Consider the following 144,179-nt stretch of genomic DNA (forward strand, 5'->3'; position numbering starts at 1 on the left):
ATGCGTCTCCTCTCCCCGGGCGGGGAGGCGGCGTCGCGGGAGGAACCGGCCTCTGGCCCCAGTAGGGGGCGCCGACGCGCCGCACTGCAGCATCCTGGCGGCGGAGCGGCGGCCCCGGCCGGGCTGAGCTCGCGTCCTGCCGCAGTCCCTCCGCCGCGCGTCCTGGCGAGCGCGAGCGCGGAGACCCCCCGCACCCGTCGGTCGGTCTTCGCAGCTGCCGCGGCGGCTCCCACGCGCGATCGCGGGCCCGCGTCTCGGAAACGCAAGCCGCAGACTGGGCGGCGCGGCGCGGCGTGGCAGGGCTCCGCGGTCTCGGGGGACCGATCCCGAACTTGCAGGGGACCGCGGCTCTCCGGGGCCTGGAGAGTGTGAACAGGTGAGTGTCACGCACGTGCCCAGGTGGCTCTTTCGGAACGACTTCCTGCAAAGCCTTGAGACCCCCTGAACGCTTGGCCTCTGGGTCGGTTCTCCTGGTCCCCGCGTCTTCTCAGGGCGGCTTCGGGGTTCGCTGGGAGGGGATGTGAGCGCGGCGCGCAGGGCTTGACAGCGCCCTCGGAGCTGAGACTGAGAATGCCCTTTTGACTTAGGCTGCGTTTCTCTCCAGGTTGAGAGCAAGTGACCTGCAGTCCATGATGGGCCTGTTGATCATTCTAGGATACCTGTTGCTTTTGGAGCTAAGCTATCACCAGGCATCTTGCACGATTAACCTTGTCGCTGTGGGTGCTGCGTTGCAAGATGAGGGAGCATTCCCCGTAGCCAGAAGAGGAGAACTTGATTTTGGAGCTAGACAAGAGGCTCTCATTCCCACGGCCAGACTAGATGCTTTGCTTGCCTAAACAGCTGCGCTTTATTTTGATGATAAATACAGAAGTTAGAAAAACTGTTACCTTATAAAGATGCTTGCTTTTTTTACCCCCCAAAGAGGAAGTGGAAAGCAGGAATTTTGATAAGTATAGTACTGGGAATTATGAATGAAATCTTTTTTTTCCAATAAATGTAAAAAAACATCAGGTTATTGGTGACTTAAATGTCACAGGTCTAACAGATCATAAGCTCCTGGAAGGTAGCCACTTTTGTCTGTGCTTAGCACAATTGTGGAATGATCAATGAATATATTAGTAATAACATAGTATGGAGGCCAGCTCCTTTTTTTCTTCTTTCTAAGCTTTCTTTTAGTTCCTTTATGTTTAGGGGGGAGAAAATCACTGTGCCTTAAATCTCTTAAATATCTATGTGTGATTTTAGCTTTAGGGGTGATAGAAGCTCAGAAGTTTTTGTCTTAGTAAAGCAGTGTCCACATAATAAGTAAATGGCAACTTCTAGACCCAGCCAGAATATTTCTGTACAATAATATTAAAACAAATGTTTTTAGATCCATTTTATGGAAGGTCTTGGATTATAAATTATTTTGAACATCAGAAATTGGCAAAAGGTCACTTACTACAATTTACACATTTATCTTTGTTTTATATCTTTGTCAAATGTAACATCACATTTTTATGTGAATAACAAACTGCTGAAAGACATATGTCAGTTTGTGTCTTCCTTTAAGTGATTTTTCTAAGCATAAGGTTGACAATAAGCAGCTGTACCTTCATAAGGGAAAAAATTGCCCTACACAATTTCTCTTTCTTATGTGAAATTCCTATACCTCTGAGGCCATTTGGGAGTTAATGAAATATTTGACTTAACAAATGTTTTTTAAAAATCACATCTGATGACTACTTTCAGGAACTATAAATAAGATAGATAATTACTTAGGCTTTATGTGCATGGGAATGAACAATTTTGCATGAAATAACAAATTGTTGTTTATACAAGCTCCAGACCCTTGCATGGTCTGTGTTTCAAAGAAATGCTTGTCATTCTTATTTAGAATTTATGTAGTTATGTATCTCCATATATTATGCTTTTGTGATGTTCTGAAATGAAGCACGGAACTTTAAACATAGGGCCTTTCCATAATGAATACATGTAAGATGACAAATAAGGAAATTCTTTTATCTTGAGCCAATAATATGGGTCTGGGCAAATTGCAGATGTTAAAGCTTCTGGTTTTCCAACTATTAATGATTACAGAGAAATTTTGTTGTTGTTGTTGTTGGGGGTGAGGTAAACAATAGCTAATGTCAATGCTGAGCTTTTTATCCTTTGGAGGAAGTTCTGAGCCTTTGGAAATCAGCAAGTACAAAATTCGTTGGGTACAAGTTGATGGCTAAGATGCCTAATGAAGAAAACAATTACATGTTCACGTCTTTGTAGAAATCCTTTTTCAGCAGGATTTTTACTTTTTTCTTTCTGTTGAGAAGCTCCTTTGAAAAGTTGTAGATGACAAAACATTGGCAGGAGCCGTTTACACGTTTAGATAACAGATTCGTGTTGTAAAAATATCTTTGCAGACTGAAAAAAAAAAGGATGAAATGAATGAATCACTGATGTGATTAAGTTTAACAAGGATGAGAGTCAAGTCTTATATATAGGTTTCAAACACTGACTGCAGAAGTTCAGAACGAGGGAGTCTGCAGTTCCTGTGAGAGTTGTGAGTCTTGCTGTGAGTACTTGTACAGCCACAAGGCCAGCTAAACAAAGAATAGGGAGAATCTCGGTGAACCTTGGTAGGTCAGTTTGTCAGGCCCTATCTCAAGGAGTGAATGCAGTGGACGCCATGTTTTTTAGTGATTAAGAGGCAAGTGCCAGCAAAGAGGACTCCATGTGGTGAAGAGAGAAGGCGAGAGTCAAGAACAAACGAAGGCAAAACAAAACCGTACAGCTCATGAAGAACAAGGGAAGATGCCAGGTCTCATTTTCCTAGGAAATAGCAGCCTAGGATGGGGCCAAGGGTCCTAATAACTGATAGACTACTTGAAGGCTTCTGACTGGAAGTAAACAAAAAGTTGAAGTAATGTCAGCTCACCAGCACTGACCTCAGGTATCTGAAAGTGGCCAGTTAGACGCAAGGTGTTGTCTGATCTCAAGGAAGGATTCTTGCCATGGCTGGAGGATTCCTTTGGTTAACCCCAAGGCTGTTCCCAGCTTTACATATTCATGGTACTAAGAACCTAGGTGTCATTCCTGAAGCACTGCTTCTATATCACATGTGCTTACATTGTATGCAATGTCATTTTCTAAGTGTTAGAGCAGTGTTAAGCATTCAGGTTGTCTTAGAAAAGGAATCTGAAGTTGAGTCATGGCATTTATCTTTTGTGTACCAGGGGTGTTGTGCCCAGAAAAATATAAGGATATAAAGTAGATATTGTATATCAATTCCTGGAACATGGATGTCTGTCAGATGTCTCAATCATGGGATCTAGTGTGAACTGAGCTAAAATTTAACCTTGAAGTGCAAATCCAATCATTACAGTAGGATGGATAAAGACGAATGTATATTATTCAGCCCTCAGGAAAAGAAAGACTTCTAAATGTGACTCTCCCCATCCCGTGTGTTGTGTATTGGGTATGTATAGACACATGGTAAATACACGTATTCACACACTTCAAATATTTGTTATCCATTAGCGATCCAAAGACAATACCTTCATAAAAAAATACCTTAGGCAATGTTGTTGGGTATGAAAATGCATATGTTTTAGAACCAAAGAGATCTAAGTTCACGTCATGGATCTATCACTTATTAGTTGACTAGTTTGCAGTAAATGACTATAACCCTTGCACGGGATTGCCGCAGAGGAAGATGATGATAAAGTGAGGGGTGGCCATCAGGGAGAAGGTGCTTCATAAATACGAATTCCTTTCTCCAGTCACTTAGGACTTCCCAAATCTCTATGGTTGCAGGACTGCAGATTTACAATGATATGGTGAATCCAAAGGCTGGAGCCAAAAAGATTTTCTCAGCTCTTCAGTGTGCACAACAGTGAATTATCCACCAACACCCAGCATGGCTAAAAGTGCAGAGGTCAAGCTGGCAATATTTGGGAGAGCAGGTGTGGGCAAATCAGGTAAGTGTTTTTGTTGTAGTTGTTGTAGAGTGTGTGTGTGTGTGTGTGTGCGTATGTGTCTTTGACACTGCCTCCGAGAATTAGACAGAAGGGTGGTTGGCATTTCTCATAGTGTCAAGTGTTGCTCTTTTAGATGAAGTCTCTCTCTTTATCTAGAACTTTCCTTTTGCATAACCAGTTTTATTTACGTTTCTGCTTATTGATGATGACAGGTCTGCTGATAATACACAAGGCAATGGATATATCATAGGTTTTGGTATTCTGAGGAAGGGTATAAAACAAACCTCCAAATAAATCAGATTGTGGAAACAAAAAAAGTATTTACATTTTCTCTTGTTCCTCTTTACTAGATGCCAAGAGGCCAATTTTATATCTCATTCATCTTGATATTTGCAGCACCCAGACCAATGTCATGCATGTGTTGGGTACTTAAAAAAAAAATGCCTGTTGAATGAATATATCCTTTCAAGAAACAGAATTGCATTACTACCCAACACTTCTAAAATTGGGGGGAGGGGTTGGGGCAAAGGTAGACTGCATGAGCTTAAGCAAGACAGCTCTTGCCAGCACCTCTGGAGTGAATTTAAATGATCATATTATGGTATATACTAATTCAAAGACTATCTTTTTCATTCCTCACCTAAGAAAAGTCTTACATACCTTTAAGATTAAGGGGGAAAGGATGGATATGAAAATGTATCTGATCCAGTTTTGAAAAATATATCTCAGACTTTATAACTAAAGAATAGTGCTGAAGCCAATGTTGCTAAAATTTAAGGGCAACACGGCTTTTCAGACCATATTGTCTCACTCTCTTCTTGGAGGAAAGAACCATAATTGATTTTGCACACAGGGTTCATGGTTCTCAGGAAAGGACTCACACAGATATCTAGTAGGAGCACCTTTGTGGAGGGAAACCCATTTGGGTCATCCAATGTCATAAGTAATCCACATAATCTTAAATAAACACACATGAGTAGGTTTTAATTCTGTGACCAACCACTCTTTCCTAACTAGCTCTCTGGTTTAAGTTCAGCAGTAAATCTTCCCTATTCTAAGCCTTTCTCTATCTCTCTCTCTCTTTTTCTTTTCATTTTCTAAGAGTGCTCTTTTCTGCCATCACTCTTCCTTCTTATTGCTCATTCTTGCCTGTGGCAAAAACCAAGCAAAGAAAATAGATAGTTGGCAAGGCTTTAAACTTGCCAGGCTTCACAAGATTGAAGATAGTTGAACTCCTCCCCATCAATCTCCTCAGTGTTTCCCAATGGCATGAGAACCTAATTTCCATAGCTGGTGGAAGGATCTGGAGAATGAGGAAACTTGTTCCAGTGAGTGGAGGATGAGGGGAAGGGCATGTGTGGGAGACTGTGCTGCTAACAATAGCTTGTCTGAGTCCTTTGTGAGTGGAGGGTCTAGGCCTGGGGCTCCCTGTTGATTACTCATTCATTCAAACTTTAACATAGGCAGTCAAAGAAGAGAATTTTTAGAACTTTGATTATTCACCAAAATAAACTCCACATGGTTGGAAAAGTTAATCATAGAAATTAAAATTTGGTTGAAAAACTACCTAGTTGTGTTATAGCCATCCGTTTCCCATCTCTGCTGTCTCAGAGCAAGCTCTGTACACCCTGTTTTCAAGGTTCATCTCTCAGTCTGACCTCTACCCATTTCTTTCATCTTCCCTTATGTTGTTTTGATGACTGCTTCAATTATTCCTCTCATGCTCTACCAACTGTTTTCCCATAAGGATTTCTTTGACCCCTGTACCATCTTTTTCTTTTTTCCAGGCTTGTGGAATGTGGGCTTACTTACTATCTTACTGTCTTAAGTTCTATCTTACTACTTTACCTCTCATTCTCTTCCACTATAATCATGAGCCTGAAACTGCTTTTGCTCAGGTCACCACTGATCAATAACGAACAAATCTAATGCATATTTCCTAGTTCCGATCTTCTTAGGACTCCTTTTACCATTGAACACAACCACTCAGTCTTTCCTAAAATTCCTTCCCTCCCATGCTCTCATGACCTCATGATCTTCTTGGCTTTCTTTCTACCTCTCCATTGGCCCTCACCAGCTGCCTTTATGGGGGCTCTTCATTGACCCACCTCTCAAAACCCAGGGCTTTCAGGGTCCTACATACCCATCTCATGTCTTCTCACTCCATACATTCTCTCTAGGGGCGATTCCTCATGCCCAGAACTGAAGATATACTTATACATACAATCCAAATTCCGCTAACCCTGGTTTTATTTTATGTAAAATGCAGAAGTTGGACTTGTTCACTAAGGTCCTTTCTAACTGTAACGTCCTGTGATTCTTTTTTTTTTTTAATTGTTTTGGCTATGCTAGGATGCATCACTTTTTTTTTTAAATATTTTATTTATTTATTTGACAGACAGAGATCACAAGTAGGCAGAGAGGCAGGCGGAGAGAGAGGAGAAAGGAGGAAGCAGGCTCCTCACTGAGCAGAGAGCCCGATGTGGGGCTCGATCCCACGACCCTGGGATCATGACCTGAGCTGAAGGCAGAGGCTTTAATCCACTGAGCTACCCAGGCGCCCCACGTCCTGTGATTCTTAATGCATGTTCTTTGGGCTGGTTTCTTTATCCACTTCATACACATTCTACCATTTGCATTTATTTTCATGTAGGTGAAAATGACAACGATAGACAGCATGTCTTAAACAATTGCTTGTTTGTCTGTCATCGATACAGTGTTTTCCTATTTCAACATTAGACTGTCTCCCTGAGAACTGGTAACCACACCTCACGTTAAAGGTTGTACCTGTTTGACTGTTGCATGGGAGACAATTCTGAGACCTTTTCTCATAGTTCTGTGAAAACAACTACAGAGTCCTTCATATCCATCAACTTTGAAACCCGGCTATGTTTTCATATAGCAATGTTGAACTCATGTTTATTCTAATTCCTTATTAATATGGAAATATGATATCTCTGCCTAGTTATTAAACCACATGCTTACTTTTCTGTCCTGTAGTCTGTATTAATCTTTTAAGCAATTTTTTTGTTTGTTTTTAAGTCTGTAGAAAGTTATACCTGCTAGGATGTCACAGCAGCTCCTCATTTTCTCAAATGCCTCTCCACAGAAGGTCATTCCTGGGGGAGGCAGCTTGAGATCTGGGAAAGGTAGAAACAGAGGGTCTCTGATTGCACTGTTTCAGAGGCCTCTAGGCTTACCTGTATGATCTACTTTTCCCCACAGTCACTATGAAAGTGGAACTGGGGATAAGCAAGACCTTGTTGTCCCCTTGCTAACAGAGAGCAGCGTAGTCTGGAGTTGAGAGCAGGAGATCTGGGAGTGTCACTGTTCAGTTTGACGTCCAATTCTACAGTTGACTAGCTGCAGGAACATGGCAATTTTGGCAAGTTACCAAAGTTCTCAAGTCCCTCAACTATAAAAGAGCATATAGGGGCACCTGTGTGGTTCAGTCAGGTAAGCCTCCAACTCTCAATTTCAGCTGAGGTCATGATCTCAGGATTGTGGGATTGAGCCCCCAGTGGGCTCCATGGTCAGCCCAGAATCTGCTTTTCCCTCTCCCTCTGCTTCATCCCCTACTTGCATGCTCGCTCTCTCTCTCTCTCTCTCTCAAATAAATAAATAAATAAATAAATAAATAAATAAAGTCCTTTTTTTAAGGCTATAATAGTGCCTATCTCTAAGAGATGTTATTAGGATCAAACGAGCTATCAGATGGAAATCCTTTAGAACCGCACCTGGCACAAAGTAAGTGCTCCAGTATTAGCTTATAATAGTATAGATTTCTGAGGTATGCTCATTTTAACTAGTAAATTTTCTAATGAAAACATACAATAAAAGATACATTTACATTCAAGTGGACATTTGGGTTTTCATTACAACCAGAAAGTTTATAAGATAAAAATTCTATATTGCAACTCTGCATATCCTAAATGTATACATGTATGTGTGCACGCGCGCACACACACACACACATATACACACACTCCCCTCCCCCTCTCTTTCTTTTGAAACTAAAGTCTGGGTAATGTCAATTACAGTCTCACTACTGGTGATCACAACAATACTTCTTGTGGCTCATATCTTCGAAAAACAGCCAGAAATATGTGGTGTGATCAATAAATTATCACCTTAAATTTCAAAGTGCTTCTGGTATGTGGTGGACAGCTTCTTAAGCCCAGGTAATAGACAAGCCCTCTATGTTTAAAACAGAATTTAACATTAACCAGAACTCTTTGGTTGACAGGTTGACCATAGAAGTGTCAGCCCAGGCAGAATTGAATAATGTGTTATTTATAAAGGAACCCCGAAAGAACATGTGATGTGTGTGTGTGTGTGTGTGTGTGTGCGCACGCATGTATATACGTATCAGTATTTACATGGTCTTTTGTGTTGGGAATCTTCTTTCCCTTTCTGCCTAATGTTATCTTGAAGCTCTGTCTTCAAGGGACCTTGGTTGCTGGCTCAGCGTGGTGAGCACTTTGGGGGATGCTGCAGACCGCAGAGCCTGTATCCCATCATATCCCATCTTCTCTTGCCCAACAGGGTAAACATTTCCCTTCCTGGCTGAGGGTAGAGCACTAATAACATGGCATACGGGACATAGATTTCCTTCCTTGTGTGTGTCAGCCTATAATTTGACAGACTTCAAGTGATTAAAGCACCACCACCTGCAATAAAACCTAGAATGCACACCCGATTTATTTAAATGCTTCCTGGCTTCATATTATTCAAATCTGTAGTAAGTGTTGGAGGAGCTGAGAGAGAAACCACTGAAATTTTAAATTTAGTTTCTCAGTTGACATTCTCATTTTGGAATTGAAATATTGTGTGCCATAGCTAAATATATTTCTTGAAAGGGCTAGTCTCAAAGTTGAGTTAATGCTATCCTCTAAATCAGAAGCTGGTTCATGCACTCATCCATGAAGTCTTAAGCTCATAGATTCAGATTGCTGGGCTACAAACTGGGGGCTAAACACAAACAAACTTGTGATATATTTTTCCTAGACACAAAGAGAAGTGATTCAATTTCCCCTTCTTTTCCTTGTTTCCTTGTTCTTGTTTGCTTTTCTCTTTCTCTCTCAATTATAAAAAAGTATGAAAAGCTTTTTTCATTTTATATTTTAGTGGGACAGGGACAATTCTGATTTTAGATATGACTTTTCCAGGAAGTACCTAATACTGCTTTAACATATATGCGTGCTTTATGGCTGGGGTATGTTCATGAGATTTCACATACGTGGAATGAAAACAGCAATATCAACAGTTCCTTGGGTAGGTCAGTTTCCTTATGCTACAGAACAAAACTTTGTATTTTATTGTATTTTAAAGATTTATTTATTTGAGAGAGAAAGAGAGAGCACCCGCACATGAGGGAGGGAAAAAAAGAGAGGGAGAGATTCTCAAGCAGAATCCCCATTGACTGTGGAGCCCAATGTGGAGCTTGATCCCATGACCTTGAGACCATGACCCGAGCTGAGACCAAGAGGTGGTCATTAAACCAACTGAGCCACGCAGGCACCCCTCAGCCTTCGTATCTTAGAACTTTTTCTCTATATGTAGCTGTATGCCAGTTCATTCCCTTCATAGAGACTTAATGGTGTAGTATGATGCTTTCTTGAAGATCGTTTTCAAAGGACTTCTTTTTTTTTTTTTTAAGATTTTATTTATTTATTTGACAGAGATCACAAGTGGGCAGAGGCGGGAGGGGGCGGGGGGTGGGGAAGCAGGCTCCTCACTGACCAGAGAGCCCGATGTGGGGCTGAATCCCAGAACCCTGGGATCATGACCTGAGCCAAAAGCAGAGGATTTAACCCACTGAGCCACCCAGGTGCCCCTCAAAGGACTTCTAAAAGAAGATGACAGAGATCTAGGTGATTTGGAGTATTAAGCATCTCATTATGATCATGTAATTATTTTGCATGCTTATCAATTTCATAAAATATATACAAAATTTGATATTGCTCTGTCTTATATCTATGTCTTATTATAAAAATGATACCCCCAGCCAGCTAGTGACTAAAATGGACTCATTGGGAAGATGTAGCAAATTGATCTGTGACTTCAGTAACCTGTAGGCTCCAGGTCCAGTTTGAAAACCACAAGTATAGGAAATGGCCTCAGCTGGGCATGTCACATGAATGTGAGTACACACTGACAACAGTCCTGTACCACACTTTTTACCTACTTACATTCTCAATCAGCTCTTCAAGTTCTTGGTCATTCTTGTTTTAAAATTATGTAACCTGAATGGTAAATTTTCTTTCACAATTTGTTTGCATAAGAAGAGTAACAGATGGTGTTTCAGGTGGTTCAGAACTTTCATACCTCCCGAGTGTGTGTGTGTGTGCGTGTGCGCGCGCACATTTCCTAGGTGGTTGTTGAATTTGAAGGATTACCAGAAATGAGGCCCATTGGTTCTCTGTATGCTTGGTGGTTAGAGAAATAACTGATTTTTTTTTTTAAGGCAAATGGGAGGAAGTTGGCATTGAGACAAGTTTGGATGCGGCTGGAAAACTAGCTCTTTTCCTGTCATAAAATGTAATGATATGGTTACCTGTGGCTTTCATATATACTTTCTTTTACCTGCAAAGATAGAAAAGCCAAAAGAGACAAACAGCCTAACTGAGTCAATTTTCATTTATTTCTTCCATGAGGAACAAAAGGGTATTTTCAAATTGGAGGTGTATGCTTATGGATATGTGGAAAAGCCGTACCTCAGTGCAAGCTATAAGTCACGCTGACTTTTATTGTATGCCCAGGAAGAAAAGCAAAGATGAGGAATGGTGAGGGCTCAGAAAAAGGAAAGAAAAAGAAAAAAAGGAAAAGGAAAGGAAAAATTAAAATCAAAGTCAGTTCATTGGTGGGTAGTTAAACATTCTGTAGGTTGGCAATGACCAATTCTTAGACTTTTCTTAAGGAAAATATAGTTAGGGAGGAAACAATACTAGAAAACACAACAAAACAAAACCAAAAGTTGTTTTTCAAAGTCAAACAAATCTCTGTCCCTGCTTCTTTCTACTGAAATATATTATTAAAATTGGAGTGTCTCTTATTTTTAATTTATGGCCAATTTATTCATTGAAATAGTTTCCTGTAGTTAATTGTCAGTCATCACTTGGTTCCATTTTGATCTCAACTTGTTTTCTTGGCAACTGAGAAGGCCTAACTTTAAGGAAAGGGAGTGAAGAAAATTGTAAATCATCCATGTAATTCCCCTTTTTATTCCTGGTATTTCTCCAACTTATGGGTTTGGGGAAATCAGCCAAATTTTCAAAGTGGTACTGTCCTTGAAGCCAAAATTCCAGTGCAAACGCATCTCTGTTGCTACAGCTGCCTTTGAAAATTGATGTGGTTTCAGAAAAACAACCATAATTTCTTCCATCCCATTAAAAATGAAAGCAGTTATGTTATAAAGGCAAAGCATTCTGAAAAGGTAATTTCAGCATGGAGTAAGCAAATACATAAAGTTCCTCTACGTACCTATGTGAGAGAGAGGTCATTACAGAGATCACCAAGCTTCTCAGCGCACAGCCAAGTCTAGGATCCTAGTTTATGACTCATACAAGTTTGCTACTACATATTTTTCATTTTTTATCACCCCATTCTTTTCCACATTATTTTGATCACCTTTTCTTAGGAAATGAGGTGCTCATTAGGATTTTGGGATATGAATCCTGTAAAACATGATGAGTTTTATTTTTATGAGAAATTTCCAGTAATCAATAAACAGTGAATACATAATCAAGCCCCCTGGGACTCCTGGGTGTGTTGCCAGTCAATATGGCTACATATGAAATTCTCAGCAACCTGTATATGTAAGTTCCCCTGTAATGTCGTATTTCAGCTCTTTTTTTATATTTAAGATTTTATTTATTTATTTGACAGACAGAGATCACAAGTAGGCAGAGAGGCAGGCAGAGAGAGAGGGGGAAGCAGGCTCCCCGCCGAGCAGGAAGCCCAATGTGGGGCTTGATCCCAGGACCCTGAGATCATGACCTGAGCCGAAGGCAGAGGCTTTAACCCACTGAGCCACCCAGAGACCCCTGTCATATTTCATTTCTTAAGAGCATTGGATCAAGTGTAAGAGAACTGATGAATCATCTCCTCTGTAGAATAAATTTCTCATTGTTTTGTTTGTTTTTAAAATATTTATTTATTTATTTGAGAGAAGGAGAGAGAGGGAGAGGGAGAGAGCACAGGAGTAGGAAGGGGAGAGGGAGAGAATCTCCACAGACTCTTCACTGAGCACAGAGCCAGACGTGGGGCTTGATCTCACGACCCTGAGATCATGATCTCACAACACTAAGATCATAACCTAAGCTGAAACCAAGAGTTAGATGCTTAACCCACTGCCCCATCCAGGCATCCCAAATTTCTCCTTGCTACCAAAAGAACATTTTACCCTCTATCCTATCAATATGATCTAATTATTATAATTTTTTTTAAAGCATTCAACTCTACTAACTGGAAGGATTGGGGTTAAAACTTTAGTTTCATCCCATTCATTTCTAGCTTGCTTATTATTTATTTATTTATTTATTTAGCAGTACAGGTAGATGGGCTTTGAAGGTACTTTGAACAATTACAAGTGTGGTATGAATTTAGTCTTTCTACTATGATTCTCTTGTTATCAAAGTCCATGTAGTTCTTCCTCTATGTTCCTTAACATTTCTGTTTGGACAAGCAATATGGTGAATGTGCTAGCTATCCATTGTGGAAGGCCAGATGAACAGGTTCAATCCACCAGTTGGCTGTTAGTCTTCCTCCACTGAGAACATAACATTACAGACTATTCAGAGATGGCAGGTTTCTTAGCCTTAGGAGTTGGCCCTTTCAAATAGGTGAAATGAATAAATATCGAGTTGGGCTTTTTTAAGATTAGTGTGTGAGCTGTCTGGACAGGAGAAGAGTTTAGGAAAATAATTCACTCTTATGTGTTATTGGAGAAGGAAGCATAACATGGAGAATTTTTTTTTTGATGTTCAAGTCTTATCCTTATTAAAAAATTCAAGTGTAAGACATGAAAATATTTTTGATAGAAAGGTTTCTCGAACATTATTTAATATATGTGTCTATGTATTTCCCTATGATCTTAAAATATGTTTTCATTCAACAAGTATCTGTTGACCGTCATGTTTGTGTTCTAGAGTAGGTGCCTATGTTACAGGACTCAAGTACATTCCAATAAGGGAGAATAGCAGATATTTCTACTCATCATTATGTCCCCAGACCCTCACACAGTATTTCACACAGCCAGGATCCTCAATAAAACTATTACATTGAGTTAAACTCAGTGTGTTCTACACATGCTTTTTAATTTTATTAAAAGGCATATATTCTAATGTCTCCTCATTATAACCAATGTAGTTTCCTTGCTTACAATTGTATATCTCTAGTGATAGGAATTCAGCATGACTGGACATAGACCATTCTGTCTTTGGGCTGTCAGTCATTGTTCCAGAGAAGCAGAACCAACAGGATGAGGACACACACACACACACACACACACACACACACAGTTTCTTTATTTACCTGTTTGTTTATTTATGCTAACAAGACTAATCTTATGGGAGAATTTCTTTCACTCTGGAAACCTCAGCTTTTGCACCAAAGGCCTTCCAGTAATTGGATGAGGCCCACCCACATTATTAAAGCTAATCTCCTTTACTTAAGTAAGATCAACTGACTGTGCATGTTGTCCACATCTACAGATTACCTTCACAGTTACTCCTACGGTAATGTTTGATTAAATAACTGGGCACTGCATTAGCCAGCCAAATTGGCACATAAAACTATCACAACAGCTCTTCCTGTGGTTTACTCTACCTTTGGAACCAGAGGTGGTTCATTAGCTTCTGCTCGTTGCTTTTAAGCTTACTCTCAGAGTTATACAGGACATTTTAAGTGCCTCTTCCTATGGTAGCCCTTAACACATTTAAGATAGGGAGCATGCCTGGATCCATGCTGAATTTTCTCTTCCACCATCTAGTTACTCATAGTTACTTCATTTTCCCTACAGGGAGTGTGATTTCTTGTCATGGCACCATCTTGGCTGTCTTATTTGATCTGTGTGTTCTATGCATTGGGGGCCCTGGAAGTGAAAGCAGACATTTCAGAGCAGATCAGAACACAGCTGTAAATCTGTGAACATGCCCTGCTTTTGCTAAGACATTCTGAGATTATTGTTGCTTTCCAGGGGACAATGGATGCAATGTGGATTCATGGAGAGACTGCGAGTAAAGGTTTTTTTCATTGTTTTGTTTTGTTTTTTAATATATGCTGTTGCTATGTCAAATCTCCCCAAACCTATAGTTTGTAAATGCTTAATCCAGGTGTAGAAGTTTATTTTCATTCTTTTAAATACTGTTCTGTTAGATTCATCTATTCTTCTGCTCTGTCCTGAGACGTTTGGATCTACTATATGTATCATCCTTCTCTATTTTCTGTCATCTAGAAGTCTGTTGGTTTTGGAACATTATGGGCCCTTGACACTCTTACTCAATCATAGAATTTTCCACTTTGGTATTATAAAGCTCGTTGGAATGATTAAGAATCCCAGTGAGTTTTTTGGGTAATTTATAGCCAGTAAAGAAAAACAAAGGTCTTTGGCTCCAAGTGTGGGGACATTAATAGCATATCACATTACTTCTATGTTCATTAAATCAACTCTATTTAGATTTGCCTTAGAAAGAGTGAGCGGGGAGGACATTTTACAGTTATAATCCCTTGTTTAATATTTTATTTAACATTTCTTGTTTCTGTCTCACACTCTTACTTTAGGATTCAAGGTACATTGCTATATAAAGTACAGAACCGTGATCAGCTTTTATTGGTCCAAGTATCTATTCTGAAAAAGTTGTTTTCCAGGGGTGCCTGGGTGACTCAGTCATTTAAGCATCCAACTCTGTTATTTATTTATTTATTTATTTGATTTTTTTTTTTTTTTTTTTTTTAAGCATCCAACTCTTGATTTCAGCTCAGATCATGAACTCAGGGGTCTTGAGATCAAACCCCACAAGGGCTCCATGCTTAGTGGGGAGTCTGCTTGAGATTCTCTCCATCACCCTTTCCCTTTGCCAAACTCGAGGGTGAGCACACACTTTCCCTCTTTCAAATAAATAAATAAAAATAAATCTTTAAAAAAAAGAAGGCTGCTTTTCAGACACTCTTCCAGGATTTGTATGTACAATTCTGTATTAAAATGGCTGCATTTATGTAATTTGAAACTGTTGCTTCAAATCCCAGCTGAGTTTGGTAAGAGATTTTTCTTCCTTGGGTTATACCAGTAGCTAGCACACTTTAGCCTACCTCAGAATCACCTGGAGGGTTTGTTCAAATACAGGTTTCAGGACACCATCCCCAGAGGCTCTGGTTCAGGAAGTCTGTAGTAGAGTCAGAGAATTTGTATTTTTCACAAGGTCCCAGATGATGCTGATGCTGCTATTGTGGGGACCACATTTGGGGAACCACTGTGTTAAGTTTGCTAAGTACTCAATTTCCATTTGAAATAGGTGTTTTCAGCTTTGCGTCCATACAGAACTCTCCAGTTACCTGTCAGAAACTGTGAGTGCCAACCAGTGCCCTGAGTACTGGTGATACAGTGGTAAATAAAGCAGATGGTCTTTCTGCCCTCATGAGGCTAACATCCAAGTGGGAATTGATTAATTGAGCCAGAAATACTCTATGGGGAAAAGCAAATGTGAGGTTTTTCTGAAGTTCCTTACAATTAGAATTTTTCACTCCCATAGCATGGTAAGTTTTGTTTAAAAAAGAAAAAAAAAACATATGCCTCATCTGTGATATGCTGAGCTTTGGTTTTGAGATGAGATGTTGGACAATAGTAGGGGTTGGTTTAGTTACACTGTAGTATTAAGTGTCTGGGAATTAAACATACAGCCTAAAACCATGGTTCTGGGCTTTCTACTGAGAGAAAGTAAACAGACCACGTAGGAGTTTGAACCCATAACTGTGAACTTTTCATTGACACCAAGCTCTACTCCCTGTCAAGTTAAGGCAAATACAGAACCATATTAAAGTAAGGTAGTTTTTTTGGAACAATGATTTGGAAAAATGATTTCAAATTGCTCTTTGACAGTGCCATTTATAAAACTTATGCAATGGTGTGTAGAACTGTAGTATTGACAAAAGTTCATAAGTTTCCACTGTTTGGGGTAGAAAGATAACAGATAACATCTTTTTCTCAGTGATGCATTTCCTGGTTTTTAAAAGTATTTCTAAAAGTTCTTTTTTATTTTATGCCATTGGGCAGTAAATTTAAGAGGTGAAGCCAAAATAAAAAAAAAAAATTAAAAAATTGTGAATATTTATTTATTTAAAACAGTTTGATTTTTTTGTGTGTATTATGAACCCCATAAATTACAACTGATTCTAACAACTGAGCCAGCTCCCTAGTCATTTGGCAACATATGTTGAATTAGAGGTTTTAAAGGAAGACTCAACCACGCATGATAGTATGAGTAATGGTTATCTGTTCCAATGTCTGGGACATTTTTCCATTCAGATATTTTTTTATCTTGAATTAATTTCTCTACCATGTTCCAAAAGAGGTGAAAACGGGAGCATAGCAACCATGCGTTTGAATCCTTGAGTCTCAAAAATTAACGTGTGCTTTCTTATGTCTCCCACTTATCAATTTACAAATGTTTATGAAATTCCCCCTATGTTCCCAACTCTTCCACTCTCGCCATCCTCCCATCAATAATGTCAATATTTGTGGGGGAGGTCCAGAGAACCACATCATTGCCTTCATATTCAGGGACCTTGGTGTTTTGTTGGATATGTATGACTTACACTTAGAAATCGGTAAGAAATAGTCTGTGTTCCAGCAGGACGATTGACTTTTACTTTTTTTTTTAATCTTGAAATATTTTTTAAAAAATTGTCAGAGTTACAAAATGGTACAGAGAGTTCTTGTGTACCCATCACCTAGCTCTTCCCAGTGATAACATTTCACAAAACCACAATGACTTATCAAAACCAGGAAATTAACATGGACACAATGCCAATTGCAGGGCATGGATACATCTAAGCCACAGATCTTAGAATTATTATTATCATTATTATTTTTTTTTTTTGGAAAGACAATTGGGGAGGGATGCAGAAGGAGATCCTCTGAGAAAGGATGGAGCTCTTCATGTGTTCTCAACAGGTGAATCTGATAAAATACTTATTATAAAAAAATGTATACATTAAGATGTATGCAATTTAGTAATTTAAATCATACATAAAATGTTCTAATTTAGTTTAGTTCAGGCCATACATGCTAGAGGAATTGAGGAGAGGAAGAAAAATCAGTGAAAAATACTTTGGGGAGACCTTGAAAGAGGCAACGACACTAGAATCCTGTAAGTTTGATGGGATTTTTATGGTGAGGAACAAAATAACTTCCCTCTCAGTTCTTATCTTTCAAAATTATGTTTTCCTCATACCAATCCACATATGTCATTGATGTTGGGAATTAGAAGGGGGGAAAGGACAAAAAAGTAAAAAAAGAAAGAGGAACTAAATAACAGGAAGGGAGAAGAGCTTTTGTAATTTTGCTGATCCAGTCCGAGGAACGGTCCTTTTAAAGGTGCCCAGAGCTAGCTCAGCAGTCATCATTCCCTCAGTGTAAGAGCACAGGCTTGGAGTCCCAGAGATCAAGAGATCATTTACTCATTGTGCGTGTATGGGGTCATCTTTCTTACTTTTGGGAAGCCCCAGTTTCCTCTTCAGTAAAATACAACATTTGATAATCATCATCTTATAGGGGGGCTGTTGTGCATCCAAACCAAAGGAGCTCTCATAGTAATCAGCAATCATAATAACTACTTCATGCTTATAGCATAGATGATAAGCCAACTACTGTTACAGGACACGACACACATGAACCCAAATCATCATCCCAGTTTCTCATAAATTTAACCCTATTACTATCCGTCTTTTGCAGACAGGGAGCTTGAGGTCCCAAAGAGTAAGTAATTCGCTCAGGGCCATACAGGTAGTGACTGGATTCTGGCAGAGCTTAATTCAAACCTAGGCAGTTTTCCTTCACTGTCTGTCCTTTTATCCACCAAACTGGAAGTTTTTAACAAAATGCCAAGCACAATACTAGAAATACCCAATGAGTGTTTTCTTCCCCTCTAGCCCTTTGTCTTTTCCTCGTGACTTGGAAACACTCATTTGGATCAATCAGTATCTGTGAAAAGTGCTTTACTTCACTTGATCCATTACTAGAAGAAAAGGAGCAACTGGAACAGAGAAGACGGTGATTCTGTTACTAAGAGATCTTATGGCCTTATAGTACATTTTTATTCTGCTCCATTTTTAAAAATAATATTTCTATTCCAAATTCTGCCTATGATTTCATGCTGAAGCCCCTTATTTGGCTTTTGAAGCCCAGTAGTATGTGAAGGAGGTGCTCGGGGAGGAAGAGGGAAATTATAAAGAAAGACAGAAGAGCCTAACATTGAATATGTAAAAAATGTGAAGTGTGTTAAATATCCTCAGTGGAAAGGGAGGATACATTAATAAATTGACCTGGAGGAGCCCCAAAAGCAAAACTCAGAAGCTTTTTAAAGACGTGAAAGTCCTAGCATGTCAACATTAAGGAAAATATATAGTCAAGTCAAAATTTTTAAATGATGTTATGTGTTAAAAATATTGGATTGCAGAGATTTCTTCCATTATTTATCACAATAGGAGAGGGTTGTTTTTCTTCATTGAAATACAAGATGTTCTTACGAACCAAATAGCTGAAAGAATCAGGCTCCTACACAGGGCAAAATGCCAAAAGGCTTCAAACATTTTGTGAGGGCAGATTGGGTAGGATTGGATCCCATCAGATAACTCAAGATCCTTTATCTGCTATGAATAATTCATGATTAATTATTGCTGGAGACTTCCAGGTCAATAAATATTGTTGAAGTCTATGATGCTTCTTGTAAATGCAGAGGACCACTATCATTTATTGTTGCCAATTATTTTTGATCCCGTAATTGACTATTCAGAATTACATTGTGGTGGTGCTATTTTGGATGAATAATTGGCATGAACAGCTGTGATGTCAAAGTGGAAACTTTACATATAGTTTTTTTCAGGTCATTGTTTCAGATTCACTAAAAAGGAGGTTTTGTTCGGTACAAACCAAGAAATCCCCAAAACAACCACCATGAGAAAACAGGTTTAGTAAATGTATTTTATTTAAGGTATCATGAAATAAGACTTTTCAAAACTATCTCTTATTTATGCAATGTTGCATTGTCCTAGTTAATAAGTAAACACTTCTATCTTATTTGACTCCCTTTAGAATATTCACTAGAGTCTCCCAAACTCCTTTGTCTGGCTGCTCCATCAGGTTTATAGTACACACTGTCGATGGGTTCATTTCTGACACATCGTGGTTTGAATGACCCCAGATTTACTGTAATTTTATGATCGTGAAAGGGATTTGTTTTATTGAAGAGCAAATGCAAAAATAAAGAAAGCAGTTTTCAGGAAATATTAAGTTTATTTTAATCTTGGATTATTTTTCTATAGAGATGTATCAATAAAGGTGGAAACAAAACTGAATTCTAAAGATACGGGGCTGCTAGCCATTCAGTTAAATTAGATCATTTTCGAATTTCCACTCTTATTTGATGCATGTGCTATGTATGTGTGTGTGTGTGTGTGTGTGTTGACTAAGGGTTTTACTCCAAAAACTCCAAACCAAAACCCACTATGAAGAGTAGTATTTCCTAGGTTTGAAACATCGGGAAAATTCTGAGATATGAATGGGCTTAATATCTAGTCTCTGTTTAGTCTCATGTATAGTTTTTTCCTCTAGTCTAGAATATGGGAATATAAGAAAAAAATATGACTGCCTCTACTCTGGGATAGAGGGCTGCAGACAGAATGGAGAGGCTGAAGTGGTATGCTGTAGATTTATGAGGATAAACATACACAGAAACAAAACAAAATGAAAACCCACTCATGGTCTTTTTGAATGCCATCACCAAATGGAAACATTTGACAAAATGTGTTAACTCTAGAAAGACTATCAGTGGTGTTATTTTAAAACATTTGCAGTGGGAAAAGACAACCATGTATTGCCTCCCAGAGCCTCCCCCAAAGCTGGTTTATATGAGGTAGTTAATGAGATTTGAGACTTTGGTGCTGGTGAGATTAATGTGAGCTCTGGGACCATGAATAAATATAATGGTCCATATAACCTAATCTCAAGAACCTGTCAGTATATGATCTTACACGGCAAACAGGATTTTGCAAATAAGATTGACGTTATGAACCCTGACATCAGGAGGTTATTCTCGATTGTCCAGGTGAACCTAACTTAATCCCATAAGTCCTAAAAATTGAGGAACCTTCCCAGGCTGAGGTCAAAGGCTGAGGCTGGAGGGAGATGTGACTAAGAAGGAATGGTCACAGACATGTGATTGTGTTAGGGGACCATGGGCTAAATAAAATGCGGGTGAACTCTGGGAGCTAGAAGAGTCAGGGAAATGGATTCTCTCCCACAGCCTCCAGAGAGGCCCTGATGACTGTTAGACCTCTCACCTACAAAAGTGCAAGGTGGTAAATTTATGTTGTTGACCAGTAAATGCGTAATAATTGGGGTTCTTACGCATGAAAATTGAGGTTTGTAGAAGCTTTGGCTACATACAGTGAGAGACTGCTGAGAATCAGTATGTTCTATCCAGCATGAGTTCTCTGAGTCTTTGTCTAGATTTGCCCCCTTACCCTGAAATTCAAAATAGTTCGTGAAACCTCAGGAATGGAGTCCAAGTAAGACTTGGTGGAGATGAGGAAAATCCTGAAGAATCACAACTAGTTCATTTCCAAGTTCAGGGCATCACAGAGAGCAATCATTTGAATGAGGCATTGCCTGGGTGGACTGGAGTCTTCCATCCCTCTTGGTAAAGAAGGGGCTGCCTTTGAGAACAGTACATGTAGGAGAGGAGGCTCTACCTACAGTAGTTCAAATCACGTGCGTATCTCAAGGGACGCATCATCACCAAGGGAGAAGACAGTTAAGGAAGAAAAGGGAGAGCAGAGAAAATAGAGTCAGAGGTTGTGGGCTGAAGAGAATGAAAGCATCGCCAAGGGGCCCCAGGCCAAACAAAATCCTCATAGACAAAGCAGTTTACAATTTTCAGGCATCTCGGTTATCTATGGGCCCTAGATAACCTAGGCTTTCTGAGGGCAGGCACTGAAGCAAAGTTGGTGGCAGAGGATAGAAATCGGTTGCCCTGCTAACGGTTGCTCAGCCTCTGGGTCAGGCTAAATGGGGCCGAGTGTGAAGCAGCCTCTCCTTTCTCTCTGCACTGCCCTCCCTGCTGCTCACACCTGCTGAGAACAGTGTGCCTGGGTCCTGGGTCCGAATGGTCAGCATTTACACGGGGCGGGGCTCACATTTCTAAGATGACTTAAACGAGCTTCAGGAGAACATTCTGTTGTCTAGCTCCGAGGTCCCATAAACAGTAAGTAATGAAAATAGCTTACTTCTAGAACACCAGGCGTTTGACAGAATACTTATAGCCTCTCATTTAACGGCTCACCATTACACAGCGATTTCAGTCTTGTTATCATCTTTACCTTACTGATGAGTAAACGGACACTCTGAGAGGTTTAACAACCTGCCCCAAAGCAGAGATGGAGGGAATGGGAGAGCCGGGACTGGGGTCCTGGGAGCGCTGACTGCAAGTGCTACCCCTCTTCAGGTCTAGGTCCTGCTTAGACTGTTCTAGAATAGGTCACTGTCAGCAATCCAGCCGTACCAGTCAGAGAACACAACTATCTCCCAATGGTTTTACATTTAACTCTTGGTGATTTATGAGATTCTCATTGGCCTCCAAAAGAGACTACGTTTTATGATACCTTGCTAATAACTATAATAATTCTACAGCTTGTAGCCAGACTTCTTGGACCCAAATCCTGGCTGCACCACTTCCTGACTGTGGAAAGCAGGCACTTTTGTGTGTTACAAGCGGGGCAGTGGCCCCAGCGGCCAGACTAGTCTTTGCCACACTGTAGTGCTCCATACATGCTTGCAGAACAAAAAATGCCTTGTCACTGTAAGTATTGCGAAGACTAATCAATGAGCACACTTAGAACGGTGCCTGGAGACTTGGTAATGCTCAGCAATGTTAGCAGTTCTTGTTCTGTGTCAGATTGAAGCCTTGGATCTTGTTTTAAGATTAGAGCTTTTCCCCTTGCTCCTGGCCTTGCTTTCGCTTCTCTTCTTGTTCTCACTTTGGACTAGTCTGTTTGAGTGGCAGTGATTAAGAAAGATAATGCAGTATTTATAAAATATAAAGCATACAATGAAAGCCGAAGATGACACTTTCCTCTCCAGTTCAATGATGTGGAAAGTCCCATTCTTTGAATGAAGTACTGACAGCAGCTGGGGAATCATCTCTTCTGCAGGGCTTTGAAAATGATGTCTCAGCCTGGAGGGGCGGCACGGGTTGTTTTCAGTGTAAACAAAATAGTCACCAATCACCAAAAACAGCTTCTTCACTCATGTGTTTCGAGTTGAGTCAGCATGTTTTGGGTGCAGGGTCCATAGTCTCGTAAGGAGAGGAGATCTGATTGACCTTTACACCAGGGTTTAAAACCCAAGTGCAGTCCCTGCTATGAAGCCCCAGCTTCAGTTTGCGTCTGCTTGAGAAATACTTCCTCAGGGAAAAAGAACGATTAAGACAAGGTGTCATTTTCTAGCACGTCTCTGCCAGCCTTTGTAGCAAGCTGACCATGTCAATTTTCTTCATCCAAGAAACCAGGGTCCCCTCTTGAGGCAGAAGAGCTGTGCCTGGGTAGAACAAAACATTTTTCTTTTTTCCATTAATAAAGAAAAACTTGGCATCCACACCCTGTCCTGGGATGGATGTTGTGCCCATCCATCTCGATGCCTATGCTGCTCTCTAACTTGACTAAGATGGATCCTGTCCCACAACTGTTGACTGCAGAGGGCTCACTGATGTAAACTGTGGAGGAATAGGCAGCTTCCCAGATTTTAAATGCCTTGAAGGGAGGAGAGAAGTCTTTGGCTCATATCCCTCAGGTAGTCAAAGGTCACACAGCTTGGAGGGTGTTGCTTTGGCTGAAGTATGTAGGCAACCCATGGAGCCTGCTGGGTAGACAGCTGCGTCCCTTCCACATGCTTGTCCCTCCAGCTTATTCGAAGTATCTCAAGATACATAAAACACCAAACCATCTGACTGAGTAGCTCTCCACTGTAGGTTGTTCATACGTCCAATTGAAGTATGAGTTGGCGACAGGAACCCAGGATGGTAAGCGAAGCTGCAAACCTTCTGGGGAGGAGAATGGCGTGTTAATAGCGTATTTATCATCTGTGATGCAACTTCTAGGTATCTGCTTGCCTCCGTTTGGTGCCATATGGCAGCCAACGCTGATTTCCTCCCAGCTTCCTGAACTGATTTTCTTTTGACCCCCGTTCAATTTGAGACAAATAAATGCTGATAGATTTGGGTAACTAGCTGAACCAACAGCTTAAAAAAACAAAACAAAACAAAACAAAAAACCAGCCAAACTTGTTGTGCGTTAAGAAAGTAAGTAGAGATTTTCCATGAGTGGTTTCAGAACCAGGAGACACAATCATCCCCAGAGCCGAGCAAAGGCCACCTACTTAGCAGGAAGAAAATGAGTGGGCAGAAAAGACTGAGAGATTAATAATGACCTGTGTCTGGTGATCCAACTCTTCATTTCTTAATTAGGCACCCCTGGCATTTGGGGCAGTGCCCCTTCTGTGTAAGGTGGAAAGGAGAGGTGAGGTGTTCTCATAGCGTTTGTACCTCGATCCATCTCTACTGCGTTAGGCTAATCCTCAGCCATACTGGCCCTTACCTAGAGCCAGTCCTTTTGAAGGCAGTGTGGGAATCCATGCCATCCTCCCACCATCTCTGGGTGGTCAGTTAGAATCGATTCATCAGCAGTTACTGGTTCATTAGCCACGACTATAATGATGTTCAGGAGGGCTTTACCCAAGTCACTTTGCAAACATTAATTTAATATTCTCTGACTTTCTGGGAAGTACATTCAACCTTTGAATATTACAAGGTAAAAATGAAAATACTTAAGAAAGAAAACAAAATCACTCTCAATTTCTGACGCATGTCGAAGGACTGCACCTTTGACGTAAGTTACCCCATGCCATCTGACAACCCAGACGTTGGTCTTGCCGAGATGGGAGATATTGAGATGGATGTGGAAATTGTACCTGGAGAACCTGACACTACCAGTAAGATTTTATTTATGAACTTCATCAAGTTCTCAGTGGTCAGACCATCAACCCAGTAATGTGCAGCAACCAGAGGGGGAAGCATGGACACAGTGAGAGGTCCTGCTGTGGTCAACCAGATTGCTTTTAACCAATAAAGCAAAATAGAGCTCCTTTCTTGGCAGCTGTAAACTGGACATCATGTTAAGCTTTCCTGGAAGAGATGAGCTCCAGGCTTTTAAACAACACCAAGACTGTATATATAGTGCATGAATCTGAGATAATGGAATGCTAGTAAAAGAGCGAAGCATTCCTAGTACAGATTTTACTGAATACCAACCTTTTTCAAGAACTCAGGCTTCTTCTTTTTTTTTTTCCTTAATTAAAAACATTCAGCCTAATAAAAGCTATTTTCAAAAGCATAGGTTCTGAGGGGAGAATGTATGTATTCTGAGACCTGAGGAGCAGCCCATACACAAGAGAGTAGAGAAAGAGTGCTTCCAAAGATAAGTTTCCAGTGACTTCTAAATGATCCTTTATGATCGTACTTTTAGATGGCTCTTGCTTTAGCTCCCTTAATAGCAGGCCTGGAATGTGCTGTTGAAGGAAGTCACTGTTTGTTGTTCAGAGTCCAGCCTGGGTCCTGTGAATGTGTGTCATGCGAGCAGAGATGTTCCACAGCTGCACTCTCTTTTTCACCCTAAAGCATATTATTTAGCATAATCCCCCCCGCAAAGTTCTCAAAACAGGGAAATAATCTTAAATCCTTGCACAGAGTTTGTGAGTCATTGTTTTGATTATTCTTGTAAAGGTAATTACTTTTCTATTTTTTTTTTTTCCTGCTGGCCAAGTGAAATCTCAAATTCAAATCCTTTTGGGGGGAGGGGTGGGAAAGTAGAGACTAAAAAGAAGCCGGGCGCTTTTCACAGATTCACTCCTTTTTGTAGTATAATAATAACCTGAATCCTTTGCCTCTCATTGAAATTTAGGAACATGAGAATGCATGTGGGGAAAATAATAGCCAAGTGTTCTAAGGCAGCCTTCTCTCGTTTGCAGTGATATTTATAATTTCTCTTGCTTACAATATCTTTTCTGTCCAAACCAGACTCAGAGTTAACAGGCCAGATTATCAGAAATGTCTTCCAGCTCTAAATTCGGCACACTTTCTACTCTATTGTATTGCCCTATGTCCATTATTATGTCATGGGCTCTTACAGGTTTCTAAAAGGATCATAGTAAGGGGAAACAGAAGAGAGCACTCCAGTGCAGGGAGTATGGGAATGGGTGTAGCGTTCAGACAGGCAGGTATAATTCTCTAATCAAAAGAACCAGGATTCCTTAGAGAAGTAGTCAGTTCCAGGTCTTGGACAGGCAAAGGAAAGATGGGCCTGGGATGTCTTGTGGTATCAGAAAGTAAGGAAGTACTGACAAATAGAAGAACTTGGAGGCATGTTTACCAACCTGAAAGGGCTCCCAATGATGAGAGATGAAACCATTTGAGCAAAATAAATATGAACATAAATCCAATAATAGTATTGATTATAACCCAAGGGGGAAACATGGATATCCTTGAGTTTATACAGACAGACACAAACAAGTGCCTAAAGAAATAAAAGAGGAAGAAATGACAAGCCTTCCTAATAAAGCAATCCCAATTAGTGAAGAATGAACAAAGGAAATAAAACCCTTGAAGACCATGGTAGGAATTGTTACAGTCAACCATGGATAGGTGTAGTGGGTAAAAGTTCAAGCACAAACAAGATATTTACATAATCTGAGTGTTTCACCCCTAAAATAAACATTTATTAATTATAAAGAGAGCAGTGGCGCCTGGGTGGCTGAGTTGGTTGAACATCCGGCTCTTGGTTTTGGCTCAGGTCATGGTATAGGGGTCGTGGGATCGAGCCTGACAGCGGGACCTGCACTCAGCATGGAGTCAGTTGAGTTTCTCTCCCTCTGCTCTTCCCCCTGCTCATATTTGCACTACATACTCTCTCTCTCTCTCAAATAAATAAATATTTTAAAAGTTTGTAAAGGAAACAATAGTAACTAGAAACCTTGCAGATACCACCTTCACCAGGTCCTAAAGATTAGCATCACTGGGAAAAAGGCATAATGCCATCATGATCTGATGCCCTCAGAAGGGCACTTCATCTCAGGGACATTCTTTCTAGTAGCTCTAGTAACCTCATATCTGATCGTGGATCCACATCAGACAAGCCCACATTGAAGGACAGTCTACAAAAGAGCTGGCCAGTAATCTTTAAAAGTGTCAAGGTCAAGGAAGACAAAGAAAGACTGAGGAACTATCACAGATTGAAAGAGACTAAGGAGACATGACAATCCCATCCGTAGCAGGGGATCTTGAATTATATCCTGGAAGGGGACAATAATGGGACATTATTGAAAAAAAACTAGTACAACCCAAATAAAACCTATAGTTTAGTTAATGGTATTGTACCAATGTTTATTTCTTAGTTTTGATCATTGTGCTACGGTTACATAAGATATTAACATTACATGAATGTGGGTGAAGGGAATAGGGAACTCTCTGTACTATTCTTACAACTCTTCTAAGTCTAAAATTATCTCAACGTTAAAAAGTCCTTGCGTACATTATGTCTAGTTATCTCTCTATACTTTTCAATGCTAGAAAATAAAAGTAAGGCATTTGAGACACTGGCAAGATAACTGCTCATCATAAAATGCGTCATTTGTTCATTCAACAGCGACTCAGCAGGAACTAGGTCGAATCACTGTTCGTCTTAGGGATTTACAGGTAAGAAACCAGGTGCATTCTGAAATAGCAACAAGTGCTGTGAAAGGGAAAGTGAAGTACATGGTTCTCTGGGGAAACAGAAGTAGTACTTAACATAGGCTTGGGTGATCCGAGATCATAGAACTAAAGATGAATACCAATTAGCAAGTCTGGATTGTCTGGGGAGAGAGGAGGCAGGAGGGGCATCGGATATGTTTCAGGCAGAGGAAATAGCAGAGCAAGAATGGAGGCAAGAAAAAAGAGGACACTTTTGAAAAAGCAACAAACTTAGATAACTTCAGTGGATCATGGAGTTCCAGGAGGCCTAAAAAGATTAAGGAGAAACCAGAGTATGTTAAGAAGTTTTGTTTTGTTTTGTTTTGTTTTTAAAGATTTTATTTACTTATCTGACAGACAACTAGGCAGAGAGGCAGGCAGAGACCAGAGAGGAGGAAGCAGGCTCCCTGCTGAGCAGAGAGCCTGCCTTGGGGCTCTATCCCAGGACCCTGGGATCATGACCTGAGCCAAAGGCAGAGGTTTTAACCCACTGAACCACTCAGGTGCCCCTGTTAAGAAGTTTTTAACAAAAATGTGAGGGCCAGCCAATAAAGGGCTTGAGTTGGGGAGTGATGTTATCATATTTATATTTTAGAAAAAAATCACTCTGGCTTCGTGTGAAGAATAGATTATAGAGGGATGGGGCAGAGGCAAAGGTGCAGGAAGACCAACTGGGAAGCCATTCTATCAGTCCCAGCAAGGCAAGGCAATGACTTTGACACATGGTGAGCTTTATGGAAAAGTGGACAGATTTGAGAGATTTCAGGGAGATCTGATGAACAGAAGTGAATGTTTCTTTGTGTGATGGTGGTGAGGGAAAGGGGAGTGCCTACAGTTTAGTGTTCAGTTCCCCATCTAGAATCTGTCAGTCATGTCTTAGCCTACACATAGATCCATGCTATCATGTATGGTAGTGGCAACCTGCGATTCAAACATAATCGTCAGGAGATTTATGATGATGCTTGTGTGGGTGTGACAGACACACCTGGAGAGCACCTCCAATGAGTCATGTCCCTTTTCCGGGAGTTTGGGCAGAAACCATAACTTGTTGCTAACCAATAGAAAATGGCAAAAGTGGGATATCACTTCTGTGATGAAGTTACATTACGTGCGACTCTGTCTCAGCCTACTGAAGTGAGAGACCCCTGGGTTGGCTCTGAAGGAGTAAGACACCATGTTGTGAGAGGGCTGCATGGCAAAGAATGGTCGGTAAACTCTAGGAGCTGATGGTGGCCACTGGCTGATAGCCAACAACAACAACAAAAAAGAGCATCCATCCTACAAGTACCATGAACTGAATTCTGCCAGCAACCTGAAGAGGCATGGAAGTGGACCTTGTCCAAGTCAAGCCTCTGATGAGACCACAATCCCAACAGATGCTTAGTCTTTGTGAGACTTGTGACCCAAGAAACTATGAGATAATTAAGGGTGTTAAGAGCCTCTAAATTTGTAGCAATTTGTTATGCAGTCACAGAAATGGAATCTATTTGCTCCGATGCCTTTGTCCTCTTTTGTATTTTCTGTCTTTAAATCTGTCCATTATTAGCATCTTGAATCAGGGGTCACTCTTCTTGTTTTTATTCTGTCCTTAGGCTTTCAGGTATTTAAGCCAAATGCTCCAAATATCAAAAACTTTCTTTGTTTCTAGTATTGTAAGTGGGTTAATTTACAAGCTAAGCAACACCTTACCACCTTTGGATCTCTCTAGAATGATGATGTGTACATACCCCATTATCAGTGGCATTGGTTTTCATGTATTTGAACATCCCAAAGGTCTTCTCTCTGTTTAAACCCTGAGGACCCACCATAGACCCCGCTGGTTCCCTGTTCTCCTATGTCCCTTACTAAAGGCACTATGGACCAAAGGGGTGTTTGAGTTTTATTAAAGATATTATCATTAGCTTTAACTCTTATAGTTCCTTGAACCCCCTAATCTCATCCCTAATCTGGACTCTATGTAGTGTATCTTCAACTCCTCTCTGTCTTACTGTTGCTAAGAAAATTAACATTTTAAGTTAATACTAAGAAATGGGTCAATTCTTATGAAAATAACATATTTGAGGATGCACACTGCTTAAGAAATTATAAAAATTTCTTGATGTCGTATCCTTACTGAAATTCGTGATAACTAGAAAGTGTAGCTTTCTGCCTTTCCCATGAACTTCTGACAAAGGAATTCACCAAGCTCTCCACTTCTTCACTCTCATTTTTGGTGCAGGTCTTGCAAATTCCACCAGAAGCTCCTTCTTCCTGAAATTTTAGCTTTAGAACCATTTATTTAACCATGTTTATTTACTACCTACTGGATGCCAGCCACAGTCCAAACTCTGGAAATAGAGCAATGAGTAATATAGTTAACAACAATGGAATTTGCATCCTAAAGAGGAAGAGATCAATAAGAAAACAAATATTTACAATGGAAATATGTCAAATGATGATGGCTGTAGTGAAAAAAAAATAAAGATGGGACTAGAAATAGAGTTTTGAGCATTAGAATCTTAAAGAGTGATCAGAGAAGTTGTCCGTGAGATGTCATTTAAGCAAAGATCTGTAGAAAGTAAGGGAGTGAGCCTTGTGGTTGATTATCTGAATAAAGAGCATTCCAGGCAAAAGGAACAAAAAGTGCAAAGGACTATGATGCAAGGACACTGAGGAGGGAGGTCAATTTAGTTGGAGAGGAGAGGAGTGGAGTAGAGGAAAGGAAAGAGGTCAGAGAGATTCTTGAAGGTAGTGAAACCATATAGGTTCTTATAGGCCGATGTAACGACTTTGACTCTTACTGCAATGAGATGGAAAGCCATTAGAATATTTTAAAAGAGCAGTGATATGATGTGGTTTATATTTTAACAGTACTACTCTAATTTCTATGTGAAGAATACAATAAGGTGTGTTTGCATTTAGGGCAGAGAGATTTGAAACAAGGGTGAGACAGGGAAAGAGTTAGGTGGCTGTTTCAATAATTCGGGTTGGACAGTGCAGACAGAGAACATTTCCATCATCACAAAAAGTTCTATTTGACTTACCAGGAAGAGGGACCATGTGAGAAACTAATGTCAAGGAACCAAAGGCTCTCTTTCTCTGTCTTCACCCTGAGAAGACATGGTGGTCTGGGGTGTTCTCTTAACTCCTGCCAGTGGTAAGTAGAAAACTGTGGAAGGGGTAATACTATAACTTTTGTTCCTCTCTAATGATTATCATTTTGGCTGGAAAAGCTCTGTTAAGGAAGAACAAGTAAAATCTTCCTATTGATTATACATTACATGCTATATACAATTTTAATATGATACTGGTAAAAACACACGTTATGTGTATCCTTTATGTGTTATATACAATTATCTCATTTTTTTAAAAATTTCATTTATTTATTTGACAGAGAGAGAGAGAGAGAACACAAGCAGAGGGAGCAGCAGGCAGAGGAGAGGGAGAAAGCAGACTCCCTGCTGAACAGTAAGCCCTACTCGATCCCAGGATCCTGGGATCATGACCTGAGCCTAAGGCAGCTGCTTAACCAACTGAGCCATGTACGGGGCCCTACAATTATCTAATTTTTATCTTCACATTACGCATATAAAATATATCTCCAGTACTTGGTAAAGCCAAAGTTTAGAGAAGATAAATTAGTGTAGGAATTAATGTTGTGGTAAGAACGGGTCCCAAAGAACATTCCCTTTTCATTGATAGACTGCCTCATTTCTGGGCATTTCTTCATGCATGATGATCAAAGAACAACAATAATAGATTAGAAATCTTTGTACATGTGTTTGTGTAACTTCCTTATTATATCTGTAGAAACACTGTGACCTTTTCTAACTGACAGTGCTTACCCAAGCTTGGATCTTTGCGCAGAGTATGCTTTCTTGTCCTTTGACAAAAACCTATTCTATTAGAGAAAGAAAGATAAACATCTCCTCACCAAGAAGACATTAAAGCTGACCATGTGAGAAAAAGAAAATACTGGTTGGTGGAAGTACATGAATTTTGGATTGGGTGGGGGTGGGAGGCACAAGTTATGGTCTTGACTTTGCCACTGATTAGCCTTGTGACCTTGGACAAGCAAGTAATCCATCTTTCTGGATATCTAGTCTGCATCCTTAAAATAAGACTACTGCTTGCCTAAGAACCCATTCTAGCTCTGGAACTCTATGACCCAACTTGCCATCCTCTAATTTACACTGGTGGGAAGAAATTTTCTAGGTCCTGGTGTCTTCCGGATCTGTTTATTTCCTGATAATTCAAAACAAAGCATGATGTAATCCTATAAAAGAATAATAAAGGCTTACTTCATTGTAGTCCTAAGACAATTAAAAACAGAAGGTCTCAGAGTATTTAGTTTTGCTATTTAAAATAGCCAAATGACCAAGAAGAAGCAGTAAATTTATTTGGCTTTAATTTACATTTGTACCTGACATTGTCACACTTAAGAGCTAAAGGTGATAATAGTTGTCACTGACGTATGAGCCAACTAGCAGTGGAACCCTAGACCTAAGGAACTTTCTGGCTGCCAGTCAAATCAAGTTTAAATTTTGTATTACTATATTAATATTTAGCATTTGGTTGTTCTGAATATTGTTTTTACTCTCCGTACACTGTAAACCTTGTTCTCCAGAAAGAATTCTGTATTTTACTTAGGGTTCATCATGGCCTTAATACTACTTGACCTGAACGCCTGTTCTACCACCTCTTAAAAGCTCAATGTTTGTAACATCTATTCTTCTGCCCTTCTCCCCTTTTCAAAAATTATCTTGATCCTAACTCGTAGTTTAGCCTGGGGTAATGGAGAAATTTTTATCCACAGTTAAGAGACTTGAATAGTGAGAGAGAAACTAGATAGTCTAATTATCTCTGTAGGAATCTTAATTGAAACCAAACTATTCCCTGTGTTAATTTTTCTTTAATAGGAAGAAAAAGGAGAAAACAAACTGAGCACCCAGGTCCTCCTCCATTTTCTGCTTAATAGCGGAGTTAACAAGAGGCTTTTCCTGGGTATTATTCATTCACTGGGATCATTTCGGCTGTCCCCAGGGCCCTCGACTCTTCCCAGCTGCTCCATTAATCTCCGGGAAATCCCCAGCGCTGCAACTGTCACTGTATAATTAAATGCTTTGTTATTTTCTGCATGGTCCTGGACTTTGGCAGCTTATTTTCATTAATAGGAGGGCCTGTTCTTTGTCACTTGTCTCATATGTCTGTGAAGAAGTAGTCTCAAAGTGGGTTTTCTTTTTTAATTTCTTCTCTCTCTTTTTTTTTTAATTTTATTTTAGAGAAAGAGTGAGTGTGTGAGGGTGGGAGAGGAAGGGCAGAGGGAGAGGGAGAGAGAGAATCTCAAGTCGGCTCCACGCTCAGTACAGAGCCCTATGGGGGGGATCGGGAATGGGTGGGCTCGATCTCATGACCCTGAGATCATGACCTGAGTGGAGCCACCCACATGTTCCTTTCCTCCTTTTTTCTGAATCAGGCAGCTCCCTCCTCTTTCTCCTTCTCTTCTTTTTTCCTCCTCTCTCCTCTTTCATCTCTCTGACTCAAAGCCAGATTCTCCCATATATCAGATGGATATCAACTATTTTTTTAAATTTTCCTTCTGATGTCTTCTAACTGAGAAGAAGATATTAAATATTAGAATTCAATATGCATTGCTTTTCATTTTTTTTTTAAGAATTTATTTATTCATTTGACAGAGAAAGCACAAGCAAGGGGAGCAACAGAGGGGGAAGGAGGAACAGAATGCCTACGGAGTGGAGAGCCCGATGTGGGGCTTGATCTTGGGACTCTGGGATCATGACCTGAGCCAAAGTCAGATGCTTAACAGACTAAGCCCCCAGGTGCCCCAATACGCAGTGCTTTTAAATGTTTTTTTTCCACAAAGGTTAAATCCTTGGCTTGAGCACACGGTCCAGCAAATACCCAGATGATATGGATTGCTATAAAAGCTGAATAGGAAAATAAAATAAAGAATTTAACTGTTTGGCATTGCCATCATGGTAGTAATTTCTTAAGTGTGATCATAAGGACCACATCTGACAATACAGGAAGGTGTTGAAAAATCATTAGATTTCTCCAGAGATTCCAACCTCAGAATTTTCCCTTGATGCCCTCCCTATTAATACTGAAAACGGATGCCATTGCTTTCACATAGATTGCGAGGTTCTTGGCCCTAAACAAGATGTCTTACCCTAGCAGAAAGTAGTGTCATCTAAGAAGATCTCGAGCAGAATTAGGGGTTCTAAGAGCAGGTGGTCATAGAACTGAATTGCAGGCTCCCTAAGGAGCTTCCTTACCTATGCTTTGCATCTCTTGTCCATTCATTTTCAGCCTTCAATGCATATTAGAATTATGTGGGCAGGGGCACCTGGGTAGTGTAGTTGAGCATATGACTCTTAGTTTTGACTCAGGTTGTGATTGCTGGGTCATGGGATCCAGCCTTGCGTCAGGCTCTGTGCTCAGCACAGACTCTGCTTAAGACTCCCTCTCCCTCTCCCTCTGCCCCACCACCCCAAAAACAAATAAAAATAAATTTAAAAAAATTATGTGGGGGAACTTTTAAAAATCTTGGTGCCAGGTCACATCCAAGCCCAACGTGAGAGGAAATTATTATGGGGGGAGATAATTAATTTAATAATCTAAAGAAGAAATAGATGATGAAATATAGCAAAAAGTTCCCATTTGAGGCCATTATTACAGTTATGTATTTGGCATCTGCTTAGCTGTCTCACCTTTTTCCTCAAAAGGGACAGTAGAGGGACACCTGGGTGGCTCAGTGGGTTAATCCTCTTAGGTCATGATCTCTGGGTCAGGGGATAGAGCCCTGCTCAACAGGGAGTTTGCTCCTCCTTCTCCCTCTGCCCCTCCCCCACTCGTGCTCTTTTTCTCTCAAATAAAGAAAATCTTTTTTTTTTTTTTTTTTAAGGGATAATGGTCCAGGAGCAGATGATGCTTAGCTTCTGGAGTCTGACTAAGTAAGAACTGACCACTGCTACTAAAACTTGAAACAACACTCTTGGCCTCTCTAGGCCTCAACTGTCTTGTTTACACATGAGAATAATTGTGTCTCATGCATATGTGTGCCATAAAGTTTAAATAAGAAAATACTTATAAGGCGCGTAGACAATGCGCGACTCTTGCTAAGAACCAAATCAACCATTCAGGTGTTGTGTAGCATGACGACGCTTTTCCACACCTCACTTTTGTTTTTCTGCTTCCTCTACTCCCACAAACTCACCATGTCTGGGGCAGTACTCACAATTCTCTTCCACACACCCCTATTTTTATACAGGCTTTTCATTCTCACCACAAGAAGCTATCCCCCTGTGTTCGCTCAGCAAAGTAATACTTATCCTTCAAGGATTAGCTCAGTTTCTACCTGTGAAGCATTCTTCACTTTACCTGCTCAGACTGTCCTCCTGCACTTTGTACCCACCTTGACAAGGGGAAAGGTATGTTAATGGTTTGAAGCCCCATCTCTCTTCCCATTCGATCCTTCATTTTTAAGCACACAAATGAAATCTTTGGTTTCGTATCCCAGTGTCTAGAATAATACATGGAACAGAGTGGGTGTTTATAAATACTGTTTGAATGAATAAACAAATGTATCCTTTTAATGTCTTTTTCACACACACACACAGAAGGTTGGAATTGCCCAGAGCCCTGTCAGGAGTCAGAAAGGAGAAGAGGAGAGTGAGGAGAACTCGTCTTGCAAAGAAGGAGGTGACCTGGTAGGCAGAGCAAAGAAGCATGAAAGATGAAAAGGGGATCTTCAAATACCATTAACTTCTCATGGAAAAGTGTTTGGATTGTATATTGAGAGTTCAAAATTAAATTCATTAAACTAAATTGAACGGTAGGCTTCCTGGGGAGCTTTCCTACATGGAGCTTCTCTTATATGGCTCTCCACCTGTAGGTGCATATTGGAATTACCTGGAGCTTTTAAAATCTTAGTAAGAAACCTTATGCCACATCCTAGCCCCAGGCACTAGCATTTTGTAGTTTCCCTAGACTTTTCACTGAAAAGCCAAAGTTGAGAGCCATTGCCATCACATAAAACTTAGGTCAGCTCTTTGTTCACAATGACATCTCAGAATCTGTTCTCTGGTTGTTATAACTGAGTTGTCACTCATGAGCCAACTCCCTCATCATAGCTGAGAAGGAAAGTGAATTTCAGTGTTTTCCAAATACTAAATTCATCAGCCCTTCAAGTCTCCAAAACAGACAGAAGCGACTAATTCGTAGCTTCAGGAAATGAGCCATTGTTATTACTATTTTTTTGTTGTTGTTGTATGTTCATCTTTACTGTCAAACTAATATATTACATTCTTAGAGCGGTAAGACAACTCTAAAGCTATTGTGACAGATGGAGAAAAATAGAGTAATAGCACCTCTGTTTCTGCCAGCTGACCATTCTGGTGTCCTCTCACCCTTCCCAAAGTGAAAAGGAAATTCTCCACATACACAGTGGCTGTTCAGCATGTAACGGCAGCTAGACGTTCCCCCAAGCTATTGCTCTGAACGTCATTGTTGGTGTAAGTGTAGAATCGCACAGCATCCTATGGTAAAGGGAAGAATTTGTGAAGATCAAGATTTCTTTCACCCCTAAACCCTCCCCCCAAATGTGTTTATTACACATTTGAAGGGGAAGGGCAAGAGGAGAGGAGGAGGAGGAGGACTGTTTTAAACTCTGACTTGCCTTACCATCTTGGAAGCCAAGAAATACTGACTTCCCACCAAACTTCAGAGCCTCCGGTTTCGTGTTGAAACGTGTAATGCCAATATGTTGCCGGTTGCTTTTGGAACACTTGCATGCCATGGAGAGAAACTGTTAAAAGCTCATCTTTCATCAGCATTCCTTGAGGGGGTGGAAAGGCTGTTCCTTATAGATTGGCACAGATGAATATCATTAAGCAGATTGCCTTCGCTGTGTTCAGAAGCACATTACCATAGGAAAGGCAGTTTTGCTCTTTAATCTGCACAAATGTTTAATGTAGTAGCTTTTACCTTGTGTGCTTAAAACCCATGTATTGTAGGGGCGCCTGTGTGGCACAGTCCGTCGAGAGTCCCACTGTTGGGTTTCAGCTCAGGTCATGATTTCAGGGTCGTGGGATCGAGCCCCGCATCAGGCTCCATGCTGGGCATAAAGGCTGTTTGGGATTCTCTCTCCTTTCTCTTCTGCCTCTCCCTCTTGAGCTCTCTCTATCTCTCTAAAGTTAAATGTTTTTTTAAAAACGCATAAATTGTAAAGATAGATGCATCTTTATTAGTTTTCTACTGCTGCATAACAAATTACAACAAATTTAATGACTTATCCCAGCTCTCATCTATTATCTCACAGTTTTCATGGGCCCGGAGGCCAGACTGATTATAGGTGGGTTCTCTGCTAACGTCTCAGTTATGGTATCAGCCAGGTACATCCTCATCTGAAGGCTTGGCCAAAGAAAAATCTGCTTCCAAACTCATTGGACATTTGACAGAATTCATTTTCGTGTTGACGGTCAGACAGCGACCTCCCTCAGTTCTACAAGTGACCACAGTTCTTTGTCACATGACCTCCTCGCAACATGACCACTTACTTCTTCAAAACTAGCAAGTCAGTCTCTCTCATTCTAGTCTTGGTAACAGAACAGAATCATGGGAGTGACCTCCCATCACCTTCGCCTTCTTCTATCGGTTAGAAATGAGTCACGGTTTCCACACTCAAGAAGAGATGTGAGGGGAGGGGTTTACAGAAAATTGTGACTCATTGCTATGACCCCACTGGATGTGTTCACCACCATATTCTAAGCAGGCATTTTACTGAAGTTGTTAATGTACTAGAATCAATTTGGTAAAGATGGCGTAGTATAGAGTAAAAGAAAAAACCCTGGGATTATGTGCTCTGCACTGTGTAGCTACATGGCTTTAGACTACTTGCTTCAATTTTGAGACTCAGTTGTATCCTGTAAAATGGGAACCACTAACATCTACCCTGTGAGTTGTAAATATAAAGTTACATATGTGTTTGAAAGTTCAGGTAAGCTGTTCAGTAAATCTTAATTTCTGTTGAAAGCAGTGATCAACAGAAATTATTTTAGTATGTCTATGTCCTTTAAACCCAGGATCAGGTCATTGAGATTCAAGATCTCTTAATCTAACTCAACTTCTTGAATTTTAGCAACGAATCTGGAATTAGTACTTTATAACTTATTTTCTCTAGCCGGTTTGAACTGCTTTGGCAAGGTCAGGCTCCAGCTGAATCCTCAAGGACTAGATTATATAGAAGGAAAAATGATCAGACAAATAAGAATATCCTAATAATAACTTTAGACTTTTCCCCCCTTCCTCTGAAAGAGAAGAAAGAGCCACGTTTTTGTTTTGTTTTGTTTTTTGGAGAGATAAGGAAGTTTCTAGAATCTCATTCCAGCCCATTCTGTTCCTTTTTAGGGAATGTGTTTGAGATTTGGGTTATTAAAGGACAGTTTTAGGAATATAGACCCGTATCTCAGAAACAAAGAAACTATAATGTATTCTATATTCTAGCTGTTGAAACATCACAGAATTTAAGTTCAGTTTATGTGTATTCTGGAGGTTGTGGCAATCAACATAAGATCTAAACATTTTGGGAGGAATTAATATGTAAACAACCATCAGGAAAAAAAAAAATTGTAGGCCTAATGCTTCGCTGAGAGATTGTCTTCTTACGAATGAAGTAAATGCTGGAGAATCACATGGAGGTTATCTGTGTAGTGTTTAATCTGTGTTTGACAAATTACCAGAGCTTCTTTGCTGTCACTTTCCATCAGCATGTTCTATAAGGTGAAGGGGAAACAAAATTACATGGAAAACAGAATGTCCTTCCTTAAGTCTACCCCCACTCCTTCTTGTGGTCTTTCAAGTCATGGCATCTAAGAGAGACTTTCTAAGCACCTCAGTTCATATTCCAAAAGAATTTCTAAGGGTTGGCCCTTTAAGAAGTAAGAATTACAGGAAAATCATACAGTCGCCCCAACACAGACTCAGTGATACGCATTTTCTGCAATTCTTCTCAGACTGCTTTTATGACACACCGTCTGTCATTATGATTTGCTGTCATTGGATGCTCTTAAATTCATCAGTTCAAACACACTCTGTTCCCACGTTTACAGCTTGTAATAATGATCTGGGTCTCTGTGAATTCCTGATAAATTAGGCCTGAATGGTCACATAACTGGTATGGAGAAGGTTTTCTAGATTAAAAAAATGTCAAGCATTCTGGTTTACTGTATCTCCACTAAACTTAAAAAATAAGTTTATATTCCTTTTTTAAAAAGATTTTACTAATTTATTTATTTGAGAGAGAGAGAGAGCGCGCATGAGCAGTGGGGAGGGGCAGTGGGAGGAGCAGACTCCCCACTGAGCAGGGAGCTCAAAGCTGGGCTCCATCCCAGGACCCTGAGATCATGACCTGAGTTGAGCCAAAGGCAGAAGCTCAACAGACTGAGCCACCCAGGCGTCCTTATGTTCCTTTTTTAAAAAGAATCAAGCCACAAGTTTAGGAAGAGCAAATGACACATATTTGAGAATAAATAAGACCTGCTTCGTACAAAACTCCTCTTATATACAAAGGAATGTCTTTCCCTTTTTTTTGGACTAGGCCCATTTGGATTAACTCTGTATCACTACCATGCTCAGGTATTATTCACATGATATAAACCATAAAATGTAGACATTTTTAAAAGCTGAGATTAAAATGAATAGAGGAGCACCTGGGTGGCTCAGTGGGTTAAGCCTCTGCCTTTGGCTCAAGTCATGATCTCAGGGTCCTGGGATCGAGCCCCGCATTGGGCTCTCTGCTCAACGGGGAGCCTGCTTCCCTCTCTCTTTCTCTCTGCCTGCCTCTCTGCCTACTTGTGATCTCTGCCTGTGTTGAATAAATAAATAAAATCTTTAAGAAAAATAAAATAAAATAAAATAAAATGAATAGAAACAGAGATTGGAATATGTGCTTCTTGCCTCCCTTTGGAGACTACTAGTATGGATGAAAGATGAACTAAAAGGTGTTAACCTTCATGTTCTGACTCCTGAGTGTCATCGGATTTGACATGTGTGTCTTGCTTGCAGGATCTGGAGGGTGATATCAGGATAAAGTGGGTTTCCATAAATTCACATCACACATGTTACTTTTAGAAAAGTTACTTGGCTTCCTGCAAAGACTTGATAGGAAGACAGAGATATTAAGTGTTAGCTGACAGGCTCCCCATTACCCTCTTAGAGAAGCTGGAAAAATACATAGTTCTGATGAAACTGGGCATTATTCCCAGCTGGGTTTGTGGCGGGCTGAAATGTGTGAGTTGAGGGTTAATCCGGATGAGCCTTTGCTCTCCACACTATTCAAGGGCTTGTGTAAGAGCCATGTTTTTTATGGATTCAAGATAAACTATAATAAAATGATTTCTCTAAAATAATATGTAAAAACCAGTTATTTGAAGAGAAGAATATATCTTAATAGCTTTCTAAGTTTTGGACATCCCAGAATGACAGATTATAAAATAAATATGCTGTGTATAAAAGTTTACATAACATCAAGGAAAGTATTCTTTCTGGGTCAGAAACTGTACATCTGAACTGGAAGTTTGGATCGAATATGGTATTTTATGCCTTCATTGGCTTTCTTTCACTAAAAATTAAGATAGATGCCTGCATTTTTTGGCTGCCAGAAAGAAAGACTTTTATTTATTGGTATATATTTCAGGAATGTGATGCAAATTTTTGAGTTGCAAAAATGGTGTGGAATGTATATACCATTACACATTTAAATTTGTAAACAAAATTATTTTTATTTGGCATTTACTTTTTAAAATTCTCAACTGAGTTGATTAAGTCTACTTCATCACAGATTATTATGCTCTCTTGCCAGTCTGAAGGTTATATGTTAAAACTTAACTGATATCCTGATGAAAAGGCAGTTTCTAAACCCTTAAAGATGATATGATAATAAGTTATTATTCCACTGTGTATGATTACATAATATTATATATTCAGATTATTATCATTACATTCATTGAACTTCAGATCCTCCATCCCTTACCTCCCATCACTTTTTCATGATGCTTGGGCAAGCATCTCCCATTAATACTTTCTTAATGAGATAATGTCTATAAAATATTTTGAGATCATCAGGAAGTGAAAGATCATTATTATTAAGTCAGAGTATAGAGATGAACAGTCTATATCACTTGATGTTGGTGTCATCCTGGAACCAACACGTAGGGAAAAAAGCACATGTTTTGCAATGTAGCAATTGGCTCATCTTTCCTAGAACTTATGTATCTTTAATGGCTATAGATAAAAAGAAGTAAGACATGTATTTTTATGTGCTCTTATATCTTCGAGTCAATATTTGATTACTGTTAACCTCCAAAACTCTTACTAGCCATTGTGGTCCCATTCTGTTTAAGACAGGAGAGGAATTACTTGGTGTCCATGGATAGTTCTTTTTTTTTTTTTTTAAAGATTTTATTTATTGATTTGACAGACAGAGATCACAAGTAGGCAGAGAGGCAGGCAGAGGGAGGGAGAGAGAGAGGAGGAAGCAGGCTCCCCGCTGAGCAGAGAGCCCGATGCGGGACTCGATCCCGGGACCCCGAGATCATGACCTGAGTTGAAGGCAGCGGCTTAGCCCACTGAGCCACCCAGACACTCCTGGATAATTCTTTTTGCAAGGGACCAGAAAACCCTCCTCAAGTATAGTCTGCCAGTTATTTTATTCTTCTGAGATAAAATTGTCTCATCAACTGTAATTTAATTCTTCAAAGTAAAAAAGAGAAAATGACTGACTTTCCAGATGATTCCTGCCAATCATCATAATGACATTCTTCCAGAACTTACTCCAAAATATAAAGCCATTCAGCCACACTTTTTGCAATGACCTTGAAGGGTGCTTTCCACCTGGCTGCGTGTGTACCCTAGCTTCTCACCTTCTTCTCTCTGTTCTCCACTCTCTTCTCAATGATAGAAACTTAGAGGGCTGCCCTAGTTGACTTCATAGTCATTTCCTTTCTTCCGCTGTGGGATGGAGAGCAGGTTCACCAGCCATAATAATGGAATTTAACATTTATCAAGCTCTCCCAATGTTTCAGGAATTGTTCTGGACATTTTACATATATTAATTAATTTCTTTTTGTATTACTTTCTTAACAACCCTATGAAAGAGGTAACTTTACCTCTGCTTGCAGATGGGGAAATTGGAGAGAAGAGGCTAAGTCAGTGGCACAGCCAGGATTCGAAAGCTAGTTGGCCTGGCTACCAACAGCCTACACTGTGTTCTGACAATAGCTGAAATTGCTTACTCTTTAAGTCTGCAAAGCCCAACTATTAGCTGTCTTGACGAATGGAGTATCTGTGAACACAAACCAGGAGACAAACCCCATCCAGCTTTTGAATTGGGATATGGAATTTCATAAAAGTATTCTAGCTTAATACTTCACATATTGTTCGGATTATTAGGATTTTTCAGGACGAAGAAGACTAGCTTCCTGACTGTTGGGACTCGCTCAGGGCCTCCACTGTTCTGGGAGGGGTGAGGCTTTATTTAGACTTCTCTGGACATGCTGGTTCTGAGTGAAACCAGTCTCAGATGCAGAAGGTGAACCAAAACCAGATTTCTAAAGCTATTGATGTCTGTGTTCAGTTTCTTCCCGGCTTAGAGACGTTTGCCAAGGAAACAAAAAAATAAGTGGAAAAACTGAATGGTCTGGATGCAATCGAATTGTCATTATTAATCATTTGTATATGTATTAGAAGAATCGAGACTGAGAACATTTAAAGTATCTTCATAACTCATGGTGTGCTTAACAATGGGAAGCAACCTGGCTGTGTGGTCTTCTTCCCCTGTTGAGATAAAGAATACTAGAAAATTCTGCTTTCCACTCACAAAGTTTGGAGCCCCTCCTTCCATTCCTTACCATGTCAGAAGGGGAAGCTTCATCCTCATGGAGTCAGGAGTGAGGCCTCTATCCTCTAAGTGAGGCTGATAGATCCCCTCAGAGAGTTCTTTATCAGTAGTGTAAGGAGTGGATGATAGTTTCTAAGTACCTTGTTTCTAGCAGAGAGATGAGCTCCCCTTCATTCCTACTGACTTCAGCCTGTGTGACCCTGGTCTCAAAGCTCGGGCCTCGAGTTAGAGGGTGCTATGGATGATTTATTGGATTTTTTGCCTCAAGGGTGTGGGATTTTATGTTAGAACATTCTTGGCCACGGTTTTCAGAGCTACTGCTTGCGGGAAGCTTGGCTTTTGGGGCTGTGCAAAGGCCAGGCTCCTCCTCATGTCAGAGCCATAGCCAGTAGCTTAGGCCTTTCCACCCAGGGCCCCAGTTCTCCTACCTCTGAGGCTAGGAAAAGAAGGAGTGGTTTGAAGAAGGGTCCTGGTGGATGAATGGCCCCGGGGCACGGGCCCCCAGGACCTGGGAATGGGCCTTATGACTTCATTTCACACTGGAAATAGGGCTACATCTTTATTTTTGATTTTATAATTTCAAAATTTGGGGATGCCTGGGTAGCTCAGTCAGTTAAGTGTCTATCTTCAGCTCAGGTCATGATCCCTGAGCCCTGGGATCGAGTCCTGCATCAGGCTCCCGATTCAACAGGGGAGTCTGCTTTTCCCTCTCCCTCTGCCTGCCACTCCCTTTGCTCGTGCTTTCTCTCTCTGCCAACTAAATAAATACATAAAATCTTTAAAAAGAACTTTATTAATTTCCAGTGTCAACCCTTTGTAGTAAAATTTTAAGGTCTCTATTGCTTATATAATAATAAACTTCTCTGTTTGAAATGACTGTATTACATTCTATTTCTTGACTTACCAGCCAGAAAAAGTTCAACTCCTAGGTAAGGAATACTGTTATCCTAGCTTGCTTTCTTTTTCTTCCACTGGAAACCTCCTGAAATAGGATCCTGTACGTATGCATGGCATGTCTCTTCCTCCTTCTCAAAACTGCTAAACTCAGCCCACCTGCTTTTCATCACTGCTTTGGCCTGGCCACGGACCCTGATCTCTGTGTCCAAGCTTGTGAAGTGCCGTGCCACGTGCTTCATGCAAAGTCCAGGCACCATCACTTGAAGCTCCCGCCTTGCGACCGGGAAGCCGCCGTAAAGCATGACTATAATGGGAGCTGCCCACACTATCCCTCAGTGTTTCATTTTGCTTTCTCTTAATTGGTAATTTTCTCCATGAGAAGTAGTGAATCACCATGTTGTGGCTTTCGGGAACGGCAATTGGAATAAAAAACCCATACACATTTTCTCACGCGTCTCTTAATGCCTTGATATTTTTGGATGTTACATGGCAGCGAGCAAATGTTTCCTAACAATTTTTTCTTTTTCTTTCTTTCTTTCTTTCTTTTTTTTTTTTGGACAAATATGCAATCCAAATATGGATGATAATGCATTTGGGGGAATAAGCCAGATACTTCAGGAAAGTTTGGTGGAAATTCAGAAACTCTGTATTTTTAATTGCAGCAGTATGGGACGGGAGGTTGCTTTTAAGCAGGAACAGAACTCTCATCCTCGTCTTGAGTAGTGATTGATGGCAGAGACCTTAATGCAGTTCTATAGTGTCATTTAGATAGATAAAAGCAGTTTAGAGTCCTAGCTTTTAGCCTTTCTCCAAACTGCACTGGTTTTTGAGACCCTTTTATCTAAACTGCCTTTGAGATTGCAAAAGTTATGGCTGATCACGTAAGGAGAAAATCGCTTCTGTCTTTAGAAGCTTTTGTATTAATTAAAGGACAACAGAGGGGTTTAACTCAGTTCCAGGATTGTTAAGAAGTAGCTCCCCTCACCCACCCTCCCCACACACATTCCTACCACCCACTCTTCCTTACCCACCACCCCACATAAGGACCCATTCTCTGTGGCTCTTCCCCTTCCTTTCCCTTCTTTCTTTTACTTCTGCATTTCTGATGCCCAAAATTTTCATTTAACTGGGATATGGGGAAACAGTTGTGATTTAGGCAACATATCATCTAGAGAAAGTAATAAATTATAATTTCAACACAAACTCTTGGTAATTAATTTGGAAACTTTTACTGTAGGTACTCACTTCTTGAAACTGTGATAAGAGTTATAGCTGAGCTTTAACACAGCTGTAACTCCAGAAAACAGTTATATCCTGATAGGGGAGATCTCTTCAAGGAAGCATGGGGTTTTTTTGTTTGTTTTGTTTTGTTTTTTTTCACACGTCTAATGGATGATCCTTTTATGGATTCTCCATGTAAATTGAGAAACTTGTCCTGGATGAATGTCTTTGAGGTTTATAGGAGTCCGACTTTACTTTCAATTCAGTCATTTAACTTATGTTTATGATTTGGTTTGATTCTCACAACAGGTTTTATTACCTGTCTTTTACAGATGAGGAAATTGGGGCTCAAATATAATAAATAACTTGCATAAGTCCACACAGTTAGTAAGAGATGAATCTGGAACTAAAATGTAGGCCTCCATGAATCCAAAGTATATTCTCTCCCCAGATAAAAGAGTGTTCTATAAAATTAATGGAAAAAAAGCCTGATGGATATCGTCTGTGTGTCTTCCTTGATAGTATATTGATTACTCTTGCAACTTTAATTTTGCAGAATTTCGATGAAGTCCATTCATTAGGGCCAATGCCCCAGAATTTGTATTTTTGCTAGGGACCCAGAGAAACATATAATAGTAAATATTGCAGAAGTCCCAATGATGTCATTTCAAGTGGCGTGAGGGTAGCATGCTTCAGTCAGAAGAATGACTGAAATTAATAATAAGAAAATAGATGTTTCTAGACAGCTTCGAGATATGCTTGAAGTTATTTCATTATAGAGTCATGTTCTTCTTAACACATAGCCAAAATAAGAGACTAGCAGAATATTCCTCCATTGTAGCACTTCTTTTTCCCCTTTCCTGCTCCACTTCAGCAATAAAAATATGAAATCTGTTCCTTCATTCATTTAGGGAAGGGTTCAACCTATTTGGGGAAAAGACTAGAGGGAGGTTTGGGGACTATAGCATTGAAATGGAAGTTTATGCTTCCAACTCCATTGGTTTCATGTGCTCTATGCTTCTGGTTAATGGCACAAGTAGTAAAGTGTAATTTCATGGTTATAAGCAACACAAATAATTTAATAGATGATACATGTTGAAATGAAAGAGGTGAAATCAGAGAGATCCCAATTTTAGTCTCTCATTTTGTCTCTTGCTTCTTCTTCATTCCTCATGTCCTTCATAGGCTCTATCTTTCAAAACCTTTTTTGTTTTTTTTTTTTTTGTCTTTCCCTAAACTTTTAGGCAAAATCTAGATCTTTATGAGATAGAAGGTGGAGGACAAATGTTCCTATAAGCTGACTGCTTAGGTGTCTTCAATTCTAAAACATACTGTGTTTGTGTGTATATGTGTGTGTATGTGTTTGTGTGTGTGTTGCTGCTTTTTATGTTCAGACTTGAGGCCATTAAACTTATTAGAAAGAAATATACTTTGAGGTGTCCCATTAAACAATTGTATGAATTTCAGAAGAAACTCATAAATAAGTCTGCTAAATTATAGAGGAAGAACTTTTCTGGGTGAGTTTTAAAGTTTTTGAGAAATTAGAAGTAATTATGCCAAAAATATATTCTTAAACTTATTTGGAAATAAACAAAGGATTATGCATAGCTGTGTATAATTTAGATATAGAAAAATTCAGGAAGGGCACTTTCAGTAAAATCAATGATATTCATACATATGATAACATTTTAATAAGATGTCATAAAGGTTTAGTGGCCAAATAAATTTGTTTACCATTTTTATATTCTTGTTTTTTAAGTGTGTGTGTGGTTAGCTAGTGGTAACGAGCTCTTTTATTGAAAGGTCAACATTAGAAAGGTATTATAAAGTAATGTATTTCCCAGTAGAAGATACCCTACACTATTCTAGTATTAAAATATATGTATATATACACATTTATTTTAATATATATATTTATGTATATGTATATATATTTTATATATATATGTATATATACATATACATATATATATATATATATATAAAATACCAAGTAAAAATTTCTGTGCTCTGGTGTTTTTGAATTCATGATTATGCTTGTAGTTATTAAAGATGGATGGAACTTTTTCTCTCCATTGATTCTTAAAGAATTTATAGGCATCACAGCAGGCAGTTGGAAAACTGTGTTTCAGCAGACTAGCCTTCTAGCCATTTTCAAATTCCAATGTACCCGAGTTTCTGAGTTCCAATACAGAAAAACTAACCTATCTGCATCTATTTCACAATTTTCATTACCAAGTCTTACTTATATGAATCTGTGTAGATTCACGTACTGAGGCAGGTGCATACACTGATAAGCAACAGCAATATAAACATAATATCTATAACTGGGGAAATGAAAAAGTCCTATGTTCTGCAAAGGTCTGATTGGTGAAGGAATATGGTGTTTTGTTCTGGGTACTAATGGTAAGAAAAGCATAACTAAAATAGCAGTAATAGATAGGAGGGTCACTTAGGAGATTGAATATTTGATAATGTGAGGAAATATGTATATGAAGAAGGAGCTGAAAAGAAATAGAAAAATTTATGTTTCTTCCACATGTCATAAATTCATGAATTTTGAGCTAAATATGTAGCCACCTAAATAAAATTGATGAAAATAGAGCTGAAGAATCATGTATAATGTATGAGAAATGCTAGTCCATTTTCCTTTCCCTTTAAGAATAAACAGTGGGGGGGTGCCTGGGTGGCTCAGTGGGTTAAGCCTCTACCTTCGGCTCAGGTCCGGATCTCAGGGTCCTGGGATCGAGCCCCACTTTGGGCTCTCTGTTCAGCGGGGAGCCTGCTTCCCTTCCTCTCTCCCTGTCTGTCTCTCTGCCTACTTATGATCTCTGTCTGTCAAATAAATAATAATAAAAATCTTTAAAAAAAAAAGAATAAATAATGGTAGGAGACTTCTGGAATGGTACAATGAGGACCTCTGTAAATTTCCCTTTCCATAAAAACAATGAAAACAGTGACACAATCACCAAAATCAACTTTTTAGATCATTGGCAATTAACCATCCTGTAACAACCTAAAAAGAACTTATTCAGGGAAAACTGATATACCTCACCAAGGCCTATATTGTTTGTGGCATTTTAACTTGATTTACTATTATCACTCTTTCCCCTCTGTAGTAGGGGAAACCAGCAGCCTCACAACCATGATAGCTGTGAAAAATGGCAGCCTTGCAGTCAATGGAGGGGCAGGCAGATTAGATTTGCAGCTCCACAAAAAGTTCCATCTGCAGAACATTGTCACTATTTGACTTATCTCACAGCCTCTGCAAAAGCCCATTCAAGGTGATGGTGTTATTTGATCTGACTCAGAACACCTGCTGGAGAAAAAGCCTATCTTTAGGGCATGTGTCAAAAAACATCAGTGGTGATTATTTAACATCACAGATAAATAAGAGCCTGGCCAGAAAGTTAAGGGAAATATGATGTCCATAGGGGGTTTTGAAAAGCTCTAGCATATTCCTGGGGACCCAGAAGGCTGCACTCATGCACAAAGCTGTATGCATGCTCAGGAAAGACCTGAGAAGTTTCCAATCTCTCACCTCTGGCTGACCTTGAATTTCTGAGGAAGCAGAAAATAAAGTCTAAGACAGAGTTATAAACTGACTACCAGAGCATTGAAATCATGCCCTAAAACATATACACAGCCTGACTGCAAAGACTTTGTTTTTCAAGACATTTAAAGAAATCTCTGACCAAGCACTGGCTGATTAATAAGGTAACCAAACAGAGACTTTAGAAGTTACACACTACAAAGAAAATCAACTTTATAGGATTGGTCTAGAAAGTTACAAAACACACAGTACCACAACAACAATAAGAAGAGAATAATAATAAAAACAATAATGACTTGGTTGGGAGGGGATGTCTAATTGCCAAAGTTTCCACATTCTATTACTTAGAATGTCCAATTTTTAAGAAAAAATTTTGAGACATACAAAAGAATGATAGAGTATGATTCATACACTGGAAAAGAAGCAGCTAATAGAAACTATCCCTGAGGGATCCGACTTACTAGACCAAGACTTTAAGTTAGTTTTTAAAAATACGTTCAAAGAACTAAAGGATAATAGCCCAAAAGAATCAAAGGAAAGTATGATAATGAAAGTCACCAAATAGAGAATGTCAATAAAGAGATACAAATTATAAGTAAAGAACAAAATTAAAATTCTGGTTTGGAAGTTACAAGAACTAAAATTAAAAAGTCACTAGAAGGGCCCAATTGCAGATTTTATCTGGCCAAAAAAAAAAAATAATAATAATTCGTGAACTTGAATATAGGGCAATTAAGATTATACAGTATGAAGAACAGAGAGGAAACAGAAAGAAGAAAAAGAAACAGCTTCATAGACCTCTGAGAACAATTAAGAATATCAATGTTTGTATCATGGGTATCTCAGAATAGAAGAAAAAGTCAGGAAAATTATTTGAAGAGATAATGACCAGAAATTCCTAAAATTTAATTTTAAAAAACCTATTAATCCACTTATCCTCCAAAACTCAAAAACTCTGGTAGGATAAACACAAGAAGATCCATACCTACACATTAGCATAATCAAACTTTTAAAAGACAAAGAGAGAATCTATAAAGATGCAAGAGAAGAAGCATCCATCATATATAATGAATCCTCAGTAAGAGTGACAACTGACTTCTCCTCAAAAACAACAGAGAACAGAAGGCAGTAGGAAGATATGTCCAAAGTGCTTGAAAGAACCAACTGAGAATTCAATATCCAGCAAAACTATGCTTCAAAAATGGGGAAATAAAAACAGAAACTTCTCAAAAAACAAAAAAATGAAAAAACTTTTCTCTAACATATCTCTTACAAAACACGGTAAAGGAAATCTTACAGGCAGAATTGAAAAGATGCAAGGAGTACTTGCCTCTGCATGACGGAATTAAAGAACATCAGTAAAGATAATCACATAGGTAAATATGAAAGGCAGTAGAAAAGTATTTTTTTTTAAATAAAAGGCATCCAGATTAGAAAAGAAGAAATAAACCAATCTTCATTGGCAGATGGCCTGATTATGTATATAGAAAATACTAAATAATTCACAAAAATACCCATTAGAAATAAGAAGTTCATCAAGATTGGGGCTCCTGGGTGGCTCAGTCATTAGGCTTCTGCCTTTGGCTCAGGTCATGACCCGAGGGTCCTGGGATCGAGCCCAACATCAGGCTCCCTGCTCATTGGGAAGCCTGCTTCTTCCTTTCACACTCCCCTTGCTTGTGTTCCGTCTCTCTCTGTCAAATGAATAAATAAAATCTTTTAAAAAATAAGTTCATCAAGACTTGAAGATAAAAAGTCAGTTTACAAAAATCTACTATGTTTTTATACATTAACAATTCTAAAATTAAACAAACAAAACAATTACATTTATAATAACATAAAAAGAATAAAACTCTTAGGTATAAATTTCACAAAATAAGTGCCATACTTGTACACTGAAAACTACAAAGCATTGCTGATAGAAATTAAAGAACATGGGGCACCTGGGTGGCTAAGTGGGTTAAACCTCTGCCTTTGGCTCAGGTTATGATCCTCAGTACCTGGGATGAAGCCCTGCATCAGGCTCTCTTCTCAGCGGGGAGCCTGCTTTCTCCTCCCTCTCTCTGCCTGCCTCTCTGCCTACTTGTGATCTCTGTCAAATAAATAAATAAATAAAATCTTTAAAAAAAAAAAAAAAGACATTAACACTGAAGTTAGTGAAAAGACAGCTCATGGGGCGCCTGGGTGGCTCAGTGGGTTAAGCCGCTGCCTTCAGCTCAGGTCATGATCTCAGGGTCCTGAGATCAAGCCCCGCATCGGGTTCTCTGCTCAGCATGGAACCTGCTTCCTCCTCTCTCTCTGCCTGCCTCTCTGCTACTTGTGATCTCTGTCAAATAAATAAATAAAATCTTTAAAAAAAAAAAGAAAAGAAAAGACAGCTCATGCCCATGTATTGGAAGAATTTCTATTGCTTAGATGGAAAGATGGCTATACTCCACAAATTGTGCTATAGATTTGGTGCAATCCTCATTAAAATTTCATCTGGCATTTTTGCTGACATTTATAAGCTGATCCTTAGCTTATATGGAAATGTAGTCCAGAATAGCCAAAGAATCTTAAAGAAGACCGGAGTTGGAGACCATAGTAGGAAGATATATTTAAAAACTTACTGCAAAGCTACAATAATCAAAACAATGTGCTACTGGCATAGTGTAATAGAATAATCAATATAATAGTATTCCAAAAGAATTAAATATTCTTTTTGTATATAGTATAATCAATAGAATACAATTAACAGCCCAACAATAAATCTATATGTATAGCTAAATGATTTTTACAGAAGTACCAAGACAATTCAGTGAAGAATCAATAAACAGCTTTTCTAACAAATGGTTCTGGGTCAACTGAATATCCACATGTGAAAGGATGAAGTGGAACTTGTACCTCACATCATATATAAAATCTAACTTAAATACATTATAGATCTGAATATAAAAGCCAAAACTATAAACTCTTATTTTTTTTTAAAGATTATTTATTTATTTATTTATTTGACAGACAGAGATCACAAGTAGGCAGAGAGGCAGGCAGAGAGAGAGAGAGGGAAGCAGGCCCCCTGCGGAGCAGAGAGCCCAATGCGGGGCTCGATCCCAGATCCCTGGGATCATGACCCGAGCCGAAGGCAGTGGCTTAAGCCACTGAGCCACCCAGGCGCCCCCAAAACTATAAACTCTTAAGAGAAGAACTAGGAGAAGATATTTGTGAATTTGGATTAAGCAATAGTTTCTTAGATATGAATGAAAACTTATGACAAAAGAAAAACAATAGATAAATTGGACTTCATCAAAATTAAAAAGTTTCTGTGCCTTGAAGGACATCATCAAGAAAGTGAAGAATAACTCATAGAATGGGAGAAAGTCCATTCAAATCAAATATCTGATAAGGGACTTGTATCCAGAATTTAAAAAGAAACTTTATGTTAAATGACAAGTATATGAATAATTCAATTTAAAAAGTAGAGAAAAGGAAACCCTTGTGAACTGTTGGTAGCAACATAAATTGGTGTAGTTATATAGAAAACAAAATGGAAATTCCTTGAAAAATTAAAAATAGAACTATGAGCAATTCTACTTTTGGATATTTATCTAAAGAAAATGAAAACACTAATTCAAAAAGATATACACACTCCTGTGTTCATTGCAGTGTTACTTAGAGTAGCCAAGATATAGAAGCAGCTTAAGTGTCCATGGATTGATGAATGGATACAGACAATGTGAGGTATAGATATATACCACATATGTATACATATGATGGAATATTACTCAGCCATAAAAAAATAATGAAGTCTTATCACTTGTAACAACGTGGATGGACCTGGAGAGTATTATGGTAAGTGAAGTCAGTCAGACAGAGGAAGACAGATATCATCTGATTTCATTTATATGTGAAATCTAAAATACTGAACAAACAAACACAACAAAACAGAAACAGACTCACAGATAGAACAAACTGATGGTTGCCAAAAGAGAGGGACATGAGGGTATAGGTAAAATAGGTAAAACAGATTCAGAGTTAGAAACTTGCAGTTATGAAATAACTAAGTCCCAGAGATGTAATATTCAGCATAGGGAATAGAGCCAATAATTTGTAATAACTTTGTGTAGTGACAGATGATAACTAGGCCTATCAAGGTAATCATTTCATAACATAAAAATATCTAATCACAATCTTGTACACCTGAAAATAATATAATATTGTATGTCAATTACAAATCCATTTTGTTTATTTATTTATTTATTTATTTAATTTCTTTATTTGACAGAGAGAGAGAGATCACACGTAGGCAGTGAGGCAGGCAGAGAGAAAGGGGGAATAGGCTCCCCGTTGAGCAGAAAGCCCGATGCAGGGCTCAATCTCAGAACCCTGGGATCATGACCTGAGCTGAAGGCAGAGGCTTAATCCTCTGAGCCACCTAGGTGCCCCTACAAATCCATTTTTAAAGTGGACAAAATATTTGAATAGACATAAGCTCCTCAGAAGATATATAATGAACAATAAACACAGGGAGAGATGATCAACGTCATTAACCATTAGGAAAATGCTAATGAAAATCACGAGATAGTATTTTTCACCTACTTGGGATGGCTATAATTAGAAACACAAACAGTGATTAGTTTTGGCAAGGATGTGAGCAAATTGGGACCTTCAAACAAGTTGGTAGGAATGTAAATTGATGTAGCCCTTTGGAAAAAAGTTGGCAGCTCTTCAAAATGTTAAATATAAAGTTACTCTGTGACCAAGCAATTCCCTTTGTAGATATATACCCAATAGAAAGAAAAGATAGGTCTACACTAAATCTGGTACATGAATGTCTATAGCAGCATTACTTACAATAGCCCCGAAAATGAAAACAACCCAAATGTTCATAAACCAATGAATGGATAAACAAAACGATATATTCATATGATGGAATATTTTCAGTAATAAAAAGGAATGAGTAGCCACACATGCTATAAAATAGATAAATTTTGAAAACATCCTTTTAATTGAAAAAAGCCAATCACAAGAGATCACATATTATATGATATCATTTATATGAAATTTCCACAATAAGTGAATATACAGATACAGAAAGATTAATGAATGGTTGCTGAGGGCTGGTATAGAAAGCAACTGCCAGTGGGTCTGGGTTTTCTTCTGGGTGATGAAAATGCTCTGAAATTAGATTATGTTGATGGTAGTAAACTCTGAACACACCCTAAAAACATCAAATTGTATCTGTTAAATTGATCAATGTTATTTTTTATCCGTCATATCTTTTTAATAGATCCATTTTTTAAAAAGCTATAACATAGCTTAAAAAGAATGAACAAAAAGTAATAAGTCTAATACATCATAAAATACCTTATTTCATGAAAATGAGAGGACTGCCTATCATAATTCTATTAATTGTTAGATAATTTTTATTACTAGGATGTGTAACTGATAACCTCTATTGTTTTAGATAGGTTACACTCTTAGAGTGTGTTAATTTTTTCTTCCATGGAAATTCATCACTTACAAAACACTCTTTTGTGTGACCTCAAAGAAACTGAATAATTCAATTTTATTGAAATTTCAAGGCCTTTTCTGGTTAAACTAAAACACATTTCAAAATAACTCTGTAGTGATATAAAATAAAAAGAAAGAATAGTTGCCTTGTAGGTATTCCGTTATTTACTTTGTTTTTGATGTAGCCCTTTTGGAAAAAGGGCTGATCACATTCTTACTAAAGTGAGCTTGATTGTATTCCTGCCCCATTCAGAAACCTTCAGTGTCTTTTCTCTTCCAAGCTTCTCTGCCAGCCACTCAGGATCTCCCAGTTTAATTGCAATCCACAGGCCAGCCTTATGGGCTGCTCCTACATAAACTCTATAAATCAATCAAATTACTTGGTGTCTGAACTCACCTGGCAAGCATGCGTGCATTCATTCATTCATTCATTCATTTCACCGATCTTTAAAATATTTGTCCAATGCCTACTGTGTATCATAAGTACTGTAAATTTTAAGGTCTTTGCATGTAGGAAGAAATCAGAAGGCCACAAAGTACAGCAGAAATTAGTCAGTTAGTCAACACAGACTTACATGGCTAGGTCAAACACCAGCTCCAGTCACCAGTTCTGATGATAACCCCCTAACTAGGTGGGTACTCACGTCTCAAAGCAAGCCAGGGACATCACATTGTAGAGGTTTATATGCACAGAAAATAAAAGAGAAAAGTAGTATCTACTTCCCCTGGTTGTTATGGAAGTGATTTAGATTTTTTAAAAGTGGTTATTTAGGGTCATTTTCTTTTTAAGGGGCTAAAGTTGTCAGGAGGCCCAATGGATGGGAAAAACAGGTGACCTCAGAGAGAGCTGGGAATGCCATTTAGATTCAGAGTGCCTTAACACTGGAGAATTCTACAGGTTTCCTTATAATGTGGCTGTCCGTTGTATGTTCTGCAAAATATGTTCATTCAGAGCAGAGGTCTATGACCGAAAGTTCAGCTAGAATCTAGCCTCCCGACCAGGATATTGTACTCAGGTTAGAAGCTACTAGCCCCTGCATGTTTGTAAGAAGCATTTATAAGCAAGGATTCTGAAGACTACGACTCCAGAAAGTGTCCCTTTAAAAAAATTATGAATGTTTCTTTTTTAAAGTACACCTTTTTTAGAGTAGTTTTAAGTTCACAACTAAGTTGAGTCGAACACAGAGTTCCAATACAAATTCACCCCTATCAATATCCCACACCAGAGTGGTACCTTTGTTACAATGAATAAACCCACAGTAACGAATCATTGTCATCCAAGTCCATCATTTGCATTGGGGCTCCCTCTTCAATATTTATTTTAAAATAATTTAGAGCACACACACACACACCTGCTCTCCATAAGAAGTGTTGGTAAATTATTAAAAGGGGAAGTTTACTATACTCCAGGAATTGGTGTCCCATGAATGACTGGCTGGAACACATAAAAATAAGATTCTGTACACAACGGGGAGGGAGCCCTTTCTATCTAGAAGGAATGCTACAGGTGTCCTTATGGGTTATCTCTCAGAGAACCCATTGTGAGCTGAAACCATTTAAACCACACCATTTTAAATTTTACAGGTTTGGGGCCCCTGGGTGGTTCAGTCAGTTAAGTGTTTGCCTTTAGCTCAGGTCATGGGTCGTGGGATCAAGCCCCATATCAGGTTCCCTGTTCAGCAGGGGGCCTGCTTCTTCCTCTCCCTCTGCCTGCTGCTCTGCCTACTTGTGCACTCGCTCTCTCTCTCTCTCTCTGTGTGTGTGTGTGTGTGTGTCTCTTTCTGTGTCAAATAAATAAAGCTTTAAAAAAAATAAAGCTTACAGGTTTAAGTTTGGGTTTATGGCTCATTTCATTGGCAAGCCGGAAGAACTCCTATTCTATTAATTCATTTTCCTTCCTTGGGATACCTTTGTTGTAAATTGAATCAACTGCCCCCAAGTCATGAAAACAATATTATCATACAAAGAAGAAAGCTTTAGAGTATTGAAAAGCACACTCTTTATTTGGCTGTCCATTCTTCGTCCATCTAAGTATTCTCTATCTTCTCCATAATACCTACATACCTATCTTTTTATTTATTTAAATTTTGCTTGCCAGAAGAGAACCATCTTAGAGATGGGAAGACCTTGGACTTTCTGAGAGGGCTAGGTTCTTCCTCTGTCCTTGGGAAAATGGATAATCTGCCTCTTTGCTTCCAGTCTGTAAATTGGGGAATTAATGGTAACTATACAGGGTTTGAAAAGTTAAGAGAGATCATGTCTTTAGAAGTGACTTTATTATTTATTCCACAGTGAAGAAATGTTAGCATTACGGTGAGGGTGAGTGGCGTGCAACTCCTCCCCCGTCTCCTCTGTCCACAAGTAGGATCCAGCAGCAGAAGCTGGGACTCAGGCTGGGGAACCTGCACCAGGGCAAACTCACTGTCTGTCACTGAGAATACACTGTGCCTCTTACCTGACACCAAGAAGAAGGAAATTTTGCTGATTTTCCAAAGCACTCTCACTCATGTTATCTATTTTTTTTTTTTTACTTGATCCTCAAAACAATGCTTTGAAATAGTCCTGGGGCATACTGGCCCCGTTTTGCAATTGAAAATGTGTGGGGAGTCAAGGGCTTCCTCCAGGTTCTGGAAACAGTGAGCATTAAAGCTGGATGGGGGCTCTGAGTTTTCAGACTCATACCCAGATGCATTCCCGCCATTCGTGTAGAACCTGAAAATGGCACGTACATCTCAGGAAGTGTAACAACAAAGGTTAATTGGTTAATTAGGTGAGAAGCAAGCATAAGCCAAACTTGTAGGTGTAATGAAGGAAAAAACTGAGATCTGAAATTGACCCTACCTTCTCTCAAGCCATAATTTCTACTTATTATTCAACTTTCAAAGGATGAATTTTAAATCCATGTTGCCAATCCGAAAGCCTTTTACCTTGATTTGGGCAGAGAACCCATTAAAACTTAATTCACTTTTCTAGTTAGGGGGAAGGGTTAAAGAAACTAACAAAAGAAACAAAAAAAGATGATTTTGTGTTTCTATAAAAACGTTAAAAAGAGAAGTCTACATGAAAAAAATATCTATTTAGATGTAATTGATCCAACAAGATTACCTATTTTTAAAATTCATACCCATTTTTAAAAGCACCTTATTCTATCAGAAACAACTCACAAGATGGCCGGCTTCGGAGGCACATTGAAAGGGTTGTTTTAGATACCAGGGCCATGTATTGGCTCCTCCAGAATAGTGATTGCTCAGTGTGTGGTCCTCAGACCACGACCATCAGCATTACCTTGGGAATGAAAATTCTCAGGCTCCATCCCAGACCTACCACACTGGAAACTGCACGTGGGGTCCAGGAAATCTATGTTACAAGATCTCCAAGTGATTCTGATGATTTTAAATTTTGAAAATGTCTGTTCCAGAAGAATCAGGGGTTGACTTGGCGGTGGGGTTCTCTCAATGCAAATCCTTAATCCCTTCTGATTTCACTGTGGAACAAACAGGAAATCCAGGCTAGGTCTAGTCTCGGAGAAATCCTGGTGTGCTTGGTCCTCCTAGCAGCCCTAGTTGGGAAAGCCAACTCAGGCTCACCCATAGCAATCTTTATACATCCTAAACTAGGTAAGAAAATTTATCTTCTGCATCTGGTAGCGGGGTTAGGCAAATCTTGCTTATACACTATTTCCTTAGTAAGATCTGCCTTACAAGACAGTATATTTTCACTGGTGTTTTGAACCTAGATAGTAAGGGATAATAGATATCTTAGGGATATGGGTTAATAGAATCTTGGGGTCAGGAGGGTTCCTAAACGTCAGGGTCCAGCCCTTTGTCAGGCAGTATTGTGATTATTTACAACATCCTAAATAATAATAATGATGATGATAATAACAGCAAAGACCTATATCTTTTATAATTTCATACATGGAAATTTACTGTAATTTCCAAATCAAATAATCTGTATATTTGGGAATGTGAGTATCACCACCATCATCATCAGGAAATTGAAACTCAAAGAACCTGAGTCCCATAATCACATGGGAGAATTCAGACTGAAAAAAATCTCACTCTCCCATCCCTTTTACATCATACTTCCCTAGAATCAAGGAATTAGATTAAATTGGATGAATTATACAAACGTGATGTTTTATTTGTAAAAATTCTCTTTGCAACACCACCAGAGTGGATATTCCTTTTCAATACTTTTTGGACTGTAAAAAACCCTGAGATCACTAGCTCCACCTCTTTGCTCCTCTGCCCTTGGCAGCCACTTCCCTTCATTGCCTCTACTATACACCATTGCCCAGGCAGGCAGCTGGGCAATTCCTCAGGCTTTTGAGGGGTCAATAACAATAGAAATCATCTTTGGGATTCTTGCTCAAGTCTGAAATGGTGTGCTCATGAAGCTCAGTCCTTTAGCCGAAGCATACAGAAATGGACATCTTGAATTCTCTATAGTAGTGGTAATGATCATACACCACGGACATATCCTGCCTATCCCAGCTCTCCTGGACCTCGTAACTGACACCGAGGAGATGATCAGGGGAGGTCATTATAGTCCTGGAGCAGACTGTGATCCAGGCACCTCCTTGCTTTCGTCCTCCTATCTCTAAAAGACTGGGGGTGGGGGGAGGGAAGGAAGGAGAGAGAGGCTAAAGCTCTAAGACCAGCAAATTCTGGCTTATGTCTGGGGGGTTGGAGGGAGGGGGTTAGGTGAGGCTTGAAAGCAGAACCGACTTTCAGAGAATCTAACAGTGTACTATGAGGAGAGTGATACCATTGTCATTTTTATTTTTTTAAACTTCTCAGATATCCTTTGAACCAACCCGCGGGCACCACGGTCTCAGTTTAAGAAAAACACCCCACTCCTGAAAGCCTTCCCAGCACATCTGGGTAGGACTGTCATTGAAAGCCTCTCCAGTCACTTCCTGTTGCAAAAGGAGGCAACTGGGGCACGGTAACTCTTACCACCCTCCACAACAACAAAATCATTGGTCCAAGAGTGGGCGGTGCATGAAGTAAGAGACCCCAGGACCCCACGGCGTTCATTCTACAAGATCCCTTAGGGAAGCCCAGAGTGTGTTTTCTAGAAGTACAGTTTATTATGTTGTTTGAATATGTTACTCTGAGCAACAGATGTTATTTTTGGAGTCTGAGCAACTTTATTTTAGTGAAAAAAAAAAATCTTTGGCAGAAGTTAAAAGATTGTTGGCTAGAAGAAGCGGTTGGTATACGGGGTTCCAATCGAGCCTCCTCAGTTATACCGTAACGGTTTACACGCAGAGTCAGAAGTCAGTGATTTGCCGTCTTTGAGGGGCTGCTGCCCAGTTATGACTAATGTCACCAGGACTCTGCAGGGAAGCAAGGACACCTTTCACCTTCAGCTTTGAAGTGCCGCAGGGAGAGGGGGAAATTCAAACAGCTGATGGAGTCCTCAGACTCCACTAGGGTTTCAGTACACTTCATTCCCCTGTTCATTTAGCTCGGAGGTGGTTCTAGAGAAGCAGCTAAAGCCTTCAAGAACAAGCACAGTGCCGAGAGGATTATCTACTATTTGGTCTTCCATTTAAGTTTTTTGAGCAGTGAAGAGACCACTTCACCAGTAAACTTCACTAACACTCTTTTAGATTCTCTCCAGGGGGGCAAAGGTCAAGTTTCTAAAGCAAATTTTGGTTTATTTCTATCGTATTCTCACACACCTTTGACTATTTTGTGCTAATTAACATCTTACACGGGTGGCAAATTACTGAAGGAAAGTTAAAGAAGGAAAGCTCAGTTTCACTGTTTGACAGTCCTGTGGCCCCCAAGGCTGGCAGGTGCTGTTCACCCAATCAAGGAAGTCCAGTCCGGTAGGTGGGGACACGGAGTCTGCAGACACTCACTGGTACCGTTGAAGGACGTCCCACTGAGGGCTGCACTCAGTCCATTTTGGATCAGTATCCTGGTCCAGATTTGAGAGTTCAAGTTTGCGTGATTCCCTTGGAAGAGGGAATTAATAAGAGCTGCTTAGGCTGTCAGGGTCTCAGGAAGACACAGCAGGTTCGGAACAGACTCCTGTGGAGAGCTGGAGTCTAACTTCCTGATGGTCCGAAGACTTGAAAGCTTGCCAACTAGACGGTGAGTTTGGAGCTTACTTCAGAAGCACCAGAGAGAGGTTGGACACATCCAGACCCCGCAGTCACTGAGGTCCTAATGGCAAACTGGCCTCAGTCAGGATTGGCTCAGAGATCAGTGCAGCAGCAAACTGCTGGGGTCAGACTACATTGAATGTGATGGATTGTTTGTTTGTTTTTTTTAATATTTTATTTATTTATTTGACAGAGAGAGAGAGATCACATGTAGGCAGAGAGGCAAGCAGAGAGAGAGGAGGAAGCAGGTCCTCGATCCCAGGACCCTGAGATCATGACCGGAGCTGAAAGCAGAGGCTTAACCCACTGAGCCACCCAGGCGCCCCGAATGTGCTGGATTCTGATCAACTACCTGGGTCATTTTGGATTTTTTTTCTGCTCTTTTCTGGCTCTTCTCTGTTTCAGAGGGAATTGCATTTTCTAGGCTCCACTGCCCTTTGCTTTACCAGTATATTTGGCCAATGCGAGGCAGTGGCAGAAGATTGAAGGGTAGGAAGGAGGAAAACCACAGTATTTGTCCCTCTTTCTCTCTCTGCTTCTTTTTGTGTCTCTTGTGGTAGCTTCTTTTCCTCTAGAGTTCTAATTACCTCAAGGGAAAAAAAAAAAAAAAAGCCCCTCCCTCCATGATCCCATCTCTGGCAAGCAGTCTCCACTGAATCCAGCTCCCTCTGGAAGGTTCCGGACAACTAGGCCCTGGTTAGCCGTCTCCTCCCATTGTCCTTTCAGTTCTAGTTAGCTCTATAGCTTTCTGCTGTTGTGTCCCCATCTCCTAACTGGACTTCCAGTTCTTCCATCCTCTTGAATCATAGTTTCCCTCTATTAAATGCCCTCTGTGTGAAAGACCTAGAGTGGTATGACATTTTCCTGGCTAGACCCTATGACACACTCCCACTGTACAGATCTGAAATGGCATTAGAAACCATCTGACTATTAAATTACTTCCTTTCCCCATTCGAGATGCATGTCCTAGTCCCTGTTGAAAACAGTTCTTCTTTCTAGCTTGGTTCTTCACGTCCATGTTGAATTTCAGTTCTTTTTCTTTTTTCTCTTTTTTTTTTTTTTTAAGGATTTTTATTTATTTATTTGACAGAGAGAGAGATCACAAGTAGGCAGAGAGGCAGGCGGGGGTGGGTGGTTAGCAGGCTTCTGCCAAGTAGAGAGCCTGATGTGGGGCTCAATCCCAGGACCCTGAGACCAGGACCGGGGCCGAAAGCAGAGGCTTAACCCACTGAGTCACCCAGGCACCCCTGAATTTTAGTTCTTTTGGGTAACCTGTCCTCTTAACAAATCAGTGTAGTCATTAAAAAAATTAACATGTCCTTTGAACACCAGTTCAAAGGCTATAATCTAGGAAAAAACGGTGAAATTTTAAACATCAGCCCCCATCCCATCTTCTTCCCTCCAGCCGGAGTCATCAACTTTTCCTATTATGCTATTCCTTTCTGATTTGTGAGTATCAGGCCACCTGGCAGGGGTAGTCTCTGCTCAGGTTTGTGTAGTGCTTCTGGCATTGCTGGCTCCCACCAAAAGGAAAATGTTGGTGATCTCCACCCACATCTGTTGTATTTCAACAGAGGGCAGAAAGGCCATGTCACCATGAAGCTGACGGATCCTCCTCATTAACACAACTAAAGGTCCCAGAACACATAATGCTTGTGTTGCTTCAGGGCAGTTTGTCAAAATTCTTAGCAAAAATTTAGGCTTACCTGAATATCTCTATATATAGCTACTGATAATGGTAAGAATCTAAATTGTTCACAATACAAATATATATTATAGGATTTCAAGGTCTGGAACTACATTGTATGGAGACCTGTGCTAGTCAGTAGTTATGTAGCCAGAAACAAGACTTTTCCTTATGGTCCATTTTCACATTTGCAAAGTAAGGGAGTTTGACTAGATGATCTCTAAGAGCCTAGAAATATAAATGTATAACTGCAGGGTAAATTTACTTGTGCTATTTTCTATTCTTCATACTTTATTTTCCCTCCTTAGGAACAAAAGAGATCTTTTTGAGTAAAGAGAGCAAAATCTTTCTTTTCTTTCTCCCACTCTGATACCCCTATCCATATTACCCCCCAGCACTTTGATCAGTGAAGCATGCCGAATTATCCCTTTGCCTAAAAAGCAGTGCTTTGGTAGATGGCTCTAAGAGTGGGAGAAAAGATTTTGGAGTCTGTGTTTTCAGTTTGTGTAGTTAACATTTGTATGCCCAAGCTCCCCCACCCTTTTGCTGGAGAATGAATTTGGTATGTTGGAAGACTAGATCTCCTGATTTTTTCCCTTATTCTGATTGGCCCACTCCATGCTTTCTCCAGGTGGCAGTGCCCTTTCTGGGCTGTGTGCATGCCTGGGTCCACTTGGTGCCTAACCAGAGTAGGCACTCATTTCCACAATGAGATTTGAGTTCTGACCTCACACATTTCTCTTCCCGTTGCCCTACCATTGTCCTGTATAAGGACCTTGAAAGCGTCATCAGAGACTCATTTTGATGAAACAGTATCTCATCTTTCAAGTCGTAGTTTAGACAACACTTCGTTAGGAAAGTTTTTCATTTCTACCCCTAGGATGGGTTAGCATATGTTTCTACAACCCTCTCTACTTTCTTTACCAAGAGTACAGAGACTGAAGCCAAAACTGGGTTTAGCTTCTGCCTCTGCCAGGTAGTTATAATGTAAAAGTTTCTTGCACTTCCCAAGACTTATTTTTAAAAATTGTGAAATGGGATAACAACAGTATATACATCCATGTTTTGGGGCAGGATTTTTTATTGAAACACTTCAAACAGTACCCATAATTAGTATTGAAACACTTCAAACAGTACCCATAATTAGTAAGTACTCAGCCATATGGTTTCTTGTTATTATTAGATTGTTATTGATATTACTGATTAATTATGTCCATTTCCAAAACTTAAGGTGGTCTGATGTTCTCTTCAGTCTTATATAAGCAGTGACATGTTACAATTTTCCTCCCTTGTATAGGGCCAAGATCCAAAATGTCTTTCTTTCTTCAGACTCAAGAAGATAGACTTGGCTAGAATTCTTTGTTGTTTCTTTTGTTTTGAGTCTGACCTATCTTTTTTATCAATAAATATAAGGAAATAGCTGAAACCTATTTGGCTAACTAAAATAAAGAAAACCAAAAATCCTGAAAAGCTAAATATAAATTTAAAAGGAATATATATATATATATATATATGTGTATATATATATATATAGTTAAACCAATCATTAATCATTATTATCCTTCCTGTAAAAGTAAAATGAATCATCTTTATGTAAGAACTAAAGATATTTTTGTACTAGCAGGGCAGCAAATTATGCAAAGGGGTGAAATACTGTCATGATTATGCTTACCAGATGATGGGACCTGTCAAAAGGGCACGGGACAGGAACCAGCTCAAGAGGCCTCTCGGGGCCCATACTGAGACAAAATCAATACTGACAGTAGTGGATTACAGTCCCTTGAATAAAATAAGAACACAGGAGTCCATGACAATATAAACAATATTACAACAGAATATCAACTAGGAAGAGCAGAAGGAACAGCAGATTAAGAGAACTACCATTTGGGCAGTGTTACAGTCCTAATTGATTCAGGCACGTCGTTGGTGGTTGTGAAACTGATGGGTGACAGTTTGATGAGGATCATGGTATTTACATAGTTTCAGAGTATCTTGCCCAAATTATTTATTAATTGCAAATGTAAAAATAATGAATTTATAGGGGAGAAACCTGAAAATTGCCACCTTCATCTGGGGAATAAAGTTAGCATCACCAGTGATGAGACAAACCAACAGCCTGTGTCTCCTGATATGATTTACTGGGAAGGACACAATGTCACTTCTCTGGCATTTTTGCCCCAAAAGCACAGGCTGAATCTAATCCTGAGGAAATACTGGACAAACCCAACTGAGGGAGATTTTAGTCTGTCCCTCTTCCAAAACTGTATACTCTTCAAGATGCTTTGTGCTCTTCAAAAATGTCAAAGGCAGGCGCCTGGGTGGCTCAGTGGGTTACAGGCTCTGCCTCCAGCTCGGGTCATGATCCTGGGGTCCTGGGATCGAGCCCTGCATCAGGCTCTCAGGGAGCCTGCTTCCCCTCCTTCTCTCTCTGCCTGCCTGTCTGCCTGATTGTGATCTCTGTCAAATAAATAAATAAAAATCTTAAAAAAAAAAAAAAAGTCAAAGGCTTGGGATGCCTGGGTGGCTTAGTCAGTTAAGCCGCTGCCATTGGCTCAGGTTATAATCCCAGGGTCTTGGGATCAAGCCCTGCATTGGGCTCCCTGCTTGGCCGGGAGCCTCCTTCTTTCTCTGCCTCTGCCTGCCTCTCTGCCTGCTTGTGCACTCGCTCTCTCTCTCTCTCTCTGTCACATAAATAAAATCTTTTTAAAAATTATCAGTGGCTTGAAATTTTTTTTTTTAAAGAAGACTGAGGAAATATTACAGTTTAAGAGAGGAAAAATAGGGGCAGCTGGATGCACAATCAGTTGAGCATAGACTTTTTTATTTTTAAAGATTTTATTTATTTTTTGACAGAGAGAGAGAGACAGCAAGAGAGGGAACACCAACAGGGGGAGTGGAAGAGGGAGAAGCAGGTTTCCTGCTGAACAGGGACCTCTAAGCTCTGCCTGACAGGGGTTCAATGGGAGCTGGGGGCACTCAATCCCCCACTCTTGATTTCAGCTCAAGTTTCAAGTTGTGATCTTAGGGTTGTGAGATCAAGCCCCGAGTTGGGCTCTGTACTGGGCAGGAAGTCTTCTTGAGGATTTTCCAGCTACCTATGCCCCTCACCTTGCTCATGCTCTCTCTCTCTCTCTCTCTCTCAAATAAATAAATAAATCTTTAAAAAAAAGAAGACTGAGGAAAAATTACAGTTTAAAAGACAGTAAAGAAATATGACAACTAAATGGAATGTTTGCTCCTGGATCAGACTCTGAACCACAGGGAAAAAAAAAAAAAGAATTGTAACATTATTGGGACAATTGAGGAAATTTGAGTATGAACTGTGGATTAGATAATACTGTATCAATGCTAAATTTTCTGATATTGGTAATTGTATTAACATATTATAAAGTATTTTTATTATTAAGTATACATACTAAAATATTTCGAAGTAAGAATGCATAGAATCCCCAATTTACTCTCTAATGGCACAGAAAAATGTGAATATATATAGATTCCCTCTGTGTGTAGCTATATAGAGAGATTTGTATGCATATCTCCTTCTCTATCTATCATCCATCTAGGTATTGAGAGGAGTGAGTGAAGGATAAAATAAATGGGGCAAAGTGAAAAAATGAGTGGATCTCAATAAAGAGTATATGAGAGTTACTTATTCTATTTTCATAGCTTTTTTCTAGGTTTGAATGTACATTCTCAAAAAAAAAAAATGACCAAAAAAAATATGGGAAACCAAAATTCCCCTATCAGCAGACGCGATTATCTGCATCTCGCCAGGATAAGAAAGAAAAGCCTAGCTTCCTGAAATAGGCAGTCAAAACTCTCATTTCCTAATCATCGGTTATCTTTGTGTCTGTGTGTTTTGGAGTGAGAGTTCTGTTTTGCTTTGTTTTTAATCTTTGCGTCTTTCATTATAAGGTGGGAACCAAAGGGGGTGAAAATGGGACACTCCTGGTAGGTTCAGCCCTATCATTTTAGGAACAGGATATAGCTGATCAGCTTTAGTGCCATATCGTCATGAAACAGGAATACAGTTGTTTCCCAAGAATGGTGATAAATTACATTCTTCAAGTCAGCCCCAACTGATGGGAATTTGTATGAAAAATTACTTGCTAGTTCTCAAGCTCCTTGCACATCCCTCATGACATTTTGGCAAAGCAAAACTGGGGGTGGCTGGATTGTAAAATATTTCCCAAAAATCACAAAATATTTTAGAGCTGATACCAGACCTAAACTCTTATCTGCTGACTACACATAATTTTAAGCTATTCTGGGATGCCCTGAGTGTCTCTTATGCAATCTAAGGGGCCGCTTCCATTTCTTCCTGCCTTTTTAAACCGAGGAGACTTCAGAGTCCAGAATGAAAACCAGAGCACACCCACCAAAGGGGAGAATTTAGAGCAGGTCCAAGAAAAGAAGCTAACAGAGAAGTCAGGCTGAGGTGTTTGACAGATCTGTGGCCAGGCCTCCTCTTCTCATTTCAAAACAGGTGAGGGATACTCTATGATTTTATCTCATTTAACCCCTTAATATTTTTGAGGTAGGCACTACTTCTATTTCCCTTTAGCAGCTCAGATAACTAAAATTTAGAAAAGTAAAATGAAATAATAAAATTGTCTAATGTGAGTCTAATGTGAGTGGCAGGGTTGAGGCTAGAAAGAATTTCAGCATAACTTTGGAATCTCACTAAGCTTGAACTGTTCTGTTTTATGAACTGTAGCGATCAACACACTCTACTTTTTCTCCTGCAGACTCATAGCACAATGATAGCCTCATCCACTCTTGCGTAATTTTTGACTATTGTGGTTTAGAGAGAAAGCACCAACAACTATGATAGGTTTTCTGACCCCAACAATTTCATTCACAAGCATTTCTCCCATCTCAAGGCCAGCAGCATTTGGGACCCACAGTGCTACTTGGGCTTGCAGTAAGATTTTGAAATGCTTTCTGAATCATCAGAGAGCTAGAGATTAAACGAACACTTGTTTAAAGTGGATAATCATAAGACAACTGCTTGGGACGCCTGGGTGGCTCAGTTGGTTAAGCAGTTGCCTTCGGCTCAGGTCATGATCCCAGCGTCCTGGGATCGAGTCCCACATCAGGCTCCTTGCTCAGCAGGGAGCCTGCTTCTCCCTCTGCCTGCCATTCTGTCTGCCTGTGCTTGCTCTCTCCCCCTCTCTCTCTCTGATAAATAAATAAAATCTTTAAAAAAATAAAATTAAATAAATAAATAAATAAATAAGACAACTGCTTGAAAACTGATGTGGTGGTGTCATTATTCGTAGTAAACTTCCTCATCAGGGTGAGTAGACCTCCACAGATTTTTTTTTTTTTTAAGATTTTATTTATTTATTTGACAGACAGAAATCACTTCCTCCTCTCTCTTTGCCTGCCTCTCTGCCTATTTGTGATCTCTGTGTGTCAAATAAATAAATAATTCTTTAAAAAAAAAAAAGGACATCCAGATGGGCAACAGACACATGAAAAAATGCTCCACATCATTCGGCATCAGGAAAATACAAATCAAAACCACAATGAGATACCACCTCACACCAGTCAGAATGGCTAAAATTAACAAATCAGGAAATGACAGATGCTGGCGAAGATGCGGAGAAAGGGAAACCCTCCTACACTGTTGGTGGGAATGCAAACTGGTGCAACCACTCTGGAAAACAGCATGGAGGTTCCTCAAAAAGTTGAAAATAGAGCTACCCTATGACCCAGCAATTGCACTACTGGGCATTTACCTTAAAAATACAAACGTAGTGATCCGAAGGGGCACGTGCACCCAAATGTTTATAGCAGCAATGTCCACAATAGCCAAACTATGGAAAGAACCTAGATGTCATCAACAGATGAATGGATAAAGAAGATGTGGTATATATACACAATGGAATACTATGCAGCCATCAAAAGAAATGAAATCTTGCCATTTGCAATGACGTGGATGAAACTAGAGGGTATCATGCTTAGTGAAATAAGTCAAGCGGAGAAAGACAACTATCATATGATCTCCCTGATATGAGGAAGTGGAGATGCAACATGGGGGGTTTGGGGGTAGGAAAAGAATAAATGAAACAAGACGGGATCAGGAGGGAGACAGACCATAAGTGACTCTTAATCTCACAAAACATACTGAGGGTTGCTGGGGGAAGGGGGGTCAGGAGAGAGGGGTGGGGTTATGGACATTGGGGAGGGTATGTGCTACAGTGAGTGCTGTGAAGTATGTAAACCTGGTGATTCACAGACCTGTACCCCTGCAGATAAAAATACATTATATGTTTATAAAAAAATAAAATAATTTAATAAGTTAAAAAAGAGAGAGAGAATAAAAAAAAACCTTGAGAGTATGATAATTTTTAGGTAATTATTAAACTCGTGACTAGCTTTTATTTAAAATGTTAACAAGAGAACATGTAATTGCTAGATCACAAATTGGTTTAAAAAACATTTTTATAATGGTATGTCAATATTTTTGAATATTTTAATAGTGGTATCCCAACCTAGTTCGTTTTATTGTAATTATATATCTTTTATTTCTTTTAAGATTCTATTTATTTATTTATTTATTTATTTGTGTATCAGAGACACACAGAGGGAGAGAGTGAACACACCAGCCGGGGGAGTGGCAGGCAGAGGCAGAGGAGGAAGCCGACTCCCCGCTGAGCAGGGAGCCCTATTTGCTGGCGGTGGGGGTGAGGCGGGGGTGGAGAATGGATCCCAGGACTCTGGGGTCATGACCTGAGCAGAAGGCAGATGCTTAACTAACTGAGCCACACAGGCATCCCAATGTTACTTCCTTTATATTATTATTTGAGAATTCGCTTATAGCCAATGCCAGAATGGTACCTGGCACAAGAATGGTTAACAATTCTGCTCTGGAGCAGAAACCCCTTCATTCCTTTAGTGGGACTAACAAATGGCTGCTTTCAGAGTCCCCTGGGGCATTGCAGTGACCCAGGCAGGAATAGAGAGAGGCTCTAAATGCTGGACAAGATAATTGTTAGGTACTATTATGGATGGTCCCACCCAATGCTTCCCCGTAAAAAGAAGCAGCAGCCCTCTCCCCTCCCTTGCCCCAAGCCCGTCCAGGACCAGAAGCCTGGGCAGTTCCTCTGTGCAGCCCCCTTGCTTGTTCTCCTTCCTGCTCTACTTTAATGAAAGCAGATCTTCTGACAGCAGCTTCATGGACCCCAGTGCTCTGGGGAGTTGGGCCTGTGTTAGCAGGCCACCGGGGTGGATTGGAGCCAAGGCTTTTGTGATTCTCTCCACCCTCATTTGCCTGTGAAAACACAGCCCAGAAGGACTATGCTGGAGGGTGGATGATTTTAGCTATATATTTGCACTGCTGGAAACTGAAGTTGTCCTTTTATGTGTCATTTTCTCGAATTTCATTTTTTTAAAATCCTTTATTTTCCAACAGGCAGATCCTGGTCACACCTCCCCAGGTGGCACCAGGTGCATGCATATTTTTCTGATAGTTACAATGCATCATAGACCCTTACTGGAAAAATGAAAGATGAAAAAACTTAATGGTGTTAGATTACTTTAGATGTTCTATTATTATGCCTGCTTTCTCCCCTGCCCCCTTTAGACTTCCTTGTTTGGTCTTCCTCCCCCACTGGATCATCTCTTAGCTGAGTTTCTTATCACAACTTATCATTTTAGACATCTATTATTCCGTACCTTTCCCCAGTCTCTTTGTGGAGCAAAGATCAAGAGAGTGTGGCACTAGCACATATAACTTACATTTCAAAAAATGAAAATGTAATGATCCTATAATCCCATTTAAATTAGCTCCTCTAAAGCTTTTTCATCAAATATCAGGACAGAGGCATTCTTGAAGCTTAATATATTTTAAAGCTTGTAATAGTAAAAATTCTGTTTGCCTAATGGTTCTTATGACATCATCTTCCCTAACACACAGAGGTGACATTTATAAGCATGATCACTGGGTGTGACTGAGGCAAATTTTCACCTACAGTGATTACCCCATTGGGTAGGAGACCAAACGGAAGCCTTGCCATGTGCTCTTTGGTCATTGGTGGATATCATGGTGGCTTCTGGCTAATCCCAGTGTTTTGTTTTTGTTTTAATATTTTGCTACATTCTTATTAATCAGACTACTCCAGCCTTTTGGCAAAATTTTCCTGGAAGAAAACGAAATACAATCAAACTTTGATTCTCTTCTGATTGTTGAGGCCACTGCTTCCTTTATGGGGAGTGATAATCAACATAGAATTCATTTAGTGTCCCCAGGCAGTAGGTGACTTTTCACAACAGGTTTGCCCTTCTAATTGTGTCGGTCTGGCACATTTTAAAAGGAGCTGGCTTTATCTGGGTGGCAGTATGACATGGTTTAGGACCAGATCAGGTGCCCGAATCTAAGGGCAATCTGGACACAACGTCTGTGCTCTGTTGATTGCCAAGAAGGCTGGGCTGCTCAGTGGGAGGCCCAGAGACAGAGATCAAGGATCCATGCCTGTGTTTGTTTTCTGGAGCTGTCATGACAAAGAACCACGAACTGGGTGGCTCAGATAGCAAAAGTATATGATCTAACCATCCTGGAGCATGGAAGTCTAAAAGCAGGTGTCCGAAGTAGACAGGGCTCTCTCTGAAGCTGTGAGGCAGCCTCTGTTCCAGGCCTGTCTCCTGCTGCTGCTGCTGCTCTCAGGCATTCCCTGGCTTTGTAGATGGTGTTTTCTAGTGTCTTCATATCAACCTCCCTCTGCACATATCTATCTCTGCATTCAAATCTCCTCTTTTTACAAGGATGTGGTCATGTTGGATAAGGGCCCACCTTAATGACCTCATCTTAATTTGATCATCTGTAGAGACCCTATCTCCAAATATGGTCACATTCAACATCCATGGGGGTTGGGACTTTAATATCAGTATTAATTCAATATCAATTCAACCCATTACAGTATCTATCTTTAAAAATCACCAGAGAAGATCATTATATATTAATAAAATGTGAATCCTATAATTTGCCTTCAGCATCTTTATTTATTCCAGATGGCTCATTTAAATGATAGAATGCCAAAAGTAACGTACCATGAATGTTCTTTTTCTATAAATTATAAATGCTATCCAGTTACTCCTACATTTTCCATGGAGTGATTCTTCATTATTTCCTTCTAGGTTCTATTGGCTTCTTCTTGAATTTCATGGCTTTCCCTTCATTTATAAACACTAGACTTTGCTCTTTTTTGATCGGTAGCATGCCTGGTGCCCTGTTATTTGGGAAATTTAATTCACTTTCATTTGTTTCAAATAGTAAAAGCCTATACCCCTGGTTTATATTTTCCTCTGCTTAGAAGAGTAACCTTCACAGTGGTTGGCTGTGTTCTTTTCAAGTGGCAGACAATTATAATCAAATCTACAATTAAGCATCCATCATAACTTCCCCTGTTCTTCCTTTCAAGAGAAACTGAAGAAGGCTTGGGTGACACTTGGGCTCTCCAGAACGGATGGAAAAATACTGACCCAGAAAATTAATGTGTAACAATCTTTTCCATTACTGAATTGTGGTGTTAATTTTTTTTTTCTTAATCTCTGGGCTAAGTGTAAATATGTGACTCACTCGAACTACCTCATTCTTAGGCCATAAATATGAGGAGTGATGACTTATAAGGAGGTCATGTTGATGTGTAGTGAGTAAATGCTTGTCTGCACATATTAATTTAACAAGAAAGTAGCATTTTCCTAAGTACCATGACATGACAAACAGCAGAGAATTCAATATAAGTAAAAAGTGATGATAAATTTTGAAGAAAAGTTATTATGACAAAAGAATCCTTTTTTCAATTAATAATAATGTAACTGTATCAGGTTTTGCTTTTTTAAAGACTTTGTTTGTAAATTTGTCAGAGAGAGAGAAATTACAAGCAGGAGGAGTGGCAGGCAAAGGGAAAAAAGCAGGCTCCCTGCTGAGCAAGAAGCCCCACACAGGACTTGAGCTCATGACCCTGGGATCATGACCTGAGCCAAAGGCAGGCACTTAAGCAACGGAGCCATCTCGGTGCCCCTGTATTAGGCTTTAATACCTAAAAACATGTGCACTAGGTCTTGTTCCAATAAAAAAAAATTCAATTAAATTTAAAATTCTATGTGAAAATTAACTTTTAAAACATATTAATTGTTTGTAGCGATTTTCAATTCCTAGTACATGGGATACCACATGGAGGTGTTTCAGCTGGATTGGTTGCCTCAATTCAAGGAATCCGTGTCAAACTTTGCTCCTAGGGCACTGCCACATGACCTGAATTTTCAGGGGTACAAGTGGGAGAGTGCACTGTGTTCCCTCTTTTTAGAGCAAACCCCTACTCCACCCAGGATCAAGCAGGACAAAGTGAGGGTCTGAGTTTCCAAGAGGTGGCTTGCCTCAGAGTCTACTCTGTTATGGAAACAAAACAGAATCCGTGATGGATAACAGTTTCAGAAAATATGAAAAGCCCACCTACGATGGTAGGGGGCTCAGAAATATCACTCAGTCTCTAAAGCAGGTGAACTGGTACATTTAAAAGTTTTCCCCGGCACCTAAGGGGCTCAGTCTGTTAAGTGCTGACTCTTGATTTCATCTCAGGCCATGATCTCCAGGTGGTGGGGTGATCCCGGTGGCTCCTCTAGGCTCCAACCTCAGCGGAAGTCTGCTGGAGGATTCTCTCCCTCTGCCCCTCCTCCCACTTGCCACCTCCCCAATTAAATAAATAAATCTTAAAAAGGTTTTCCAAATCCATGTTCAGACAGCCAGTGATATTAATTAGAGGCATTCATTTTTCATAAATAATGAAATTTCTACTTCTGTGACTTTGCTGGTTCTGGTTTCTGTTTTCCTCTCTGCTTAGTCTAGTTGCACGTCTTTCTGTGCCCTTCCTCTGCTTTCCAAAATGACCATGGCCAATATGCTCATCACTGAGCAATCACGTTTAGCAGGGTAATGCCAAATACCGTAGATCTTCTCTATGTGATCGTTCATGGGTTGTCTCAGGTGCCCCCATAGTTTTCCAGATGCCCTTTATTTATCTCTGACCTGCAGGAAAGGAGGCAGTCTGGTAGCTGATTGGTACCGTCATGGTGACAAGCTCAGCATTTAGCTCCTGAAAGATGCTCAACATTTATTGTAAAATTGCATTTTTTACAATCAAATGGTTTCAGCCATGTAAGAGAGTCATAATGGAAAGGTTAACCCATAGTCCATTGATCCTTCATGAGGAAGAAAAACCTAACCTGATTTATGCAGGAAAAGCAAGCAGAATAGAAGTGGAATTCTGTTGACCTAATCATATCAGTTTTCTCTGCTCAGAACTGGGGAGGGGAGTGGGCTGTTCAACTTGTCCTGAGAAAGTTTTGTACGTACATACCGGTAGTGCCCTCTAGTGGACGGTAGCAATTCTCGCACCATTCAGTTCCTGGACATTCCGTTTGACCAGAAGGATTTATACATTTTGCTACCACTTCTTACTTGTCCCCCCAATCTTGCATCAGTAGGGTTTTCTTTCACAGTGACTTGGGATGCTACCATCTACCACAGATGTCACTGCTGTGTGGTTTGTGAGAAATATTTAAGGTGAATTCAACTGAAGCGAGTGTCCATTTTTACCACCACCCTTCAGTCATTGAGTTGCCAATGTGGGTGCAATTTAACTGTTGCGTGCAAACGGTTCAAAGCCATGGATTGTGTGTCTGGCGAGCTGCTTCCAAGAAACAAAGGAGAAATAGGCATGTTTTCCATTTAAAAGACATGTGGTTCTTATTGCCTTACAGAAATTGGTTTTTGTTTTCACTTCATTTTATTTTTAAAGTGAGTTTTCCACTGTGAAAGAAAGTGTGTTCATTATAGAGGGAAAAAAAAAATCACCCACAATCCCCACCAAAGCCAACACTGATTTTGGGTAGAGCCTAGCAAGGTAGACTGCTTCCCTGGAGTGTCTCCTAAGGGAGCAGGCTCTAAGGCACGGAGGGCCAGGATGCCATTATCTTTCCGTGCAGCTTTTTTATGAAGTGCAATGTTAACATTGCATTTATGTACTTTCATTTTCTGCCTCCAATTAGGTATGGCAATTGCATAATAATAATAGCAGCCATTTATTTAGCACAGATTTTCCAAACCCCACCCTCCAGTTGCCATTTGTCTCCTGGAAAACAACAATTTAGCTCACACTCAATTCTTCCCTCTAACCTCCCACATCTCTGCCAGGATTTGTTCTCGTAATACTAATAACTGCCATTTAGTAGGTCCTTATTACACAAGATAATATACTGGGTAAGTATGTAGCCTGATTGCATTTTAATTCTGGCTTTTCCCCCTAATAGCTGTGTGTGATCTTGGATGAGTGATTAAAGTCTGGGGCTTTGTCAAATAAAAGCCCTGCCCCACAGGATTTTTAGGAGAAAATTAAGTCCCTGTAACAGAACTGGGTACATGGGAAGTACCCTATAAATGTTAGCTGTTATTATTAATATTTTATTAATATTGATATTTATTTAATATTTATTAATATTTTATATGACATATTAGACATTATACCAGATCCTTTCTATTTTTCATGCCATCTGGCCCTCATAACAGTCCTATGAGTTAGATAGTCTCATTCTTGTCTCATAGAAGGAAAATGAACCTGTGAGACCTCATAGAAGGAAAATGAACCTCAGAGACCTGTCCAAGTCACATGGCGAGTTACCCTGAAGGGCCAAAATCTGGCCAGATCTGATGGTCCATAATGCCTGAGCTCTCCATCTATTTTTGGATGCGATGGGTTAATTATTAGTTCGCTTCTTTGATTTTTTATTGGTGGATAAGATACATCAAGAAAAATGCATGCAGAAAAGAAAAAGGTGCAAATCATCATTTTAAAGCTGCACACATTTTCATAAGTGAGAAGCACCTGAGAAATCAGCGGGGCCACTTTCCCAGACCCTCAGAAGTCCCCCTGTCCCCACGTGCAGTCACAACACTTCCATCTGTCACCAGTGAGCCCATTTCTAACGCATCGATGGATTGCCTGTCTCTGAACCCTAGATACACAGAAGCAGACAGTATGATCCTTTTTGTGTCTGACTTCTTTCACTTAGCTTTATATTTGCAAGATTTATCCAGATTCATTCATTTTAATTCCTATACAGTGTTCCATTAGTGTTCTCTTGAGTGTCACATCACAACATATCTGTTTCACTCTGGGAAAATTGGGAGATTTCCAACTTGGGTCAATTATGAATATTGTGGCAGTGATAAAGCTTCAACATGACCTTTGTTGGACATACGTATGCCTTTCCACTGGGTGAACACCGAGGAGCCCAACTGCTAGGTCGAGGGATTAGCATATTGTTAGCTTTAATATGTTACTGTTAATATGTTACATATAATTTTCCAAAATAGCTGTACCAATTTATACTCCATAGAATTGAGTTTTAGCCAATATGAGGGAATGAGAGGCCATTTTAAAATTTTTAAAACACATTAGAACAAAAGACATAGTTTGATCTAAATCACTTTTGGATTTAAAAAATGAAATGCGGGGACACCTGGGTGGCTCAGTCAGTTAAGCATCGGCCTTCAGCTCAGGTCATGATTCCAGGGTCCTGGAATTGAGTTCCGCATTGGGTTCCCTGCTCGCAGGGAGCCTGCTTCTCCCTCTCCCTCTGCCTGCCACTCACCCTGCTTGTGCTTGCTCTCACTCTCACTCTCTCCCTCTGACAAATAAAGAAATAAAATCTTTTTAAAAAATGAAATCCAGGATGCCTGGGTGGCTCAGTTGGTTAAGTGTCTGCCTTTGGCTCAGGTCACGATCCCAGGGTTCAGGTGCCCTGCTGGGCAGAAAACCTGCTTCTCCCTCTGCCTCTGCCTGCTGCTCCCCCTCCTTGTGCTCTTTCTCTCTCTCCGTGTCAAATGAATAAATAAAATCTTTTTTTAAAAATGATATCCATTAATAATTATTAGCTCCCAAGAAGCACTTGAGTTTAAATTTACTTACACAATAGAAATGACTCATCTGTAACATAGTTAAATTCTCTATAATATGAATGAGTTATCAAGAAATCTAAATTTAAAAGGATAAAATTAAGAGTAAGCAAGGAGGTGGTTATTTCTGGCAAAGTAGTTCATGAACAGAATAGTCTGTTTGCTTGGGTTCTTGCAAGTTTTTTTACTGAGTCATTGTTCTGTAGTCATCAGAAACTGTGCAACCAACAAGTTGTTCAATATCAAGGATCTTGTCCTTCTCTATTAGGGAGATTATGAGTCTTAAGTGTTTTCAAATCTTTAGCAGCAAATCCATTGCTCCAAAGAAATCTGAAGAGCAAAATGTCTGGCAGAGGAGCTGCTGTGAGAAACCTCCAATCTCCACATTCTCTGCCTTCTACTCACTGCTCCTAGCAGCCCCCGAGAGCCTTCCCGAACCCAGGGAGCATGAGAGCCTACATCCTGGATAATAAAATGCACTCCTCTTCTGCTGGTGGCAGAAGAGGAGTGCATTTTAGCTGGTGGCAACTCCCCAAAATAGTACGTCAAGAAGAAAGGATTCTAAGAATATGGTGAAAACACAGACTACACCATGATCACTTAGTAATGTCTGCCACAGACACTGGGAGGGTCTGTAGGCCAGTCCCAGATACCATCTATATATACCCTGTCTTTGACATAGGTCATTTTCTATGAACTCCAAATCTAGTATAAATGCGATTGTCATGTTGGCACATCACGCATCTGGCTAATTGTTTAGTACACGTAGGCAAAACCCTGCCCTAGGAATCGTTTTGGTACATATATCTGCTTGCATTTGGCCAATATATCTTTTGAGATAAATTACTAAAAGTGGAATTCCTACCACTGGAGTTCAATCTCCCTATTCTTTTATAGAATAGCACTCTGCCCCTCCAGTGTGTGGATGTTGTTATTACTTAACAACTGTTTCCCATCAGAAACGCAGAGTCCTGGAGTTTCAGTTCTGTCTTATGCTCCTGGGTTTCATTCCAATCCTGATGATCTGATGATGGTGACTGACAGTGCCTGACACTATGTTGCTTTTTTCCATAGTAGGTGTGGATACAAACATTTTATTTAAATATAAGAGTGTGTGCATGTATGTATATAAGTACATATATATGTATATATATACACATATATATATACACATGTGTATATATATACTCATATACATAAGCATATGTAAATATAAGGATACATACACATGTATACATACATATATATCCACATGTATCCATATATATTCATATACATATGGATATGTGTGTATATATATAATATACTGAGCCACCCAGGCACCCTATATTTTTAATATTTTAATATATTAAATTTTCTCATTTTTTTAAAAGCTAAGAATTAAGTACCAGAATTCAGCTTATATAAGGGAAGCCTGAGATGAAGTAATAAAAAATAAGAGAAAATTCTCTTGATTTTAAGAAAGAACCGATACACGCAGCTGTTTTTCTCAGTCTCTATTAGGGACAACATTAACAGTTAGAGGACTGCTTATGAATCTAATGGAACTATTGCCCAAATGATTAATGTTAGAGCACAGACCAAAATTTAGCGCTAAATGGGCACACTAATAGTGGAGCTGGAATATTGGAGTATTAGAAAAATCTCTAAATGCCTATGGAACAGGTAGTTTTAATTAAAAAGTGACCCTCTCAAATTCACTTCATGTTTCCTTACTGCCTTTGCCCTGGGCATCAACAGCTGATTTATCCATTCATCTCACATAAAACTTATTCATTAGTAATTAATATTCTTGGGGGTGTCTGAGTGACTCAGTTGGTTGAGCGGCTGACTTCTTGATTTTGTCTCAGGTCATGATCTCAAGGTTATAGGATTGAGCCCTGCATCAAACTCTGCACTCAGCATGGAGTCTGCTTGAGATTCTCTCTCTCCCTCTGCCCCTCCCCCCATGCACGCATGTGAGTGTGCTCTCTCTCGCTCTCTCAGAATAAATAAAATCTTTAAAAAATAATTAATACACTTAGATTATTTCTTACAAAGTGTCTTGTGCTAACATGGATAGAAATATTTTTCCAGGGTCCTTAAGTTTGATTCTTACAAGCACTCAACCCACATTCTTCCAGAAAACAGGAGGCTCACTAAAGCAGACTATTACTGGCATTCTTCAATATTTGCTGTTTGTTGTTTGTCTGTTTGTTTTTATTTTTTTAAAGTTCTGCATTCTTTATTCACCCTTTCTTGTTTTATTCCAGTTGGCATTTCCAGTGATCTTTTGGGAATCCCAACAGTCCCCACAATGGTCAGCCTGTTTAGCCTTCTGCATGTTCTTTGACTTTATTACCTACAACTCCCTTATAATTTATTTTGAAGGCTCTGATGGTCTTGCCTTCTGGAGAATTTCTCTGTATGTTTTTTTGTTTTTGTTTTTGTGCTTGTTTCTCCCCCATCCCAGTTACCATTATCTCAGAATGTATTACAATCACTGCCTAGGCTGTAAGTCTGTCTTCGACTTTTGCAGTGTTTTCTTGGATTTACGTAACCACACTCTCTGTGAGTGGAGATCCCAGATCCAGACACTCCTCCCTGTCATTCTGAGGAAATGTGATATACTTCACGTATGTGTTTGACATTTCATATGCACAGATTACTGTTATCCATCAAGATTCACAGCGGTGCTATCTGATCCCTGAGATGGCATTTTTTAGTCTATAGAAATTGTGGAAGGATCAACCCCAATTTTATAAGCCTACATTTTCCCAAGTGGAAAACAATTCACCAGTCTCTCTTTTCTTGTTCATCACCTTAATAAATGAATTTCTCATAATCTGCTTTCTACTGCATTGAGATTTTATCATCAGTGAATTATTCTGGGCTAATATTTTGTTTGGTGTTTAATGTTCCTAAATAGTTCATCACATGTTGATAGATGTATCTGAGTCCGTGGACATAATTACAGGCTGTGTATGTATGTGCACTTTTTAAAAAGTTTGAGTTTGCCCCCATCTTTTATCAATATAAGATGTTCATTTATGCCCTCATGATTTTGAAAAATAAATAGATCTTCATGATTACAGTTATAAAATGATTCACTTTTCCTCCATTTTTAAACTGGATTCTTTCAGCCTAATTAACCAAAGATCATTCCCCCAAATATCCATGTATTTGGGTTACAAAGACACAGTTTTAGTTAAAGAATGTTATAAAATGCTTTTTCTGCTTAAAGCAAATTTTACAGTAGAAGTAACCTTCAGTTTCAGATCCAGATTTTAATCTTTTTGATTTATAACATTAACTTAAGTTCACATTATTCTGTAAACTAAACCCAGAGAGTCTTTCTGGTCACCAGCATAATTATAACTTTCATCCAGTGTTTACCAGGGAATAGTGAATTCATTTTGTTAAAATGAGATCTGGCAGGAACCTTATCCAGGCTTAACTGAAGCAAACATAGCTTTTTCTTTCCTTCTTTCTTTCTTTTCTTTTTTCTTCCTATCTTTCTCTTTTTTGTTAGGTTTCACTAAATTAGATTTACAAACTGGACACAATTATAAGCTTTAGAATATCAAGGAAAAGTCAGCTTTGAGAGAGATGTAGATTTTTCTTTTAAGAATATTTGACTAAAACCCAAATAAAAAGAAAAGAAAACTGAAGAGGGGTTGTTAGTATAGTATTTCTAAGTTGATTTGCTTAAAGCTCATCTGCTTGCTTTTGTACTGTTTGCCAATCCAATGCAAAGGCCAAATTGCTAAAGGTAAATAGGATTTGGGAAGCTGCCTGCTCAGGGATTCAAGGATTAGCCTTTATTCGGCCCTGGACCTGCTGCTGTCAGTCCAAAGAGGGTCCTACCCTCTGTGTCTCCTAGAAACTGCTTCAATTTACACACACGTAATTCTAATGCAAATCAAGAGTAGTATCCTCAGTCAGAGAAAGACAAGATGGTGGACCTAGGTTTGATTTCTGGTAAAGCAACATAACTAGCATATATATATTATGACATACTGTATATTAAATATAAAAATATAATATAAAATACACATAACATTCACTGTAATACAAGGAGCCTGGTACATTACAGCACCTGGTATGGGTCTCTCTTTACCCTTTATTTTGGAACATATAAAGTTTATTGAACACTTTTACATATAGTGTAGCATTTTATTTATTTTTTGTTATTTTTTAAAAATTTGTTTATTTGACAGACAAAGATCACAAGTAGGCAGAAAGGCAGGCTGTGAGGGGGACTGCTCCCCACTGAAAAAGAAAGCTGGATGTGGGCCTCCATTCCAGGACTCTGGGACCATGACCTGAGCCAAAGGTAGAGGCTTAACCCACTGAGCCACCCAGGCGCCCCTAGCATGGCATTTTATAATCACAACAGTCTTGTAAAGTATATTTACTTGTCCTCGTTTTACAAATAAGGGCACTAGAGCTCAGAAAGCATCATTACCTTTCTTGAAATTCCGGGGAAAGAACAGAGCTGGGATTCACGCCCAGTTCTTACCCAGTCCAAGTGCGGAGTGTCGTTCTTGCCTCTATCACAGCTTCTCCCAAAGAGCTTGTAAACACGTTTCCTGTGTGACTGTGGGCTCAGGTCGCTGGTATACATTTCTCTAAAATGACCTGATTTCAATCGTAAGTCTTATTCTGTGTTCCGACATGAACCTAAAATGGTCAGTTTTATGTGATTTTCATCTGAAAGTTGAGGCTTTCCTTAGTGGATTTTTGGTCCCCGGTAGGGTTTTGCTGCCCCCTCTTCACTCCCAGGGTTTCAATAGGAGATACGCAGGCTTATACGAAGCCTGGAAGAAGCTCTTTCCCACCTGGGCCGGCAGATGTCTACTGGCATGTGTACTGGCTTCGGTATCCAGGAGTGGCCAGTCCTCTGTGTAGCCGCACCACCGATGAACTTGAGCACAGTTGCTGTTGAAATTGCTTTGTCAGGGGCACCTGGGTGGCTCAGTGGGTTAAAGCCTCCTGGGATGGAGCCCCGCATCGGGCTCTCTGCTCAGCAGGGAGCCTGCTTCCTCCTCTCTCTCTGCCTGCCTCTCTGCCTCCTTGTGATCTCTGTCTGTCAAATAAATAAATAAAATCTTAATAAAAGAAAGAAAGAAAGAAACTGCTTTGTCTGACTGTTGCATGTGTCAGGCCCATTGGCTCTTGATGGCACACCCTGGGTACTTTCTGAGCCACAGAGTGAACTTTTGGAAGTGCCCTGGGTCCTTGTTAGGACAGTGGTTCTGAGGGCGCCTGGGTGGCTCAGTGGGTTAAGCCGCTGCCTTCGGCTCAGGTCATGATCTCAGGGTCCTGGGATCGAGTCCCGCATCGGGCTCTCCGCTCAGCGGGGAGCCTGCTTCCCTTCCTCTCTCTCTGCCTGCCTCTCCGTCTACTTGTGATTTCTCTCTGTCAAATAAATAAATTAAAAAAAAAATCTAAAAAAAAAAAAAAAAAGGACAGTGGTTCTGAGATTCTGTTTGAAATCCATCTGCTTGGTCAGCCCATGAGGTGGCCCTACTTCCTGAACCACAGGGCTCTGTGGGCCAGGACGGGCTGTGGAGGAGAGGTTCCCCTTGTTCTAAATCCACTAAAACTAACTGGAGATTCCTCTGTCCTTTTCTCCAATCCCAATCTCTGCCTCAGCCTAAGGGGGAGGGGATATAAGTCAATATCAAAATTTTCATTTGCTTTTCTCTCTGCTTTTTTTCTCTTCATGTTGTGGAAACAGTGTTTATCTCAGGCATCTGAGAATGAGGTGTTTGGGAGTTGTGGGTAGACCGGGTTCTGGCAGCAATCTAATTACTAATGCCAAGATCTTAGCTTCTGGGTGCTCAAATCCAGGAATAAGTATCTGGGAAGAAAGAAGGGGGGAAAATTTTTCTGCTAAAACAAATCCCCCCCCCCACACACACTTACATAAATACTTCCTCTCTTATCTTATAACTTTCTGTCATTTTGTTCTAGTCTTGTTGCTATAGCATTACACATTTAAACTATATTTGGTATACTGCTAAGTAGTAGCTGAATATATCATTAAATTTGTGTGATTCACAATGTTATTTTCAAACAAAACGGTGGCTGATAAATGTTTAAAATGGGCACGTCGCTGTGAATGGTTACGTGATTCAGAGCCATTTGATAAGAGCTTAACAGCCCAGATTTCTCCATTTCCTCCCCCCAGTATGCTCTTGAGCCCACTCCAATCAAGCGTCATTCATACCATTCCATCACCAACGATTTCCCACAGCGAAGTCTAATTCGTCCTCCTCTCACTTATTTTCAATTTTTGAAACGGTTGATCAATTCTTTTCTTCACAAAACACTTTCTTTGCATAGCTTCCAGGATTCTGAACTCTCCTGTTCTCCTTTACTTACCTTTCTAGTCATCTTCACTGGTTTTTACCTCAGCAACCCAACTGCTAAAAAGGTCAGAGATGCCCCATCATTCAGGGAGCTCCTGTATCCATATTGTCTTCAGGTGACTTCATCCAGTCTCGTGTCTCTAAATACCTTTGTTGTTCTGACATAGATTTACATCTCTAGCTTGAATCTCTGCCCTCAGCTCCAGATTCTTACATCCCATTGGCTCCTAATGTCCCCCCATTGCATGCCTAAAAGCTATCACACACTTCATGGGTTTGGCATTGACTCCTGATCTTTCCTCTACAGTCTTTGCTACCTGTAGTCTTTCCTTTTCTGAGCAAATGGCAGTTCATGCCTCCAGTTTCTTAGACCATAAACCTTGGAGTCATCCTTCACTGCCTTTCTCTCTCACACTCCATCGCCAGTTCAATAGCAAATCTGATTTTTCTTACCACATCCGCTCTTACCTGGTCCAAATGCCATGATGTCGGTGATCACCACCACCTCCTAGTTGCTCTCCCTCTCTTTCCCTTGCCCTAGCCCTCATAGTGATCAAATCACATTACTTCTTTCCTCATAATGGTCTGATGTTGCCCTGCCTCCAACCGACCTCTATACACTCACTTCCATGACTCTCCATGATCCCAACACCCTTTACTTAACTTCCCCCTCTCCTTCCACTCTCCCTGTCGTTCTCTCTGCCCCAGTCACGGTGGCTGCCTCCTGTTACTTAACAAGTGCCTTTCTTCCTCAGGGCCTTTGCAGGTGCTCTTCCTTCTGTCTGAAACATTCTTTCTCCAGATAGGTAGTTGGCTCACTCCATTACCCACTTTGGGTCTCTGCCAGGATGATATCTCACCAATAAAGTCTTCCTAGATCACTCTTTTTCCGACCTGGGCCGGTTCACCCCTCCTTAGGCAACCTGGTGGTCCCCCGCTCCCGGGAGGTCACCATATTGATGCCGAACTTAGTGCGGACACCGGATCGGCATAGCGCACTACAGCCCAGAACTCCTGGGCTCAAGCGATCCTCCTGCCTCAGTCTCCCGAGTAGCTGGGACTACAGGCGCACGCCACCGGCTAGATCACTCTTTTTAAAATAGTACACCAATCCAGGCCCTCCATTCCCCCCTGCTTTACTTTTCTCCATTGTACTTATCTCCATATAACACACTATTTATTTACTTGTATTTTATTTAATATCTGACTTTCTGTACTGGAATCTGAGGACCACAAAGCTTGTGGGATGAGACTTTGCTCTGTTTGTTTAAGTCTCTAGACCCTAAAGGAATGTGGCACATTGTGGTTGCTCCCTAAATATTGAGCGAATTAATGAACAAGCAAACTCAGGCCAGTACTATTACTCAGCAGCAAGCTCAATGACATACACATAATAGTTATCAGTAAATGGATACATGAAATGGGTTAAACCTATGAGAATTTGCCTTGAACTTAGATCCTTAATTTCATCTTTTCTATAGTTTTTGTCTTTGTTCTGAGATTTTCTGTGGAAGGAACATTAATTACTACTGAGCTATCCTTTACTGGGCTTATGTACAAACCTGGTGCATATACAGGGTAAGTGCCTTTGGTAATAGCTACCAGCATGACTTTAATACACCATCTCGAGTGCCAGCGCCCAACAGAGCTTTAGAAAGCATGTGCTAAAGAAGATCATTGTGCCAGATCCCTTGGATTTGAAATTAGGGTTCTGTGAGGTCACTCTGTTCTGCATCCAAATGTATTCCCTGCTATGGGGCAGATTGCTTTTTTATCCCACAAAGAAAAATGGGCTTGGAATAGCTAGAAGAGAGTTGGTTTAGTTGTGTGCTTCTGCCAATATATGCATCGAATTTGTGCCAATTATTTCAAAATGAATGGTAACAGATGACAATATAGTCTTAGAAAGTGTGTAAAACATATGCCAGTGAATTTTTTAAGTGGTTTAACTTATCTAATTACAAGAACTAGTATTGCATTTTTCATTTTTTCCCTCCCACTCATCTTCTCTTCTCCTAGAGCCCAAAATATTATTATTATTCAGAAAAATGCTAGAAAAGTAAGAATGAAAAAGACTAACTAATAAATCACCACCTAGTAATCCCCAATTGAGACTCAGATCACACCACATGAGCCTTATCAACTATATATTCATCTTAAGATAATGTCTGTAATAAATAAATGAACATGACAATGATTTGGTGAGCTCTTATATTAATTTTCAGAACAAAGGAACAAAACAGATAAAGTGAAATCTTTTAGAAAATACTCCAGTTAGGGACATGGAAACTTTACTCTATGTCTATAAATTTTTAGCTGTCAGATTTTAGTTTTGTCTAACAATTTACTCTTAGAGAAATTGCTAACAAGAAACTATGCTTGTGTCATTTGTGTTGAAAAGAAAATAATTTCAGCAAACCGAATCTGAAATGTAACTTTCAATTTGAATACATCAATGGCTCTGGGACTATTAAGGCTAAGACATAACACGTGTAAAGTTATGAGTCTATGAAAAAATTTGAACACACTCTTATTTATTAATGGAGAATAACCAAGAGTTCGTGATTATATATATAACAATATCCGTCAACTAAATGCTCTTGTATAATATGTAAAGTTAGGTAAATATGAATAATTTGAAAAAGTTAGTAATTAACTAAATAATACTAATGATGGAATATTAAATACTTGTCAATTGAGTTCTGTTTCCAGGCCTGTGGTGTTGATGTACGTCGCTGAAATCTGTCTTTACATTGCACATTTAAAAATATGTGAATAATGCATTATTTTAAAATGCTAGAATAAAGATAATGCATGGCTGAGTTGGAAGAGTGAGAGAATAGTAAAGAGGCAGAAATAACAATAGGGTGAGGGAGCTCTGGACCTGCTTATGTAAAAAAGCTGGACAACTTCTAATTTCAGCCCTGAAATATAAAGAGGTTCTAAATCATCACTCCTATCCTTAAAACAAGAAAAGAGCTAAACAAATGAAATCAGTTACTTTTTTGGACCAGAAAAATGAAGCTGCTGGGCAATCCAATCCTAAAATCTGGAGAGAAGTAAATATTGAAAATCAAAGCTAAATTTAGTTTACCTGGATAAAAACTAATGGAACCATGACCTGTTCTCTGTGAACTGTAGACAGTACACAAGAATAGATTTAAAAATGTAAACAGAGATGGAAACCTTATGAAAGAATCAGAAGAATATGCTGGAAATGGGAAACTATGTAAAAGATATGAATGCCTTTGATAGATTCATCAGTAGACTGGGCATAGCTGAGGAAAGAATCAGTAAACTTTAACATATGTCAAAGAAAACTTCCAAAATTGAAAGGGGAAGAGAAAAACACAGAATATCTAAAAACTGTAGAATAATGCTAAAAGATATAAAATACATAAAGTTGGAATACCATATGGAGTAGAAAGAGAATGGAGCAGAAGAAATATTTGAGATAATGTCTAAGACTATTCCAAAACTAGGAGCAGACACCAAAACTATAGTTCCAAAAATCCCAGAGAACGCCAAGTAGGGTGAATACCAAAAACTGTATATATAGGCATTTCATACTCAATCTTAAAAAAAAAAAAAAAAAAGGCAAAGAGAATATCTGGAAAAAAACTGGTATGGGGTAGGGGTCATCTTACCTGTAGAGGAGTAAGTGTAAGAAGTATACAATTGACTTCTCATCAGAAATCAAGCAAGAAGAGATTGTAATGAAATATTTAAAATATTGAAAGAAAAAAAAAACCACCAAATTGGAATTTTATATTACAAAGGATATAGAAATAGACATTATCCTTCACAAGTGAAGAGGTGAAGATTTTCTCAAACAAAAACTGACAGAATTCATTATTAGCAAAGCTTCCCTACCTGAGAAATGTTCAAAAAAGTTCTTCCTGAAGAAGAAAAATTATATAGATCAGAAACTCAGCTTTACATAAAAAAGAAAAGCATTGCAGGAAGAATAAATGAAGGCAAAATAAAAATTTGATATTTCTTATTATTAATTGACCTAATAGATAACTATTGTTCAAAGTAATAATAGTAACAATGTATTGGTAATTATAACATATGGATAAGGGAAACAAGTGACAGTGATGTTATAAGAAATAAAAGAGAGATATTGGGAACATCCTGATACAAAGTAACTTACATTACTATGAAACAGTATAGTATCATTTAAAGAGGACTTGCTCATAATTTATATTGCAAACAATAAAACAACCACCAAAAAGAAATTATTGATAGGCTAACAGAGGAGCAAAAATGGAATTGCATGAAGTGCTCAGTGAAACCCAGAGACGCAAGAGAAAGAGGAAAGAAGAAAAAAGAAGCAATAATTGCAACAGGTAGAGAATGATTAGAAAGATGGTAGATATTAATCCAACTATTTAAATAGTCACTCTAAATGTGAATGGTCTCCATACAGTAATTGAAAGAGATTGTCAGAGTGGTTAAGAAAACCAAAACAATGAGGTGTTGTCTACAAAAAAATGTATATACCACAACCAAGTGGAGTTTAGCCCAAGTATGCAAGGCAGTTCAATATTCAAAAATTGATTTCATGTATTCATCCTATCGCATGAACAGGCAAGAGAACAAAAGTGACATGACCATAATAATGGATGCAAAAAAAAAAAAAGGCACTTGACAAAAATCTAACAGCCATTTATGATGAAGACTCTTAGAAACGAGGAATACAGAGGAACTTTCTCAATTTGAACTTTCTCAAGAACAGCTGAAAAACCTACAGGTAAGGTTATAATTCATAGTGAGAAACTAGAAATTTCTCCACTAAAATCAAGAAAAAGGATCAGATGACCCCTGATTCGCCACTTGTTTTCAACCTGCAGGTATAGAAAAACTGATCCTGAAGTTTACGTAGAGAGGTGAAAGCCCTGGAAAAGCCAACATAATATTGAAAGAGAGGAACAAAGTTGCAAGACCAAGAGTACCTGACTTCCCAAAATGTTCTATAAGCTGCAGTAATCAAGACCATGTGGTATTGGCAAAGGAAGAGACAAATAGATCTATGTAACAGAATAGAGACACCAGAAATAGACCCACATAAATAATATCAAGGATCTTTGACAGAGGAGAAAAGTCAATGCAATGATGCAAAGATAGTCTTTTCAACAAATGGCGCTGGAACAACCAGACATCCACATGCAAAAAGTGAATCTTGACACAGACCCTATACTCTTCACAAAAATTAAGTCAAAATGGATCATAGACCTAAATACAAAATACGAGACTATAAAAGTCATAGAAGATAATGCAAGAGAAAAATTAGGTGACATAGGATAACACAGTGACTTTTTTTATATACCACCAAAGGCATGATCCATACAAGATATAGCTGATAAACCAAACTTCTTCAAAATTAAAAACTTATGCTCTAAGCAACACACTGTCAAGAGAATGAAAAGACAAGCCACAGACTGGGAGAAAATATTTGTAAAGGACAATTTGATAAAGAACAATTATCCAGAATATACAAAGAAGTTTTAAAACTCAAAAATTAAAAAAAAAACTCAGTTTACTAAAATGAATGAAAGATCTGAATAGATACCTTGCCAAAGAAGAGATACAAATGCCAAGTGAGTATATAAAAAGATGTTGCACATCATGTATCATTACAGAATTGAAAATACAAACAATGAGTTACCATTACACATCTATTAAAATAGACAAAATCAAAACACTGACAACACCAAATGCTGATATGGATATGGAGCAATAGAAGCTCTCATTTACTTTTGATGGGAATGCAAAATTGCACAGCCACTCTAGAAGACGGCTTGATGGTTTCTTTCAAAATTAAACATACTCTTCCGATATAATCCAGGAGTCGCACTCCTTAATATTTTCCCAGGTGAGTTAAAAACTTACGTCCATACAAAAAGCCACACTTGAATGTTTATAGCCACTTTACTCACAACTGCAAAATTTGGACCAAATAATCTGTCTTTAAATAACTGAATGGATAAATAAACCATGCTACATTCAGACAATGGAATAGTATTGAGTATGAAAAAGAAGTGCTATATGAAGCCATGAAAAGACATGATGAAACCGTAAATACATGTTACTAAGTGAAAAACACCATCTGAGAAGGCTGCGTATTATATGATTTCAACTACATACCATTCTGGAAAAAGACAAAAGTAAAGAGACAGGAAAAAAATTAGCGATTGCCAGGATTTTTGAGGGAGGAAGGGATAAATAAGCAGAACATCTAAAACTGATCTAAAAAATAATCTATTTTTTTTAAATGGACAAAATATCTGAACAGACACCTTACTAAAGAAGATATACAGATGGCAAAAAAATCAAATGAAAAGATTATCAATATCATGTATCATTAGAGAATTGCAACAAACATACAAACCAACAACAATGAAATAATAATGCACACCTATTTGAAAGATAAATTTTTTTTAAAAAATCAAAACAAAATGGACAATATTAAATGCTTTCAAAAATAGGGAGCAACAGAAACTCTCATTCGTTATTAGTGGAAATGCAGAATGATACAGCCACTTTGGAAAACAGTTTTGTAGTTTCTTATAAAGTTAAATATAATCTTATCATAATCCAGCAATTGTATTCCTACTTATTTACCCAACTACTTGATACAAATGCCCTCTTATGAATGGTTATAGCCAAAATGTAATCAAGATAGTTGCCAAATATGGAAGCATCTAAGATGTTCTTTGATTGCTTACCTGATAAACCAACTGTGGTTTACAATGGATTACTCAGCAGTAAACAGAAATGAGTTCTTGGTCCAGGACACAAACATAGGAAAACCTTAAATATATATCACTAAGTGAAAGAAATCAGACTGAAAAGGCCACATACTGTATAATCCCAATTATGACTCAATACATTGACTAGTAAATAGGAGTGAAGGAGGAGCTATGTGGTTTCACTTTTTCTTCTCTCTTAGTACTAGAATTTCTCCCCTCTTGGTCTTCCTGTCTCCAGCCTTGCCTGCATCCCCCTTGTTCATCTTGGCACTGAAACAGCAGTGCCCTTGATAAAACAAAAAGATGATCAGGGCATCTTTGTGTTTATAATCACTTAATGGCTTTCTATCGTCATAAGCATAATTTGAAATTTCTTAGTTTGGCTTATCAGCTTTTCAGAACGTGGGTACTTTTCCAGCCCAATCTCTCAAATAACTCTCTAGTTCTCCATACACACTGTGACTTTTTAAGTTTCCATTTTTCTTATTCTGTTTAATGAGGCTGTAAAGAGAGGATTGGTGTAAGGGCTGCAAATGGAGTTGGCCTATTGCTAGAGGTAACCCCTTTGCGCAAGAGTCATAGGCACAGCCTATTAAACCTGTATGCGCCCACATAGGCAGGAAGCAAACGGAGTCTGGGGCAGAGGGCATGTAGGAGCAGAATAAATGGTTAGCTCCCTGGTTCTTTATAAAAGAAGGGGGCTAAATGAGATATTCCTCTGCTTTCCTGGGATCCTTAGTGACTCTGAATCACTTTTATGTCCCCAAAAAGTCTGAATGTTTTCAGTTGCCTGTTTCTCACATGCGCTAACAAAATGGGCATAGAAAAAATTCAGACATTAACACCATATATACTTCCTTTTTCAGAAAAAAAAGTTAAAAAATACAAATTTTATATCTAAATTCCTTGAAAATTTAGAAAAATACACAACACAGTACAGATAATTCTGTTTAAATATGATGCCTTGGTAAAAATATTATTTATTTATTTATTTATTTATTTATTTTAAGATTTTATTTATTTGCATAAGAGAGCACAAAGAGAGAGTGACAGGGAGAAGCAGACTCCCCACTGCAGATGTGGGTCTTGATCCTAGGACCCTGAGATCATGACCTGAGCTGAAGGCAGATGCTTAACCGACTGAGCCACTCAGGCACCTCTAAAATATTATTTTTAATAAAAAAACAAAATTACAAATTATTGAGTTAAACACTCTGGTTTGGAAAATTCATTTTTCCAAACTTTATTTCTTTTTTCCTTTCTTTCTTTCTTAGAGAGATGTCATGTGATTAAGGTTGGGGAGAGGTGGGGAGGGGCAGAGATAGAGAGAGAGAGAATCTTAAATAGGCTCCACCCCCACCGCAGAACCCAATGGGGCTCGATTGCCTGACCCTGAGATCATGACCTGAGCTGAAATCAAGAGTTGGATACTTAATCCACCAAGCCATCTAGGTGCCCCTAGTAATTTAATTCTTAAGCATCACTTGTAATTAAAATGAATAAGAATTTTCAACTTATATAAAACTGGTGTGAATTCTTGGGCACATAATCCATAGCTCTAGATTTATTAATCTTTATATGAACAGAAAGATAAAGCCAAATCAGTTGACTACCATATCCCGAGTTTAATTCCTCTTGTTTCTACTTTCAGGTTAAATTCAGGAAGAATTTATTGTTATTTAGTCATACAAGTTAATTTTTAATTTAAAATAAAACTTTTTGATTTTACATTCTTTATAAGTATCCCCTAACCTCTGCTCCCTATCAAACATGTTAGGAATTATAAGTCACAGTTCTGCTATTTTTCCCATTCTCATTTGTCATCCTAAAACCCAGTTATCATATCAAATTAACCCTTACCTTACTAATTCTTAAGACTTGGAATGCACTGAAGCTAGACTTCCAGGCTAGGTTTTCAGAGACAAATGTTTGCCTCATAATTCTTGGAGAGTATACCATTTATATTTAAGAAATTCCTTGTGAAAAGAACTGACATTTATTCTGTAACTCTCTCTCAGAATTATATTTTTGTCAGAAAGCAGGACAAGTCAAAATTTTCAAGCTTAAACCTAATAACTTAAAAGCAACCCCTAGACACCTATCTGGAACTAATTTACATCTCATTTTAACTTGTGGTATTATAAAAGCACTCATTTTTATATTGCACTAATTTTAAATTTCCATTAAATTATTCCATTTCTATGTTTTCATTTGGCTTAAGGGTTTTTTGGTGTCAAATTATTTTGACCTTCATAGGGAGTAGAGCAAGGCGGGGAGGGGAGGGGAGGGAAGAGTGGGAGATGGACTGCTTCAGAAACTACATCTATATGAACAAATTTCTGTCCCTTGCCTTGATCTGTCAACTTTTGTAGTTTATCTAGAAATTTTGAAGAGCTGAGGTAGAAGAAATCATAGGAAGCAAAAAAGATCACCATGAGATGAGGCTGAACATAGGGTATTGTGCTAAATTCTCTTTTCTTGCTTTAAACTAACCTATGTAGGACATCTTATCCATGCCCATTGCATTTAGAAGTCACTACGAAGTGTCACTGTGGCAGAGATCACTTCCTCTAGCTTCAGAAGTATGACGTCCCCCTCATGATGGTGTCAAACAGTGTCTGGGACATGATAGATATTTAACAAATATTTAACGAATTTATGTTGAATGTGTGATAGATGAATAGATGAATGGAAGAATAGAGGATAGACGCATGGATGGATAGATGGATGGATGGATGGACAGATGGATGGACAGGTGGAACTTCTCTATCTGGATGTTCTCATTAATGTCTCACATTCAACATGTTCAAGCCTATCCTCCCTTACTCTTTTTTTTTTCCTTACTTGTTCTTATATCATTTCACCATTAAATTCTACCTCAAAGATTTCTCTGCCTCAGTCTCTACAGCTAATTAGTGAACAGTTTCAGTCTCTACAGCTAATTAGTGAACAGTTTCTATAGATAACCATTTCATATCAAGCCATCCCCCTACTCAGATGACTGTCTACTCATAGACTTCAGAGTAAAATCCAAGCTCTTCAAAGTGACATATGAGCACCTTCCTAGTCTGGTTTCCAAAGAACCTCGCAAGCTACCCTCCCCATAGCTCCATCCTCACATCCCTCAACCTATCCTGAACCACATGTATTTCCAAAATAAACCAGGCTCTTCCATGTCTAGGCTTTTGAACATTCCTCTTCGGATGCTCCTCCTAAATTCGTGAACTTCAACTCACCCAAGATTTCGCTCTAATATGAAGTCATTTCTAATATCTTACTTAGGGAATCCCCTTGGTCTCGCTTTCTTTGGTGCCTAACACAGTGCTCAATAAATATTTATTGAGTAAATGGATCTGCATAGAACTTATAGGGGAGTAGAGAGAAGCAAAAGAAACGTCAAATGGATATGCATTTGAAAATTATTAAGTCTAGATATCCATATTTCTGAAATCTGAATTCTGTGTACCTGTCTTTACTCTGAGCCCCTCTCCTTAAGATCTGACATTTTAAATACAGTTTGCTGGAGTTTTTTGATATTTCTTTCTAGTCCATCTCCACAGTTCAGAAAGGGCTTTTAGCCCTTTACCACTATGGTTCCTGAGATTCCAAACTGCACAGACTTGGTCTCAGCTGTCACTGACAGTTGTTAAGCCAAAACTTCAAAGAGCTGTCCTGGCCCCCACATAACATGACCCTACTAGACAAGGCTCAGGGCTGAGATCTCCATAGTTGACTTTGATTTTAGGCACAATGGCCCGTGTTTCTTAGAAGAGGCTAGAGTAATCAGGAAAAGAGGGGACTGCTAAAAAGAAGACATGAACTTGAGGGTTGGTGGTTGAGGAAAGACCCAGGAACAAGATATGAAGTACCAGAAGTATCGGATCCAGGAGGTGGAAGAATAGGGAGATTCGATTCTTTTTTTTTTTTTTTTTTTTTTGAGTCCTGATTTAACAGGAGGATGATAAGAGGTCTAGGTGATAAAGGAAAGAAGGTGAAACTGACTTCCTCTTATATTTTAGTTAAATCTCTGGTTTGTTGTCTGAAGATGGAACAGAAGCAGTTATAGGCTTGATGCTTTATACATACTATGAGGATTTTGTCTGTTACATTTTTCTTCCAGAATACACAAGTTGTTTTTTTTTTTTCCTTTTTTCTTTTTCTCTGAGGCACTAAAGTCAGGTGGACTCATCTGTGTCTGGTTTTCCTTCTTTTACCAACACATCATAAAAGGACTTAAATTAGATAATTATTCTACCTGTGAATCTTTCTATTTTTCCTGAAACATGCAAAGCCACAGACTCTCATCTCCTCAAGAATAGAAACTTACTTTCTTAGCTGTTTCCTTCATTGCCTAAAATGGTTCCTGACATTCTGGGTTTTTTTTTTTTTGTTGTTGTTGTTGAATGAACTCGCTAGTGTCTGAGGAAACCAGTAAGGAAATAGTTACTTATCACATTCTACTTTATGTCTATATCATTATACACTTCTTTCCTCCTTTGTTGCATCCTTAAGATCTGCTCAAGAGAAAAACAAAAATTTTATTTATATAAGAGGTTCTTTTTTGAAATTCATATTCTTTTTCTGTGTTGCCATGGTTTCTGGTCATGGATATTCCTCCACTACGGATGAAGAAATTTAGTGATGAACAAAAAAAATGTGCTTTTTCAAAGCATGCCTCTCCATAGAAGTATGCTTATCTGGAAAACAATGTCAACCATTCAGAATTATATTATGTCCATAGAAATATTAAAATATAGTAGTGTGTATTTAATATTGGACAGGTTTTTCCCAATATTCAAGGTTTAAAGTAAACAAAACTGGGTTTAATCTCTATTATGTCACTTCTCTGCTTTGTAAAATACACAAGTTTATTTACTTTTCAGTTCAGGTTTCTTACACATAAAATAGAAGCATTAATTCCTACCTTTAAAGGTAGTGTTTTGAGAAATAAATAAGCTTGTAGTCAAGATTCAATTCCCCTTTTGATATTAGCATTCCAAAATTCCCATTCATGTTTTTAGTTAAAACATGACTAAAACCTCCCTAATGAGATTTTTGAAGAGTATATACACTTTAAATCCAGCAGCTAATATCATTAATAAATGGAGTCTCCGCAAATGTATTTTATTCTTCAATAAACTGTCTCTACAAATATATAGAGTACGATTCCCTCTATTTTTGTAAGTATGATTATTTTTACTTCTGTGAAGCTTTTTATCACTGCAGGGTTGGAGTTAAACCTAACACTGCTAATAGTATAAGATCAGGGATCGTGGTTCTTCTCTGGCAGAGGAGAAGAGGAACGGCGTGTCCAGCCCTTCTCAGTCCGTCATGTTTGCAGTGGACATGCGAATGAGGCATTGGAAGGGATGGTATATATTCAATGGACGTTACTTTAAAGAACACATGTTTCTTAAATAATAAAGACACCCTAGAGTGCAGACCTGAATACACTGGTAATATGGAAGCCAAATTATTTATCCAGTTTTTCATTGTTTTCATCTCTCAAATATTTACTGAGCACATGCAATGTATTGGGCAATGTGCCAGCCCCTGGAGATGAAGAGAACACGGCTTAATCTATAACTCCAGAATCTGTAAGACATACAGGAATGTAAATTCATATTTACAAGACAGTTGTTCCTGTTCTATAATAGAGAAGAAACAAATGACAATGTCATGGCCGAGAAGGAGAGATTCAGGGCTTGGGAAGGCCAGGGAAGGCTTTAAAAGGGAGGAGGTGCTTCCCTACTTAACCACAGATAGAAATGCTCTGTGGTGAATAGTAACGCCATCTATGAGCCTGTTCCATTCTAAATACATCTTTCTTTTCCTCTTTCTTTGATTTAGTCCTATATTACTACTTAACACGCTGATTAGTTTTTAGCTTATTTGAACTTGCAAGGATGCAAAGTTTTAAAAAAAGAAATGAGCCCAAAAGTATTTATGGAGCCCCCCAAAGAAGTTATGATCTCTGCACTCTTTTCAAAATAATTGTAATAATAAACTGTAAAAGACACCTTAAAGAAACAGTGAACAACATTAAAACGAGGAAGCAAAATTGTATCTTGAGGAGAACTACAGTGTCTTGTGTTGATGTCTTTATCCACCCTGGATTATGGAATGAGAAGAACAGTGTTAGTGCTCCACATGGAGAAAAGAAAAGAAACTCATGAATGTTCAGAAGCTTATGTCTGCAGAGTCACATTTTCCTAGAAACATTTCAGGGTTTCAATTATTTTCTTTTGTATTGAAAGCAGTGTTTGTGACTACACAGTGTATATTCTTCAAAATGCACACTATTTGTAGCGTACATACAATTTTCACCCCCAGAGAGGAGAAGAAAAGAGAAAATAAAAGAAAAGAACAGGAAAGCTGTGCATATAAATGGACCCACACAGTTCAAACCTGTGTTGTTCAAGGATCAACTAACACCTGACCTAACCGTGCACACTCACTGAAGGAAGGTGGGTAGCAATACTAACAATACTGCATTTATTTTTAAATGCTTTCCCACTGTAATTTTCATGATATTGCTTAAATTGATGTGTTTCGTGAACTGAGAAAACAGTTCTCAAGTGGTATGAAACTCTCTCATCCTTCTTTTTTTTTTTTAATTATTTTTCAAACACTTTACTGTGACTTTTACCTAGAGTTCATAAAATTCAAACTGAAAGCAATTTAATGTTGATTTGGCCACCAATGTAGACTTGGGATGACATACCTCTGCCTCCTGTTCTCAGCTGGCCAAGTAATCCCACTGTAAGTCTGTAATGGTAAGGGGGCGAGAGGGGAAGAGAGCCACTCGATCTCCTAGCTGTGGCCTGATTTTGAGAACTTTCACACTTAAGGCACTGTGTATGCTTATTATAATATCTTCAGGTAATTTTAAAGCATTAAGAATTCTATTTAAACACTGAAAATGCTGTAAAAGAAGAGAACAATGATTTGGATAACAAGCTGTGAGTATACTCATAACCCACTGTGGACTACGACTGTGGCCATTTTAGCCACGTTTGCCTTCTTTTTCTATAACAAAAAAAGCTGTTTGTTTTTCACAGAATAATTCAAACTCTGGGACGTAATTGTTCTGAACTTAGCAGACTCTCAGTGGACGGTCATTAAAGACATGAAATATCTCAAAGCTACCTGGTCTTACAACTTAAAAGTAACCATTTTTTATGAAGGTCCTGCTGGTTACAGAATGAAAACCATATACATCACTTAATACATATTTATAATAACTTTTCCTTATGAGATGAATGTGGGAGATAACAAGCACCATCTTTGAGCATATATAAAACCAATCCTGTTAAACAGGATTATAGGCAGAATTCAAGAGGAAGTCAGGTGAAGAACAATGTTCTTTGGAGTGCTTGGTGGCTCAGTCCTTTAAGTTGTCTGCCCTCAGCTCATGTCATGATCCTGGGATCCAGCTCCACATTGGGCTTCCTGCTCAGCAGGGAGTCTACTTCTCTCTCCCCCTCTTTTCTTCCCCCCTGCTTGTACTCTCTGTCTCTCTCTCTCAAATAAATAAATAAAATCTTAAAAAAAAAAAAAAAACAACGAAACTATTTTTTGAGGTACTCTTAATTGACACAGATATTCTTTTCCTGTCCTAAAAAAATCTGAACTGGCCATTTGAAACACGTTTGAAAACATATTAGCTGACTTTTTCCAGAACAATCAGTTGACCACAGTTCCATAAGCAAATTATAATTTTCCCATGATAAATGCTCACTGTTACATGCTGCTGAGTTTGGGGATATATTTAATCAACAGCAATAGCTAACTGATACAGAAAGAAAGGAAGGGTTTCACAAAGGAGATTATATTTGAACTAGATTTTGAAGGGCGACTAGGGTTTTATTAGTTGGATAAGGACTTTCAAGGCGGCAGGGACAACACGATTAGATGCATGAAGAGATGAGCGTGCATGAAATTAAGTAGTACAAGCAAACTGGAGGGCCGTTGTAAGCATCAGGAAGTGATTTAAATTCAGGTTGCAAAGGTATATGAGGATCAGGGGAAGAAAGGGAATCATTTTATATTATATAGCCATATATTATATATTATTATATTATATATAATTATATATAATATATATTATTATATTATATATAGTACTATATTATAACTATGTATATTACCATATATAGTCTGCTAATTATTATATATATTATATTATATATGCACTTAACTTTCAAAAAGTTCTGAAAGTTCTCTCAGAACTATACTCTCCTGAGTATATTTAAAAATTTTTAAGGCTAGCATGTGTGTTAGTTTTCATTTACCTTGAAAAATTCATTTCTTTCTAAAAGTTGATTTGCTATACAGCTCATATCCAATCAATTTTCATAAAATATTATTCTGATCATTAAAGTTGGTACTTTTGATGTTTTCCTCATCTTGATAATGACATCAGAACTTATTTTGAATAACTAGCCCCAGACTCGTTAATTTTTTAAAATGGCATAACTATTTTAACATAGAAATGTTGCCTTTTAGCATTTGCTTATAAATGAACTATTATCCTATTGAATTATTACACTGATGTAACTTTAAATAATATTTCCTTGGCTCAAACTCTACTTAGTGAATTTTCCATTTTGTTAGAAACCAGCTTTCATAGATAATCATGAAATTCAGTTCCAGTAATAAAAAAAATAAATAATGAATAATTATTCAAGTAGGTAATGTATTGAGCAAAATGTTCTTCTCTAGATTAGCTTTTAGACATGTTTGGCTTATTTAGTTTCAAGGTACGGGGAAAAAAATAAGATATTTCAGAAAGCAGAACTTGCTTGCAACCAATCAAATATGTCAGACCTCAAAACTTCAGGGAAAACAAGATCATACGTCAGAGTGCTAGCAAATGTGAAGGTTACCAATAACCACCAACTTATCTCAAAAGAAAAACCTTTGCTCAGGATAGTTGGGATGGAGAGGACAGGTGTTCAAGAGAAAATTAAATCAATTTTTCATTAACTCATTAAATAAACTACAGAAGTATAATTTGTAGAAGGCTTTTGAAATACCCATTAGAAGGCATTTCAGAGTGTATATTTATATAACCTTTCAAGAAAAAGCTATGGAAACGTGACATGGTTCTGTTGTGAATTCTCTTGCCTTGTTTGTGTTGCTTCTTCTTTCAGTGCCTGGTTATTATTTCACTGCCAAGAGAGTGAACTGTGACATGGAATGATGGATCTTTTCCATCCATTCAACAAGTATTTTGCAGTCTACTCTGTGTCAGACACTGTTCTAGAAACTGGAAGACAGTGATAAATTAAACAAATGTAATGTCCTCACAAGCATAAATTCTAAAGAAAGAATCAAGTAAAATCATCATCATCATAATAATAAATAAAATTTCAGTTGTTATTATTATTAGTGGTGGTGGTGGTGGTGTTGATTAACAGTAGTAGAAGTAGTGGAATGCGTGGCTAGGGGAGAGGCAGGAAATGACCTCATCCTCAGCTACACTCATTATTGTTCATTTTGCCTTAGGCACTCTGGCCTGCTTTTTGTTCCCTGACCATATCAAGCACACAGTCCTGCTTTAACCTGTTTGCTTGCATTGGCTATCCCCTCTCCTTCAAGCACTGTCTCCCCAGGGATCTTCTCATCTGTTTCTTTTTTCTTTTCTTTTTTTTTTTTTTTAAGATTTTATTTATTTATTTGACAGACAGAGATCACAAGTAGGCAGACAGGTAGGCAGAGAGAGGAGGAAGCAGGCTCCATGCGGAGCAGAGAACCCGATGCGGGGCTCCATCAGAGGACCCTGGGATCATGACCTGAGCTGAGGGCAGAGGCCTTAACCCACTGAGCTACCCACGCGCCCCTTCTCATCTGTTTCTTATACTACCTTTCAAATAAGGATTATCCTGTCTTAAATAATAACTCTTACACCATCATCCCCAATGCCAAATCCCCTTACCTTGTTCTTTTATCTTATAGCACTTACTGCCTCTAATGTATTATAGTTCTTATTTCTTATTTTTATTTTTTATCTGTCTCTTCCTAGGAGAATATAAGCTCTGTAAGGTCAGAGATCTTTGAATTGTTTACTGGATTATTGCAAACCCCTAAAACGGAACCTGATACCAAGTAGGCACTCAATAAATAGTTATTCAATGAGATGAGGTCAGGGAGAATTTGAGGAAAGGATGTGGCATGAGATGGTTTAAGTTTTAGCAGAGACATTATCTGTGTGAAGAGTAGTTTGGGGGAGTTTTGAGGGTGCAGCTGAAGGAGGGACCCCACTGAGGAAGCAACTGTATTATCATTGACAGGTGAAATCATGTGATGTGAGTGGTAGTGGCAGAGGAGGGGAGACATGGCAAGATATATCCCCTATGAAAGTTATAGCTCCTAATAAAATTATAATCAAGTGTGTGGGTAAGTAATACTGAGGTTTTATGGTTCCATCAGTAAATGGTGAAATGTCAGCAAGCACCTCAGACCCAGTGGAAATAATAGAGACTTTAACAGATAACATTTCCACAGATATAAGGTTATTTTCATTCTTTAGAATAATAATTTTAAATTAAAATATTTTTGAAAATAAAAATATAGACAATGCATTTGTCTTTTCCATGAATAATCTGTGTGTGAGGAGATAAAAGCATGTCTTTTAAGAATAAACATAAGGGGGGCACCTGGGTGGCTCAGTGGGTTAAGCCTTTGCCTTTGGCTCAGGTCATGATCTCAGGGTCCTGGGATCGAGCCCTGGATCGAGCCCTGGATCGGGCTCTCTGCTCAGTGGGGAGCCTGCTTCCTCCTCTCTCTCTGCCTGCCTCTCTGCCTACTTGTGATCTCTGTCAAATAAATAAATAACATCTTTAAAAAATAAACATAATTTTATTATGTCAATTTTTCAATGTGGTTTTGATGTTTTTTTATTGCATTTGAAACAGACTGAATTTCAGGCGCCTGGGTGGCTCAGTCAGTTAAGTATCTGACTCTTGACTTCAGTTCAGGTCATGGTCTCAGGGTCCTGGGATTGAGCCTCACATCAAACTCCCCACTCAGTGGGGAGACTTCTTGTCTCCCTCTCCCTCTGTTTGTGCTCTCTGTCTCAAATAAATAAATAAATCTTTTAAAAAAATAGATTGAATTTTAAAAAAAATATATGATCCTATTGTTAAAATAACCATCATAAAATAATGTGAAACTCTTAAAAAATATTAAAAATGTTTAGATTGATTTCATTGATAAAGCCTAGCAACATTGCCCCATTAGAAGGTAGCTCGCTGAACCTGAGCCAATAACCCATCAGTGAGCAGGAACAACTTCTCAACAACAAACATGACATCTCAAAAATCACCAGAATCCTGTTTATATTCATAGAACAGCTTCCTTAGAATCCAACCCCAGAGCTACTTTAATAGAAAAAATTCTAACAAGCTTATTAATATGACTTATTGGTCTTTAGAAAAACAAAGTAACAAAGGAGATTCCAATGGGTTGGTTATTGGAGGTGGTCTCGGGTCCCAGTGACTGTGGTGAAAAGAGAAACCTGGGGGTTCCTGGGTGGCTCAGTCAGTTAAGTGTCTGCCTTCGGCTCAACTCATGGTCCTGGGGTCCTGGGATTGAGCCCCGAGTCACACTCCCTCCTAACAAGGAGTCTGCTTCTCCCTCTCTTTCTGCCCCTCCCCCCTTCTCATGCATTCTCTCTCTCTCTCAAATAAATAACTTTTTAAAAAAATCTTTAAAAAACAAAGAAGAGAAAACCATCGTATTTGAGGGAAGAAAAATGTATGTGTGTGTATGAATGTGTGTATTCAAAAGCTGAACTATTTAAAGCCCTAGCATTCCAGAATTGTGTTGCCTCGACCATTCTATGGCTTCTCACAGTATTACTGCGTAACTGCACAGGACGCTAATCCATGTAGTTCAACAAGATTGATCTACATCATTTACATCATTTAAATGATTCAGTGTTATTCCATATACTCAGTTTGGAAGGGCCATCAAGTGTCAAATACATTTTAGAAAGATTTCTTTGAGAAATAACTGAACTTTAAATGGTCTTAGAATTGGGGAAGTTCAAACTTCAATTATGTGAAACTTCAGGAATTTTACTACCTCATTGCTTAAAGATGTCTGGTAAGTGTATTTTTCAGGGTGAGACTTTTAGAGTTAAAGCTACATACTTCTAACAAAAGGTGAACTATGAATACGGTCAGCAAGTATGTTTACTAACATGCTAATTTAAAAACAGGGAAATATCTGTCTACTGCTTACTGCTTCTTACATGCAAAAAAAAAAAAAATGCATTCTTGAGAGGGTGAACAGTGACAGACTCTGAAAATTGCAGATAAAACCACAAGGACACTCACTGTGGGAAGTATTATAGGGTCAGTGGCCTTGCTACTTTAGGCACTGCAAATATTTTGGCTTCAATTCAGACTCACACTCTGTAATTAGAAAGAACATTGCTACTTCAGTATCCAGCCAAGCCACATATGTTTGTGGTCTGTTTTATGAGGTTCTCATTGCAATTTTCCTGTGATCTCTCCCATAAGACACTATGGTAGGGGTGATATATTTCTCTGTTGATCCTACAGTGGCAATAAAGGACAGACTAATAGCAACTTCCAACTAACTAGTTCTATTTCGTCAAGGAAGAAATAGCCTACTACATATAGAACATTTTGATAAAAATAAAAATATTCTAATAATAGATATTTTAAAACTACAAAATATTATATACATTGATTTTCTAGTGAGGGTCGGTGGGATCCCAGGAAGACCACCGAAGGTCTTCAGAGTCCTCATTAGCGTGTTGAAATTATCTGCCAAAATGTATGTATATACATTTTACCAGGTAAAAGAGTCCAAGCTTTTGTTCCATTTTCAAAGTGTCTGTGACACCCTTTTTCAAAAAAAATTTTTTAAGGAGGTTAAGAACCACTGTTTTCAATACTTCTATAGGAAGATGTTGAGCATGTGTCCCACTGGTTTTTAAGGACAGTGGAGCCCATGTGTTAGGCCAGTTCTCCTCCTGTCACCAGCTTCCAGTCAAGTATTATCTGGAGGGCCTGGCCTTAAATTAAGTTGAGAACAGTGGATAAATCACAGGCGTTGGAAACAGACTGCTTGAGCTCAAATCCTAACTTGGTCACCAACTAGCTAAGTGACTCAGTGAAATTTGTTGAGTGGTCAGAGCCTCAGTTTCCTTACCTGAAAAATGGGAATAATCATAGTATCTGCCTCATAGGGATGAAATAAGGTTGAGAGGATCGTGCGAGTAAAGGTTTCACATGGTTCCAGACCCTACCTCTGACTGTACTATTCCATTAGTGTCACTTCTGATGAGCTTTAATGAGTCATTATTGAAATCTGTAAGTTTAAATATCTGTTGTTTTTTAAAAGATTTTATTTCTTTATTTAGAGAGAGACAGAGAGCGTGTGTGCATGCACACGAGTAGGGGAGAGACAGAGGGAGAGAATCTCAAGCAGACTCTCCACTGAACATGGAACCCCATATGGGGCTCATATCTCTGGACATGTATCTCAGACTGTCTGTGCTTGTAACTGCACAGGATTTTCAACCCTGAGATCATGACCTGAATAGAAATCAAGAGTCAGACGCTTAACTGACTGAGCCACCGAGGTGTCCCTTAAATATCTGTTTCTCTGATAATACAAATTACCAGCTAGTGATCTTTCCCTTGCAGTTAAAAATCATTGAGTTTTCAATTCACTGTTGTTAGTCGTTATCAGTATTCAATCTCTAGACACCTGTATTGTGATACTTTATATCTAAATTCATTGTTTTGCTAAAAATGTTATGAGTGAGCATTTTCACGTTATGATATCTTTCTTTGCTTGCTTGTTTTAACCCTGTAACTAAAGGAACAAATCGAACCCATTCATTAATGCACCATTAAGACTTTGCACCAATTTTTAGACCACCATATGAAACTGAAAAAACTCTTGAACAAACATGAATAAATGCATTGGGTGTTTTTATGCCAAGAAATATAAGACACTCTAGTTGTCTGGGCTACTTCTCTTTCTGTGCAAGGATAAGAACCACAAGAAATTAACAAATTTGTTTGAAATGTTGCTCTTTTCTTTTTCCACAGCTCTTGTAGTGAGATTCCTGACCAAACGGTTCATCTGGGAATATGATCCCACTCTCGGTAGGTCAAGTTTTGTTTCCTCCTTTCCAGTGAGAGTTTATGAGCCAAAAGAGGCAATGACTTTTTCTGTTGTAACATTTTGAAGCACCTACCAGCTGTTTGGGAAGTATCTCATCAAATCAGGCAAAGAAGCCCTTCAGGAAGCTGGACATGTATCTCAGACTGTCTGTACTTGTAACTGCACAGGATTTTCATACATAGAGGAAAACCAGAGCCAGGAAGGAAGTGGGCACAACACGATGCCCTCACATCAGGAAAGCTAGCATCATTCTAGTGGGAGAAGGAGGACACAGTGGCCAAGGCTAACCTGGTTTGAAAAAAACTGGCACGCTGAGGGGCATATCACAAGAAAATAAACCTTCCGAACACTGATTCGGGGGAAATATAAAAATAAACTCTATTTCTGTCCAAAGAATTTGATTAAAGTCCATTTAAAAAAGAAAAAAAGAGAGGTGCCTGGGTGGCTCAGTGGGTTAAGCCTCTGCCTTCAGCTCAAGTCATGATCCCAGGGTCCTGGGCAAGGGGCCTGCCTCCCCATCTCTCTCTGCCTGCCTCTCTGCCTTCTTGTGATCTGTCAAATAAATAAGTAAAATCTTTAAAAAAAAATTTTTTTAAAAGAAAAAAAGAGGCAACAAAAATTGGTGTCTGTAGAGCTTGAAAGCAGCATAATATTGTATAAAGCAATCATCAGGTTTTTTAAGTAGTCAAAACGAGTGCTTATTAGATAGCAGCTTAGTCCTCATCCTCAAAACGGTGTTGATAATCCAAAGGTTCTAATTTAAGCTTCAGATTTTATTCCAAATTAATCCTTTGAGTTTTTGTTCTTTATGCTTTAGGGACCGGGGCTGGGTCTGTACAGGGAAACAACTTTGTATCCAGAGGAGGCTGGAGAAACATGCGTCCTTCGTTTCATTATCAGGCCCAGAGTCCAGGCTGAGCTGGCCTTACTCAGAAGAGTGAAAAGGGCAAAGATTATTACTTTTTTTTTTTTTAATTTCATACTGTTTGGTTTAGTTATGACTCCAAACTTACATACTTCAGGCTAAAAGGGAGATTTCTTCCCCTTTTTGCCTCCTTTCATTGCTTTTATTCATCCAGTCAACAAATATTCTTAAATGCCTCCTATGTGTCAGATCATTGCCAGTGCTGAGGATAAACCAACAGACAGAAAGAAAAGCCTCTGGCTTTTTTGAGCTAACAGTTTAGTAAAGACAGAAGAGTCCATAAACAAAGATAGGTCAGGTAGTGATAAGTACTACAACAGACGTGAATGCGGAGTGACCTTAGAGTTTATTTAATTTATAACTTTTTAATCTGGGACTTGTTTTTGTGAAAGTACAGACCGGAGATCCAACAGTGTTTCCAAATAGTTGCCAAATCGTCCTGCTATTATTTACTAAATAGTCCCCACTTTGCCCAGGCTACTGCCAAAGCTGTTTTTTGTTTGCTTGTTTGCTTGTTTGTTTGTAATATATTGACTCATTTACCCTTGGATATAGCTCTATATTTGCCTTTTATATCCACCCCCGAGTTCCACATTCTTCTGATAATTGAGCTCTGCGGAACATTTTGACACAGAGTAGAGAAAGTCCTTTTTCTCTTTCTGCACAATTATCTTGGCTAGGATTTTTAGTTTATCCTTCCAGGCCAATTTTTAAAACTTTATCACAACATGACATGATTTTGATTGGAATTGCATTAAAACTATAAATTACTTTGAGAAGACTAACATCTTTACACTATTCAGTTTTTTTTCAAATCTAATAACATGCCTCTACATTTATTAATCTTTACTTCTCTGTTTTTGCTTTCATTTTTTCAAAGACTTTATTTATCTATTTGACAGAAAGAAAGAGATTACAAGCAGGGGGAGGGCAGAGGGAGAGGGAGAAGCAGGCTCCCTGCTGAGCAGGGAGCTCAATGTGAGGCTTGATCCCAGGACCCTGGGATCATGATCTAACTGAAGGCAGACGCTCAACCGACTGAGCCACCTAGGCACCCCTGTTTTTGCTTTTAAATAGTTTCTCAACATTAACAGTTTTTAGCATTTTTAACATAGCCACAATCTAATCTTAAAATGACATATTTGGATCAAAAATGTACCTGGTTTTAAAAAATCATTTGCTACCTATTGTTTGCTTCACATAAATAAATACTCTCCTCTTTTATTTCATTACTTATCTAAGCTTTACAAAGTTCCTGAGAATCTTAATGCTTTATGGGAGTTCAGTGGAAAAATCCTGATTTTTACTTAGCAAACCCAGTATATCTCAACAAAAGAAGAAGCTTATAAAAAAATGATTTTTTTTTTTACCTTTCTGAATGTGTTCCAGTAACCAGTGTTACTATTTTAAATCAGTTTTAGGTGAACCATTGTCATTGTCCCTTTTGTTTTATTCCTTCTGAAAAACAACTGCTGTTAATAGAAATCTGCCCGCATCAGTTATTTATAATACAGGCTTCCTTCACTAAGAACAATGAAAGTTTATTGAGTGACCTTGTACCATACTGCTTAAAAAGGATTACTGCTGCTAAGCAACAAGAGCGTTGATCAGGTGTATGACTCACTTCCAGGTGAGGGTTTCTTTAACTCACCCTGGAAACTGGGGTGTGTGTGTGTGTGTGCATGTGTGCGCGCGGTGCTGAAAGTTACCAATATTCTAGCCTACAGGTGTTCCCCATCTATTTGACTCAAGATGAATCAAGATTTCCGGGGCTTGACTTCATACTATCACAAAGTTTCAAAACCACCACTGAAAGGGAAAGCTCCCATTAAAAGGTTAAGTGGCATATTTGCAAAAGCCAGTCTTGAGTTCGGAATTCAGAGCCTTCCTCAAAAACATACTATAACACTGTATGTTAATTATACTTCAATAAAAGAAAGGAAGGGAAAAAATTTTCTTAATATTTCAGTGCTATCAACTTGTGACAGAATTATTGCTCCTTTAGAAGCTGAAGACTATGGGGCGCCTGGGTGGCTCAGTGGGGTAAAGCCTCTGCCTTTGGCTCAGGTCATGATCCCAGGGTCCTGGGATCGAGCCCTGCATCGGGCTCTCTGCTCAGCGGGGAGCCTGCTTCCTCCTGTCTCCCTGCCTGCCTCTCTGCCTACTTGTAATCTCTGTCTATCAAATAAATAAATAAAATCTTTAAAAAAAAAAAAAGAAACTGAAGACTATGAACACCATTTAATGTTTCAAAATTGGAGTATCTACTGCTCTGAGGTAAATCTGTGAAGGAAATTTGCTACCATGATAGTAAATGATTCCCAGACTCTTTGTTTTGGTGGGGTTTGCTCTTTTTTTTTTTTTTTTTTCTATGGAGAAGAACTGCCATTAAGAATGCAAGCACGGGCGAGAGGGTGAGAGGGAACAAAACCCACGGTTTGTTTGCACTTGTGTTTCATAAAAAAAGCAAATATTTTGCACATCCAAATGGTTTGAAGGATATAAGCTAAGAAAAAAAACATTCAATTCTTTACACTGGGCAATTTTAGTTTTCCTTCGATTTTTCTCATTTCACTATGGACCAGTGAAATGTTAGTCAGATACCAGAGGTGGTGTCTGAATAGCATTTGAATACCAGAAGTGAAGCCTGTGAGGTTTAGGGCTCACACCATCTGAACAAGAACCCCCCGATGGTGGTGAGGGTAACATTCTCATTGTAGAACAACAGGGTCCATGTTCTGATTAGATCCCCAAGAACTGAATCCCTACTTCTGAGAGTCCTATTCCCCTTAGAGAGCGTTGATCATGGCAGAGAATAGGAACGAAGGCTTAGATGGTGCTAGTTGTGCGTCCATGTGTGTGGGCGTGCGCGCGTGTGCATGTGTGTGTGTGTGCGGGGGGTGTATGTGAGAGAGAAAGAGATGGATGTTTGGGGAAGAAGAGAGAGACCACATGTCAGCACTTACCACCACTACCACTATATTGGAAGCACCATACTCTGTGTTTGAATGGATAATGGAGTCTCTGTCTCATGAATAAAGACTCAGATAGGAACCAGGATTAGGAACTGGGAGACAGATCCACTGGCACATGGGGTTTTTTATTTGCTCTTCCTTCCTGCATGACAGTACCCTCTGTTTGGAAAGAAAGTCTTATACAAGAGAGAGACACACCCAGAATAAATTCTCTGAACTCGAGACTAAAGCAGAAGTGCTTAGCCAGCTCATGGAACCAATCAATATCGGCACAGCGAGGAACATTGAGATCATCCTTTGACAAATAAGGAAATAAGTCCAGCAAAGTAAATTTATTCAAGATTATGGGGCTGGTTTGTGTTTAGACCAGTAATAGAACTCAAGTCAGTACAATTTTCACTGTAGCATAAATCAGCATTACTAACCGTTGTTGTTACTGTACCGGCTAAATGTCCATATTAATATGTTGAAATTTGCAAAAAAGCTAAATCAGTAAAAGGATTAACCATCTACAACATTCGTTGAGTATCAACTTCTCTTAGCATGTACAAAATCTACTACTAATAAAAATATTACTGAATACAAGTTTTAAATCACGCATTGCTCCTACACAGTAAAATTCGGCACATTTTTTTTTTAAGATTTTATTGATCTATTTGACAGAGTGATAGTGAGAGCAGGAACACAAGCAGGAAGAGTGGGAGAAGGAGAGAAGAAGGCGGAGCAGGGAGCTTGATGCGGGGTCCATTCCAGGACCCTGGGATCATGACCTGAGCCGAAGGGACACACTTTCATGACTAAGCCACCTGGGCTCCCCAGTTCGAATTTTAAAATGTACCAAATTCCATCTTGAAACTTATATTGGTCTTATAGTGTATATTATTTTGTTTCATTTAGATATATGCCTTAAACAATCACCCCTCTTCCCTTTAAAAAGAAAAAGAAAAAAAAAAGACTCCTAATCTTCATTTCAGGTTAGTAGGAACAAACTAAAATGTGTGTCTACTCTCCACACACATACACATTTTCTCTTATGTTTTGGAATGAATAGTAGAGTTTAATTCCAAAAAGTGCTTAGTACATTTTTTCAAATTAGCTTCGTTAAAGTTAGCACACGGAGGCACAACATTTTGCCTGTGTGGGCTATATACTTCCACTGTTGACGTGAAGATATGGGTTTCTTTTTTTTTTTTTTTAATATTTATTTATTTGACAGACAGAGATCACATGTAGGCAGAGAGGCAGACAGAGAGAGGGAAGCAGGCTCCCTGCCGAGCAGAGAGCCCGATGCGGGGCTCGATCCCAGGACCCTGGGATCATGACCTAGGCTGAAGGCAGAGGTTTTAACCCACTAAGCCACCCAGGTGCTCCAAGATATGGGTTTCTAATGAGAGAGAAGAGGCTTAAAGAGAAAAGGCTCAAAATGGCATGAAACCAGTCCTCGGCTTTGATGAAATCACTACTGCTCCCCGCTGCTATGTCTGCGGCAGACATTCCCTCATTTCCTGCATTCCTTCATTTTTGTTTCAGTTAACAAACAACCAGAGAATCACACAACTTCATACAATTTTCATTATATTTTATTTCCCCCCTACTGTGTCCTTCTGTGGTTGAAATACATATCCTATTTATCATGGAAGCAACAGAGAAAAATGTCCCTGTCTGTCAAACAACTTTTGGTGTAAAGAGATGGAAGAGAGCCCAGAACTCTGTTTTCCAGGCCTCAGGGCTGATGCCAGCCTCTTTTAAAAGGAAGGTAGTGCAAAGGTCACCACAGAACGGGAGTGGAAAAAACAGAAACGGCATAGATCCTAGCTGGCCTGCTGCTTCTGGGCCTCTTTCCTCCTCAGGCTGGAGGACTGAAGATGCAAAAAGAAATAATTGAGAGAACATTCATAGATATTTAGAGATAAGAAGTTGCTATACATCATACTTTAGAGTAAAATTATACAAAATAATCATCTCCCTTTTAACATAAAGAGGAGGGGAATAGAATTTTCTAGAATTGAGAATCATTGTACATACCACATACGGATTACCTATTCTAACAGAAGGACAGTACTGCGAAAATATGTTTATTAAAATATATTGAACATAACTTCCTTTTTAAATTTTGCTGTTCAGAAAAGACTTCAGCCGTGCGCCATGCCTGTGGCAATGATCGTGACACAGCTTATAGCAGGTAGAAGGCTAGGTTATGCTAGTTAGTTAAGCCTCCTTTCTGTAGTTTGTATTTTAGGTAGAAGATTATATTTGTAGGAGAGTAATAAAAAACTGTGGTAAAAAAAGAACTGTAAAATAGTTGATGAGATGAAGAAATGAAAGAATAATGAACAAATAAATAAAAGGATTGACTTACTGATCACCCTGTTGAGACAAACTTGCAGGTTTATTTGGATGGTTGGTTGGTTGGTTGGGGATTTGGGTAGTTTAGGTGTAAAGAATTAAGTGAATCATGTTAATCTATCCACGGTACCATTCATGTGCTTAGGATTCCTTTATATCATTTTTATTACATTTCTATTATTTCTTATTTTTTTATACTTATACTTATTTCTTTTATATATATATTTCTTTTATATTATATATTTCTTTTATATATTATATATTTCTATTACTATTATCTATATTATTTATATGATTTCACTTTATTTTTCCTGCATGCCCCATTGTGACACCATTGGCCTCCTCTTTCCCACAGGTATATAATCTAATATGTTTGATTTTTAGGATAGTGGTATAAGCCTCATTCCAAAGCCAATATTCCTTAGATCCAATGTCAACTCTACCACTTACCACTTACTCTGAGTTTCAGCAAGTTATTAAATGTTGTTGTGCCTCCATATCTTTGTGTAACAGGGATATAATACTAATATCTACTGCAGAGATATTTGTGAGGATTAAATGAATTAATATGAGTAAAGCATTTAGAACATTCTTGTTCAAATGGTAAGCAGTATATACTAGGTATGACATATTTTTTGAAAAGGGTGTTTTTCTGTGTATCCATAAACCTTAAACTTATATAAATTTCATTATGCTATAGATCTTCCTGTAAAGGTAATCATGTGATTTTTTTTTTCTTTAGCACTTTTTTCTCATTCAGTGCTTTACTGTGTTAAACTTCATTGATAGAAACAATATCCAAATTATAGAAAGAGCCCAAGTGTCCGACGAATGGATAAAGAGGTGGTGTGTATGTATATGTAATGGAATATTACTCAGCCATAAATAAGAATGAAATATTACCATTTGCAATGATGTGGGTGGAGCTAGAAAGTATTATGCTAAACAAAATCAGTCAGTCAGAGAAAGACAAATACCATATGATTTCACTCATAGGTGCAATTTAAGAAACAAAACAAATGATCATAAGGGGTTAAAAAAAAGAGAGGGAAAACAAGGAACAGACTCTTAACTGCAGAGAACACACTGATGGTTACCAGAGAGGAGGTGCGGGGGTCATGGGTATTAAGCAGGGCACTTGTGGTGAGCACCAGGTGCAAAACTAACTGGAATTTAAATAAAAACTTTAAAAAATGCATTGATAGACTTTAAACACTCTTTGTATTTCTGAAAAAAACTTTAACTGATCATGATGTACTTTTCTTTTTACACTAATTGAACTCAATTGGATAATATTTTATTTACGATTTGTGAATCTACGTTCAAGAATAAAGTGAGCCTATAATTTTCTTGTCCTTTTCCTCTTACTACTCTTATACTACTTCCTATTAGAGTCAGGTAATGCCCCACAAAAGGAATTGGATGATTATCCTTTTTCTATTTTCTAGAACAACTTGTTTAATGTTTATAGAAATCTCCTTTAAAACCAATCAGATGCAGTTGCTTTTTATGATCAGAAGGGATCAACAATTAATATCTAAGTTACTTACCAGTTACTGACCGGGTTAAGTGTTCCAGTTCTCACTGCGCCTGTCCATACATGTTTCAATATGAGAATTTATCAGGGTTTGAAATTTGTTGGCATATGACTCATAATATTATTTTATTTTCACTTCATCAGAATATGTACTTATTTCTTCTTTTATGCTAAATTGTGCTTGATTGCTCCTTCTCTTTTAATTTATGAGTCACTATTACCAGATTTTTTATCTCTACTCCCACCTTTTTTATTTTTAAATCCCTTCAAACCCCATGCTTTGGTTCTGTTAACCTTGTGTCATTCTTTCTTTGTGGTTTTCTCTTTTACTTCTTTCCTCATATCTTTTTGGATTTATTCTATGTTCCTTTTCTGATTTGTCAAGTTGAATACTTAAGTCACTTCTCCTTTTGCTTTCTTATGACGTCATCTTCGGGAGTAGGACAACTGCATTAACTCATTCAAATCTGCCTCTTGTCTCTCCCCACCCTGCCCACCCCAATGTATTGGTATCATCTAGAATTGTAATTCTCAGTTGCTTTTGATGTGGTTTGATTGCTTTGTTTTACACCACTGGGATCTCCAATCCAGTTTTGCTGGTTAGCAGTCTAATGTCAGTCTGAATCATGTCCTTCTGTAGGTGATGTGCTTTTTTTTGTATATCCATTAAAATTTTTCTTTATTATTGATATCCCTAAATTTTGCTGTGATTGTTTTATATATGGGATTTTCTTTGTGTGTCTTTTAAGTCCTTATTTTTTTTTAACAATGGTGCATCTTTTTTAAGATTTTATTTATTTATTTGACACAGAGAAAGAGAGCAAGAACAAGCAGGGGAAGTGGCAGACAGGGGAGAAGCAAGCTCCCTGCTGAGCAGGGAGCCCAGTGTGGAGCTTGATCCTGGGATCCTGGGATCATGACCTGAGCCAAAGGCAAACACTTAACTGACTGAGCCACCCAGGCACCCATGTCCTTTTGGTCTGAACTGTTCCAAGACCTTTCATCCTGGGAAATTCTCAGTTTTTTCATCCTCAAGTATTTTCAGCCCTTATGTACTTTGTTGTCTTTGAAGCTCATTGTATAAGAGATAATAACATATCCATTTCTGTTATCCATCTCTCTTACATTTTACTTTTTACAATTTTCTTATCATGTACTGATGCCTTCTGGAAGAGCTCCTCAACCCGACCTTCATCAGCTCTGTCAATCATTCACAGAGCTTGGCATTTCAGCTGTTCTAGTTTTCATACAGAGCAGCACCAGTTCATATTTATTTTAACATCTGGTTTCCATTTCATGAGGTAAAAGGCACACTAAGACCACCCAAAGTCTTGCATCTACTGACTTCTCACCCCCATAGAGCTTGGGGACCACCCTGATATTAACCCACCAGCCTACAGCTGGTACTGAGCAGTTGTCATTTTTCTACCCTGAAGAGGGAACATGAGCAGGAGAACTCTGCTTTGTTTCCTCTCCCACCATGTGCCCCAGCCCTCCTCTACTTCCCATTCAACCCCCAAACATGAGACCCAATGGCCTTCTACCACCACAGGGATCTCATGGCTTTACTTGGTCATTTTTTACATGGATGGCTATTTACCTCCTCTAATGTCTAATACATCTCCAGGGTTGAGGTCTTGAAGGAAATGAATGGCTCCTGTTTATATGTGATCTTGTCAGGGACAATCATTAGTAGTGATTTCCTGAAACTGAGTTCTAGGAGTATCAAGGTACCATGCATTTTGTAGGAAGCACTTTCTCAGTCTAGGATGTAGAGACCCTATTTTATACACCAGAAAGCTGGCCTCCTAGAAGAATAAAATGAGCAGAGACATAGAAATTCTCCCATGTTATGTCCTGAAAGTCTGTGGCTCCCACATGAGAACCCAGACTTCGAGGAGCTCAGAGAGTACAGAGATGGCACATTCTTGCCCGTCCATCCTCTCCTGCCTGGGATGCACATTCCTTTATGTGATACAAGCAGACATACTTCTGTGACTACTTTGTCATTTAAAGGTCAAATTAAATCATGCACTAATTTACTTTTTTACCTTCCCTCTTTGCTCATTCCCTCAGAATCAACCTACCGACACCAAGCAACCATTGATGATGAAGTTGTCACCATGGAGATATTAGATACTGCTGGTCAGGTGAATAAAGGGTTCAGTTAAAATGTTTTCTGGATCAAATAAAAATGAGATGTGTACATGCATACTATGAACAAAATTAAGACACTTTCCTCCAATTAACTAATGATGCCTAAAGACTTTTCTCTTTAATTATCTAGTTATTCATATACTAACATATTTGAAAGAGCTTATGTGTGCATCCTTATATAAATTACTGGGTACCTCAGTGGGGTGAGGGGGGATTGATAATACTGTAACATTGACATGACATCATTTAGAATTACCCACATATATTTTGGGGAGATAGCAAAATATTAAGAAGTTCATGGTTAAGTATTCTGAAATGCTCTGATGAAGAGCATCATTTACTGGGGAAGTTCTCAGAGGCTTACATGCCCATGTATAAGATGAATCTTTTTTATTTTAAGATTTTATTTATTTATTTGACAGTAGGCAGAGAGGCAGGCAGAGAGAAAGGAGGAAGCAGGCTCCCTGCTGAGCAGAGAGCCCAATGTGGGGCTCGATCCCAGGACCCTGGGATCATGACCCAAGCCGAAGGCAGAGGCTTTAACCCACTGAGCCACCCAGGTGCCCCATAAGATGAATCTTTAAGAATTTCAGTATATATAATATTCTAAACTTATATAACCCCAGAATCACTTTTTAGAATGCTGTATTTTAGGAATCTTTCCTGTAATATTCTTTCTACATCTCAACACATCCTAATTTGAACCACATAATTGTTCAACAAACAATCCATTACAAAGGAAGCTAATATAAGTTTGCCCTGATGGCAGTCAGTTCTGAGATTACAGATAGGTTTGTAGAGAGACTTAGTTCTCAAGAATAAAATGATCACTAAGAATGAAAGTTAGGGAGCTGAAGGGTTTCATAGTGCTCTATCAGTGACCTATGATCTGAAGACTTTAAGTATTTAACCCAAGAAAGACACTTTTATTTCTCATCACCACCTCCTTCTTATATGTGCTTTCTCTGGCACCCAACCCTGATTCTAGAGAGAGGTGGCAGGGACTTGCATGTCTGCAAAGGTTATTTGAGCCCATGAAAGCTGTGCATTTTGAAATCTCGTGTGCAACTTTCCTAGGAAAGAATGATCACCTCCTTTGAAAATCACTTCAGAAGAGTTTCTACCATTATTGGGACTTTATAATATTTGGGAGGTGTTTAGAAAAAAAAAAAAAAAGTCCCTGGCTTTGAGATTGACTCTCTCTACAGTTTCCCCCTGTTTTTCTGTCCCTGGTACCCAACTGTCTAGAATCTGAATGCAAAAGAGATTAAATCAAAAATTAAATCAAAACCATTCACTAAGCTGTGCCTCTTAATCTGATCTCTAAAGGGTTTTGTGAGTTCTACTTGTCTGTTACCTACTCGCCAATTCTTTGTGATGAAAATCCTTGGAGGCAGTGTGCCCAACTAAGATGGCTTCTTTATACTTCTTGTAATTATGGATTTAATGATATGGCAAGAGGAAACTCAGAAGCAGAAAATTAAAGGTCTCTGCAGTTAGAACATTTCTAGTTCCATGACATATCCTGCTATGAGTAACTAATACTCCTATTCCAAACTGATTGAGAAAGGAAGCTTCTATAGGCAATCAAGAAATTTTAATGACACCAAATATAAAGAATAATAATTAAGGACTCATTATTGGCATGAAAAGCATCTACACATTGTGATGACTTCCAACTCCCCAATTGCCATTGTTTCCTTGTCAACAGGAAGATACCATTCAGAGAGAGGGACACATGCGATGGGGGGAAGGCTTTGTGCTGGTCTATGACATTACTGACCGAGGAAGTTTTGAGGAAGTGCTGCCCCTTAAGAACATCCTGGATGAGATAAAAAAGCCCAAGAATGTGACTCTTATCTTGGTTGGAAATAAAGCTGACTTGGACCACTCCAGACAGGTTAGTACTGAAGAAGGGGAGAAGCTGGCCACAGAATTGGCTTGTGCTTTTTATGAGTGTTCTGCCTGCACTGGAGAAGGGAACATCACTGAGATATTCTATGAGCTGTGTCGAGAGGTGCGTCGCAGGAGAATGGTCCAGGGCAAGACGAGGCGACGCAGTTCCACCACGCATGTCAAGCAAGCCATTAATAAGATGCTCACCAAAATCAGTAGTTAAGTGGCTCTGTTCTTGCAAAGGCCCCATGGAAGTAGGCCAGGTAATTGGAAACACTTTCTTGCTCTTTTTCCCCCTTCCTCTGCCCAAAATAAAAGAAAATACTCCATTCCTTGTACTGACTCTGGGAAATGTCTGGGCTTCCCATTGTTCCCAGGTCTCCCATATGTTGAGAAGTTATTGAGTGTTTATGCAATTTTAGTGCAGACAATTTCCCCTTTTCCTGCTTGAATAAGATACACTCTATTGTAGTTTGAACCTGTAATCACCAGAGATTCTGAAATGGCTGGGTTCATATTAAGCTATTTTTAGGCATCCTCACCTTGCTTGAATAGGTTGAAGGCTTTTCTAAGGCATTTTGACATTCCATTCCTTGTCAAAGACTTCAAATGATCGTCTTAAAAGTGGAAAGTAATAGAAAATACAGTAAAAATCTGGAAGAGCCACTGAGATACTGGAGCAGGGCGTAGAGCCCTAGTTCCTCTTTGAAATGAGGATTTTCTTAATTATCTCAAATTGTTTAGTTTTTCTTTAACTCTTATTTTGTTCTTAAATTTGAGCACATTTTCACAACGTTTTCCACTGTAGTAGAGTTCCATTTCAATTTGAATGGGTTCTCAATGAGCTCTTGATCACTGTACTCTGATTCTTCTTCTGTGGCTTCAACAAGATTTCATTGTAAGAGGCAGAAGGATCCTTCAATTCAAATCCTGCTAGGTCATTTCTCACCAAGCCCAGGGTAATGTAAAGACATTAAGAGACTTTTCACCAAACTCTGACTTCACTGAATGCTAACAGAGGATTTAGAATTGGAGATGTCTGATTCATTTCTCTGTCTCTCTGTTTATCATCTTAGCAGAAAGACAACGCCCAAAAAACAGGAAATTAAGAATGAAGCTAAATTTCCCTTCCATTGGGGAGCCAATGCTCTAATGCCGGGCACAGTAAAAAAATTAGTCTCTGATTCATTAAATTGTCTACATGACTTCTTCTATTATTTTGGATAAATTAATTCACTTAGAATTCAGAAAAGAATGAGTGTTTGAAGTTCAGTATCCCTGAATAAAGGTGTATAAAACAGATTCCTAGATTGTGGAAGTATAGTCTGCAACTGATTAAACTTCATGATTTTTTTTTCCCTATTATGCCCCCATATATCAAGATTTGGGCACTTTATTTTAGAAGAAAATATATATCTTTTACATATGTGTGTATTTATAAATGCATAGATATATGTATAAAAATTTGTAAGAGCTGGGAGCTTTAATTCACCAATGTATTTGGACAACTTGGTGTAACTATTTTATGTGATAAAATAAAAAGCATAATTTTCACATTCTGTCACATTTGAGCAGTCTTTCTTGTGATAGCATGAAAAGTTTGTACTTTTAGGAAAAACTTGAGTAGACAATCAAATTGTAGAGTTGACAAAGCAGTGAATGTGATAAAAAAAAAATGAGCTCTTATTCCTAATAACAGCTATTTCTGTAGCATGCTTAGGTGCTATTTTAGGCACTTCATGTATTATCTCATTGAATCCTCAAATACCCTACACAAATGATATTGCTATGCTCACAATTGCAAGGATGAAGATATTGAGCTACAAGGAAAAATGACTGCATAGCTATTTAGTGGGTAGAGCCAGGATTTGAACCCAGAGAGGCAGTGAGATGTAGAGCTCATACGATTAGTATATATTAGTAGACTGACATATAGCTCTTGTTCTGGAACTGTGGGGATGAAGATACAGGAAGGAGAAAATAGGGAATATTTGCTTCATTTATGCTTTCATTCATTCATTTGGAGATATTTATATATGAGTTGGGCATATAACTTAAAACAATTTAGTACATTTGATAGTGTCTTAGCTGAACACTGAAGAATACATACAAGTAACCCAGGAAAGAAAGATGGTGAAAATATTCTAGCCAAAAGGAATAGCACGGAACCAAAATATGGAGACATGAAAAGTGATTGTGAATGCAGTAACTAAAAACATTTGGGAGAGCCATTTATATCATTCTTCAGGACAAAAACAAAACAAAAAACTGGAAGACAGAGCAGAGGGAAGGTATTAAAAGAAAGGAAAAAATAAGGAACCTGAAAGAAAGAAAAAAATGTCAAAAATTCATAAAACTGCAAATTTAGGTAACTACATATTAGAGGACCAAGTAGGTCACCTGGCTGTGATTCATTTTCAGTAATTTCTAGACAGGGTTTGGAAGGGGAAAGCAGAGTAAAATTATTTTCTGAATGTTGCCATCCTCCAGAATCACAGTCTCTTTCACTGTCTCATACCTCTACTTGCAGACAACTTCAGCCAATTCTTATAAAGAGCAAGCTCCTAAGGAAGCATAGTGAAAAACCTGGGTGCCATGTTGGGTCAAACACTAAGGAAGGGAAATTCACAGTCAACAACACCAGCAACTTCCCTAGACGTATATGTACAAATCCAGACATGTTAAAAATTCAAAGAACCACGGGCATACCTGCCAACGGATAATTACAGAAGAACATGAGATTGCACAAATATAAATTAGTTATTCCTCTCATGCCCCAGGCTTCCCCACAAATGAAGGTTATAAATAAGTTGGGCTTTTTAATAGAATATTTTAATGATGGAAACCTGTGTGTTCTTGAATAATAATGGGTTGTTATCACCACACTACCACTACCAACATTTGCTGTTTGTGGTTGTTTTTCTTCTAATATTCAAAAAACTTTATTTATAAATACTGGGTTTGCATGTCTCACAGCGCTGGGGAGGAACCCATAATTCGGGATCTTTCTTTCAAATAACATGTGTAATACTTACCTGTACATGGATAAACAAAACAATTGATATTCAAAGGATAGTGCCAAATAAGATTTCTTCTTAAATCAGTTTATGTCCACTTTGAGGATTATAAGGGAGTGGACAGTTCATTGGGCCAGATTTAATCAGAGTAATGTTGAATTGAGTTGTCCTGAGCTAAAAAGTTACTGGAGGATTCTGAGGGGGGAAAAAATGACATAAATATATCTTCTCCATAGATCTGAAATGCTATGGTTAGCATACATATATGTCTGCTTTTGAACTGTCCATTTCATTGGTCTATTTGTCTATTCAAGCTCCAGAGGCATGATATTTAAAAATTGAGCCTGATAATATGTTAAAATAGCTCCTATTAGGTGATCAACATTAAGAATAAGTTTTTAGGTTTGGGTATTACTATGCCTTGATACCTTACAACTGTTTGTTCCAAAATGGAATTTGAAGGAAAATTTATTGGTTATGCTTGGAAACCAGTGCCCTTTTTTTTTTCAGCTTTATTGAAATGCAATTGACATATAACATTGTGTAAGTTTAAGGTATACAACATGATGATGTGATAAGTGTATGTATTGTGAAATGATTACCACAATAATGTTCATTAACATATTCATCACCTCACATAATTACCTTTTTTGTGTGGTGGAAGTATTCAAGATTTACTCTCTCAACAACTTTCAAGTATATAATACAGCATTGTTAAGATAGTCATCATGCTGAATATTAGATCCCCAGAACCTACTCATCTTATAATTGGAAGTTTGGAGATTTTCACCAGCATCTCCCCATCTCCCTAGCCCCCACCTATGATGAACATTATTCTATAATCTGTTTCTATGACTTTTTTTTTAGTTTTCACATATAAGTGAGATCATATAACATGTCTTCTCTATATATGACTTCTCTATATGACTCATTTAGCCTAATGCCCTCAAAATCTACCCACGTTGTCACAAAGGACAAGACTTCTTCCTTTTTTTCTAGCTAAATAATATTCAAATATGTGTATGTACATATCTATCTCACTTTTTAAAATAATCTATTTATGGATTGATGAACACTTGTTTCCATATCTTGGCTATTGTAAATAATGCTGCAATGAACATGGGGGTCCAGCTATCTCCTTGAGATAGTGAATTCATTTCCTTCTGATACATACCCAGAAATAGGATTACTGGATCATATCATAGGTCTGTTTGTATTGAGGAAATTCCCTACTGTTTTGCATATTGGTTGTATCAACTTACATTCCCACCAACACTGCGCTAGGGTTCTTTCTCCACTTCTTCACCAATACTTGTTGTCTTTTGTCTTTTGGACAATACCATTCCAATAGGTATGAGGTGATATCTCATTGTGGCTTTTATTTGCGTTTCCTGATGATTAGTAATGTTGAGCATCTTTTCATGTACCTGTTGCCCACCTGTATGTTTTTTGGAAATTTTTCTATTCAGACTCTTTACACATTTTTATTAGGATTATTATTTTTCATTTTATTTTTGCTATTGAGTTCTGTGACACTTTATCTAATGTACAGCTTGCAAATATTTTTTTCCCATTCCATAGATTGCTTTTTCTTTCTGTTGTTTCTTTGGCAGTATAGAAGCTTTTTAGCTTCATGTAGTTCTACTTGTTTGCTTTTGTTTTTGTTGCTTGTGCTTTTGATGTGATATCCAAAAATTCATTGCCAAGAGCAATGTCAAAGAGTTTTCTCTATGTTTTCCTCTAGAAGGTTAATGGTTTCAGGCCTTACATTTAAGTTTTTAATCCACTTCAAGTTATTTTTATGAGTGGTATAAAACAAGAGTTCAATTTCATTCTTTTGTGTGTGGATATCTAGTTTCCCCAATATTATTTATTTTAAAATTTACTGTAATTAGGGCCCTTTTATGATCTTTAGGGGCCCAGATTGGAATTTATCCTGCCTTTCCTTGTCAGCTCCCTGTGACACAGGTAAGAGGGAGCTTATGCTTAGTATTGGGCCCTTTCAGGACCTCCAGGTATGCAGGTGGGAGTGTCTCCAGCAGGGGCCCATGGACTGGCTGGGATGGGCTGGACCCCAGTGATAAGGCCACTTCAGAGTTTTTAGTCTGACCAGATTTGGTGGGCTTTACCTCCAGGGGTTCCTAGACCACAGCTGAGAGGGCCTGGAGCCTGTTCACAGGGCATGTCAGGGTCCACAGTAGGCACTGAGGTCTGTATGTCTTTACCCAACACACAGGTTTCTGTGACTCCTCCTGGGTCCCTTAGCCTATGGTGCGGATGATAGACTTTAAAACCAAAGGGGGCAGTAGCTGAGTTCTCACAGGTGTGGAGCCTGTTTCTGTGTCTGTAACTGTAGTTGGCAGATCAGCCACCTGGTTGTGAGCCTGTCTTCTCAAAATGGCCGTCCTCAGTCTTAGACTGAGCTACGGTTTCAGATTCTCCTACCTGGTTTTCAAAGTTCCCACAAAGGCACTTTTGTCCATGGATAAATGCCAGATTATTGCAGGAAGGATACCTATGAGGGAGGTCTTATTCAGCCATCTTGCTGATGCCACTCCTAAACAAGTTAAGACTACTAGTTATTTGAAGCTGAGCTTCATTTTCATGACTGAATGAAACAAGATTTACTTTACCTCAGTAGGAATAGAATTTTATTTTCAGTGTTAAATTTGCAGCATTCATTTTACCATGATGGAGTAACAGATACCAAATTTACCCTTACATATTAAACAAGTCAAAACAATCAGACAAAATATATAAAACAATGGTTTTCAGATTTTGAACAACAAGCATTACAGTGATCCCAGAGAGAAGGGAAGAAAATGAGGTAAACTAAAATCATGCCAGCGTACTACCAAATGGCAAGTTGCAGGAAGTAGTATATACCCAAACAGAGCCTGGCAGTCTTACTGAGTTGAGGAGACAAAAATCAGTTTGAGGAGGCCAAGCATTTCCCAGCAAACTAGGACTAGGGGAGAACTTCTTCACTCTGGAAAAAAAAATAAAAAAAAAAAAAAACTTCTTCACTCTTCAAACTTTTTGAAGTTGACATCATACTTAATGTTGAAAGAATGAAAGTTTTTCCCCAAGAGAGGGGACAAGGCAAGTATGTATATGCTTAGCATTATTCTATAGATTCTAGATAGTGCAATTAGGTAAGGGAATGGAGAAGTAAATACTTTTCATTTGCAGATAGCATGACCATTTGCATAGAAAATCCTAAGGTATCTACAAATAAATGCAGAGATATGCCATGTCCATGGGTTGGAAGACTCAATATTGTTAAGATGTTCGTTTTCTCTAATTTGATTTACAGATTGAACAAAATGTCAATCACAATTTTTTTTTTAAGATTTTATTTACTTATTTGAGGAAGAGTGAATGAGAAAGAGAGTGTGAGCTGGAGAAGGGGCAGAAGGAGAGGGAGAGGAGGGGGAGAGGGAGAGGGAGAAGTAGACTCACCCCTGAGCAGGAAGCCCGATGCAGGGCTTGACCCCAGGACCCTGGAATCATGACCTAAACTTAAGGCAGATGCTTAACTGACTAAGCTCCCCAGGCACCTTGCCAGTCACACATTTTAGCAGGCTATTTTGTAAGGTAGACAAGCTGATTCTAAAACTGATACTGAACCAATATCTAAAGACCTAGAATAATCAAAATAATTTTTGAAAAGATGGATAATATTAAAGAACTTATACTACCTGATTTTAAATGCTTATTATAAAGCTATACCCATCAAGATAATATATTATTATTATAAGGATAGACATATAGATCTATGGAACAGAACAAAATGAGCAGAAGTAAACCATCCCGTAAGACTGATTTGATTTTTGGCAAAAGTACAAAGATAATTCAATTGAAAAAGAATATTGTTTTCAACAAATGATGCTAGAATAATGGCATATCTGTCTGCAAAATACATAAATAAACATTAACCAATAATTTGTCTTATATACAAAATTTAAATTCTAAATGGATCTTTAACTTAAATAAAAGAACTAACACTATAAAACTTCCAGCCACCTGGGTGGCTCAGTGGATTAAGCTTCTGCCTTCGGCTCAGGTCATGATCTTGGGGTCCTGGGATCAAGCCCCACTTCGGGCTCTCTACTCAACAGGGAGCCTGCTTCCTCCCCCCCGCCCCACCTGCCTCTCTGCCTCCTTGTGAGCTCTCTCTGTGTCAAGTAAATAAATAATAATAATTTTAAAAAGAAAGAAAACATAGAAGAAAATTTTTGTGGCCCTGATTTAGGCAAGGATCTCTTAGAGCACAAAAGCACAAATAAAAACAAAATTAAAAAGTTATTATTTTGAGAAACTTTAAGGAAATGCAACAGCAAGTCAGGTAAGAAGAAAAATATGGGAAATACATATCTCACCAAGATATATATCCAGAATATATGAAGAACTCTCAGAACTCAATAATAAGACAGACATTCTGGTTAAAATATTGGTTAAAGGTTTTGAATAGCTAATTCAGCAAAGAAGATATACAAATGGCAAACAATTATATGAAAAGATGTTCAACATCACCAGACATTAGGGAAATACAAGTTAAAGACACTCCATTACCTGTACACACCCACTAGAAAGGCTAGAATTAAAAAAAAAAAAAAAAGATTGATGATACACATATTGGGGGGAATGTCTACATCCTGGGACTCTCATACATCATCAGTGGGGATGAAGATGGTCCAGCCAATCTGGAGAACAGGCTGACAGTTATGATAAATTTCAACATGTACTTAATCAACAATCCTTTCCTATGTCCCAAGATAAATAAAAATCCATGTCTACATAAAGACCTGTCTGCTAACATTTACAGCAGCATTATTCATAATTGCTCCCTCAAAAAAAAAAAAAAACCCACAAGCTGGGCAACAAGTCCACTTTCTATCTGCGAGTGAATGAATACACACTCTGTGGTGTATCTACACTATGAAATGCCATTCAACACTGACCACAGCAAACTACTGCATGACTCTCAAAGCATTATGCTAAGTAAAAGAAGCCAGACACAGGATACTGCATATGGTAATAGTCCATCTATACACAATTCTAGAAAAGGAAAACAATAGTAAAAGCAGATCTGTGGTCACCAGAGTCTGAAGGTAACAGGAAGAGAGCACTGAGGGACTCAAGGGAACTTCCTGGGGTGATGGAAGTATGTTCTATTATAAATGTAGTAGTAGTTATAGGACTTTATACACTTTCTAAAACTCATCAATTTGTAAATGTGGAATTGGTTAATTTATTATATACAAATTATATCTCAAAAATTTAGAAAAAGAAACCTATCTTTCATTTGGGAATTCAGCAAGTGGCTCAAGTCAAAGAACACCTTCCTGAAGTCTATTTAAAACAAATATTCAACATCTCAGAATACGTTTTTAATTTACATCTTTTCCACTCCTAAGAAATGGTCAATATTTTACTTTTAAAATAACGGTTTCATTTAAATTCTATATACTCCTATACCATTTCAGCCTCCTTGGCTGAATAACTTCAGTCAACAGAGGCCCATTCTATTCTAGTGAATCAAAACATCATTTCATTTTTTCCCTAGGAGCCTGTGAAGGAGTGTTTGGGCTTCCTGAGTCTGAGAGAGTGCATATGTGCATATGTTTGTCTTTTCCTGACATTTTTTATGAGAGAAGAAAATTATTTAGCTATTTTATGAAGGGGTAGTTTTAAGAATAAAAACCTAACTATTTAGTAACCTAGGGATGTGTTTGACAATACTTCTTGACACCCTTTTATGATTTATGAGATCCAATAAACATTGTCATAAAATACATGTGTTCTGTCATTCTTCCCTTCTCCTCACTGTTTGGAAAAGCAAGGGACTTATGGTGAGAATCAAGGATATTGATTGCTTTTTTTTTTTTTTTCCCTGAGCTTCTGAGTCAATCTATACCCTGGTAGTGTCCAACTTAAAATTTTTGTTCCTAATGTTTGCTTGTAAATTGGCTTTTTGGAATGCTGGATGCAATTTCCCTGGAAAGCCAAGTTATAAATCATATTTAGGTTCCCTAGCTAGTCCATAGCAGTCTGCTTAACCCATAACAGCACTTTTTTTGGTGAGAAATACATTAAATGTAACATTTCGAAAAGGAAAAATACCTTTCAGAATCCCTCATTTCTCCTGCTGCCTTCCCATACATTATGGTCCTTCTCTCCACCCCTCCCCACCATCTTGAATCTTTGACTATATACCTTTTTAGGAGAGTGGGGCAAATTAGGAATTCTTTAAAAAGGGTGATTGATAACAAAAGCACAGCTAACTGGTAATATTTCAAATCACCTAGAAAAGTAAAAGAAAATAGTTTATGTAGAAGAGGGGAAGGCTTTTTTAGAAAAGAAGCATGCATACAAAGAAGTAAGTACAATTTGTAAGGGATGAGCTTCTATAAACTGCTTGTAAACCCACAACAGACAAAAGGGTTTTGGGGATTATCTAATCCAATAGCATGTCCCAAAGTAACTTCCTTGAGTCTATAGAATATTACCAGTTATCATTTAAAAATAAGAAGATTGTTTCAGATGAATTTGTGGATTCACATGAGAGAAGTAGCTTTCATTAACCCGGTGACTTAAAGTTGAGCTTTTATTAGGCTAACAAATCAGTAAGTGGGGCACAGCATTGCTTAAACTCACTTGGCTATGGTGATATGCCTCACAGGACTAATGAATTATACTTTTAGAAAATAATGTTTTAATCTTCAAACAACCTCTTCTATATCATTAAGGCTGTCCATGAGTAACAGGGAGAGTTCTACGATCTCGGGAGGGTTCTTTTGTAGGATATGCTATCTTTTTAGAGCTGTATGTCCAATAAAAACATTATGTGAGCCATAAACTTTTCTATTTTAAATGTATTAGATCATTATTAATTGCCTAAATTTAAATTATTTAAATTTTTAGGTTCAAATTAAAAATTAAAAAAGAAATACTTGGAATTTATTTGAATATGATTTATTCAATGCAATATTCCCAAGATATCTTTGCAACATATAATCAACATAAAAGTTATTAATTCATGAGAGATTTTACAAGATTCTGCAGTAAGTCTTTGAAGTCCAATGTGTACTTTACACTTACAGCACGCATCAATTTGGACCAACCATATTTCAAGAGCTCAATGGTTAACCACATGTGGTTAGTGGCTATGGGAATGGATGGTAGAGCTTTAGAATACTTTAACATCTGTTAAGTCTTAATCCTTCTTTATTTTGAACAAGGCCAGTCACTGAAAACTTGATATTAGAGTCCTGAAATTTTAGATGTGAGTGTGTTCTTAGAAATAATCTAATACAATCTTCTCAATTCTATAGCAAAGTCATGAAATAGTGATGAGATTAGAATACAGGTCTCTGGATGGCCTGGTGACATTCTCCTGGCCCTTCATATACAATACTGTTTTCAAATGGAAACATTAGGACTGAACTTATGAAAAGAATTGCTAGCTTTCCTTTAAAAAACAATCACTAGAGGATTCCCTTTAAAAATTTTCCACCTCCAGAAAATTTAATATGTAATTTTTTAAATAAAAATTCTATTTGCAAACATGTTTTCCAGACTTCGACTACTGCATGGAGTGATGCCACCTGCTTATTTTTTGTATCAAGCTAAAACAGAGCATATTTTGTATATTACAGAGCAACTCTTCTTGTCTGTTGGTACATTTTCATTGTATGAAGCACATATAAGAAAGTCAGCTACCATAACAAAATTAGTAATATGCTAGTCCTCTATTTTTCTGTTGAGAAGGGGTATCCAGCTCTCATTTTTCTGCTCAGCTTTTGTCTCTAAGCCTAGTTATATCACATACAACTTGAATCTTGAAATTCATTTTGCTAATTTTTCTCCCAATTTTTCCTATTGGACCTAGGGAAAAAACAGAAATATGAAAAAATTGGCAAAGGGAGACTTACTTATCTACACAACATTTATCAAACTATTTTTCTATGGAAAATTTGAGACATTGCACATCCACATTGACTTTTCACAAAAATGGGTTCCAGTTTGCAAGCTTTGCTTTACTACTCTAATTCTAGTTAATAGTAAATATTATGCGCTCAAGTCAACTAGAATACTAAGGGAAACATTTTACAGAAGAAAAGGAATATGATCAAAGGACAGGTGAGAACGAAGCAAGCAAAGCACTGTCTATCCAAGTATCTTCGGAACAATGACATAAAACAAGACATTGACTGCTGTGGTTCTCTTCCCAGCTAAAATTAATTAACAGTGAATCAGCATCCTATCTCCAGCTACCACCTTGATGGAAACAATCTGTTAAAATCACAGCCAGAGTGGGGAACAGAAATTATGCTGGACGAATGTAGGAATCTGATAAATGACCTGACCGTGATCATAAAGCATCATGAACAACTAAAGCAGATTTTAACTCTTCTCACCAACTGTAATTCCTGGGCGCCAGCCCACAAATAGTACTGAATTCTGCTTGGCCAAACACTGAGCTACACTCTGGACTGCCAAGCCGCCAGATGTTACTTCCATGTTGCAAATCATATCCTTGTTAGAGTCAGGGGTAAAACCATTGGTGGGGGCAGTGGGGACCTGAACCCATAAGTAAATAGCCCTTTCTCCTCCATTTTTCTCCATCTTAGTCAAAACCTATTGGAGCACTAATAACAAAGCACCTTATTCCCTTTCTACGAAGCTTGGAGGGACTGTAGGAATCCCTGGGGTATCATGAAACAGCTGACCACTCTATCCCTTGGGGCAATGTTTCTCAAAATATAGCCCATGGAACACTTTCAATAGAGTGATCTAGGAAGCTTGTTTAAAATTTATATCCTAGACCCAACCTAGGCCTACTGAACTGGAATATATGGGAATATTGCCCAGAACTCTGTACTTTAGCAAGCTTCCTAAGTGGTGATTGTATACATTAAAACAACCTCTTCTGTTGGGCCAAAGAGCACAGGAAACCAATATCAAATATATCTATTTTCTGAAGAATCTATGACTTTTATGGGGGCAGGGAAGTATCTAAATTGTTATTGTTTTTTCCTACCCTATAAAGGGATATGTCAACTCTTACTACTTTTCAGGAGCCAGGGTTGTCCAATGTTCTTAGAGTTATAACACCTTTGAAAAAAGCACCTGGTTAATTTACATAGTTCTTAGAGATGGAATGAAGTTGAGTTTCTAATAAAGCTTCTCACCTCCAACTTTATAATAATATTTGTTTAACTGAAATAGTAAAGAGAACTCAGGCTAACATCACGAATCTGAATACCAAAGTCCATATAATAATCTTGTTTTTATATCCAGAACAGATAGTGTCTTAAAATAGCCTTGGCATCAATTTATCAGTTTTCTTTAATGGGCAGTCCTCACTTAAATTGAGCAGAAATATATCAAAAAAATGGGGATAAAAAGATAAATATATTAATTTCTGATGCCTGTAAGGCAGCATCCCAAGAGGTCAGTTCCTCTCAGTAGCCCATGAATGATTAAACTGCTAAACAACCTTAGTAATGTCAGAACCAGGACAAAGACTTCTGTAATATATCCTGTAGGTAGGGAAAGGAAGCACTCCAGAGCTTGTGAGGAGGTGTTGAGACTGAATCCTGCCTGGACAAGACTGTGATTTGTGCTACAGCCTAAACTTATTTAGCCCAGGTATTGAGAAAAACATACAGAAGTTATTACAAAAGTTACATGAAGCTTTTCCCATTTCAAGCATTCAGATTGTTCTGCATCATTGGAAAGATTGGAGATTTAGGCACAAATGACTCGAAGTCAAAAAATCTAGAAAGCGTTGACCATTTGAAGGGAGGTTTAGACTTAATCCTTCTTAGTATGCAAGAAAGCATACTAAGTATGCAAGAAAGCAAAGGAAATTTAAAACCACTTTGCTGGGAATGAGAAGGAGCACTTTCTGGAAAAATTTCAAAAGAAATTTATAGCTATCAAAGATAGTATATAGATATTGATATCTATATTAAAGTTTACTTTAATATCAATAACATTATATGTATTCAATGTTAAATTGCTTGATTCCTGTGAACTTAATAAATACTTATAAGTGTATTTGACCCTTTAGCCTTGTTTTTGTTAAACAAGGTCCATGAACTTTTCCAGGGCAAGTTCTATTGTCATGGGGATTTTTGGTAACTTGAGCCTAAGCCCAAGAAGCAGTGCAATACAGTGCAATATATTTTATTTTCTTCCTTCTCTTCAGAGTTTTCCATATAAATATTGCCTTTTTTTTTTAACAAACTCATTTCTGTGGCACATAAGAAATACATGATCTGTATTAGTCAGTACATTTTTCGTCATAGCTGACAGAAACTATGCAATCTGGCTTAAGGATGAGTGGGAAGGTCAAGGATAAGGGCTTCAGGCATGGATGGATCCAGGGAATTAAAACAAAATTAGGATATGGTCTCTCTTCATTCTCTGTCAAGAAAAATAAAACCAGCTATGATCACCCCAGGGAAAAGAGGGCTGGAAAAAACCCTACAGACCTTGATTGTCCTGATGTGGATATTAAACCTATCCTTAAACCATTCACTGTGGTCAGTCAGTTGGGTACTCTAATTGCTCAAGGCCATGTTTGTTTCTGACTCCTCTTGTGGGAGAAAAGACCAGCTCCATGCAGTGGAGCCTGATAACATGCAGTGAGATTCTAGTTCTAGGAGAATGGGGATCTACAACAGGGTATTTTTTGTTTGTTTTTGTTCTTTTTGTATCTAAAACATTAAGGCAAACAAAACGGAGCTTCACGTGAAACTGCTCATGTGTCAGTGGACATATTTCTCTTCGCTGCTCTCACCCAGAAGTAAAACGGGGATCATTTCTATCTAAAAAACATAGACTGTCTTGGTGTTTTCCTTTCATTGTGGCTGTTACCAGGTGGTAGGTAAGAACTGTCAACTTTCCATTGTTTGTAGATGGGTTGGGGCACACTGATATTTCCCGACCTGGGAAGAGATACCCCAGAGATACTCAGATATTAGATCTGAGGTGGTTTCCTGCCACAAAACAGCCAAGGTCATCTCCCTATCAAAGCACTACAGAAAATATTCTTAAGGTTCTTCCTGTGATTCCTCTAATGAAAAGAAACTGCCTCAAGGACCCACTCCTGGATTGTTCCAGCTCATATCTCTTCTTCTTTTCCCACTATTTCACCCCTAGAAAAAGATCTTTTTTAGATTCTCTGTGTGAATTTTGTCTGGTGCCTCATCATTAGCTCTTCCTTTATGTAATTTTTGAATCAGAGCCTCTGGTACTCTGTGTTTAGCTATCTCGATTATCTGTATTAACAAAGTCATATAATTAGCAGCTTCCCCCTATTCTATCTTAAAATCACTTTTGGCTTATAATTCACAACATTCTGCCCACCCAGATGAACTATAAATTTCCTCTTTCTCCCATTCAGAAACATCTGACCTCTCTAAAATGTTCAGAATTTAAAACATGCTCACAGACTTCTGCTTTATATTTGTTTTCATATATAGAGGACTCCATGTTCACAGATTAATATAGGACCTATGTGAAAATTCAGCTCTACATCTACAGTCATCCTTCTAGATGAAGTGTATTTTTTACAGTTATTTTCACAACTGGAGAAATAGCCTGTTGTGATTATGCTGTACCTGAAACAGTATTTCTATATCCATCCCTGTATACTTTCAAGTGTTAATACTAAAGAGACAATTTCCAGAAAATGATATATATAAAAACTATGCATAAAAAGAAAGACTGAGGGGCACCTGGGTGGCTTAGCAGGTTAAGCATCGACTCTTGATTTTGGCTCAGGTCATGATCTCAGGGCTGTGAGATAGAGCCCCACATTGGGCTCTATGCTGGGAATGAAGCCTGCTTGAAATTCTCTCCCTCTCCCTCTGCCCTTCCCTTCTACTCTCACTCCCTTTCTCTCCTTCTCTCTCTCTCTCTAAGACTGAAATAAAATGCCAAAGTGCTTGTCTATTACTGGATTATGATGTTTTGGTGTTTGTCAAATAGCCTGCCTATGTATAACTTTAGGATAGGAAAAAGAAGCTACAAACTGTATTAAAAATAGTTATTACCCAATCTCAAATATTAATCTTAAATATCATCAGCTAAAACATCATCGTCTCAATGACCCTTTCACTGACCTTTCTCTTTTTCCTTCTTTGTAATCACAGATTACTTGGCTTATAATGATCATTTTTAAACTTGCATTGTGGTGATATATGTTTTTGTCAGTTTCATGAACCAGATCATCACTCATTTAATTATAGAATCATGCCTTGTTTTGATTTTGGCTTCCATAGCTCTGAGAACAAGATCTTTTAAAACCATGGTGCTCATTTGCAGTATATTATATTAAACCAAAAGCATACGAACTACAATTAGTTTTCCTCACTTTACTATAGTTTCTACCTCCTATATTAATGAACTTCTAAGGATCCTAAGGACCTTTTTAGGTCCTTCTAGGGACCTAAAAAAAATAAATTAATTAATTAAACCAGCATCTGGTCCATAAATAAGAGACATTAGCTACCAGCTACCCAGACCCAAGATCAGTATCTGGATGAAAACTGTCATTGTTTCCAGGAAAAGAGTTGGGCGAAATAAAGGACAATGTACAAGAATTAAAATTATAGCCCAAAGACTAAGCCAAAATTTAAAACTCAGGAGCATATAATCTGTGATCTTTGTCCAAGAAGAAAATGTCGCTTTTTATTTGATGTGTCTGCATCCACTCAGTCACAGTCAGGGCTTGGTTTTGGTCCCTGATTCTGGCTGTGATGATGGAGCCAAAACCATCAGCTTAAAAATGTCCCTTGGTAGAGCCAGTTACTGCTTTCCATGAGACCCAAAATAAACCAGTTGTTAAGACGTTTTAGAATCCGAGGTTACCAAATTGATCTGTGGTCTTGCCTTGCCTAAAATATGACCCTACATGTGAACTCCAAGTAGCTGAATATGGATACAACAAACTCATATTGCAGGGTCTGACCCCAGGCAGAATTCTAAATGAGCAGTTTGTCTTGTCTTCTTTTTCCCCACTCACAGCCACACCTTTCAGTCTCTCTCTTCCTCTCTCAATGTCTGCTGTTTTGTGATCCTAGCTTATAAAAATTTGCTGTATAGCAAACTAAAAGGCTTATCACAAAATCCCAATCTCAAAATAATAATTTCTTAGTGTATTTCTTAACATCTTAAAGTAAATACACAGTCCGCAATCATTCAAAAGTGAAACAATAATATGTATTTAAATCCCCTTACTTCTTTTTACTCCTACAATAACCCCTCTGGCACATTTCTAATCAAATCCTCAAAAGAAAAAAAAAAAAAGTATCCCCATGCTTCCTCATCCCATCTGCCATTTCTCCAGATTCTGGACTATAAAAACTCAAAGGAAAACCTAAAAGTGAAAGACCTTTCTTTTTGTGGGAAATCAAGAGGAAAAAACTGATAGAGGAAAGCTGACCATCTTTGGTAGGCAGGAAAAGAGGAGATACCTGGAAAATGCTTCCATTTTTAAATTTGCTCATCATGTTTAGTTCCCATAAATGTCTATAGGTCTTCACATAGGAAAGAAAAAACTAACTTTTATTAATTGTTATCAATAGAAATTATTCTTCTTTCCCATTTTCTTCACAACAGCCATTTGGAAGGCTAAAGACAAAATATAGTAACAAAAGTTAAATATTGAGTGTTTCATTTATGCTAGACATTGTGATAAATGTATTCACATTATTAAATATTGAAATCAGACCTATAAGTTGGATATCATCACCACTTAACAAGGGAGGAAGAGGAGGTTTATATAAGGTAAAACTTTCCCAATGTCACTCAACTAGTAAATAATAGCAGACCAAGGGTTAAACCCTGATATCTTTGACCAGAAGGCCCAATACTGAACTACTGTTTCCTACTGTATGACTACACCAGATCAAAGGATAATATGTATTAGTTATCTCTTTATTTCCCATGCGTCAAGCAGGTCTGGCTTCTACATGCCTACCGATGAAGAGTAACAACAAAAAAAAATCATCATGTGTACTCCCAAATTATATTATCAGTTTATTTTATACCAATATGTTCTGTCTTCAAGAATCTTAGAATATGCTATTAATAATCTCAGTATCAAGTTTAGTATATAATAGATAAGGACATGTCTAGGTTTCAATTTTTTCCCCATTTTTGGCTATAACAGTCAGAGAAAGTTATGTCTTGTTCAGTTAAAAAATGTGGTAGTCATTGTGGTACATATAGTAAGTATACTTAGTAAGTATACCTATGTAGTAAGTATAGAACTTGAATCTGGAAGTTAAGAAAGAACATTATAAATAAAACTATATAAATGTAAATATAAAACTATATTAAAAATTATATAAATAAAAGGGAATCACTGAGGGAAAAGAAAAGAAAATATAAGAATTTTACCACAATATAAGGAGAATTTTGATGATCGTCATTGTTTCTCATATGGCTATAGAATAAAAATAAGAAATCTTATTGATTGTAGCATTGTTACTCTCAAATAGGAAACCATGTATTAAATTTTTACAACCAACCTCTTAAGGGCAGTGACAGTAATTTATCCATCCAAGAATTGGCTCAGGGAAAATGTGTGCAAGGGTACTGTGGCCAGCAGAATAATGCCCTCCATTATTGTGAACCAGTGAGTATGGCACCTTATGTGTCAAAGGACACGTGGCAGATGTGATTAAGTAGAGGACCTCGAGATGGGGAAATGATCATGGATTGTTCAGGTAGGCCCAATCTAATCCATGGCTCCTTAAAAGCAGAAACTCTTTCCTGGCCAGTATCAGAGCAAGAGATGCGACAATGTTAGAAGCAGGGTCAGAGACATGTTGAGTCAACCCACCATCGTTGGCTTTGAGGATGGAGGAAGGGAACCATGAGCTAAGAAAATCAGGTAGCCACTAGAAGCTAGAATGGACAAGAAAATGTATTCTCCCCTTAAGCCTCCAGGAAAGGAACACAACCTGCTGGCTTCTTGATTTTAGCCCAGTGACACCCACATCAGATTTGTGACCTCTAAAACTGTAAGATAATAAATTAGTGTTCTTTTAAACCACTAAGTTTACAGTAATTTGTTATAATAGCAATAGAAAATGAATAGAAGTATATAGTTAATAAGTGGCAGAGGGAGGACTCGAATCCCACTTTTGCTAATATTTGAGCACTGCTATCTATCAGTCACTATATTATCACTTTACATATTATTATAGCTATTCTGTAAAATAACATCTCAGATATCATTCGTATTTTTCAGATCAGAAAGGTAAGACTTAGGATGGTTACCTTAGTCACCTGTATAACTACTAGTCAACAGAGCTACCTTTGCCATTGACAAACCCTGTATGTTCCCATCTTACCTTTGCAGCTCAGAGCTCTTGACCTGTAACACAAGCTGACTTCGAGACTCGGCCTGTTATTAGCAAAACTATGAAGTATATGAAGTGTATTCCAAACATTCCTGGGTGTGCAGTGCCCTTAAGCAGCCCAGAGATCCTCAGAAGTAGGACTTATAACCCACATATGCTGCTATGAGCTGAATTGTGTCCCTTCCAAAATTCGTGTGTTGAAATATTAACCTCAGTACCTCAGTATGCGACTGTATTTAGAAGTGGAGACTTTTAAAGAGGTAATTAAGGTAAAATGAGGTTATTAGAGCGTGCCTTGATCAAATCCGAGTAGTGTTGTTAGGAGAAGAGGAGATTCAGAAACAGACAATGACACAGAAGGATGACCATGTGAGGACAGAGCAAGAAGGACCATCTGCCAGCCCGGGAGAGAGGCCTCAGAAGAAATTGAACCTGAACAATTTTGATTGTGACTTCAAACCTCCAGATCTGTAAGAGAATAAATTTTTGTTGTTTGTCTTCCAGTCTGTGGTATTTTGTTACGGCAGCCCTAACAAACTAATACACAGGCCCTCCCCAGAACAAGGCTTCACCCCCATCCCACAGAGACAGATTGAGTTGGTCTGGGTGGAGCTTAGGCACCAGGTTTTTATTTGCTTATTTGTTTTAGTGTAGATGATTTCTGTCTGTGCAGAATATAGACCTAGTCCTTGATAGATGAAAAAGATTTTAACAGATGGAGAATAATCTCCAGTCATTCAGATATATTCACAAAATGTTCATTTGACCATATATAGGGCAACACTAGCTTTTTTAATAGTGGAAAACTTGATTTACCTAGTTTCCATGCAAATGTTTCTACTGAGAATTTTTATTATATCTGAACTATGGAAGGTATTTACATAAAGTTTTGTTAGCTTAGATGTGGAGGGAATAGTTTGAGTTCTGACTGATCCTATCTGGGTAAGCTTTCAGTCTGCCTTATTTTTCTGGCTCCCTATTTCCTTCAATATTATACCCTTTACCTTTTCTTAAAAGTTCAGACAAAAAGGATTTCAGTGACAGATTTCTATGACTGACCTAAAGTCATTGAACATAACCTCAAAATTTACTACCTGGAATTTCGCAAGACACATTTTGTTTACTTCAATAAGAAAACTTGGTATTTCTATTTCTTGCCTAAAATTCTACACATAGGAATCCCTTTCACAGTGAGAATCTCTTGAAAGGTTTAAGAAAAGTAACTTTTAATGACAGTTGCATGCATGAAAAGTAATACGTAAATAAATGGAAATAGAAAAATTACTCTTTGTGGATGCCTGGGTGGCTCAGTCAGTTAAGCATTGAACTTTTGGTTTTGGCTCATGTCATGATCGCAGGGGCGTGGGATTGAGCCTCAAGTTGGGCTCTGCACTGAACATCTCAAGCAGAGATTCTGTATCCCTGCCCCTCCCCCTGCTTGCACTTGCAAGCTCCCTCACTCTCGCCACTGTTGTTCAACATAGGACTAGAAGTTCTAGCGACAGCAATCAGACAACAAAGAGAAATAAAAGGCATTCAAATTGGCAAAGAAGAAGTCAAATTCTCTCTTTACAAATGACATGATACTCTATATGGAAAACCCAAAACACTCCACCCCCAAACTACTAGAACTCATACAGCAATGCAGTAATGTGGCAGGATACAAAATCAATGCACAGAAATAAGTTGCTTTGTTATACACTAACAATGAAAATATAGAAAGGGAAATTAGAAAATCAATTCCATTTACTACAGCACCAAGAACCATAGGATACCTGGGAGTAAACCTAACCAAAGAGGTAAAGAATCTGTACTCAAGGAACTACAGAATGCTCATGAAAGAAATTGAAGAAGACACAAAAAGATGGAAGAGCATTCTGTGCTCATGGATCAGAAGAATAAACATTGTTAAAATGTCTATATTGCCTAGAGCAATCTATACTTTCAATGCTATCCTGATCAAATTCCACCAGCATTTTTTAAAGAGCTGGAATAAACACACCTAAAATTTGAAGAGACCCCAAATTGCTAAGGAAATGTTGAAAAAGAAAAACAGAACTGGGGGCATCACTCTTTCTGATTTCAAGCTTTACTACAAAGCTGTGATCACCAAGACAGCATAGTACTGGCACAAAAACAGGCACATAGACTAGTGGAACAGAGTAGAGAGACCAGATATGGACCCATAACTCTATGGTCAAATAATCTTTGACAAAGCAAGAAAAAATATCCAGTGGAAAAAAGATAGTATCTTCAATAAATGGTGCTGGGAACATTAGACAGCTAATGAAACACAACCATTCTCTTACACCATACACAAAGATAAACTCGAAATGGATAAAAGACCTCAATGTGAGGTAGAGGAGAATATAGGCAATAAATCCTAGAGGAAAATATAGGCAGTAACCTCTTCAACATCGGTCACAGCAACTTCTTTCAAGATACGTTTCCAAAGGCAAAGGTAACAAAAGCAAAAATGAACTTTCTGGACTTCATTGGGACTTCATCAAGAACAAAAGCTTCTGCACAGCAAAGGAAATAGTCAACAAAACAAAGAGGCAACCCATGAAATGGGAGAAGATATTCACAAAGGACACTACAGACAAAGGTCTGATATCTAAGATCTATAAAGAACTCCTCAAACTCAACATACACAAAACAGATAATCATGTGAAAAAATGGGCAGAAGACATGAACAGACACTTCTCCAAAGAAGATATACAAATGGCTAACAGACACATGAAAAAATATTCATCATCACTAGCCATCAGGGAGATTCAAATCAAAACCACATTAAGATATCTTTACACCAGTTAGAATGGCCAAAAGTAACAAGACAGGAAACAACATGTGTTGGAGGGGATGTGGAGAAAGGGGAACCCTTCCACACTGTTGGTGGGAATGCAAGTTGGTGCAGCCACTTTGAAAAACAGTGTAGAGATTCCTTAAGGAGATACCCTATGACCCTGCAATTGCACTACTGTGTATTTACCACAAAGATAAAGATGTAGTGAAAAGAAGGGCCACCTGTACCCCAATGTTCATAGTGGCAATGGCCACAGTCACCAAACTGTAGAAAGAGCCAAGATGCCTTTCAACTGATGAATGGATAAAGAAGATATGGTCCATATATGCAATGGAGTATTATGCCTCCATCAGAAAGGATGAATACCCAACTTTTGTATCAACATGGATGGGACTGGAAGAGATTATGCTGAATGAAATAAGCCAAGCAGAAAGAGTCAGTCATCATATGGTTTTACTTATTTGTGGAGCATAAGGAATAACATGGAGGACATGGGGAGATGGGGAGGAGAAAGGACTTGGGGGAAATTTGAGGGCGAGACAAACCATGAGAGGCTATGGACTCTGAAAAACAAACTGAAGATTTTGGAGGGGAGGGGGGTAGGGGTGGGGTGAGCCTGGTGGTGGGTATTATGGAGGGCATGTATTGCATGGAGCACTGGGTACAGTGCATAAACAATGAATTTTGGAACACTGAAAAATTTTAATTTAATTTAAAAAATAAAAAATATCTTAAAAGAAAAAAAGGAAGAGGAGATAAGAAACTAGAAGCCGCCCCTCTGCTGATGCCAAGTTACTTGCATGGTCAAGGCTAACTAGCTATCTTCAGCCTGCCAGGAACATGGAGAGAAAAATTCCATCGGTTCCATGCCTCTCTCTGTTTTCAAATCTTCCTGAGGGGAAAGGGGTTTTTAAGACTTCCCAGCATGTGTTTACTTACTCTTCAATGGGATAGGTGACCTGAAGGAAGACAATTCTAAAACCGATAGCTATTTGGAGTTTTTAGAATGGCCTTACTTAAAGCCAGTCCTATCAATCACAATTCCGTCTCGTGTTCTCAGAGCATTAGTTACTTCGACTTCTTCCTCCCTTCGTCCCCTTGGCCGGAATTTCTAGAGAACAACTTCATTTCATGTGGAGTGAAACGGCCCCTAAGTCTGGATAACAGACTGGTAAATACAAAGGAGATTCTGGACTGTGCCTGCCATTTGTTTAATTGCCCTGCCAACTAGGCAGCCTTTTTTTCTAGCAATTGGCATAAGTGCTGCTAAAGGGTTGACATTTGGCACAGAAGCACAGAGCACGGGCATTTTGCACACCATTTGAGGGCCCAAAGAGCAGGCAAATCCTGGTTTCTTCCTCTTAAATGCTTCTAAAATTTTAGAAGTCTTACGTTCCGCAGCACAACCATATATCCCATTTATTATAAACCTACATTTATATAATTGCCTTGCATTTCTTTAATGAACTTTAAATTATTTTTGTTACATACTCTAGGGCCTAAGGCCGTACTAAGAACAAAGTTGGTGCTGAATATTTCATTTACTTGAAAGCAGAAATGTGCTTGTCAGAATATAATTTTATGACAAATTTATGGTATCTATTGATACTGGGAGGTAGTATCTGTGACTTGAATAGACAATGAGCATAAGTAGATAATAATAAATATAAATAGATAATGAACATCAGAGAGAAGGACGCTTTTATGAGGAAACTTTCTGCTCTTCCATACATAATGGACCCTCTTAGCTGTAAATATCACCCATTACAATTCTTCTTTTTCCTGAATACTTTAAAAATATTTGCTAGAATTTATTTGAGCTATACACAGCAATAATAATTATTTGAAATATATTTAGTATGGATATTAAGTCATTTTTTCTAGGTATATAAACAATATAATTTCCAATCATCACTGACAAAATGCTGGGTGTCACCAAGTTGTCCCATCTTGCGTTTCTTGTCCATTATGCCTTCAGTGTGTCTACTAAGGACTCTCTACGAATCAGAGGCTAATTATTTGCTGAAGTCAATGCCAATTGTTGTCCCAATGTTATAGAAATTATAAGCACACAAGGAATCAGAAAATGTTTACAACTTACTTCTTTAATAAACATACAAGAACGTAGTTTTTGTGAGTAGGATTTATACTTTCTAGTAAATTAGATGGTAAGATGTTTACCATCCAAACTGAAGCACTTGGGATAAAAAAAAAAAAAAGGAGCATTAGGGGCACCTGGGTGGCTCAGTGGGTTGAAGCCTCTGCCTTCGGCTCAGGTCGTGATCCCGGGGTCCTGGGATCAAGCCCCACATCGTGTTCTCTGCTCAGCGGGGAGCCTGCTTCCCTCTCTCTCTCTCTGCCTGCCTTTCTGCCTACTTGTGATCTCTGTCAAATAATTAAATAAAAATCTTTAAAAAAAGAAAAAAAGGAGCATTAATAATAAGTTTGCCAAGGAAATAGACATAAACCAAGACTGTCCGAGGCAAAGTGTCCTCTATGATCATCCTACTCACAAATACACTTTTGCCATAATATCAAGGAAATGTACTTTGTATCTGAAAGTACATTATGGCTCTAAGAGTACCATGATTTTCACAAAAATTTTGCAGTCTGTTGCTGTCTGCATCATTTTCTTCTGCCTGCTGGAATCCAAACTTCACTTCAATATATAGAACTTACAAGGATGCAAAGCAGAAAACTCAAAATTAGAGCTAACATCAGATGTGATTCCTAGATGCTACACGAGTCCCTTCTGCAAGGCATGTGGTAGTTCACAGCTAAACAGTGCCAAACTTGCAATTCAATTCCTTTCAAAGCTCAGTCTATCCTATACAAACAATAGAGTGAGAAATATAATCAATTTTGTCTAGACAGTATCAATCAATGTCAACCATTGGAAAATGAACAGGCTTGGAGATTAATGGCAAGAAAATAAACTTGAAATGTTCAAACTGACTAAATTACATACGTATCATCATATGGAGAAGCTCAAAATTAATGGTTTAGGCCTTGTTTACACCTTCAAATTATGTGACTATTATACATCTTCAAACCAATTTCTGCATATGAAGAGCTGCAGAAAGGCATTCTGAGTCTAGAGAATTTGAATCTTTTTGGAAAGGGAATGGAATAAAAATATTTTTATCCCACATGGTTGATTTTCAAACATGAACCTTGTTTTATAGCAGAAGATACTTAATTTGAAATGCTTTTGCTTTGAGAACTTGGAAAGGGAGGTAGTTATTTCATTCATTGTGGATGACTGTTCTAACCAAATCAAGGTGTATAGGCACCGAGAGCTAAGGTGTTCTTTGGGTATAGACAAAGAAGACCACTGAACCATTCTCCTGTGTAGCCTGTCCCCATGTGATATGGAAGGGGAGAGACTAGATCCTAGTCAAAATCCAACGCATTCAATATCTTTGTACTATACAAGGTATAAAAGATTGATCAAGGTCAAGTTCTGGTTTTCACTATTCTTATTTTTAGTGTGTCACTTCTACAGAGTCTGACTGTGATAGAATTTTGTAACAAAAGCTTCTGGGGTGAAAAAGTAACTGAATCACTGGGACTTAGTGCTCTTCATATAAGGCTTATACACTTTCAATTCTCTAGCGAGTTTTCATTCTAGTATAACTGGAAAGAGCTTGCAAAATATAAAAGTTATCATGCACCCTTCATAAAAGTACAAATAGACATGGTTTACCACCCCTGAGTGGGTGGCAGAGCTAAGGAGGTACAGTGTGGGAACTGCTGCTTTGTTATGCTACAGGGCAGTGAAGGATATTTTAGGCATTTTAAGAACAAAGTGTTCTTGCAATGTTAGGTGTGAAGAGCACTCCTTATGTTTAAATCACCTCGATCAGTGGTTCAAAGTATGATCTCGAGATCATCATCAACATCTCCTGAGAACTTGTTAGAATTGCAAATGTCTTGGGCCCCACTGCACATCAACCGAATGAGAAACTATGTGGAGCTCCCAAAATGTTTTAACAAATCCTTCAGCTCATTCTGAAGCATGCTCAAATCTGAGAACTAACTACTGGCTGGTTGTTTCCCAGAGTCTTTATGTTTGGCAACACATTTAGAATATTTCCTCTCTGTCCCTAATTTAAAAAAAAAATACTACAAAATCAAAGTATATCTGATCATTTATGGCCCCAAACAGGTGAGAAAATAGCTTAAATTGATTAATTTATTCATTTCATTCATTCAAACTGACCAAATGTAAACTTCATCCTATAAAATCACTTGTCTATTTCAGAGATGAGAGAAGAAGAAACAAAGAATGTGTAAGGTATGATTCTATCCTTCAGGAGCTCAAATATACGGAGAAAATAAGAAACTGCATTCAGCATTACTTAGAAAGTGGCACTTCGCAAACATTTCTATTGACTAGTAATTAACTGAGACCCTTCCTGCCATCAGATCCAGGTAAAATATCTCAAAATTCCTACAGCCTTTGGAAGTCTACAGCCTTTTCCCCAAGATTAACATAAATTGTTCTTGTGGGCACATCCATCTTCTGTTACTTGATCTTTCTCATCCTTACTCTTTTGTTCTCAATGTGAAACAGAGTCTTCTTCAAATTCCAAAGTTCAAAGTAAAACAAAATACAAAGCAGTCACCCAAATTACTAAGGAACACAGCCAGGTTCAACTGGAATTCTAAGGGTGATGAATAATGGTTCTATACTGAAGGAAGGCAAACAAATTCTAGTCAGAGACAGGATTTTTTTGTGTCCCTATAAAGCTCTTATGGTTTCCCTCTGACTTTGTCCCTCACACCCAGCCTTCCAATCTCCTGATTCCTTACCTCACTCTCATACCCCCTTTCTTTTTTCCAAAAGAAAAGGTCTCTGTTGCTTATCTTCCTGCTTGCCACCATACCCAGGAGTTCCATTTCCCGACCCTATGCAATATTTTCTTTTTTCTGTAAACAAATAAAACTCTAAGAGATATATTTGTGCTATATATTTGTAACAAAATAGTCACCCCTAATAACCATAGAAATAACTCAAAATCTCATTGGTGACTAACAGAACAATTTGTACTTGAGATAGTAATAGGACTCTCAGTAGCACATGAGTGATAAGCACTTACTCAAGAAAATTTTTAAACTGTGTCCAGAACACTGTAAAATCTATGTAGCTGAGTGGACCCGTCTTTGTCTTTATAGAGCTTGTGAACTAGTAAGTTCTTGAGGGGAAAGGATGTGGGAGAAAGAGGGATTTCCGAATGTTGAGTAAATTGCTCTCAATTTCCTAAGAAATGACATCAGAAATGTTCATCCCAATACTATTTCAGTAATTCCATAACTCCAAAGAAATCAACATTTAAGGCACGATCCTGAAAGTTTAGAGTTGCAACTCTAGACCAGAAAGATCATTTGCTTAGTGGTTGAAGCCACAGGATTTGATTAGAACAACTAGGGAGAATAGAGAAAGAATATGTTCTGAGAACAGAAACTGTAAATATCTACAAGGTACATGAAATAAAGTAGTTAATAAATATTATCAGAAAAATAAATACAAACTAATACAAGGAGGAAAATATTAAGAATAGTGTGGTTGTTACTAATAAAAAATGCTGCAGAGGTTAAGGAGGTTTTGAAAGTTGAGATAAAGCTATTGTCTCAAATGAACTGAGTCATTGAACTTGTACAGAAGATACTGTAGAGTGAAGAGGCTGAAAATCAGATTGGTAGGGTCAATGGGCTTAAAAACTCAAAGATCAAGTTTATACTATTTTGCCCATTCTCGATTTCAACATTCTTGGGAGAGAAGGTGATAATCTAATTACATAAAACACAAAGACAATGAACTTCACATGAAAAGGACTTTTTTGATAAAAACATTTTGAAAGAATTCATATTATCAAAAGGCAGGAGGGATTAGCTGGCATTGGGCTTATCATCTTGCTATGAATAGTTAAGAGTTAGAACATAAAAACAACTCTGCAAGCACTGAACAGCAGCAAGAGCAGAGCTCCAACCTTGAGAGAAGGAGAGAACACAAGGTGAACCCTGTGTTCTCCCTGGCTCTCATTGAGGGTATCTCCAAAGCTCAGTGCAGAGAAATAGAGTCCAAGCAAAGAGAAGTGGTTCTTGCTAGCAAGAAGATACACGTCATTGTTTGGGGTTGCCAAGGCAGGTAAGATTTGAGGGTAAGGTCCTGGAGATGAGAACAATAAAGTAAAAACTCTAAAAATCTGTGTTTGAAATTCCCTTCTGGTCATTGGCTGACCCCTAAAGCATGTATCCACAAAATTAGAGCAAAATTCTAAGAAGCACAGCAGAGAACACTGCATGGCTCTGAAGAGACAGAAGTTGGAGTTTGGGCTAAACCAGTGTGCAGAAACGTTGGCAAACCATCTAGTCTTTGGGTTCCAAACCCAGAAAATGTCACACCCTAGAAGTAGGTGCAAAACAAAACAGACCTGCTGTAACAAAGTTTAAAATCAAGTTTCCCTATGATCAGAGTTAACTGCCAATAATTTAACTGTCAGAACAAAACTCATGACTCTTTACAGAAAACATCATAGTGTAGAGCCTGACAATGTATCATTCAAATGTGATTAAGCAGGAAAAAGCTAATAAAAGAGATTTAAAACTTAATGAAACCCAGAGACGATTCACATGCAGAAGTTAGTATGTAACATAATTAAGGTGTAAAGAAAATAGAGGAAATGGACAAATTACATTTAAAAGATGAAATGTTTAAATGCAGAATTAGAATTAAAAAAAAAAAAAAAAACCTTACTGGGCATTCTAGAACTGTAACTTTTAATACCTGAAATGTAACTGACGTGAAGAACTTGGATAGGTTTAACAGTAGAGCAGCTCAGAAAACAAGATTAGTGAATGCAAAAGCCATTCAATAAGATATATCCACACTGAAGTACAGAAAAAGGATAGAAACAAGAACATGCAGACCTTCTCTACAAGTCTAATACTTTTAATTAGAGTTCCAAAAGGAGATACAAGAGAAAGAGACAGAGGGATATTTGAGAAATATTGGCAGAGAATTTCTCAAATCTAATGAACTCTAACTCACTGAACTCTTATATGGAACAAATACAAACAAAATCACACCTACACCCTCTATAATCAATTACTAAAAATCAAATACAAAAAGAAAACCTTAAAAGCAGAAATAGAGGCACAGCACTCTTAGAGGCCCTGGAAGAAGACTGACTTTCCCCAACTTCTATTTCCTTCCTGCCTCTTCATGTTCTAGACAGACCAACACTTACCATTCTTTCATAAGCAAATAGTTCTCTGATTTTATTTGTCCTGCTAGGCTCCCAATTTGAAAGATGTTGTCAAAGACAGATGGACAGAAAATGAGTATTTCTGGACCAAAAAGTTTCAGTACAGATTACTGCAGGTTCCACAAAAGCAAATATCATATCTACTGTGCTCATAGAAATTTACCTAGGACCTGGGACAGTGTGTGCCACAGGGGAGTAATTCACTCAAACTTTGGATAAAGAACCAATGATAAAATATTGAAATCTAGGAATGCCCACGTGGCTCAGTCAGTTAAGCGTCTGCCTTCGGCTCTGGTCCTAATCCCAGGGTCCTGTGATGGAGCCCCGTGTCAGGCCTCCCTGCTTCTCTCTCTCCCTCTGCCATTCCCTTTGCTTGTGCTCTCGCTCCCTCTCTCTCTCTGTCAAATAAGTCAATAAAATCTCTGGAAAATCTTTTTAAAAATATTTAAATTTATAGACCATGGACCAAAAAATATGAACGAAAACTATATTATAAACCAGGAATTAAATTTTATTTTATTAAATTTTATTATTAAATTTTATTTAATGTTAAAAACATTACTTAAGGGGCACCTGGGTGGCTCAGTGGGTTAAAGCCTCTGCCTTCGGCTCAGGTCATGATCCCAGGGTTCTGGGACCGAGCCCTGCATCTGGCTCTCTGCTCTGCAGGGAACCTGCTTTCTCCCTTCTCTCTCTCTGCCTGCCTCTCTGCCTGCTTGTGATCTCTCTTTCTCTCTGTGTCAAATAAATAAAAATCTTAAAAAAAAAATTACTTAAACATTATATAAACACTATCAAGCAATATTTATAAATATTATAAATCCAGGGCGCCTGGGTGGCTCAGTGGATTAAGCCGCTGCCTTCGGCTCAGGTCATGATCTCAGGGTTCTGGGATCGAGTCCCGCATCGGGCTCTCTGCTCAGCAGGGAGCCTGCTTCCCTCTCTCTCTGTCTACTTGTGATTTCTCTCTGTCAAATAAATAAATCTTTAAAATAAATAAATAAATAAATAAATAAATAAAATAAATATTATAAATCCATTCAGGAAGACTTATTTGATAAAGAAATCAAGAGTCCTAATAAGAGTGTATCTAATATGGAAATTACTACTTTATTTTTGGTACTTGCGCATACTACAAAAATCAGTTTCTTAAAAATCAGGTTTTTATAATTTATCCCTTTAGACAATCAAATTTCAAGTGAGACAAATTGTTTCCTAGATATCTTTCATACACTCGAAATTGCTTTAAAATGTCTTTTCATCTTAAGCCAAACCACTTGGCAAGGCGCAGTCTTTAAAGTTAAAATGAAAAATGGGGAGGGGAGAGAGGTAGAATGGAAAAATAATTTTAAATTGAAGTTCTACTCATGGTATTATAATGGTCTTTAATCTTGCCCTCAAGCAATAGGGTTTGAGAAAACATCACTAGAAAACATAATTTGGAAGCTTAATCTTAAAAGAATAGAGTTGAACACAAATGACATGAATATCAGAGAAAAGAAGATATTTCACCATCTCATGCTAGTAGTATTTAGTAGCCATATTGTCACTAGCAATCAGAGGGTCTCAGAGTAATCCCCATTATAGGCACTGAATTTGGGACTACTACAGAGAATACACTGGTCTAAATTTCTGAAGGTAAAGCTATAGCGTCCTCTTTCTTTTATTTACTTTAAAGATTTATTTTTTAAATTTTAGAGAGAAAGAGGACATGCAAACAAGTGGAAGGGCCGAGGGAGAAA

At 38.4% G+C, this 144,179-nt stretch overlaps 1 protein-coding gene across 1 annotated transcript; it reads left to right on the forward strand.

Moving 5' to 3' along the window:
- The first annotated feature begins 240 nt into the window (after positions 1 to 240).
- RERG (RAS like estrogen regulated growth inhibitor) lies at positions 241 to 115,513 on the forward strand. Its single transcript, XM_004755769.3, has 5 exons — positions 241 to 376; positions 3,793 to 3,956; positions 102,043 to 102,099; positions 111,978 to 112,051; positions 113,770 to 115,513. The coding sequence occupies exons 2-5, from the start codon at positions 3,896 to 3,898 to the stop codon at positions 114,175 to 114,177; spliced, it is 600 nt and encodes a 199-aa protein (XP_004755826.1). The 5' UTR covers positions 241 to 376; positions 3,793 to 3,895; the 3' UTR covers positions 114,178 to 115,513.
- Positions 115,514 to 144,179: the final 28,666 nt, after the last annotated feature.

Source organism: Mustela putorius, unplaced genomic scaffold (assembly GCF_011764305.1).
Source record: "Mustela putorius furo isolate JIRA1106 unplaced genomic scaffold, ASM1176430v1.1 tig00537227_pilon_pilon_pilon, whole genome shotgun sequence".
NCBI classification, from domain to species: domain Eukaryota; kingdom Metazoa; phylum Chordata; class Mammalia; order Carnivora; family Mustelidae; genus Mustela; species Mustela putorius.

What these genes read in the sequence shown, in the direction of transcription:
- RERG (XM_004755769.3), top strand. Translation starts at nt 3,896, where the DNA reads ATGGCTAAAAGTGCAGAGGTCAAGCTGGCAATATTTGGGAGAGCAGGT. An exon ending in AGCAGGTGTGGGCAAATCAG is followed by an intron (nt 3,957 to 102,042) that starts GTAAGTGTTTTT and finishes CTTTTTCCACAG; the next exon opens with CTCTTGTAGTGAGATTCCTG. An exon ending in TATTAGATACTGCTGGTCAG is followed by an intron (nt 112,052 to 113,769) that starts GTGAATAAAGGG and finishes CCTTGTCAACAG; the next exon opens with GAAGATACCATTCAGAGAGA.